At 36.9% G+C, this 144,179-nt stretch overlaps 2 protein-coding genes across 2 annotated transcripts in view; one reads left to right on the forward strand and one right to left on the reverse strand.

Annotated features, from left to right (window-relative positions):
- Nucleotides 1-42,594: 42,594 nt before the first annotated feature.
- Nucleotides 42,595-100,316, reverse strand: RFX6 (regulatory factor X6). Its single transcript, XM_046674331.1, has 19 exons — nucleotides 100,094-100,316; nucleotides 99,655-99,811; nucleotides 96,532-96,655; nucleotides 94,540-94,601; nucleotides 82,650-82,727; nucleotides 81,486-81,513; nucleotides 63,004-63,111; nucleotides 59,354-59,431; nucleotides 59,103-59,216; nucleotides 56,934-56,983; nucleotides 54,096-54,255; nucleotides 53,029-53,173; nucleotides 51,592-51,701; nucleotides 50,530-50,647; nucleotides 48,953-49,075; nucleotides 48,107-48,313; nucleotides 46,527-47,039; nucleotides 45,436-45,648; nucleotides 42,595-42,770 (listed from the first exon to the last, which is right to left on the reverse strand). Exons 1-19 carry the CDS (start codon nucleotides 100,314-100,316, stop codon nucleotides 42,595-42,597), a joined length of 2,787 nt encoding a protein of 928 aa, XP_046530287.1.
- Nucleotides 100,317-127,655: 27,339 nt separating this feature from the next.
- GPRC6A (G protein-coupled receptor class C group 6 member A) overlaps nucleotides 127,656-144,179 on the forward strand; it is a 20,854-nt gene continuing 4,330 nt past the window's right edge. The window contains exons 1-4 of the mRNA XM_046674607.1: nucleotides 127,656-127,849; nucleotides 130,205-130,508; nucleotides 133,038-133,874; nucleotides 140,168-140,380. Of these exons, the coding sequence (XP_046530563.1) occupies nucleotides 127,656-127,849; nucleotides 130,205-130,508; nucleotides 133,038-133,874; nucleotides 140,168-140,380 (1,548 nt within the window). The remainder of the gene's footprint in view (nucleotides 127,850-130,204; nucleotides 130,509-133,037; nucleotides 133,875-140,167; nucleotides 140,381-144,179) is intronic.

Here is a 144,179-nt window from a genome sequence, read left to right on the forward strand (position 1 = left end):
CTTTCCGATCCAGATGTAGATACGTGAAATGGTCATCAGCCAAATGCAGGAGGATACACTAGTTGGCTACAAGTCATGATGACCTATCTAGTGGAAGGATGAAACTTCACAGAGACTTGGAGATGGACTCAAACACCACCCTGAGATGCTTAAGAATCTGTTAAGAAGCACATTTAAACCACGAGGGGAAATGGTGAACTCGAAAATGTACTAGGGAAAGGTGCAAGAGGCTCAGCCCAACCTTCTTTGGAAAAGCAGTCTCTGTTCTCGAGGATTTCATAGAATAAGTTTATTATTACTACTATGGCCTTGCTAATGATGGTCGGGGCTCACATGGACTAAGCGATAATCAATTCCACACAAATCGAATATTCCAAGGGTGTAAACAATCTCTGTGAACCCAGGAGATGCGTATGGCCCTGAGGATAGTGGGTAACAGGTGTATTGTCGCTATTTTCTCAGAGCTGGTCACATGAAAGGAGAAAACAATGATGTGTGCAGCTGTATTTATATCCTGTATTCGATCATGGAAAGTGCAGCATTCAATTTCATTGTCCACCCATTGAAAGTAAGTCTGGAATCATTCTTTTAGGAATCTCACAAGTTATCTGGACACAGAATTCAGTCCTCAACTACACGGCTCTTTCGAGGTTTAAAACGCAATTCTTGTTGGTAAATGTACTTTGAAATTCGTGAAGGCAAAGTAGTTAAGACACATACATTTTGTGAGTCTCTTAGAAATAGTGGCACCATCCCATCCGAGCAGGCACACTGCCTCTCTTAACAGATGGCTGGGAGAGGAGGCAGCCAAAAGACCATGTATGAACAACAAATGTCCTTGCTACGGGCGGGAGTCCAAGTGGCGAATGTCGAAATTGTTTTCCATCCTAAGCTTGCGGGCCTGTGGCAAAGGGAGTGGGGAGTCAGTTGACCGCTGTACGCTAAAGCGAGATGACCAAACAGCTCCCATGACTGTAGGAAAGGAAATTAGCAGATTGCGGAGTGGCAGAGAGTTCCGGAGCATTATGTATGCTCATTGTCCTTGTAGCCTTAGATGGAAGTCTCTTCTGCTATTTGTTAGCACCATACTTTATCTTGTTTTCATCTATACAAGTGAAAACTTGAGTGCCAAATGTACACAGACAGGCAATTTGGCATCTCTAGAGATGAGAAGTTTTCCACTAGAGGGATCGGGTGCACAGCTATGTTGCTCAAGAAGAGAGATATTATTTATGAGAAGGGAGCTGTCTTTGATGGCTGCTACTTCTTAAATTGTGCTTTAAACAACTTTCTACCAAATAAATGTGGGTATGACTAATTTGTAATCTTATATCCGTCTCTTTCAAGTGCTGTAAGGATGTAGCAAAACATCTTAAGTTTTGCCTGCGTATGTCAGGACCTCTGGAGTAAAAACTGCAATATTTGTGAATTTTGAGGCTATGTTGTTGAATGCTAATTTTTACATTAATGAGTGTTTTTCAATATAGTCTATGGATGGAACTGAAATTTTAATAGAAACACCATATTACTGAAGTCCAATGTCAGTAGGTAAAGGGTGTGTGAGGTGGGTATGTGTATGTATGAGGATGGTTTCTATCTGCAAATTACTATATATGAACATGAGAAAGTGTTTATTAATATAGCTGTATTTAGCTATATTAATTTTTCAGACAACTAGGTTTACTCAGTACTCCCCTGAAATGGTACCAAAATGTGACAAAGCACAGAGCAATGAGGTAGGTAACACGTCTCGTTGTAAAATGAGGCCCTTGAGTTTTAGATTTCTGTTGTAGGATGTTTTAGTTCTTAGAAGTGATCCTAAATTATTATATATTCACAATGAGTGGCAGTAAGAGGGAAATAAAGATCTATTTGGTACCTTAAAATTTGTATAAGTATGCCTAAAACTACTTCTCAAACAGGACCCCATCAAGCTGATGTCCACACCCCTCGTCCCGAAGAAGATTTAGGGAATAATCATGTTCAACCTAATCTTTATCAGATTGACTACACTCTCCACCATATTATTATTGGGCCCCACTCATATTAAATACAATGTGGAGGCCAAGGCATTTAAAACATATCATGTATTTTAAATAAATGAGAATCTCTGCATAAAATAGGGCTGGATGATTGACTCAAGAATTCTCACACCTCCTTAATCTAAATAATGCAGCAAACAGTTACTGATTATTCTAAGACACTGATGAAGTTTTGTGAAATACATTCACAGAAATTCTTGCCAGATATTTTTGCCAGACTTTGTACTTTAAGCCTCTAGAATTGAAAATCAATCGTGCTGACGACTCGTTATTTAAAACTGTTTACACAATTTACCAAATCCAGAAATATTTTCCCTAACTTTCATCAAAACCTAAATGATATTATGATAACATTTTTGAGTTGTCCATCTATAGTTTAAAATAATTTGGGCTTAAAATAATGCAGTTTAAAATGACCTCTTGGTATTGTTGAAATTGTTGGATTATATTTAGAATCTATACCAGAAATTTGAATTTTTAATTAATTTAAATTTTATAGAATCATAAAATAGACTTAAAGCTTCATAGATGTGGAATCAAACTGACAGTTTTATGAAAGTAGAATATTTAATTTAAAATCTTGAAAAAGTCTGTTAGGCTGGTGTAATGGGACGCCAATGAGTTTGAATGATTTAATTATTGGGGCAGTGCTGCCCCCTACTGATAGTATTTGAGAACTTGCTTTATTTGATGATTAGTCTCATTACCTAGAACCAGGCCTGTTAATTTAGGCTCATGTTCTCAATCCTGGTTGCACCTTAGAATCACCTGGGAGGCTTTTAAAACAATCCCTACTCCCAACACACAGTAAAGATTCTGATTTATTCACCTATGGCCAGGCATCAGTCGTTTTTATAAGCTCCTCTAGAGATTCAAATATGCATCATATTAAGAAATGCTAGTTAAGGCACAGAAATAAAGAATTCAGGGTAACCAAAAGTTGTACCCTTGTTCCTAGAGCATTTAGCATGCCAGTGATCACCAGTTTCTCTCATCTGTTCTGCACTGCTATTTTCAGAGGCATGGCTTCTGGTCCTCACATTTCCCTGGTTAACCACGTACCAGGTCACCACATATGCACAGCAGTGAGTACAAACATGCATGCTGAAACATACACGTTCACAATTACACAAGCCAGCTCTTCCTTCTGCTTCCTCTGCACCTCAGCTTCCTGCCAGTTTCCAACAAAACACAGCTTCGTTACTATAACTCAGAAGGCTCTAAAATTGATGCCAACCCTGTTGGGAAGAAAGGGGAACAAAAATGGGAGGATGGCATTGAAACTGAAAACAGGAGAGGAGATTATTTTATCTTGAGGGGTGTGTGTGTGTGTGTGTGTCTGTGTGAGCCTGTGTGTGTCTTTGTGTATGTTTGTGTGTATGTCTGTGTTTCCTGTCTTCCCTACCAGAATGTAATTCTAAGAAGAAAGGGATTTTTATCTGTTTTAGAACAAAGGTTGGCACATAGCTGGCACTCAATAGACATTGTTTAATAGAAAGACAAATGAACAAATGCATGAATAAGTAGGCTTACGTGTAAGACTGGGTGAGAGAGAGAATCTGGTTAAAAATAAATGTTCACGGTTGTGAAAGAAAGAACAAGTAAACTCAAGTTGAATGAAAGAAGAGACCTATACAATTGAAAGACTGGAAATATATATCTCTGTTAAATAAATGATAGAATGAGAATAACGAAAAAAGCAAATCTATAACTAATTGGTAGAAATCTGTAAGTTATGTCAAAACCCAATCATTCCAAGACTGGCCGAAGAGGTTATTTAAGAACACGTGGTGGGAAACAAAACTAATTGATCACTTAGGAGGATTCTGGGGAACCAACTCATTATTTTGATAACTGGGAAATAAAGAGAAATAGTCTGTCATTTATCTTGCCTTTCCTATCCAAACGATATCACTGGGTAACCAAATATTAGTATGCTTCTTTAGAATTATTCCAGTTAATAAATGAATAAGAAATTATAGAATTAGCATATCATTAGTTTTCAACCCACAATGAATCAATGGTTTAGGCATGGAACTTCAACAGCTACTAACTAGACAAAAGGAGTGACAACCATATATTAGATGCCTCTGGATGGAAGAAATAACACCACCTATGAAGTAGTCTTGCTAAAATTTGAAGATAAATCTGGCAAGTCTCTAAGTAAAAATGCCAATATACAGAAATACAGAGGACAAAAAACACCCCCAAACTTATTAAAACCATACCACAGAGATGCAATCCTCAAAATCTGGAATGGAGGAAATTGTATAGAGCAAACAACCTGGTTTCATCAAAAATAAATTGCAAGAAGAAAGAGAGTCAAAGGAAGAATCTATAGATTAAATGGCTTAAACGATGGATCAACCAAGCACAATGTGTGCACCTTATTCGGAACTTAATTCAAACAAACCATAAAAAATTAATAACATTTATGGGCTATTAGAATTTGAACACTTACTGAATGTTCAATTTTAAGGATTAGTTAATTTTTAGGTGTAATAATGATATTATAGTTATGTTAGAAAATAGCCCTTATCTTTTAGAATAAATACTGAAATATTTCTGGATGAAATAATATGTGTGAAATTTATTTGAAAATAGCACAACAGAAGGAAGTTAACGGGGGTGTAGACACTTTGAGTTGGCCCTCTGTTGATAATTGTTGAAGCTGCATGGTGAGTGTATGGAGGGGGGTGCTATTTTTTTTACTTTTGTATAGGTTTGAAATTATCCATGATAAATGTTATTTATTTTTTTTTAATTATCTCATGGCAAAAATGCTTCCTTGCTAAAATGGGGGAGATTGGGGAGGGATGTTCATCACAAACTATTTTAAAAACGAAGAATAAAGAAAGAAAAAGGGTAAAAAGAAGGAAATGTTTTTAATAGATTATGTTGTGTCCATGGTAAGATTTTCATTCTTACTGTTTTTCTGTGAAAGTCCTTTTACATAATGCGATATTACCATCGAAGCCAGCAGGCCAAAAGCATTTCTATTTGCAACAAAGAAGAAGGGAGCCCTTACTGTCTTTGCTGTGGGGCTTGTGGGAAAGAAAAGAGGAGGGAAATTGCGTAAGGGTTGCTTCTCTACGACATGCAGAATATTTATTCATTCCTTCTAGGAATATATATATTTCTTTCTGCTAAAGAACATTAGCTCTGAGCTCACATCTGTGCCAATCTTCCTCTATTTTATATGTGGGTTGCCACCACAGCATGGCTGACAAGTGGGGTAGGTTTGGGCCCGGTATCTGAACGCCTGAACCTGGACCTCCAAAGTGGAGGGCGCTGAACTTAACCCCCAGGCCAAGGGGCTAGCCCCTTTAGGAATATTTTTGTATCATTGCTCTTTAGAATGTGTGTCTCCACCTGGGGTCATTTGCTTATATTTTCCTTTCCTATGGAAAATCAGTTATGCTATTTCTTTTTCATCCAGTAACATAAACTGTCAGGAAAATGTAAGTTACCTTGCTCTCCCCATTCCATCAAAATGTCCTTCTGTACTTCAGAGCTGGGGCTTGGTTCATAGAGGACAGATTGAATGAATGGCTGATTTGGAGTTTACAAATCTGGTGATCTACCCGGTAGATCCAGCAGAGGGAGCAGTGAGCACGGATTTGCAGACAAAAGAGGCGAGGCTACTTCAATCAGATGGATAGTATTTAGACACGCTGTTCCTTTAAGCACCTGTTTTCTACTCCAGCTTTATTGTCTGGATGACCCTGGAGCTCCAGGTCGATAAGTGAGTATCCATAAGCAGATCCTATTTAGTCCTTATCCCACAGCCCTGCAAGATTCCAAGATTCTTGTCGTTAACATGGAGCCATCGGGCATGAATCCAAGATCCTCCTTTTTTGTCATTTTAATTCTTCTTCAGAACTAGAAACTTCCTTTGAATTCTCTACCCTTATTTAACTCTCCCATACCCTTTTCCTCTTCTCTGTTTCCATTTCCTCAAAGCCTGGTCAATAGTGAGGTAGGAGCCACTACATTTTTGTGCTGCCCGCTTTAGGTTAAAGATAGAGGCTCAGATATGAAAACAGCCTCTGCTGTTCCCAACCAGGTGTCCTTTTACACGCCCCTGTGATAAAGATTGGTGGTATAAACCTTTCCGGACAAGTAGGGCATTCAGTCAGCAAAGACAAGGCCATAATGGGTGCTTTTGGGGCAAAGCTGAGGGTCAGTTAGGTCCGGGGGACAGGTTGGGGCACTAGGTGTCTTTTCAACTCACTGCCTTTGAAAATGAACCAAGCCACAGAAAGAAAAGCTTAAAGAGACCACGGTAACAGCTGATCCACTTTGGCTTCGCTGGTAACACTCTAAGAACACACCAGCCCAGCTCTATCAAATCCTCGTTCTATAAAAAGCAAGGGAGGCCGGCTCCAGCTTAGCTGGCTGGGTGAGAACGAATGTGGGTTAGCCCCTCCTGGGCAGCAGCTGCCTCCTCCACTGACCGTTCTGCCCGGAGAACGCAGAGAAAACTCCAGACAATGTGCCCCATTCAAATCAGTTTGCAGTTGTTATTTAGGGCAATGTAAATTAGTCCTTGTAGTCTCTCTTGTAGAAAGAACCCTCCCTCTTGCATCAGAAAATCTATATTCTAGATTAGTGCTTCTCAGACTTCAGTGAACGTAAGAATCACTTGGAGAACTTGTTGAACTGGGGTTCTGGAGGAGGGCCAGTGATTTTTAAAAGGTCCAAGCTAGGTTCTCAAAGTGTGATCCAGGGACTGGCCCCAGTGGCATCACCTAGAAATGCAAAAGTGAAGTAGTGCTACCATTTTTTTCCTCTCTAGTCAAAGATCCCTAATGCTGGGATGATGATGATGATGATGATGATGATGATTTAAAAATACCATTCACTGAGTGCATATTGCCTACTAACAACTATATACATGTCAACTCGAATGCAAATAGCATTCTCCTTATTTTACTCATAAAAAACTGAAGCTCAAACAGGATAAGTAACTTGTCTTAAAGTCACATACCTGGTAAGTGCCCATTCAAATCTAATTTCAAAGCCCGGACCCTCTTTGCCACTCCACACTACAATAACTGAGATCCTCATCCTACCACTGGCCCTACAAGATTCCCTGACTGCTTCCCCAGCCTCACCCATTGCTTGCTCTTCCCACCGATATTTTTTTTCATTACACTTGCTTTGTCTGCAACGTCTGTGGACAAACATCTGCACAGACAACCTCTGTGACCTTGTGCAACACAGCTGATGGGAGCAGTCATTCATTCTGGGGGCAGTTTCTCTGTACTTGGCTCAATTGGGAGAGATCATTGTGTCTTCTTGTGGAGTTTACCAACTGTCTAATCTTTATTTTAGAGGAAACAAGTTTCTTTCTCTAGTGTTTCATTAAAGCATTTAATTTGATTTTCTTCACACTCTGATTAATTTCCTCTGTTTGTATTCTCCTTTATAAAAGGAAATTCTCATCTTGCAATATCAGATTCAAGACAGTTTTCCTGGGGCTGGCCCCGTGGCCGAGTGGTTAAGTTCGCACACTCCACTGCAGGCGGCCCAGTGTTTCATTGTTTCGAATCCTGGGCGCCGACATGGCACTGCTCATCAAACCACGCTGAGGCAGCGTCCCACATGCCACAACTAGAAGGACCCACAACAAAGAATATACAACTATGTACCAGGGGGCTTTGGGGAGAAAAAGGAAAAAATAAAATCTTTAAGAAAAAAAAAAAAAGACAATTTTCCTGTAAGCTATTTGTTGAGGAGGTGTTTTGATTTTCTTGTAAAAATAGACCGATAAATTGCTTGACAGAAGACTTACAGATTCTTATGAGTTAGCTACATCACTTTTCCGTGATCTCCTGTGAAATGCCTACGTACATTTATCCAATAAATATTTTTTGAGCACATACTATATGCCAGACATTGTGCTAGGTCTGAGAATATTGTACTAGTAAAATATATGTAGTCCTATCCTCCATGGAGCTTTTTTCAGTTATGATGTCACAGTAAGCTGGCTTCTATTCTGTTGGCCTTTGGGTATGACAGCAGAATCTCAGGTGGAAAGCCTGAAAAAGAAAGTAGATTTTAGGTTTTATATGGAATATGGTATAGTAAAAAGAGTACATTGGGAGTTTAGAGACCTGACATCTCTCTTTCCTTCCTTCCTTCTTTCCTTCCTTTCTTCTTCCTCCCTCCCTCCTTTTCTCCCTTCCTTTCTCCCTTCCTTCTTTCCTCCCTTCCTCCCCTCTTTCCTGCCTTCCTTCCCTCCTTCTCTCCTCCCTCCTTCCTTCTGTCTCATCTTCTGCCCTTCCCTTACCTGTCCTCTCTTTCTCATTAAATACATACCCAACATTGTGGTTACAGCAGGAATCAGGCACAAGAAATCCCTGTCTTCACAGAGCTCTGAGTCCGGTGGGGAAGCAGACATTGATCGTTTCAATTGCTCTGAGTTCGATGAGGAAGTGTAAGGCGCCACAGGCACAGGTCTTAAGCAGGCCTGTTTAGCCTGGGTCTGAGATATAGAAAAGATAGGTCCTGATTAAGCTACCAGAAAGTTGTGTGGCAAGTCATTCAATTTCTCTAGGCCTTGTTTGTTTTTTTTAATCCGTAAAAAAAAAAAAAAAAAAAAATAGGCATGCGTGTGCATGTGTGTGTGATGTGTGTGATGGATTTGAATTTAACAGTCCTTTTAACTCTTAAAGTTCTAATATTCTATACAAGAGCTTCAACACAAAAATGGATATAGATTGTTCATTATGAAGAAAAATTACAATGTTTTTCATTCATATATAAAATGCAATTAACATATAACATAAAGAGAAATATGCGTGCCAGTAGTATAGAACTCTTCAGAATTGAGAAAAGCCACTATGAAACTAGATACTCTCTCCTTCAAATTCAGAATGTTTTGATACTACAAATCTCTAAATAACCCCGCTTTCCCCCACCGACCCCTCGATTACGTGACTGGAATATAATCATTGTCTCAGAAAGGGTGGCAGTCAAATAACTCGAACAATAGAGTTGCATTTCTGAAAATTGAATTAAGACTAAAAGTTGTTCTTAAGGACTCCCCCCCAGTGTATACTTAAAATCAATTTTATATATAATAATGTTACCTGTGTATGTAAACCCACAAAATTATATATAAATCTTATTAAACAAAACAAAATTCCAAATTATATATAAACAAATCTCCCAAACCAACACTATTCATATTAACTTTTAATTTCATGTGACAGATGGTTTTGTTTTGCTGGCACCGAGTGTGAATTTGAAACATCGCGATGCTGACTGCTGGGGGTGGGTTCTTGCGCTGGGCGTGCCTCACTGCTGAGCGCAACGTGGAGACGCAGTTTCCCATCACTTCCCGTTTTTTGATCTGCTGTGATACTGTCATTCATACAGTACGCACAACATCATTTGGCCTTTACTTGGCATGAATGGATCATTTAGGTCTGCTTTTGCTCTTTTCTCATTAAGACATAAACTGTGGAATCATGTAGTAAACTCAGTCATAGGCACCAATGACACTTAGGTTAGACAACCTTGATTAGAAAGTGAACATCCAGATGATTCAGAATAATTTTCTATTATATTTGAAAGAGATTTAAAAAATCATGTAATTTTAATTGTATATAATATATAATTTTGATACCTATATAAAAATTGTGTATATGTATAATTACATATATTTGCATGCAATTATATGTATGATTATGACTTTTGTATATATAATTATATTTATGTATATGTATAGTTTATGTATATATAATCAGATGTATGGTTTTATATACATAAATATAAATATGTATATTTATAATTATATATAAATATATATTATGTATGCATATATACATATATGTAGATTGTATAGGAATAATTTATATTTTATGTATATAGAATTATATTTATGTATATGTATAATGTATCCATATATTGTTATATATATGATTTTATATATACATAAATACATACATAAATTTTGTATTTATACATATATATAAAATAGAGAGATCACTGATACTTGAAACCATGTCTGAAATTGCCAGTTTGAAAAAAAGCAGGAATAGAAAGAACTGGAAGATATTCACCAGTCAGTAATTCATAAAAGTCAGTGTAAAGAGTGAGATCAAACTTAGAAATTTTATTTGTTTTTAGAGAAATTAGAAAAGCAAAGACTGTTAAGATAGATTTCTGTTGAAACGATTTGCTATCCTTTCTTGGCAGGGAAGACCCTTTCTTCTGAGATCATTTTCTTCCTAAAGTTTTTGGAATTTGACATATCCTTTCAGCTGTAAGATGGGAGATCAGTCCAGTTGTTTTAATGAAGCATCATGACTGCTTCAAAGAGTTTTAGGCTCACTCTGACTTGTTCCATAGCAGCCTTACAGTTTGGTCCTACCTTGTTGAGGTTAGACAACCCAGATGACCCGCAGGATTTGTGCCAGATCTAGCACTGCATCCTGTGCTGCCCGGCCACACCTGAATTGCTTCCTCTCCCTGGACCTGTTTCCTTACGGGTAAAGTGGAGGCACTGTTTCCTACTTCCTCAGATTGCTGTAGGATTCAATGAGAGCATGTCTGTTAATCTCTCAGCACCGAGCAGCAACCCCAAGAGTTTGGGCAGCCCTCCTCCACACTGTTGGTCAGCTTCTGCAGGAGAAACGCCACTGAGACAAAATTTCAATCCAGAATTCCTTTACTTCAAACTTGAGACAAGGTCAACCAACTAGTCCCAGCATAGACAAGAGGATATTTTCACTTTCTTTCAGTTGTCCCCAAAAAGAACCTCAAAGTGTTGGCAAGTCTGTTTTCTCAGGATGGAAGCAGGATTTATAGGAGCCCTATTACTTATATTTGCTCTGTGACCAATGGTGTGTAGTGAGAAAGTGGCAAATACAGCCGTCTCTACCCTTGAGGACACTACCCAGGTGGAGAAGTGCTATGGTCAGGATTTCCTTTACACATCATCTCTGGTCTTGGATTCAATGAAGCAGAAGGCAACAGCAAGAACATAAGCTCCAGATCTTGGATGTGGACACGAACAGCCCTGCTCTTGCCTCTTAGTGACTTTCTGATCCTCTGTCTGACTTAAGCTTCCTTCACTGTGTCCCAGCTAGGCCTGTGCCCCTCCAGATGATGACTTTTTCCTCTTTGTCTACCATGATGATTTTCTCTTCCACCCCTTAACAAGTGAAACCACCAATCGTATCAATGCTGTTGTAATTCCCTAATACATAGGGGCATTATTCCTAGCTAGGCTGAGCCTCTGCTCAACTTCCTTGAGGTTTCAGAGAGCAGCCAGGTCCTCTGATGTGTTCTGATACAGCCTTCCAGTCAAACTTGGGCTGTTTAGTTACTTTTACCAGTGTCATCTCTAGTTTACGCTTCAAGGACAGTCTTGAGTTCTTGCTCCCAGCTCAGCTTAATTTGTGTCTTCTAATTAGGTCCTCTGGGCTGGGACCAAGTTTTCCTGTTGACACCTTGACTCCATCTGTTGAACAGGTAGCATGGAACAGTGAACAGAACATCCAGTGAGAAGCCCTAAGTCCAAGGTTGTAGCCCCAGCTCTGTCACTCACCAGCCTGGCAATCCGGACAAAGGGACCATACTGGGCCCCATTTCTCATCTGTCAAATGAGTAGAACTAGGACAGGCCTGGGTCAGGGGTTCTCCTACGTCAGCATGTATAAAACCATGCCTAGGATTGGTAATAACTGCCAATCTCCAGATCCAGATCTAGATGTTTTTAAGTAAGCACAAAAAATTGGTAAAAATTGGGCATTGAATCTCACCTTGACAAATCCTGGATCTATAAGGTTACTTCTGTGACTGTACTGGGACTCCCACCTTTTGACCCAGTTCAAGTATTTTCAAGTTCTCCATCTGAACACCTCATTGCTTCCCCCTCTTCCCGCCACCTAGGGACAATCTTCCCACCTGCATTCTGAAATGCGCTTAATCTTTTCAATTCTAGAGATTTTCTTAGTGTAGTTGATTTAAGTCAAGGATTGTATTAGGAAGGTCGTGTGGTGATACTGATTCACAGGTGTGAATGGCCACTCCACATCACTTAACCTAGTGCTCGACAGAGTAGATTTTCAATGTATTTTTGTTAAATAAATTAGCAGTTTAATGAATTGAACCATGATGGCAGGGAGAGGTGCTTAAAAACAGAAGGATGCATTTTAATCAATTTTGATGTCTATCTGGGGGAAGTCCGGATATTAAAACTAAGTGAAACTCTTAAGACAAAAGTGAGTGAAATAATTTGGGATTGAGGATCCTTTCATGGTCTTTACCAAGAAGTAGGAAATAATACCACCTGAGTCATCTCAGGCTACCCGGAGCATTTCACTCAGTTTTCTGCACAGTCAGCCACTTCTTATTCTTCATATGTTGGATCATGAAGTCTTCACATGGTTTTATATACAAATTCCTTTACCCTTGCAGCAAACCCAGCCTTTTCTGGATTGTTATTCTTCACAAATCTCATTATAAGCTGGCAGCTCAGAATGCCTTGGTGGCTCTTGATTGGTCTTGTGATGAAGTCCGAATTCCATGTGGTATACAAGGCCCTTCAACATATAGCTTCTGCCCACCTTCTAGCCTTATTGTCTTCTCCCACACCCTTCCTGCACAAACGGACATCCCAGTGTTCCAGTCATATGGAATGACTGGCAAGGATTTTGTGACTTTGTGACTGCTTTTTCTCATTACCTGGAATATTCTTCTCACTTTTCTTGCCTTGCAAACTCCTAATTAATCTGAAAGACTTAGATTAGGCATCTCCTCTATGGTAGGCAGAATAACGTCCTCTCAAAGATGTCCATACCCTACTCCTTGGAGCCCTCAAATATATTGTTACTTGCCAACAGTGACTTTACAGATATAATTTACATTATAGACTGTAAAATAAGTAGATTATCCTGGATTATCCAGATGGGCCCACAGTAATCACACGGACTCTTAAAGGTAGAGAACTTTCTCTGAGTGGAGGGAGCAGAGAGATGCAGCAGAAGGGAACATTGTAGAGAATCAAGGTCTGCGAGAGACTTGACTCATCGTTGCTGGGTGCAGGCTCCATGGAAAGCTTGAGAAGAAACATGAGTAGTCTCTAGGAACAAAGACCAGTCCCGGGCTGACAGCCAACAAAGAAATGCAGACCCCAGTCCTACAATGCAAGAAAATGAATTTAGCCAACAATCTGAATGAACTTAAAAGTCATTTATCCCCATGGCCTCCAGAAAAGAACACTGCCCTGCTGACACCTTGATTTTGGCCTGTGAGACTCTAAGCTGAGAGCCAGCTGAGCCCAGCGATACTATTGACCTACAGAACTGTGAAATAAGTGGATGTTCTTTAAAGCAGATGCTAAATTTGTAGTAATTTGTTATGGCAGCAGTAAAAACCTATTATAGCCTCTTTCAGAGAGTTTTTTCTCAAACCTCTTGCAGCCACCCAAACCTGTGTTTCATGTCTCACCTAGATGGTGCTGTGGCTCCTGTGTCTTCCTCATCAAGGACTTAGCCCACTATCCTGTATTTTTCTGTTTACCATTACATTTTGAGTGGTCTAAAAGCCGGAGCCATGTTTTATCACATTTGTATCATCAGCACATACACGGGCCTATACATGGATGGTGCTCAACAATTGTTTACTAAATGAATAAGGTAGATGTTCAATTCATTCAACAGATATTTGTTGAGCATCTACAATGGGCCAGGCATTGCTTTAAATGCTGGAGTTACAACAGAGAACAAGAAAAAGTCATTGATTCAAAGAGGGGTTGGAAGAGGCAACCACTAAATGTGAAAATAAATAAATGAATAATTCTGACAGTGAAAATTTCTAATAAGAATATAAAATGAAATAAAGGGATAGAGGGTTGTAGGATGGATGGCAAACCTACCTTAACTAGAATGGTCAGAGAAAGTCTCTCTGGGGGGCCTTGAGCTGAATGAGGAGGAGGCACCTGGCAATGATCTGAGGGAAGAGTGTCCCAGGAAGCTAATGGTGAAAGAGCCCTGTAGGACTGGAGTGTTTGAGGAAGAAAGCACAGGAGATGAGCCGGAAAACTTAGGTAGAGTTCAGAGCCTTGCAGACTATGAAGGAAAAGTTTAGATTATATTCTAATCCAAAGGGAAGCCTTCAGAGAAGTTTAATTTACATGATCAGACTTAGGCTTTTTTATGGTTTACTTTAACACCAGTGTGAAGAGACTGTGGGGAAAGGTTGGAAGCTAGAAAACCACTCCGTCCAAGTGAAAGGTGGTGGAGGCTTGAACTAACACTGTAGCAGTGGGGACGGAGGGAAGGAGTCAGACGTGAGATATGATTTGCAGGTAGAGGTAACCGGCCTTGCTGAAGGGTTAGATGTAGGATAGGAAGGGTTAAGAGGAACGAATGATGACCCCGAGATTTTTGGCCTAATCAACTTAGGGTGGGGGGATTGGAGTACTAGCCAGATTTTGGAAGGAATGGAAGCGACAAAAAATTTTGCACTGCATGTGTTAAATTTGAGATGACAATTGGTCATCCAAATGGAAATTTCAAAGACAAATGGATATATTCGCCTGGAATTCAGAGGAGCACTTTGAGCTGGAGATATAGATGTGAGATTGGTGGCATACCAATTGTACTTAATGTTATCAGACAGGATGATATCATCTCGAGAGAGTAGAGAGGGTAAAAGGTTAAGTATAGAGGTCTGGGATTTCTGGCATTTAAAAGCGAACAGATGAAAGCAAGACAGAAAAGACAGTAAAGAGGAAGGAAAAGGAGAATGTGGGCTCCCAGAAACCTACAGGAAAAAGTGCTTCACAAAGGAAAGTGATCAGCCACAACATATGCTGTCAAGAGGTCCTAACTATAAAGACTAAAATAATTGGCCCCCAAATTTGACAAGGATCAATAATTGTATTTTGTTCTTAATATAATAATGTTCTTAGCCAGGTCTCTTCACGGGCCTCATTCACTTTATTCAATTCAATTCAATTCAGGAAACTTTAGTTTTCCAAGATATTGTGCTAGGTATGTGGGGAATGAAAAGGTGACGAAAATAGGACTTCTTCCCTTGAAGAACTTACAGCTTAATTGAAGAGACAGACTTATCAGAAGCTGAGAGTATAATATAAAACGTAGTAAACTAGTCAGCCATTAATTCTGAAAGAGAGGAACTAGGAGACCTGAGGAGTCTCTAGGGAGAAAAAGGTCCTAGAGTTGAGTCTTGAAGAATTAGTAGTATTTCAGCCAGCAGAAAGAAAGGAGAGAGGGTTCTTTTTGGTTTTTGTTATTTTTTCAAATTGACAAAATAGAGATAATGTAGTTTAGGTATAAAAAGTTTCTACATGAGAATGGTGACATTGGGAATGGGAAGGAGGGGAAAAAGTGAGTGATGATGCTATCAATAACCGTTGTTTATATCCATGCTTCACAATACATTTTTTTTCATTTTACATCTACAATTCATGAGACATACAACCCAGGCCTCATTTTCCTCGTTTTACAGAGAAGGAAACTAAAGCACAAGTTACCTAATAAAAACAGTATTGAAATGAATACAATAACCAGACTGAATTGTCAAAGAACGCCGAAGACTTAAACATCACCACAACACACACCATCAATTCGCAGTGAGAATGGAAAGGCATAAATGCCTTTGATATGATTGCAACTGAGAAAAACCAGTCCAACTACATCAAACGTAGGTCCAAGACAGATCTTTGAGTCATAATATTGGAGAGATATCTGACCATGGCATTCTACAGTATCTAATGGAGAATACAGAGGATGTACACAGGGCATTTCTTTTTGGAGTTGAGAAGAACAATTTCAAGGAATGTTGCATCCTATAGGATGTAGAATTACAGAAGTAGTTGCACAGAACAATGTAGCATGAGTGAAGATGACCAAGCACGTCTCTTTTAAAACTCAAGTGCATCATTACAGCCATTCATTCCATAAATGTTAATAGACTGAAGCCTCAAATCTCAAATGGCCACGCTGGAGCAGAGACGTTTCATAGAGGAGCTTGAAAATGAAATTCCAGTCCCTTAGTCCCCTTGAAGCACCTCTGCAAACATGGCAAATCTCTTTAGCAGAGTTTGTTTGTATACAAAGAAAATGGTAATATAGAAGAAGCTGAGATACTAGCAAACAAGAAAGCTGCATGTTTAGTCTCAGAGTCAGGAAGAATGCTTTTGTAGCTTGCAGACCATGTTTTATAGAAGACCAGGGACAAGTGGGCGATAAATTAGGAATGTCAATCATCTTTTCAGTAGAGAATTTTTTATGCATTTATTTGGACTCTAAATCTGATGAGAACAAACCCTTGTTTACATGCTTTTCCCAAAAAGGAACAGTCAGTTTAGGGTTATCATTCAGGGAAGATGGAGACTTTTTTTGAGATCCTGTTTTATGTAGCTCCCTGTGCATGATAAATCTTATGTTGCACTTGAAAAAAATCTATAGAAGTGACAGAGGAAGGAGCTGAAATTCTCTCACCTGAATAACATGATTATACAAACTCTAGCTGTCTTCACCTCCATTTGCTGTTTTAAGGACTTCCTCTCACACAGACAGTAACACAGCCAACTTGAGATGCTAAGTGATGTTTAACCCTTGGCATTTTCTAATTGGCATTTGATTTTTGCCATAAGTAGTTCTTTTTTCTCTCAATGAGAATTGGTTGACACTTATGTTCCACCTAATGCAGTAGTAAAATATTTAATAGAAGTGGAACACGATTGCTACAGTATATTTTCAGGTACTAAAGTTCGAGCAAAATGGAATAAGGGCCAGGTGGCGGTATCTACAAACTGTGCTAATAGCTCCATCAACAGATGTTTAATGTACCTAGAGTTATTCTCCACATCCTACTGTTGCTAATACATTTCCTCCCATACCTCCTCTCAACACAAAAATTTTGAGAGGAAAGGAAACATTAATAACCCCAAAGTGTTTAATTTTAAAGGATATTTAAATCTTAATAATGGTCATAAGGTGACCTATTTGACCACTGGATAGCTTATTGCAGGCTCCAATAATTTTGTTGCCATCATTAGTAAAAGTCGTTATCCAAGAGAAGGCTTAAAAATGTATAGGTCTTCTCCTTTATTTGCCCATGGATTGCACACTGCTTTGAAGTTATTTTTCAATGGATCAAAAATACAGAGGTGCCATATAGCAGTGTTTTAGCCTTGGGTGCAGGCGAGGTTGGCTGGCTGCCTCGCTGTGTGTGAGAAGCGCGCTGGTCAGCCAGGGAGAACCCCTATTTTCTGCCCATAGTTTTCAATTTCAAGGTCGGTCTATCAAGTCAGGCAACTAAGATGAAGGAGACAATTTTAGAGAGTCACAAGCCAACATCATAGCGTGTTTCTTTTCAACGGTGGGAAAAAAGGATGAAGAGGTGACTCCCACCTGGTGCAGCACCTTCAGTGAACATGTTGGGAGGTTTATTTATATGCTTATTCAGCCTCCAGGTTGCTAGATACGAAGAGGGGCCTGAGGGGATGAGCTGCAGGACAGAAAGGGCTTTGTGAGAGAGAAAGGTAAGCCGGCAGGATAATTTGGGAGCATGGTGGTTGTGGTCTTCTAAGAGCTCCCCAAAGCAATTCCAAGGGGGATGTGGCAAGGGAGGATGTGAATAAATGTGGGCCAGCCCATAAAGGAGCCTCCTATCCAGGCAGCTACATGGACAGATCATTGTTGTCATGTCCCTCATGCTTGTTTCCCCATCTCATCTCCTTTATCTCTTTTCTCCATCCTATCAAATTGTCAAGCTTTTCAATTTTCAATATTTTTACATGGAGAAGGGGGCCCACAAAAAGTGCCTCAGGCTCATGAAACTCATGATGCAGCCCTGCTTGTGCATTCTCATTCAACAAATTTTCATCTGTTTTATAAGTTAAAGTCTTCTCAATGTGGGTTAGATATAATAATTCCGTCAATTGACAAATAAGAAGAGGAAGTCATCTTAAAACAAAATTTCAGGATGTGGATTTTCTGTAACACTTGTTTTAAGTTAGATGTCGACAGCAACAATAGAAAAGCTTCATCTCTAAAATTAGACTGAAATGGAAACGGTGATTGACAGAGTTTTGGAAAGGAAGTCAAGATGCTATCTCCACTTTAACCCTGGTGAGGCCTTATCCAGTTATGAAAGGTTATGAAGGTTACTCATCCTTTGTGATGACCACTGGAATAAGATGATGGCTACTATCCTTTCTAAACTGTAAAAAGTTCTCTGATCCTAAGCATTTGGTTTTGTTCCTGCTTAAGAGAATGCCTACTGACATTTCTGTTTGTAGCCAAGAACAAAAGACAGGTTAAACAGAAGCAAAATCGAGAAACGTGAATCTTTGCTCTAATGCAGATTAAAATTGTAGAAGGGCTCTGTCCTATGTGAGATCCTATTTCTATTTAGTAACATTAACAATTATAATTTACAATATTCTCAATGTGAGTTAGATGTAATGATTGAGTTAGTTAAGAACCGAACTTGAGAAAAGAAAAGATATCTTAAAATGAAACTATTGGGTGTAGATTTTCCATAACAATAATCTACAACATGAAAAATAACAACCGTTAGCTTTGGGAAGGAGAGGGCTGCTCCTGTGAGAAGAGAGGGATGTGCTGACTTCCAGTGAGCCTTTCTAATGACGAAAAATGGAGAATAGAAGAGACCAAACAGAGAGGAAAGACAAAGATATTAAAACAAGGTAGTATTTGAGAAGATGACCATAATAACATAGCACAAACTGCAAATAATGGTTATGAAAATAATGATGTGAAATATAATGGGAAAACAAACGATCAAGATATAAAAAGTAAGAATGTTTTCTAACACTTATTAACTCATGTAAAGACAGTCCTGGTAGGCTATATATTTTCTTTCTTTTACTTACCTTTTCCTGGTTGTAATATCCTTGGGAAATACAGAAAATAGAAAGAAAAAAAGCACCCTAAATCCTATACCACAGTAAAGACTATTTGTATCTGGTATATTTCCTTTCAGATATACACATTTAAAAATAAAATTTGTATGATATTTTATAAACAGTTTTATGTCTTTATTTTCCCAATATTGATTTTCATAAATATTTTCCCTCAGAATCAAATAGTACTTAAAGACTTGGTTTTAAGTGGGCCTATAGTATTTGTTGTCTGGATGAAATGATTCCCCTGTTGTTATAAAAATTTCATTATCCATCATGTGGTAACGTGCAGTTAGAAGTAACAGATTCAGTGTTCACACAGCAGCATACATGGATCTTAAATCCACAATCCTGAGTGGGAAAAAAGTAGGATACAGAACAAGTCATATAACGTAAAGCCATTCATATAAATAAAAACACGTGTGTGCAAAACAATCCACAATGTACAAGAACAGAGCTCAGCACAAACACTCTGTAGCATAGCTTTGGCCATATCATCTAAAGATGAATGTATTATATACACTGTGACTTATAATTCCACTCCTAGGCATAGACCTGATAGAAATATGGAGATGTATTCACCAAAAGATGAACCAGAAAGTTCTTAGCAATCCTAATAGCAAGAGCAATATTGGAACTTACCCAAATGCCCATTAACATTAGAATGGAAATGAAAAATGATATAGTCACAAAGTGGGATATTATACAGCAGTGAGAATGAACGATCTTCAACTGCACGCAAAACCATAGACGAATCTTAAAAATACAATGTTGAGCTGCTGAAGCCAGACACATATGAGTGCAAATGGTGTGATTCTGCTTATGCAATGTGTAAAACCAGCAAAATTGATCTCTTCTGCTAAAAGTCAGGATAGCGGTTCCCCTGAACTGATAGCGACTCTAAGGAAGCAAAAGAAAAGCTTGTGGGTGCTAGCATTGTCTGCTTCTTGATCTTGGGGCGGATTGCACAAGTGTGTTCACTATGTGAAAATTCACCGAGCTGTACACTTAAGATAAGTGGAATTGTCTAAATCTCTATCATATTGCAGTACAAAGCTTTTTTTTTAAAGCTATACATTAAATACTTTAGAATTTGCATGTCAAGAGGGAAATGAAAGAGAGTCAATGAATTTCAAATGAATGGTTTGCAAGAACTTATCACTGAGAAAGACCAAAGAATTTCTTAATTTTATTATGAATTTCAGAAGAGTAAAATGTTCACCTTTTGCTTCAGGGCTTTTAGAGAACTTGCAGCATAGAATGAAATTAGGTAAGCAACTACACATAAGTCTTGTTACTAAGAATTTAGATAATTAAATTTTGATACTTCTCCAAAAGTGAAATTAATGTGTGGTAATTATGATTCAGAAGGTACTTACTTTGCCTTCAAGTAATCTTTTAAAAATTGCACCTTTTCAGCCACTTTTATTTTTAGAATATAGTCTTTATTAACTTTACTTTTTCTTTTTCCCAGATTTTAACCTTAGCACCAACCTTTCCAAATATTGTTGACTGTAATCCCAGCCACTTCCTGCTGGAATGAGGCATTTTTCCTTCCAGAGCAACCTAAACAGACTAGAAATCACAAAATGTTTCTGATTTTAATTCCCTGCAAGAGTTGCTAGAAGAGTTGTTTTAGGTTATCCTGGTGACATTTATTAAGATCAGAAGGTGCAGAGATAAGACCATCAGAAATGTTTATTTTACTTAACTGTTTAGACCCTCCCACACCTGCTTAACTCAGTGACCCTAACTATCCTCTAAATTGCCTATATTAAATGTTTAGTGGATATGAGGCAAGAATACACCAGCTTAAGGAAAATGTGTGTGGCTTTCTTTTACATCAGTTTTAACGGATGGTTCCCATTCCATTTAATAAATAAAATGAAAAGAATTTCACTGAGTCATTTGTTACATGAGTGTATTGCTAGACATATAGGAAAGCTTTCACTAGGTATTTTAATTTTATTTTTCAGTATTATAAGTTGAATTAGCATCAGGATTTAATCCACAAATAATTTTTTATAGCCTCCAATCCTTTCTGTTTTGGAAAAAAGATGATAATTTTTGTGAAGAAAACGAACTTAAATTTTGCCCACTTGTGTGATGAAAAAAACCCCCAACTTTACAAACATCTAGCAATTGAATCATATCTTAGTATGTCATCACTTTTCCTTTGAGTTTTAAGCCAAAACTGAAAATTTAATGTTTGGAAACACAACTTACTAATATATCATTTCAGAATGATAGTTTTTAATGAACTACAAACTCACTCCTGTGACGAACTCCTTTATGTAGCCTTAACTTTTCCTAATTGCTCATTTTTGCTGAAGGTGAACCCTGTCTCATAATATTGGGCTCCAGTAGACTTCATCAGGCTTGTTTGCGTACGTACATATATTGCATGGTGAAATAGATACTCACGTATATAACTCTTAGTCCTCTGAGGACATTCAATGAATAGAAACCCAGAATCATGTGCTCTGTAGTTTACTAAAGCCCCATGGAAAACCCTACAGCAGTAGCTATGCAAAGTTCTGGTTAAACATTGTCCTAGCGTTTGCACTGCTCCGTCTGTTGTTTTTACGCTACAGACTCAGCCCAGGTTGGAGGCAGTATTGACTTTGTAATTAAACCATTTTACCTTCAGAATTTTGTAATCACTGCATTTAAAACCATCTGTTGTGGTGACAGGGTAAACTCTTTTTCCTTTCAATGTAAAGAAAGAAGTCTACAGTGGCCTTATTTATTTTTTATACTTTCAGAGTCCTGATTTTAGGGCCTTGATTTGCTAACATATCAAATCAAGAAAAAGAAGAGGAAATTCTCTCTGAGTGCTGGAAAAGGAGGCCTGTCATAGAATTCAAAGTAAATTCAGATGAAAGTAACTTCTTACCTGCTGCGCTTTTTCAAAAGTATATTGTTTCCTTTTGTACATGCAGAGTTCTTATTAATTTATTAGAGGATGAATGGGGTGATATCAAAAATGGGTTTTATATGTTTTATAGTATTGGAAACTTCTCTCGCTAACTTGCTGTGATATTGTCTGGACTCTAAGCATGAGCGTTTGCCATGGGTAGTGTGGCGCTTATTACAGTGAGTATAGAGGACTCAAGAACACAAGCAGAATGTTCAGGGAAGGGGGAAAGATTTTTAAAATAACTAATAACAAATGGTTTATGAAATGGATTGGTTTTGTAGTGATATAGAGTCTGTAGGCCTGCCTTTCTGTTCCCCAAAATAGGCAAAAGAATGGCCTAATTCGTAGCTCTGTTAAAGCATTTTAAAGGGCATGAAATCAATCTAATCCCTCACCCCCACGCCGTGGACATAAACAAGGTCTGAACTACCATGAATCACACCTTTGCATTTGCAAAATGTAGCAAAAAGAGTTTGAAAATATGAACTTTGGAGTCAGACCAGGACCCAAGTCATGGTCCCTTTTTAGCTCATGGGCTTGGGGACGTTGCTTAACCTCCCTAAACCGAGGTCCCTTCATCTATCAAATAGTCAAAATAAGAGTACTTCTGTCATAGGGTTGTTGTGGGTCTTTATGAGATAATGTGGTAAAGTGCCTGGTACGGTGCCTGACATGTTGGAAACATAAAGAAAATTATATCTTCATCTCCATCAACTGATCTACCTGGAAACAAATTCTTGAGGCATTCCACCTTTAAGTTTCAGTGTAGTTCATCAATAAAAATACCTGGATGTGTGGTTCAATAGTGGATTGTAAGGCAATTTCATATTTATCTCTGGCTGACATTCTATTTTATATGTCATTTGGGAAGAGAAACAAAATAGGGAAATAACTGCCAACTATCATAAAAGGCATTACTAATTGAAAACTTTTTGCAAATAATTTGGAGGCTTTTGAGGACCAATTCAGAGATTCCTTCAAACAGCTCATGGCAAGCCAATGACAGCTGGCTATAACAGGGAACGCAGGTGTAACGGGGGTGATAAGAAGGGAGGGTGGGTGGGAGCAGAGCACAGTGTCAATCCTAGGCAGAATTGTAATATCTCAGAATTTAAGCTTTAACCTCAGAGTGCCTAGCTTTAACTCTTAGCTCTGTTGCTTACTAGATGTGCAACTTTGGGGAACCCACCTAACATCTCCAGTATACTATTTACTCATCTGTAAAATGGAGATGACAATAGTACCTAACTCACAAGGCTGATGTGGAGAATTACGAGGTAATGCATGTAACCCACTTAGTACAGTGCCTGGCACACACCAGTCACTCAGTAGATTTATTTTTTATTGCAAGAGCACTGTAATTATGTGATGGCTGGCTATCGAACACTGGAATTCAACTTAAGAGAGCTGCCACTGACATCAGGAAGATTCAGAAATAGTTAAGAGCATATAATTTCTCTTATCAGTTTACTCATCCTCTGCCAAACTCAAGGATTATTTATCTTTTAAGGTGTTATTGTGACCATATTAATAGAAGCTGTTATTAAAACCATGTTTATGCCAGATAACCAATAGATAAATGATCCTTTTTACCCTGAAATGGAAGATAAAGAATAATATACCTTTAGCAGCACACTGTGCTAGGCACATAAAAATTACTTCAGGAGTGTGCATTCAGGTCAGTTATATCAATGACGTAATTGATCCAATGTTTATACAGTGGTTCTGATTAAAAATTATATCAAAGGGCAAGCAAAACTCATAAAATTTTGTCCTGCTTATGTTTAGAAAGACAAGATATGTAAATTTTATTTTTAATTGGTTATGATGAACTTGTAATAAGTATTTATGATAATAATTTCAAAAAGTTCTGATACCTATAAAAATATTGCGTAAACTCATAATCCAGGGGCACATTAGGTTGTGTGACTGTTCTAATTGGTAGAACATGTACAGAAAATCTATGAAAAAAATCTAAACGTATGTAGGCTTGAAAAGGAACTAAAGCTAACATCAGGAAAAGAATTTCAAAGAAATGGAAATTACTTGACAGCTACAGGGATTTCTAACTACTTGGATATTCTGAAGAATAAAAAAATCCTATTTCACATTCCATAATCAGTTCAGGAAGCAAAACTTTCTAGAACCCTGAATATTACAGGGAAATATCTTTCTTAAAACTTAATCTGACTTACAATCCTCGTGGGGTAGGAAATTCCTCTTGGTTGAGAAATAGATGGTTTTATGAACCAGCATCTAGCCTTCTACCATAGCTTAGCAATGATCAACGGTGCCTCCTTGAGCTATGGACAAGCTCTTTCTCCTTGAGCATGGGAGGTGGGGAGAAGTGGAATAGAAAGTCTTAAAATCCTCTTGGAGGGAAAACTGTGTGGCCAACACAAATCACAGCTAAACGATCCATACTGCTTGGGAGTTACAAGTATTCCTTTGGATTTTTATGTGAATATATTAATAATATGCTATCATTATCCTTTGTCCAATTCAGATACTTTTCTTGTTCTTATCGGCATAGATAAAATGAGGTAAACCAGATGTGAGAGAAAGCACGGGAACCATCAGCTGTGCATCAGCCACCCAATTGTTCTTCTGTGTCTGTGCTCAAACTTGCCAGTCAACCAGTCACAAAGGCCTCTGCTTTGATCTCAATCTGACTCTATTTGACAAAGCCAGTTGCAGATGCTCTTCATGGAGACAGCAGATTACAGACAATACCATGCTAAAGAAATGCTATCTTCTAGCCATGGATACACTAAAAGCTATCTCTGTATTCTGGGATGTGCTCGTTCCAAGGAGTTCCAGAAATGAGGCAACTGTGGAATGGAAAGCATCTATTTACCTGAGTTACAAAATCTCCCTGCGAAAGGCCAAATTCAGCAGCAAGAACTAAGTAACAATTATATATGCCGAAAAATCATATAGATTCATTTTCAAGGAATAGTTAGACAGACTGATGGTGCACTCAGGCAGCTAAATGTGCTCCACATTTTCCCAGAACACGTCAACCTTGAACTGTTGAAAGTGAGCACAATAGCAGAATCACATGATTGAGAGTTAACTTGCAAGCAGGTGATACAAGTCTTAAAAATCCATTTTGACCTTTGCTATCTCCATGACTTAGGAAGGAGACTCTGATTCCACTTTGGCCAATAACTATGGAAGGAAAAATACCATTTTAACAACTTAGTTCAAAGTAACCTTTACTACAAGACATATGTGGCTTCTAGCTGCCATAAAGTACAAAGCCCTTTTCTTTGTAATTTGAAATTATACTATCAGAATTGAGCAAATGACTTTGTTGATGTCAAAAGAATGGATTTTGAGTTTTATTCTCGTGTTTGGGTCAGTGCATTGCACAGTGGTCAAGTTCTCCCTGTCTCAGCAGCCTGAGACACATCACATAAAATGACATTGCTTTCCAATCACATTTCTTTTGTGCTAGACTAGAAAATTGTAGTCTTTAATCTTTTAAAGTTAATAAACAAAACTGAAGCCCTTTCTCAGCTTTGCTTCCCTTTAAAAATTGAAAGAAGATATGCTCATCTTTAAGACGCGGTTTCATACCCAGAGGCACATCACTCTGGCGCTGGCTTGATGCTTCTCATCCCCTCTCATTTCCAGCCACTCCTCTTGTCATTCAAATTTGAGAGCTTCTCATAATCTAAGGCTGTTTATTTACCTCCACTAAACACATTCTCCAAAAAACTTTTTCTTGTCCAAATTAAACAACTATTGTTTTTGTTGTGGTTTTAGTTGGAGCGGTGCAAATGGTCTGCTAGATTTTGGTTTTACCTTGCCTTGGGAAACTGCAACAATGTTTCTAAAATCTATGTGCATATCTGTCATCAGCCAACAGAATGACTACCATTTCCCCTCGATCTGGGCCATAAAATGGAATAATGCAAAGAGAGTCCTTAAACATAAGACAAGTATTCAGAGCTGGATCTGTCCACGAATCTGGTTCATCAAGTTCAAAGGCCTGCTCGGTAGCAGAATTCTCAAGAAAACGTACATTAGCCCCTGGTCACTAGCAAAATATTCAATGCTTTAATTGCCAACTCCTAAATCTTAATAATGTGCATTATAATACAAGATCTTTTTTCTAATTACAATAGTAATCAACAAAATTTAATTATTGTAGGAAATCATTAAACAGAAAGTCCTGTGTAATTTTCTCCACCCTAGAAAATCACTGTCGACAATTTGAGGCCTAAAACCCAGCCCCAATATTTTCTTATTTATATTTATACCAAAAAATGTATGTATTAAAAAATATGTGGTATTATGTACACTAACTTGTAATCTTCTTACCCACCCTCTAGTACATGGAAATGTTTCCATGTGTTTCAGAACAGCACTAGGTTTTAAAACTCATTTTGGGGATGAGCCCTGTGGCCTAGTGGTTAAATTTGGCATGCTCTACTTTGGTGGCCCAGATTCACAGGCTCCGATCCTGGGCACAGACCTACACCACTCATCAGCCAGGCTGTGGTGGTGACGCACATATAAAATAGAGGAAGATTGGCACAGATGTTAGCTCAGGGCTAATCTTCTTCAGCAAGAAAAAAATAATAAGAAAAGAAAAACTCATTTTGTAGAGTGTTTGCTTTCAGAAATATCTAATATAAATCCAAACATATACCAAATGTGGTAAGCTCAAATGGAAAACGAGAAGATTGTCTTGTTCAGCGAGTATCTAATCTTTCTTAAATGATAGCATTTCCAAAGTCTCAAAGAAAGTGGAGAAAACCATGAATTCTCTTATCATTGTACAAATGGGCAGACTGCAGAGGCAGTTGTATGGATCCCTACATATCTGTATCCCACAAGGATTCAGTATGAAGTCATGAGGAGTAATTGTTCTCTGGCTCTCTTTCCATATGCCTCTTTTCCACCTCTCACCTTTTTCTTAACTTCTAACCCAGCATCTAGATTTTTTTCTATGTACATAGCATTTCTAACTTTAAAAGTTTGAATTTGTTGCAGGAGATTATTGTTTCCATTACAGCAAGAGAAAATGACTTATTGAGAGTCATTTTCATCCCATTTAAATGTTCTTTAAAAAAAATGAAGAATTTGAACACAAGGTACATGCTTATATTCAGGTGATGTGCAAATTTATACAAGAATATCTATCTTGTCTTGAGTCTTCTTTCTGCTTCGCTCCTTTCTTTCTCTCACTGTGGTAACCAGGGCATAAGGGCAGCTGGAACATGTGGCTTTTTATTTGATCAAAGGTAATGATCAACCAAACCCAGAGCAAGGTAGGTCAGCTTTCCTAGTTCACCTGCAAAATAGAATCTTTTTACGTGCTCTCCAATTGTGAGTCCATCTGTGCCACCATTAAGAAGGAAACATCTACAGACCTAAAGGTGCTGAACACAATAGGAACTGAATATTTAAAGTTGATTTGAGTATGCATACATGGGGATTGCCACTCTATGAATGCAAATATGTCCTTTTCTCATTGCTGTGAATCAAAAGGACCATACATTGCTTCTGTTGTCTGTTTGCGTATTTTTATTTTCTTCTCCTGTGTCATGATTTTTTCTTTTTTAGATTTTAAGCAGAGGAAACAATTCTCAGGATTGTACCCAGAAACACCGAAATATGCATATGTACTCTGCAATCTATGTTAGGTAATCATAGTTTCCAGAACAAATGGTCTTTGTTTGTGAAGAATGACAAAGGGGAGGAATTCTTTCCAGGCTCCCTAGGTATTTGCTACACTAATATGTTTCTTCCAGCACTTGAGGAAAATTTATAGTATCTTGGAGTTTCTATGAATCCTGACTATTTTTCCGATACAAGTCATGTAAATGATGTCAGCATCAGACTTCCCAAGTTTCTGATGTAATAACTTAATAAACACTATTGGGCTCCCAGGCCACTCTAATGCTATCAGTACCTTTCTTGCCCATGTCTGATTCTTTGTGCTGCTTAGGAATTATATTTTAATTATTAGTAGTGCTCTCTGTACAGACAAAAACCAGAAAATAAAATAAGGTATATCTGCCAATGGCTGTTGGCTCTGGAAAGCCTATCTTACCACCCTTCAAGATAATAGTGCCTGGTGCTTAACAATATTTGTTGGTTGATATATTGACTGATTACCTCAGAAAAGGCTTCTAGAACTGCTGTTGGAAGGTAGTGATAGTTGGCAGTGGGCCAATGACAGTGGATAAAGAATTGTCATATGAGCTGTGAACTTCAGAAGGGAAAGATGACGAAAGAGAAACAGGAGATGGTCATGGATAGAAAGTGAGCTGTTAGGAATGAAGAGAAGACAGAACAAAGGAATCTAAGGAAGTCGCATGTCCTTCTGACAAGGCTGTTTTGATGATGCTATTTTCCCATTGTGACCGTTTTACATTTTATATACACTTATGAAATTAAAAAGACAAAGTATAAATTTACAGCTGTAAAACCTACCACGTAATAAGCACGACAGGACACTTTCACATTTTCTAACCCTCATCCTGTCATCCAGGTCACACATAAGGATGAAGGAGTGAGTGTGAGGGGTGGGCTGGGGGTCAGGAATGGAGTAGGGATGTCTACTGTGCATCTTACCAGGAATTAAAAAGCTGAAAGTTTAACCTCTACCTTTAGAGTAGCATAAAAGTCTCTATGGCATGTTATTGCTATATCAGGACTTCCTGCTTTGCCTAAGGACCAGGAGAATAATATATCTTGGTGTGCTATCTGTACATGTGCGTGTAATGCAGTGGTTTAGAGCCTGCCCTAACTCAATTCAAGCAGTCAGGGAATTCCATGAGATGTGCCCATTAACTTGGATTTTGCAGAAATGTCCACCTTATCATGAAGGTTTTGTGGCTGTGATGCCATAATAATGGATCTCGTCTTGAATGAGGACCACCAAATCATAAGGTCATTTTCTTGCTGATGTAGCAATTAAGAAGTGTACAACCAAGTAGAGAAATCGTTCTGGTTGGATTCTGCTTTCACTTACCAATCACCAGGTCTATTCCAGTTTTCTTCTGCCAGTTTTGCATATCCTACTAATGTATGTCATAGATAATGAATGGCGGCATGAATAGAGAGTGTCATGATAAAGCAGTGAGAAGAAAACAATAACAGGTCCCACTGAGCAGCTAGGAGGATTAACATCTGGGATGTCTCTCCATCCATTATCTCCATTTCCCCTGTACCTTTTATGCGTTTCTCTCTGCCAATTGTTTCTCTGCATCCATAAGCATGCTTAAAGTTTTCCTAGTCAAAAAGAAGAAGAAAAACAAACAGTGCTCTTTTAACACTATAGACCCTGTTTCCAATGCAGGGAGTCCAGGAAACATTTTTAAAGAATGTTCCGTATTCATTGTCTTCCTTTTCTCATTCCCATTTTCAGCTCACTCTAAACGTATGCAAGCTGGTGGTTGCAGAATACTCCACTCAAACTGCACTCGCAAAGCCCACCAATCTCCATATTGCCAAACCCAATAGATATTTTCCAAACCTTTTCTTACAGAACATCTACACTATATTTACCACTATTAGCCACTGCATATTCTTGAAATGCTCCACTTCCTGACCATTAGTCTCCGTCATGAATGTCTTCTCTTTAAACACAGGATTTTCTTTTGGCGCTTTGCTTTGCCCAGTCTATGAACTCTCCCTGAGCAATAACTTTGACACTTATTAGTTATCTAATACTTTATCTTAATGACCATCAAGTGCATATTTCCAGCCTTTATAGTTCCCCCGAGTTTTAGATCAGAAATAGGCTAATCGAGGTATACCTCAGAAGCACCTCAAAATTAATTTACTTCAATGGATTATGTTTTTGTCACTTTTCACCTGTATATCCCTCACAGAAACAATACACCTCCTCCTATATTTCTTAATCAGTTATTGGCATCACCACATACCAAGTCTCCCAGATCAGTCTTTTTCTCTCCCATCTTGTATCACCATCTCCATCTCCCACATCCAATTAATCAAGTCTTGTCTTTTCTTCTTTTTAACCTATCAAATTTATCACAAGAGTTGAGGCCTTAAACCAGCTTTAACCTAGAACATCGCAGTATCTTCCTCACTGTTTATACAGATTGTAGTAACCCACCGAATTCCAGGCACAGCTTTTCTATGACACGTGGGGCTTCCTCCCTTGAATTACTTGCACTGCAGCAGAAGCACGAATATACAGACCTGCTCGGAAAAAGCAGTCCAACCAGGAGTTGGTCTCCTTAATATAACTTAGAAAAGTTCTTCATTGTTGGACATTGTTTCTTGCATTGACCTTGGGTGGAAAATTAGATTTTATTCCTTCACAGGGATGTGTGGAAGATGTGTCTGAATCACTCCTTTTATCTAAGGGAATGTGTGATACATCTAGCCTTGAAAGCAGAAGGCAGATGAGTTGCTAGGCTATTGAGAGGTGTGTTTGCATGGAGAAATAATTTCAAGGGAGGAAGCCATGTGTTTATAAGCTCATCAATATTAACTGAACTTGAAATAATGAATTGTGACACTGACATTGATAGTGGATCAAATCATGACCTCCATAGTGTCTCAATTTCACGAAGTGTGGTTCCTTAATGGTATTTACCCTCACTGCAATTCTACTTGCTTGTATTCACTGTTGTCCATTGTGTTCATCATCTCTTACCTAAACTATTGTGATACTCTCATGGATATGTGAACGTGGATGTTCATGTTTCAGAAGGTCTTTTTTTGGCATTTAGGCCAATAAGGCTATTTCGTGATAGTCTATCCTAAAGGAATCATACAGAAGTTTCTCCTAATCGTCAGCATGAATGTTAATGTAATATATTACATAGGATTGTTGTGAGGATTAAAAGAACACATCCAGTAGTCAGTATTATTAATATTTTGGGAAGAATTTCCATTTAAGAATATTTAAACAATTTAGTCATCCCCAAAGAATTTTATTTTGAAAATTTTTAATGTGACATCGTTTTCTTCACTTCCAAAGTAGGCAGGTAAAAATTGTTGTGGGGAACAACATGGATAGACCTTGAGGGTATTATGTTGAGTGAAATAAGCCAGACAGAGAAAGACGAACTCTGTATGACTCCACTCATAGGTGGTAGTTAACATATGGACAAAGAGAACTGATCAGTGGTTACCAGGGGAAAGGGGGGGTGGGGGGAGGGCACTAGGGGTGAAGTGGTGTACCTACAACATGACTAATAATGATGTACAACTGTAATTTCACAAGGTTGTTAACTATCATAACCTTAATTAAAAAAAATTGTTGTGGGGATATATTCACAGCCTAAGGATGCCAACTTCTGGGCATGCTAATAGCTGACCAGGACGTTGCAGTGGTTTTGTCTCCCAGACGTCAGACATGCTGAAAGTACCTGGGAAATTTAGTCCATCATCTGGATGATTCCTTATGTTAAACAAAATCAAGTGTACGTGTTTTCATGTTGGAGTTCAATAAAAACAATGCTAGGACTGGAAAATATTCCAGGCCATATTATGTCCAGCAAACCAGGAAATCATTATCTTTTTCCATTTTTTTTTTTTTAAATCTAGAAACCACTTAAACATCCAACAGTAGGGAATTGGTTAAATGAGTTATAGCATATCCATGTGAAGAAGGTCTGCACAGCTACTAAAAATCTTCTGTTCAAAGAAACTAACATAAAAAAAGAAGTTCAGGGGCTGGCCCAGTGGCGCAGCAGTTGAGTTCCCACATTCTGCTTCGGCGGCCCAGGGTTCGCCGGTTCGGATCCTGGGTGCGGACATGGCACTGCTCGGCACGCCATGCTGTCCCACAAATAAAGTAGAGGAAGATGGGCACAGATGTTAGCTCAGGGCCAGTCTTCCTTAAAAAAAAAAATTAATCATATAATGCTGAGTGTGAACCAGTATGCACAGAGAGATGTTCCTAAACCATATACGCCTGTAGTCATGTGTGTACATATGTAAAAATTATGTTTATAGATTTTACTTATGAGAGGTGGGATTATATGTCACTCTTGCCCTTGATTTTGTATTTCTGAGCATCTTTTCCTTTCGTAATTAGGAAAAATATTTAAATGTTTTCAAAGGAAGGGCATTCTTCTCCATCTTATCTAACAAAACCATTTATCACTGCCTAACTGCCCTCCTTAGGGATATGAACACTTGCTAATAAGAGTTAAGTAACCTTTGAACTCTCAATAATACATATTTTGTTCTACTCACTGACGCGTTGTTGAACTAACATCTCTGGACAAAGTTTTAACTTTTAAAACTGAATAGGATCTCCCCTCTTCCGATTTATTTTTCTCTATTTAATTCATGATTATGAAATATTCAACTCTACCCTAAAGCATACAGAATACTATAACAGACATCAAGGTGCTCATCACTACACCTTAACAAATGCTGAATATCTCGCCACGTTTGTTTCACATGTTTTTAAGGAACAAAGTGTTTAAGATATAATTGAAACTGCATGCAGTCGCCTACCTCTGCCTCCTTCCCCCACGGTAGTCATCATGCTGAAGATAAGATATACACCTCCCAACCACGTATTTACACTTTTACCGCATATGTATATCCATAAATAGTTTTGTTTTATGGTTTTTAAATTTACATAAATATTAGACTTTACTTGCTCTTTTGAACTTACTTTTTTTCACTTAACGTTATCTTTTCATGATTTATTCCTGTTAATATGTATAGATTTAATGCATTAATTTTGCCCAAAGTGTAGTATTCCATTGCATGAATTCTTTTTTTAATCTTTCCATCTGTTGATGGTCATTTAAGTTGATTCTGATTTTTTTTCTATTACAAATAACTCTGTAATGAGCATCCTACCATTTGTCTCCTTGAGGAAAAGTGCAAGCATTTATTTAAGATGTATACCTGGATCCCATGGCTTATAAAAGCTTCTTCCAGGCATCCCCAATCAACCAATCAGTGCACTAATATTTGCTGAGGACCTAGTCTACCAAAATAAGTAACTAGATCTTAGTTCTTAGACTCCCCTTGTGTTTCGACCTCGTCTCTGATTCAAAATATAATCAACTCTAAAGACCAATAAAAGTAGCACAACTTTCTTCTCGAAGGAATGCTTCAGACTTGTGACTCTGTCAGGACAAGCTCAGCCTCAGTAAATTTTCATGCTTTGTGCAGTTCTGGGCCCCTGTTAGGGGACAGTGATGGTTGGTTCTGGCCTCATTATGTTATTTGGAACACAGAATCTTGAGCAATGGACCCAAAGGTGATTATTCACTGAGTTTAAAGGTTTTCCTGATGTGCAATTTTAATTAAACATGTTTTTATTGTGGGAATACATCAATAAACCTAACAAGCACCTCAACCACCCCAGAGCTTATAGTCTAGTTCAGGAGACAGAAAAACAACACAGTAAGTGTCATACTGGAGAAGCACAGGACCCAAAAGGAGTATACTGGAAGGACACTAACCTGGACTTTGGGGTTTCAGGAGAGACTTCCTAGGGAATGCAACATCTGTACTGGAAGGTTGAGTAAGAGTCAGCCAAGCACAGGATATGCAGAAGGAAGAGGAAGAGGGTTTATTGAATGCCTGTGTGTTAACTCTTGCTTTTTATCTCAACGTTAGCCTCAGTTCTTTCGAGGTCTTTTTCCTCAGGCTTTCAATATCACTTTTTCACACATTAGAAAGACTGAGAATTGAGCCCAAAGTTTCCATCAAATAAGGTTTCTTTCAATGTTGTTTGTGGCAAATGCTAATGTCTTGAAACATTTTAGAGCCATTAAAGCCATTGATTTTTACAAGCATTTAATTTCTATTGACCATTTATCATTCATACTCCTATACTTTCTACTCTGACCACAAAATATAAAGGAAATCACAGTACTCACACAGTGATTACTTTTGACATCTAAAACTTCTTATGAACCTTCCAATTGCAGACAAAGTTCCAAAGAGGATATCCATTATATTGATTAATATTAGGTCCACGCAGGAAAAGCACAAAAGCCTTAGACCCATGCTGACAAGTTTGGGCCTTGTTCTAAGGTCAAAGAGGAGCCAGAGAAGGATCCTGAATAGAAGTGCAGTTTGTGTTTAAGGAAGATTCCTCTGGAAGTGACAGAAGCTGACTGAGTTAGGGCTAATACCGTAATCCTGATAAGAGATGAGAATGCACTGGGGCATTGTACGTGAGGCTGAGGAGGATGAGACGGGAGCTCAGAAAGAGAATTAGAAGGAATAGAGTGACTGGGAGAGGGAGCAGTGAGGAGATCTTGGGATGACGTCCAGGTTTCTGACTGCATAGCACTATATTGACAAGAGGGAAAACATAGTGAGGACACATCTGAGAACAGAGCGAATGGCTCCAGGTCTGTACGTGCTGAACTTCAGGTGCCTGCAGAACATCTTGGAGGAGATGTTCAAAAAGCAACAAGTTGGCTGTTCAGCTTAGGAGCTTGGGAGAATGCTTAGGGTAAAGGTTTTCCTTACAGTAGTAATGAGGAAAGGAGAAAGCACCTTGTTCCTTGCCTTGCAGAAGGCAGTAGAAATGTCCAACACATTAATTTCTGATGATAAAGGTAACCATTTTTATTTTTAAAAATACTAGTTTAACTGACTTTTGAGGGGGAATAAAATTAATTGATGAAAAATATTTTCTTCCTAATGAAATTCTTCATAGAAAACCTCATATTTTTATGGCTATTTACTACAGGTCTGTGAAAACAAAGATAATCAGACTGAAATGAACAGTGACAACTCCCTCCCAGAACTATTGACTAATAGTGAAAGAATTTGCATCATTGTATGAAACCGTGAAATACGTATGAACACAAATTATTTTAAAATATTGCTTGGAGTCATGTTTTCATATCTAACAATCAAGCCATATTGTATCCTGAGTGTCACGTCTATGAAACCATACTGGAGTAGTTAATGATTTACTACACTTTGCTTTTTTCCTTTGCTTTTACATAATAAATTCTTATTTAATTACACCAGCTTAGATTATCTTGCTAGCCCACTCTAGCTATAGAGCAGTCTACATTACATCTACAGGCACACAAAACAGTTTGCATTGCTTTCAATAATACTACTGATTCCATGGGATTTGAATAATAATGATAATTAATGACAGTTACCATTTATTGAGCCTGTACAATGTGCCAGAACCTATCATGCTAAATATTTTACAAGCATTAGCTCAGTTAATCCTCACAAAAACCTTTTGTGGTAGATACTACTGTTAAGCCCATTTTACAGGTGAGAAAAATGAGTCTTGGAGAAGTTATTTAACTTGTCACACAGTTAATGTGGTTTCAAACGCAGATTCGTCTGACTGTAGCAAACATTTTCAATTGCTACATATTTTGTCTTTGCTTTGAAATCATATTTTATATTAATCTAATCTTCATATTTTAACAGAAACTTGAATGACCACTTCAATGGTGTTATATAAAGGTGAGTCTGTGTTCTTAGGGCAGTACCTTTCCTAGGAGAACTCAAGACTAGCCCACATCATCCTGATACGTCTTAGTCCCTGCTTCACCCTGTCTGAATCTTTAGTGGTCTCCTGTTCTCAAATGCAGGGAGCCCAGGAAAAGTTATACAGGAGTTTCGCTGGGGCCAGTCACTTAGCACTGGAGCATGTGTCAAAGACAAGCTATTTATTCTTTTCGGTTTCCAAGATTCAGTTGTCAGTTCTTGGCCACTTTTCCCTTACGTTCCTTGGGAAGCATCAGGACAAGAGAGAACCACTGATACGCCAAGGGGTTATCTTTTGCTGAAAGCTTAATGTACTCTCAGAGGGCTGTCTCTGCTAGTTTGTCGTCCAAGTGCCTCTAACCCTCCAGGCAAGTGAATACTCAGCTTCCTGTGAAAACAAAACAGGTACCATCTTCAGGCGCATTTTCTAGGTGAAGTTTTTGTGAGGAGCAGCGACTTGAAATGAATATTATAAATTGTAGAGGTATCTAGACATTGAGTAATGAGTGAAAAACAGTATGTGCGTGAGGAGAAGGAATAGCAAATAGTACAAATATATTACCCCTCAAATTTAAGGCAAGAAATCTTGCCACTTTGAAATATAAAATATGGAAATGGCTTTATTTGCCATAGAGGTCACGTGTAAAGCATTAATAAGCTAAAGTACACAAAGTTAAATGACAAAACTTGATTAACAAACTGCCCATGAAGCTCATATTTGTCTCCGTATGTTTAAAAATGTTGAAGGCTGTCAATCTCTGACTCTCATTCTAACTATTGATTGGAAAGAACATGACCCTTGTTTTTAACTAATAAAAACAATGGTTTCTCTTTACTTTAGAGCAGGTATCATATTGAGTAGTTAATTTTTCACTTTCGTGAATGTGGTCCTCACCCAATTCTTACTTGGAGATTCTACGACAACTATTTTAAGAAAAGAGGTAAGGTCACCGCATCGCACTGAGAAATCTTGGTTCTGAACTTCTCTTCACCTTTCACCTTCCCTTCAACTTTAGGGTTAAAGTTAATCACCTCAACATTACAGAAAAATGCCTCTGAAAAGCCTTAACATATTTTTAATTTTCCTGATATTTAACTGCCTTTTTCAGGGGAGGAAGCATGGGATCAAACTTTTGGGAAAAGAATAGAGAATTCCGTAAAAATATGTTATATTGGCTGAAGCCATAATTCTCTTAGAGACTCAAAATAAGACCCTCATGAAGAAAACCATGAGATTAATTTTCTTAATTATGTGATGACATAGAACACAGAGAAGAGGCTTCAAGGCTATTTTTAATAGTAGATTCTAGAAGAGTAGTGCTGTTATCATCAAGTAAATATTTCAGAGTTTATATAAATCTCAGCTTGGCATTCTTACCAACCCCCTCTAATATTTTGTAGATCTTCACAATCATCCAAGTTTTCGTGTTTTCTCAATAAATTACTACAATCATCATTAAAGTTTGAAAGCCTCAGGAGTATCTTTCTAGACTCATTCTGGCCACTCTTCCAACCTCTCCTTTCTCTGCCACATCTTTTCATCTTTTACTTCCAGTCACATGTTCCTTACATGGTGGATTCCTGTCCTGAGCTCTTGTCCTGCCTGCTTACTCCTCCCACCAACTTCCTTCCCCAACATGACCTACTTCCCACTTATTCTTCCTGCTTCAGTATCTCACCTCTTCCAAGAAGTTTCCCTGACCAGCTTTCCCCATTCCATCCCTGCTCTGTATGCATCTCCATGAGCTCAACTCTTGTAATTTTTATTAGTAGGCTTCACTTCTTTTCACAGTTTCAATTAATTACTTCTTAATTGTAACCAACCATGTAAATGTTTAGCTTAATGTTTGCCCTACCTCATAAACTGTAAGCCCCCTGAGGGGAAGGAGCTTGTCTCTTGTTTTCACCAGTGTGTGCTGATATATTTGTTAAGATGTAAAATAAAAGGAAGTATCTCTTGGAACTTTCAACACATTAACTCCTTAACAAAACTTAACCAAGTCTACAAACACTAACTACCAAGACATTTCATTAAGAGTACTCAAGCAATTAATAAATTTTAAGTCTTACGATTAACTATTTGTAAAAAGCGAGATCAAGTTTTTAATAGGAACAGGATTCCAGAGGTATTCTACAGGTATAATTATATATGCTAAGGCTTCCCATGCTATTGAATGGACACAGAGGGTTTTACTAGAACCTTCTAATATGACAAGTAAAAGGGTCAAACTAGTGAGAGGTCAATTTTATCTCATAGGCATCTACATGAATATGATTGAAATTATAGACATTAGAAGAGAAATTTGGGGCAAAAATCAGAGATCTTTCCAGCTGGATTAGATGCTGCAATAAACTAAATAAAGTAAATTATTTTGGTCATTCTAGAAAATAGATTATTTTTATAACAGGAAACATTACCATAGCATTATGTATCAAAGGTCAATAAAAAATTAAGTACTCTTTATAGGATTTTGATATTAGAAAACTAATAGAAAAACTTTTTACCAATCCAAACAGAGATAAAACCTTATTTTGTAATCAAATATCTCAAAATTAGTGACTAATTATGCGTTGGAGTCCACTTACAACTACCAATTTTTTTCCAGCCATTCCTAATGCCAATAATCAAGAAGTAACTGAAATTTATTTTCCTTTCATTTAACCAGTGTGCTTTTGGAACAGACAGGTTGTGATCTTGGCCATTTACAAACTTGAGGATTTAATTTAGAATTCAATAATTGAATGAGATAGTACAATAACCTTTTATATAAATTCATCATTTCTTATCTTCCCCAAAGCACAAAATGTCCTGTATGCCGTAATCACCACTGTTTACTTTTCTGGAAGGTTTTTGTTTAAATTTCTATAACTCACTCCAGATTGTAAATCTGCCTTCAAAATATAGTACGAACAGTTTACTACTCCAGGCCTTATAAGAGCTCATAGCTGATACTGTGAGCCTTGTATGACCATTAATTTCACTCCCTGTGATACAGAAATCTGAGTACTTGCCATATCCCACTCCAGGGGGTTTAGACATATCACTCTCATTTGCCTCTTGCCTTTTTAAAAAGTTGGAACTTTGTGATGGAGGTTCAGAATTCATTTATCTCAAAGATTTTTTTCTTTCCTTTTTTTAGGAGGAGGTCAATGCACTATCTGGCCTGACTTTCAATAAGCGGCAATTTCTTTGTCCTATTTTTGTGAACTGCATTTGTATGAGCATAGATTCAGTAGTTCAAGAACATGATCACTGAATCTCTAATTTCCTGTTTGTCAAGATTTTCTGAAGAAGAAAAAAACACTTGCTGTTGTGGACTTGGTGGTGTAGTCAAAGCAGCCGTACTCTGAGTGGCTAAACGGAGACTGCGTCCATCAAGGGCTCCCAGGGTGAATTCAAGTGGGCAGAGAATTGGGCATTGTTCCTCACTGGTCAGGATGGCACAGACACAGCTGTGGTGTTCTGCAACAGGTCTGGGGACTTGTCGTCTCAGTCTCCCATTAGAGAGGCCCACCTATTGCTGCCAGTTAGACCCCTCCCACAACTCAGCTTCTAACTCTCCTTCTCGCTCTTTCTCTCTGCTTCTAGCCCTGCTCCTCTGCTTGTTTGTTTCTCTAGGCTGTGTATGTGAGTTTCACAGTCACAGTTCCTGAAGAGATGATCTGATTGGATTAGTTAGATATTATTTAATATAGAGTGCCACTGTTGGGCAAAGTTTTGGGACAATTACCTCACAGCCTACTAGTTTACTTCCATTTTTCTGTAGAAGTTTTATTGGCTTTTGAAGTGGGACAATTCTTCACTGTGCAAATCTATCCCACACATTGGAGGATATTTACATCCCTGGTCCTGACACTAAATGCCAGTGCACCTGCTCCCTTTAGGCATCATGGCATTGAAAAATGTCCCCCTTCCCGTTACCAAAATGGGCTCCTGACATGGGTGACCTTAAGAGTCTCAGGAACTCTTTTCTCTCACAGCAGAAGCAAAGAGAAAGATTTTACATCACATCTGTAATTGGAATTTAGCTTAAATAAAAAGAAATCCTTTGTGACACGAAAGTCTACTTAGGAACATACAGCTGAGGAGACTCTCACTTTTCCTAGTACAACACTACCTGGAGAGAGGAAAATAAACCAGATCACTTTTGATCTGTGATTCTATGTTAATGATGTAGCTGAGTTTTAGTTTTTCTTTAAGTTGTTATGAAATAGGCTCTTGGTCTCTGAATTGTATTAAGAATCCACTGGATTAATTGAAACCTTCATTTTTCATTATGTCTTTTATCTGTAGTAACCGACATCACTTTTGAAAGATAGAACCCTAAGAATTGAGTCATAAACCTAGTATTTTTTATGTTCATAGAAATATCCTTAATACAACTATTCTTAAATGATGCATTACAGAATGGAAATCATGTCCATTCACTGAAATAACACTGTGCTGAATGTAGTTTGCAATTAACTTGTTAGAACATCTTTATTACAAGCTAAACGTACCATTTTTTATTTCTATCCTTAATTTTGCATTTCACAGAGGCATTAACTTGCACAGGTCACATCTTTATAACGATAATCCACAACTTCTAAAAATTACTTGAAAAATGGTTTATTTACTTTTAAAAACAGAAACAATAAAAAAAATCTAGGCAAGATCCTTTAACTATATTAAAATTAACCTAAAGAATAATAGAAAATGCCTTGAGCATCCAGTCTTTAGATCCATGAAGGAAACAATTCTTAAAAGATGAGTGTAGCTGAAGGGCAGGGAGATATTAAGTGTCTCATGCTCCTTCTAGGTAAAATCAAATATCCAGTCACCTTTAATTTGTGCAGGAGTGGCACTGCCTCTGCAAGGGCATTTGGAAATGTGGGAGATGTTTTGGGTTGTCACAAGGCTGGGGGGGGGGGGCGGTGCGTTGGCATTCAGTGTTTGAGGGCCAGGAATACTAAATCTTGTGCAATATGCAGAATAGTCCTGCAAAACAAAGAACTGTCCTGCTACAGTGCCACTAGCACCTGCACTGAGAAACACTGTTATACATCTAATTGAGATAAACTCAAGTCCCACTGCCAGGGGAAAAGACCAAGTTAGTCTTCTTGATGTCAAAATTTACCACCTGGTCATCAGTCAGATGCACATGAAACCCAGAGACACTGCTCACTTGTTTTCTGAACTTTTCCCTGCTCCAGATCGTTTCCCCTCATCTACAAAGTGAGTATCAACATTGGGTCAACTATTTGCACTGTAATGCTTTGCAAATAGGGTTAAGGATAACTTTAGAGCCACTGTTGATATATTCCATTTTTTTATTGCCTATATCTGCTCAGTTACCAATCCTTCAATGTATTCTTTGAAATGGTGTTACTTTGAAAGGATGCTTGTGCTTCTTTCTCTCTCCCCTTCCTCATTCACTCTGCTTCCATGGAGTCTCGCACTCATCTGCTGGACATCTGGATGAGAGAACCAGCCTCCCAAATGGCCCACTCTCAGGCTGATTCCTCTCCTATCCAGTCCACCTCCTCCCTCCAACTGCCGCTACACGTTCCCTAAACGTCACTTTCCTTACATGGCTTTTTACTCAAAATTCTTCAGTGAGTTTCTACTTCCCATCACATCACCCCTTCATGACTGCATCAAAACTTATTAAAGGTATTGGTAGTGTCTTTTTCAGCTTTGTATTTTCATTTTCATCTCTTTCATCTTTGTCTTTTCCAATGTGTCTGACACAAAATAGATGCTGAATATATACTTAATTACTACGCAATAGAAATTTGGTTCTTAATTTTCAAGACTTATGTCTAAACACTTATTTAAGCTGTTTTGTTTTCTACTTCAGTCCCAGCCCTTATTAATTTCACTCTGTGCTCTTGCAAGATTACCACAGCAAAGAATAGAACATTCAGTTTGCTAATTCTCATGATTTATTACTGTTGCAAAATTTTTCTGCTCAATTAATTAGCTCATAAGCTGCATATAACTGAGCACAGTACTGAGCAAATGGGAGCAACACTCCAACAAGTCCACAATAATTGTTTATTGCTTGCTGAAAATAATTCCACAGTTTGACTTGACCAAATTACATCAGGATGCATAATGGGTATTTGGGGCTTACAGCATAACCCAATCCTTAATACAAACATTATAAGGCCTGTCATGAAACTATAGGAGAAGCCTGTAAAGTTAATGGAAGTTTCCCATTATAGGCCATGAGTCTTATAACAGACATTACAGCTAAGACATATGAAAAAGAAAAAGAAATGGAATCAGATAGATGGTGTATCAAATTGTACTAATTTATAATGAATTTGAAATGAATCCTTCACTTTTGAATTTGTGTTTGCATCCAGATAATCCCTGAACACTCATTCACTCTCAGAGTAAAGTACTCAATTAAAGACTGGTTCTCAATCTGGAAAAGCTCAAACAGCCTACAAGTCACAATTTCCTTATATTTATATGCATGGATTTGATATGAAAATATTCTTGAATTATGGTGTTTTAACCAACCGCTCTTACTCTTTAATTCAATATTCAAAGGAGCTATGCCTGTAAATCCCCAGCATTCTTCAGAAACAGTATCAGCCCTGAGAGCAACCAAGCCTTTAAAAATATTTCCATATTTTATTTCCTTTATTTCTATCTTTTTTAAATAAAGAGAGAAAGCATTTATAATCTCCATTCAGTTACATAGAATTGGAATACTGCTATGTAACAGAAATCATCAACTAATGCACACGAATTGAAAGTCAAGCAACTTTGGTCTAGGCTGAATTGAATTAAGTCTTGACCTTGTAAACATTTCCATAGGAGGTAGAACATATACATTTGACTTTTTGTCAAATAAGGGATAGTAAACAATGATTCTGAGATCCTAATAAATTAAAGGTATTTCAGAGGCATTAAATAAACTTTTCTCTTTTTTAGAAACCAAAGATGAAACAGCATACAGATTTTCAATAAATTAGAAAGTGAAATATTAGATCTTCATAGTTGAAATGTTTGCATCTTTAAAGCTCCACCGATTCCATTTGATAATGTTTGAAACTATGATTAACAATGAGATCACGTTTTAAACAATTTGTGTGCAAGGAAAACTCTGCAAGTATCTTCGTTCACTTTGGAGTTGTCCACAGCTTCATACCAGTAACTTGAAAAACAATGTCCTGCCACTGTGTATTCCATTTTCTTTACTCTGATGGCAATCTGAGTTAATAATATTTGAGCAGTAGAGATTTTAAAAGTTTCAACCCCCACTCAACATTGTCGATTTAAGTGCCTCCAGCTGCTGCTCCCATGAACACAGTGTTGATGGGTGGTAAAGAGGACACCATTTCTCTACCATTTGCTCCATGGGAATCCAGGCTTTCTTGAGCTGAGTATTGATTGGAAGTTCCATACATACATTGGGATGACGAGGAAGGAATTGGAGTTTGCAAGCTGGAGGCTGTAAGGGAAAATATAATCAGCAATTGAAAATTTACAGTTTCTTGTTTCTGCAAGTGCCAATTACTTTAAGCCTCTGTATTTATTTTTGCATTTAGCACACTTATCTGTACTAAATTTGGGTGTGTATGGTTCCTTAGAATAATTTTTATCTTTTCTTCCAGTTCCCCCTTACTGTTCTCACAGAAATTCTTCTACACATTTCACAAAGAAAACTCAATTTCAAACTTAGATGCAGACAACTTTATCACTAAAATATACCCCCAATCCACCTCCTCTTTCCATCTGCGTCTCTACAATTGTGGTTCAAACGACCATCTTCTCTTACCTGGACCAACACAGCAGCCTCCTAACTAGTCTCATGACCCTCACCTTTGCTCCACCCCCTCACTCCGCAGAAAGGAGTCATTCCTGCTGAAGTATACATCAAATTGTCACTCTTCTTCTCAAATGCTACAATGACATCCCATTACTTTTAGAACAAAATCCAAGTTCCTTGCCCTGATTCATATCACCCTTTGTGAATTGGTCTCCGCCTTCTGACTTATTTTTCTCCGCCCTCTTCTTCATTCACCACGCTCAAAACACACTGGCCTTCTTTCTGCTCGTTGAATTTTCCAAACTTTTTTCCATTTCAGAGACCGTGCACTTGCTATTTCTTCTGCCTGGAACTCCACCATCAGACCTTTACGTCATTGCCTCCTTCTTACCACTCAGCTTTCAACTCCAATGTTTCTGCCTCAGTATTCCTTTCCCAACTACCTCACCTAAAGTAGCTCCTCCATTACTATCTGTCATTTTACCCTATTTAACTGACTTCACAGTATCTGCATTTTGTGTGTGTGTGTGAGGAAGATTCGTCCTGAGCTAACATTTGTTGCCAATCCTCCTCTTTTTTTGCTTGAGGAAGATTAGCCCTGAGCTAACATCTGTGCCAACCCTCCTCCATTTTGTAGGTGGGATGCTTCCAGAGCATGGCTGATGAGTGGAGTAGGTCGACACCTGAGATGGAACCCATGAACCTGAACTATCGAAGTGGAGTGTGTGGTACTTTAAACACTCAGGCACAGGGCTGGCCCCTGAAATTATCTTTTTAATTCATTTGTTTACATATTCACTGCCTTATCTCTCCCTTCTAGAATATAAACTTCACACAGGCAGGGACTGTGTCCCAGTCACCACCATAACCTCACACCTAGAATGAAGTTTGGCACACAGTAGGTTCTCAAAAAATTTGACTAACTGGCTTACTAACCTACACTTTCGGCATTTATGGTTGCTGTGTTCTCATTGATAATTTCTAACTACCATCTTCCCTGTCACTAAAAACTGGGCTTTATAACTAAGGAAACATATAGTGGATCCTAACTCCCCCTATACTATTTACTGACTTATTCTGTCCCCTTTTTCACCCTGACGCCATCTTTGCAATTTACTTGTAAGCCAGCCCTGACAACTAAAGCTTAGAATCCATCCTACACCCAAGCTATGTTCCATCATAGCTTCCACTATCTCTACAAGTAAACAGAACTAATAGTACCAATAGCAACGTGGTACATTTTAGTCTCACAGGGAGGAAACTTCCTGAAGTGGAATTTTCTGCTTCATTAGAGTAACCTAGAAGCAATGACCATCTGCAGATAGCACAAGACGAGCTGCTGGACTCCGCTCGGGGAGCATCTGTGATGGTCACAGGAAGGGAAGAAGTGCTTCCTATTGAATTATTGGAAAAGCACACTGAGTGGGGAGAGATGGAATTTATCTCACTTTCCCTTATGCTCTGGTTGGGTGACAATGCCCTTTTACTTATTGCTAGTCTAAAATCAATTCCATTGGAAGATTCCAACCATCTCTTACAAGCATTAACACTCTGCTTGATACTTTCATGGATATATACTTGCTCTGTAATGCCTTCTTTGAAACAAATTTGTTTCTAAAATATATTTTTGCCTCTTTTTTCAACTCACTGATTTATTGAATTACTACTGTGTGGCAGACACTTTGCTGGGTGCTGCTGATGCATCTAGTACAAGTTGCAGAATTTTCTTAGGGGCAGTAACGTGGTTGGAAGAAGATGCCAGGGGACTTCAGGGCAAACACACCATTTTGCTGACTTTTGCTTAGACTGGAGGTTATAGAAGAATTAAAATAGCAACGTTTCCTACAGAGATGTCCAATCACATTTTACATACAATTGAGAAAATGATGGTAACCTCCATCACAAGTCACTATTTTTTAAACTTAGAGTGGTTTTAGGGTACTGATGGAGATTATGGGGCCCAAAGACACCTCTTGGCACTGCCCCTGGGTCCAACAGCGCACAAGACAGAGTGAGAAAAAGACATCATCACTGCTATCATAAAACTGCCAGTCTTCTAGCCTGCATTTGACAGGCTATATTAATTTTTTGCATACATTATAGATGCCAACTATTCTTTTTGGAAAGAATAACAGATCTAGCAGTAGGCTGCACGGCGACATACATACTGAGAAACCATAAGACTATTTCTAACAGATACAAAAATATAACTTCAGATCCAAAGTGACAAATCATCTGTAGGAACAAGAGTGCTCAGCTCACCTCAATAGTTAGCCTCCAAAATAATACTGCACACCTGAGGTTAACAATTTTTAAAATGTTTTCAAGAACAACCGAAATAATTTACCTACTACTGGAGTTCGACATGCAACTGAAGGTGATGTGTCTGCATAAAACGAGCTCGTCTGCTTTCTGCTACTGTCATCTAAAATGTTAAGTGGATCATGGATGTCGCTGTAGGGAGGCAAGGAGCGAACACTGCTGATGACAGAAACGTGTTGATTCACCATGGAGCCAAGTCGATGAGACTCTGGGTAGTTTATATTGCTTCCATAGTATCCTATAACAGAAAGTGTTGAGAATGTACTATTAACTTATTACAAAGAACATTCCAAGAACGAAAAAAGGGACAAGGTAGGGCAGAGCCCTAAAGATATCACAGTGTAAATATGATATTCACATCCACGTTTATTTCCACATTTACTATAGAGTTGGATTTGTGCTTATCTATGGATATGGTTCACTATGCTGTTTTTGTTTTTTTTAAAAATACATAGGAGTTATTCTATTATTAATTTTAAGGTATAAGCCTACATCTCTCTCCTCTTTCCCTTATCTAAATTAACAAGATCTGCCAATGAAGAAAAGAAAGCGCTTCTGGCTTCTCACAAAGATTACACTACTTGTCAAATACCAATTCTATTTACAGATTCTTGTTTCTGGGAGAAGCACTGGCTTACCCTTGGGAGAGAGGCATCAGAGCAGCATACACACAGAGCATATTTTGGTGCTTGGAGAAGGCCACAATCTTTCCAACTCCCTAACTTCAAGAGTTTTATCAGCTTGACAAGGGGCACTATTTTGGTCCTAATCTTTAAGATCTGCTGCTAGCTTTTTGGAAGAAATATTATTCACTAAAATTATTTTCAAAGGACAGAACACTCTTCTTTGGGGCTATTAAGGTTGGTCTCAAACATATGGTTTGACATAATATTCTTTTCATCAAGTCTGGCGTTTAGAAGGGCAACTTTAAGAAAGCCACAAGAAGTAGGGATATGTTTGTATGTGGCAGAAATTAACTCCAAATGTCTAAGATTCCATGATCTTCAGAAGCTTTACATGGGATGACATGGCACTCAGCAGAGGTGGGACTCAATGTTTGATCCTGTCTTATTGCCATCTCAAAAGCCAGGAAAAATTCTTTAAACATTTCAATACCATTAGGTGAATTAGGAGGCAATGTTGCTCCTTGGCAGCTGGCAGCCCCTGTGTTGCTCAGGAAACTGAAGCTTCCTGTGTTTAAAAACTGCATACTGTGTGAATCTTGGCCATGTGGCGATGGTCCATAGCTGGAAGGTGGCCGAGAATTATATGGAGACCCAGCACAGCTGCCACTGAAGAAGTCTCTAGAAAGCTGCTGTTCACTCCAGGCCGTGCATCGACCATGCTCGGGGCGATGAGGATAGAGTCCTGATGGGGGGTGAGGCTGTGCCCTAAACACAGTCTGATAGTTAGAGTTGGTCCCATAAAAGTCGTGGTTGGCTTGAGGGAGAGTAGGATAAATGGGCTCTGGGTATGTTGAGCAGTGTGAAGGGGCTGACAGTACTGGACCCACACTTGGGGGTCTTCCTGCCATTGGCCCCTGGTTAATGACACTTCCTCGGTTCACCATGGCTGGAGAAATGGGTGGTGTCATCAGATGACCAGTGTTCTGGGAAAGTTCCATTTGACCTGGAAAAAAATTACCAGAGCATTCACTAGTGGCATATTAATATATCTTTTTCCAACTTAGTTCATTCCTACCCTCCAAAAATAACAGAACTGGGGAACATCAAAAATATAAGTTTAAAAAACACCATCACGATACATGTATATTTCACAGCATTGGAGAGTTTTGGAGTTAGTGGCTATAGAAGAAAGCCTGGGATGGCTTCATGCTTTCACGGTACGAGGATGGTTAGAATTCAAGCTTGGGAAGAGCAAGGAGGTCTGCTGTTCACATTTCTGCATAATTAAAAAACAAGCTGAATGTTAAATGGTTTGATTTTTAGGGTAAGAGAAAAAGGCAATAATGTCAACATGACCATAGCTTCGAAGCAGCCAATTCAAAACATCGTGCAAATACCATTGATGAGCAATGAGTTATGAATGCCACGAACTCCCTGGGTCTCCGATTTTCCATTGGTGGAATTAGGTCCCTGAACTATAATGCCCTTCCAGGTTTAAAATTCTGTGTGTCCAATGAATTAATGTATATAAAAGAATTTTTAAAAAGATATAAGGCAATAGGCAGACTTAAAGTGTTATCTAGGAGTTAGTTCACGCCACTAATCCTTCAGATTGACACAAGGGGCCCTAGACCAAAGAGGGAAATTATTGTCAGAGTTATCCTAAAATGGCCAAATCCATTTTTTAGTGAAGGAAAAATAAAGTCTCCTCAAAAGCCAAAAATAATTAAGCAGCCCAATCTTTTGACTCTCAAAGCATCTTAAGGTTTTATTACATCCAATCTAATTTTTTCTTTCACTAAATGAAGATAACTGATTATTTGTACTTCTGATATAACTAAGAGAGTGCGTCAAAGTGTGATGCCTATGTTAACAACGGTATTGATAAAAATGTGAATGACGAATGCTGAAAAATCACAAAAATATCACAAAGCTTTATGATGTCAGTTAAGATAAGCTTTTTTAATTCTTGGAATGCCTGTAGGTTACCAGTTTTAAGAAAACAAAGGAATAGGCCCCTGTGAGATGTAATGAAGCCAAAGTGGTTTTCTTGGTTGTTTCACGGCATACCTGTGAGCGGCAGGTTGTCTGTATTCCCAGCAGGGAATGGGGGCAGAGCAGCAGAGAAGTCTCCAGGTTGACTGGATGACAGAGGAAGATAGGTCGTTTCCACATGGCTTTCATTCTTCACAGTGTCACTGGAAACTGTGCTCCCTTTATTACGGTTGGCCAGAAAACACGAACTTGGAGAAGCAGTGAAGGCAGCTTTACTTGCATCTGGAAAGATTTTTTTAAACGGAAAAGCTAACATCATTCTCCTAGTAGATAAACCCTAGTAAAAGAAACTGAAAATGTTTTAGAGTTGTGTCATAAATCTGGAAACTCCTGAGAAATGTCCACGGGAAACGAGGCTGGCAGATCTTTAGTCTTGGCAGTGGTGCTGGTTTTTGTGAAGTGTATATTTGTGGGTGTAGGTGTGTTCTGAGGGGCACCAAATAAACCACTCTGGAGTGGACAGTCCTCAAAATGCAAGCCGTCACATCCCAATTAGATGTGTCCCCTTCCTTCTCTAAACCCCTATAGAACTTATTTCTATACCATTTATAATGTGGTATACGACAATTGTCTTGAATTACAGTTATTTTTTGTATTATAGTCGCCTCTCCAATTTTCTCTAAATTCTCCAGAAGTTAAGAAGATAGATTTGTATCCTTCAGAGTTTCCAGTGAAGTACTTTGACTACTCTATATCTTAATGGAGGAAAGTAAAAATAGTGCTTGAATAGTGCTAGTATACTGTCATAGTAGTGACATGTTTGGGGAAAAACTCTGAGACTGTTATAAACCCACTTAACACGTGTGCTTATAAATTCTTAAACAAAGCAATATGCAAAACACAATATATATTTTAAATTACCTGAATTCTTCATATATTTGTCCAATAAATTCTGTAACTCCTGCTCTTTGTCATTATTAAACTGGGTCTCCATGGCCAGGAGAATGTATTCATCGAGAAGCATTCGGATCAAATGGAAAGAACCTTGCGTATGGATGGGGAATGGGCAGAGGACATTGTGAGAAGAAATAAGGGAGAGAAAAAGAAGGAAAGAGAAAGAGAGAGAAGTCAAGTTATCTTTGTGACCATCTCGCAACACTTTACAAGGAGCAACCGAAATAAACAAATACTTGTTGGACTTTAAATGACCTGCTAAGACCAACATGCTTAACTTGGGTCTCTAATCTTTCTGGGTCCCGCCTGCCCAGCTCACTGTGTGTACTGTCCTGCCAGCTCTTTGGCCACTAATTACATCAAAGGAAAATACGGATGAAAGTGAGACACGCTTTATGCTTTAAGAGGGCACACACTGCAGGGTGATAAGCTTTAACCCGGGGAGAATGAGCTCTACTCTGCTCTATTTCTGTTTACTTTGTACTAAATAATTAGACAACGGCCAACATAGTCTGAAAAGGTATCAGGTTAGAAGATGTCTTTCTAACCTGGAACAAAATGCTCTTTGATTTGATAAAAGCAAAAGAGTAATTTTCACGTGGAGGATGTCCTGGAAAACCTTAAACATCTTTTAACTATTCAACAGATTTCCCCACACAAGTCTTTTTTTCACAATAAAGTCAGGCTTCAATGTTGTATAGTTTAAGAAACCTTAAATATGAGCAAGATATTTCAAATAATAGACAATACATTTTGTTGAGCCCTCAATACAAGCTCACTGATTTTACCTAACTCCATTGAAAATTACATAAAAACAATTTAATTGATTGCAACCTATTTTATCTTCTGAAGATTTCTTGAAATGCAACTACTAAATCCAGAAGTACTGTCCATGAAATAGCATTATAACTACAAACTGAGAATCCCAGAAATTTGAGGAAAAAGAAAGTATTGGATTTTTTAAAAAGCTGAGGACTCAATTTTTTTTCATAAGTCAGATAGATTATGAAAGATGGTTCAGAAACATGAGAGCAGGTCTTTTGCTCTTTGATTCTTGGAGTGAAGCTACATGGGTTCCCTGAAAAGACACCAAAATTTGCCATATTGCAACGAATAGTGCCTTTGGAAAATAATGTATTAATTATTGTTTATTTGCTTGTTGACAAAGAAAATTTATCCAAGCACTGATGGAATGTAATGATAATAGCTGCTATTCCTTAAGTGTTTACCAGGTGCCAGGCAATGCACTTTATATACATCATCTCATTAGAGGCCTACACAACCCAATGAAAGGAATATTCTCTCCCTTCTATGGTGAGCACCTAGCTTGGGTAAAGCCCACACCAGAGAGAAGCAGTGTGAGGATTTAACTGCACGTGATCTGACTCCCAAATCCAAGCTCATAACTACCGTTTTACTGGCTCGATATTCAGATACGGTTTGAGAAGTGATGGTGCCACATGTCTAAAAACTGATAGGAAATATGACTAGGGAATGAATGATGTAATTCATTTAAGAAGAGTTTTATAAAGCACATAGGATACCAAAACTGGATGCATTGTTCAAGGTGAGATTATGCATTACTCGAGCACCAAAAAAGCTCCACTTCAGCAGAAAGTCTTGAGCCCTCTTCTTTAATGATCTTCCATTTTGTTTGCTGGTCTAAAAGTAAAGGAACAAAATGAAACTGTAAAACCTGTCATCTCCTTACTACGTGCACCCTACATAAAATCAAGAGATAAATGAACTGTTTGACAAATGGACAGATGGCTGACACGTCATTTATTTCATCAAATAAAGTGATCTGTCCATGGATTTTAATTTGAGTCCATCTTTGCTGTCATTCTTAGGGTTAACAGATCTTTATTCTGTATGGTTTGTTACCTAATAAAATTGTACCACAAAATGGAATAATTTACAAAATATTTTATCTGCTGATTTTCCTTTGACAGAACTTTAAAAAGAACAGAAGGTGAAGTGTGAAGGAAGGGTTATATATTTCTGTGAATGATTAACTGACTCTTCTGGTCTTGAATGATAATCTGTTTTCCTTCCAGGAGAAAAAAAGTCCCTACACTAGAACTGGCTTCCTTGATATGGCATGGCTAACACCAGCTAGTGATGGATATATTTGTTCTTATTGCCTTGTTTCATGATGGATGACTTCAAGGTTAACTGAAAGAGGTGAAGAAACCACATACAAAACGCAAAATACTGAGCTCCTGGAATTCAAAATGTGAATACTTAAAACCGTATTTTCTTTCAGCACTTGTGATAGCTTGCTTTTTAGAAAAGGGCCAGAATCTTTCCAGTTTTCAAGTTTATCTTTCACAGTTACTCTGCTGTAACTTTATTGATGACAGGGGAGGCAGAGTGTCTTGCAGTCCTTCATCAAGAAAAGATAAATAGAATGTAATATACGCCCAATGCTCTCAAATCTGACAAAGTCCTAGTTTTGATATTTGGGCTGCCTTCTTTGTAGGGCTTCAAAAGCTTTTCAGATCATTTTCATACACAGCCTGTCACCCCCCGCCCACCACCACCATACAAGAAGTTACAGCCAGTTTAGCATTTATTTATTTTTTGAATTTGTTATTGAAAAGTACCTTAATAACTCTCTGCTCTACCACGGTATCCAGCCATTCAATAAAAGCCTCCACAGTGGCATTCTTCTTAAGGAGATCTTTCAGTTCTTGGAACACCGTGATAGAGTCGTCTACCATGTAAAAGAGAAAGAAAAAAGAAAGCAGAATATTACACTCTACTTTGAATCGAAGAAAAAAATCTTAAACTAGAAATTATTAATGATTTTATAGCATAAAAGGGAAAGATAGGTAGATTAAGTGTGTTAAAGGAATTAATTTCATATCCCGGGAACAATAACAAAAAATCCTTAGTACTTTACTCTTCAAAATTTTTATCATAAGCACATGTATCTTGGTATATCCCGAAATATAGGTTTATATACTGGGGAAGAGTAGGTTGTCTATATAGTTGATTATTCATTTTGAATCTAACGCTTTCATTAAGTGCAACAGATTAGCTGAAAGCTAATGAGTGAAGTGAGCTAAATTTTTTGATTTCCTGCTTTCTGAGATATCCTTTATCTTTAGCAAAAATTAAATTCTGCGCTGCAGAACTGAGTCACATGAATGACCTTTTATCATGTTATTATGTAAAATTTAAAGGGGCAGTTTAGGACTATCATTTTATTAAAGAGTTTGAGGTTTATGGTATCTCAAAGAGTAATATAATTTTATGTCAGGAAACAGAAAGCAGGTCTGAGGTTGGACTGTCGCCAGAGAACAGTCCGTCATTTGTGCTATGGCTTATAGGTGGCTGCATTTTTTTTAATTTTAATTTTTTGTCTTTTGGGAGAGAAAGGGAGGGAGAAATAGTGGGCTGTTAGCCCTCGGAAATTGTGCCTGGTTGTCTAGTCACGTGTTTTGGCCTGGTAAGTTCTGTCAGATGGTCCAGTCTGAGCAGGGGGTCTCTGCTTTGAAAAACAGTATCATGCTGAGATATCATTTTGATATGCATCATATACCATATGATGCCAAGAGCATAAAGCACATGGAAATTTGTAGACATGTAATATAAAACTGAAAGAAAACTCATAAAATTTAAAAACCATTTTGATAATTTTCAGGTTATTTCTACTTTAGTTATTTCTAGGCAATAAGTTTATGGAGGACTTTTATTTTCCTCTTAATATTTTCCATAATTAGTAAGTACAACTGTTTTTAAATAGAGAACAAATTATTTTTATTAAAAATGTTTCTCAAACAGATGTGCGTCCAAGTAACGTAATGGAAACATTACATTAATGTTACATAATGTAATGGTAATGTCTGGAAACATTTTTGGTTGTCACACCTATGGGGAGGCTGCTACTGGAATCTAGCGGGTAGAGGCCAGGGATGTTGCTAAATATCCTACAAGGCATAGGACAGCCTCTCCCACTATCAAAGAATTATCCAGCCCAAGATGTCAATAGCGCCCACGTTAGGAAACCCTGCTCTAAACAAAGGGAGAAGACTCACGTTCTGTGTAGATATCAGATTCAGTGTCTGTGCTGCCCGAAATAGTGAGAAGGGCCTGAGATCCAATACTATTCAAGTCAACCTTTTCAATATCAGATACCATAGAATTCACGACATGCTGGTCAAAGAGAGCTGGTCTGGCAATCTGCATAAAGAAAGTAAAAAAGACACTAAACTATATCAGTGATGGTCTATCTAAAGGAAACTTTTAGCTTCTAGAGAAATAGTTTCTTGAAGGAAAAGTATCATAAATAACTGTTTTCTTATTTTTAAAGTAATAGCTAAGGGTCATGATCATTTCTGTTAAAGCTTTGAAAACTACTTTTGGACTTAGAAGATGACTTTTTTTTAATCTATCATAATAAATAAGGATTTCACAATGTTATGTTTCTTATCTGGAACTACCCTCAGCTAGTCCTTAAAAATTTAGGGGGCTAGAAACCTTCATAAAACAAGCAATCATTTGAGGAGAGGGGGAGTATATTTTAACAATATACAAACATGTATTCCTAATTTAAAAATTACTTTTTTTTCTCCCTACGTAAGAGAACCAAATAGTAGGTAGTTTAAAATGTGTTGGGTTTGTGGGTTTCACAATATCAAATATCACATAGGTTCATTTGCTACAACCTTAATTTTTATTAATTGGATTCATGTGATAAATAAGAGTTTTACATTTTACATCGCATTCAGAAGGGATTTTTTTTTTTTACTTCTTATTTGGAAAAATTTTAAATTTACAAAAAAATTGCAAAGATAGTGTGAAGCATCGCCATATGCTCTCTGTCCAGCTTCTCCTAACGTTATCATCTTCTCTAAGCTTATATATTACCAAAATCAAGAAATTAACATTAGTACAACACTAGTAATTAAACTGCAGGCATAATTCGAATTTCATCAATTTTTACACTAATATCCTTTTTCTGTTCTAGCGTTCACTCTAGGATCTCACATTCCATTTAATTGTTGTCTACTTAGTGTCCAGTCTCTGAAAGTTCCTCAGTCTTTGCCGTCAGATGATTCATTTTCGATTCAGAGACTCAAACACCCGTGCCTTACCAACATACCTGAGCAAGATGTAAGAAAGATGTTTGTCGTTTCAGAGAAGACACAAATCTTCGCACAATAGGTATTTTCTTGTCAGTTAGAGCTTCTGGCAAGTTTTCCAAGGATGAAACAACCCACTGTTCCCAATTTTTAGCAAAATTTCTTATGTCAGCCAGTAAGCTACAAGAAAAACCAACAACAACTATGTATTCAATGCTAAGTTGTTCAACACGTATTAAATAAATGTAGTTTAATGGAGGTATACTGTCTTCTATGATTCCAAGAACATGACTTTGAAGTCAGATAGACCTAGCCTATGTCTGCCATTTATCATCTTGGTCAAAATATTCAATCTCCTCAAGCTCCAGTTTCCTCATCTGTTAAATGGGAATAAGAATAGCAGGGGCCAGCCTCATGGCATAGTGGTTAAGTTCAGTGCACTCCACTTCAGTTGCCCAGGTTCACGGGTTTAGATCCCAGGCATGGACCTACACCACTGTCAGCCATGTTGTGGTGGCAACCCACATATAAATTGGAGGAAGATTGACACAGACATTAGCTCAACGCTAATCTTCCTCAAGGGGAAAAAAACCAGGAAGATTAGCAACAGATGTTAGCTCAGGGCTAATCTTCCTCAGCACAAAAAAAAAGAGAGAGAGAATAGTATCTGTGTCATAGGATTATTATGAGGATTATATGACATAATTCTTGGAAAGCGCTCAGGTTAAAGCCTGGCATGTAGAGAGTGCTCAATAAGTAATACTTTATTATTAATATTAAACTCATAATTCAATAATTTTCTATAAAATATTTCTGGAAAAATGTAAGTGTGCACTTGATTTCGCATATATTGGCTTCTTGAGAGACATCACATTGGGACCATATGACATCATTTCAGGTATTTAATATTAGTTTCTAGTAACATAGTCTTGTAATCAAAATATAACTGTGGGATAAATTATCAAATATTTATTAATTATAGGACCCTACTTAGAAAAGTACAAATATTGGTTGTATATATATTATGAAAACATACTAAAATTTAAAAATCAGTCAACAATCTACATATCATATCTCAAACACAGATCCAAATATAATTGGAATAGTGTATATGTTGGGAACAGTGATGTGGTACAGAAAAAGAATAGGCAGAGTTTGGAGTTAAACATACCTCAATTAAAATCTAGGTTCTGCTTCTGACTAATTAGCTGACTCCGGGCAAATTAACTTCTTTCTGCTCCCAGATTCCTCATTTGTGAATTTGGGATCACAACAGCTAGTTTGGAAAGTCTGACAAGTTGTGTTTACAAAACTCCAATTGTTCAATGACAAGGAATTGCTTAAATAAAGTAAGTATTTTTCAGATGCTAGAAATCTATGCAATCGTTTAGAACGATAGTGTTGATCTATATTTGTTGACATGGAAAGACTTTCATAGTATTCTACCATAGCAATATATTCTAGTTCCTATATGAGTATACTCTAGTTTCATTTTTGAAATATGTATATTTATAGATTTTCCTACAAAAAAGTCTGTGAGATAATAACCTAAGACATTAATAGTGCAATGAGATTGAGTGAGTTTGTAAATGTACTTATGCATGCTTTTCATTCTCTACAGTGATCATAAACTACTTGCATACCTAAGAGATAAATACATAAATAGTCCCTTTCAGGCTGGTTGTAGGAATTAAGTGAAATAATTTATGTAAAGTCTCAAAGCCAATATTGTGTTTAATAAAGATCAGGTACTATTACTCTTAGTCACGTGGCTGGATGCCTGCCACTAAATAAGCACAGCCATTCTGCTGTGACATAAAAGTGTTAAGTGTATCTAATTCAGAGCTCAGATTAATGCTTAAAGACTACATATGGATAATTAAAAGAAATCATTGAGCAGGCCAATGCCAACTATTATATAAGTAAATAAAACAACCTGGAGGAAAAAATAAATCAAAAATAAAATTGGTTTTATCAATCATCATGTATTTATTGAGAACCAACTATGTCCACCCTACATGTATTTGGGCCCCAAGGTACTAAAATAAATTTCGTTATTTCATTAGACTTTGTTTTAAAAAAAAAATCTGGGGGGCTGGCCCCATGGCCGAGTGGTTAAGTTCTCACACTCCACTGCAGGCGGCCCACTGTTTCGTTGGTTCGAATCCTGGGCGCGGACATGGCACTGCTCGTCAAACCACGCTGAGGAAGCGTCCCACATGCCACAACTAGAAGGACCCACAACAAAGAATATACAACTATGTACTGGGGGGCTTTGGGGAGAAAAAGGAAAAAGTAAAATCTTTAAAAAAGAAAAAAAAAATCTGGCTTTTTTTTCCCAAGTCTCTATTGTTCTCCCATCAGAAAAGACTGTGAAGAACCTTCAGGAATCATTTCAATTTGAGATCTTATTCCTTTGTTAAAAGAAAGTGGGAATTCCATTATGCTTCTTTCTGATTTTGCAATTAAGACCAATGTTAATAATAAAGATAAAATAATTTTCCTTATAGTTTTTATTATTGTGATTATTTTCCATCAATTATCCCCATTTATCTTCCTTTAGCCAGTTTCCATTGAAGAACTTTCTCAGTATCTTGAAGGTCAACTACACTAAAATATTTATTTTTCACTTGGGCAGCTCTCAAATTAAAAGGATTTCAGGATCGTTCCATTGGTTTTGTTCATTGAGGTTTGAAAATAAGGATTGAGGCACATATCTTCCAGCTAATACGAAGGGAAAGGAGCAGGAGAATAATCTTGGTAAATGAATGAATTTCTGTATAATGTTTTCCCTTAGTATAATGTATAATGTTAAACCCTATACTAAGAAATTATAATATTTTATTGACTGAACCTACCTTTCAGGCATTTCTTGCATTGTTGCAGGAATTAGTACATCTGTAAGAACCTGAATCACAGCAAAAGAGTGTTAACATAAATCCTTACTTAGTATTTCTATAGAAAGACACATTATTTATCAATTACTTTTTATTCCTAGCTTTCTAGAGAATAACGTTAACTCATTTCTTAAAGTTATATTTTTACCTCTGAAATGAATGTACGTGTGAGTTGTGTGTGTGTTTGTGAGTGTGTGCATAAAAGACAAGGGGAGAGGGAGATCTAAGAACACGCAATACTAGATTAAGCAGGTGACACTCATGCACTGAGTACAGAGAGTTAATGGTTATAAAAGAAGGAATACTGAAAACAGAGGGCTGGACTGTGCCCTAAATGTGGGTGAGATGGGTAGGACCTTAATGAGGACCAGCAGAAAGAAGAAATTCGATAGTGCTGGCTGATCCCAGCTCAGGAAAAACTATGATAAATGAAGGAGGTGGGGAGCGGACAGGATAGGAGCCGTGCTCATCCACTAGGCTGGCTAATAAACCGAGTGGGCCAGCCTGGGGAAGAGGACAAAGGGGTCTAGAGGAGAAGATATTTCAAAATGTGGGTAGACACTAATTTATAAAGGCCTGTGTAGCCTACCAGCAAAGCATACATGTATTCCTTGTGTATGAGATGGTAAAACAGGAGACAGCATTGTATACGCCCAGTATGTTGGTTACCAATGAACTGGCCTTGGGAATCATGCTCTGTTTTATGGACTAAAAGCTAACCACTCTCTAGAGATGGGCTGAAAATGTTGCAGAAGCTCATTTTACACTGCTCTATTTACAGTGCTCACTGTGCCTCCCTGGGTCTATGGTGAGAAGGGAAAATTTGATTTATTTAAAGGTACTTAAACTCAGGATTTTTGTGTTGGACTCAAAAAAATAGACCATTTGGGAAAAAAAAATGCTTTAAGGATATTTCTTGCAGGTGGTGAGTGACAGTCCAGACAGTGTTACCCTGATGGTGGTAAATGTGTGTGCATGACCCCCAGGTCTTTTCTTATACCCTCTCTTGGAGTCACCTTCTTTCTCCCTTCTGGTTATTTCCTTGAGGCTTAGACATTGCAGACAATCAGTTAGTACAAACCAACACTTTCTCTTTAAATAACGACATTCTTATTCAACCCAGAAAAATGAGACAATCCTCTCTCTCTTTTGTCATTCTTCAACTTTCACTTTAAAGGTAAAGAATATACGCACTTAGGCCTCCATTCTCTTATCCCGTGGTGAGGGAGAACTCATCACAGAGGATGAACACATGGGTGCCCCCCTTCTGGTTCAAGCCTACCTACAAGTTCTTGGTGTGCAAAGTTGCTTCTGGACTGAGTATATCTAGTTTCTGCCTCACTTCTCTGCAAACCTAAGAACCTAATCATAGTAACTAACTTAGAAGGATTTATTTCCTAAATGCTTAACAGGGTTCCAGCTCGGGTTTTCCTGCTAATTCAGATTATGTTTTAAAAGGAAAGCTTTTGTTTCTGCTTATGACAATATAACAAGTAAATGTGGTGAACTCACTTTAAAATACCCAGATTGCAATACAGTTTTCTCCCTCAGCTTGCACCTTGTTGCTCTTCTAACTAGGGAGCAGGTCGGGGAATTAACTTCTCTTCCTGCCCAGCTAAATGCTTGGCTAGAAGGCTAACCAGCTCATCTTTGTTCAGGGAGTCTTCATGATCCTCTATAGACACTTGAAGAATTTTATTCAGTTTGAGAACAGAATTAGACATTAATGCATTAAAGCTAGAGATTTCCAATATCTTAAAATTATTAATCCTGTAAGAGTGCTTAATTCTGCTTTTCCCCAAAACACTGATATTGTGAAAAAGCCATTATGTTATTTACTCTGAAAACACCTTAAAAACAGTCAATAAAAATTAACTAAGTTTTCATGTATGAGTATGTCACATTAGAATCATTCTTAGCTGTAAACAGAAGTTGATTCTGTTTTACTTAATGTAAACTTACCTTAAAATACATACACTATTAAACTGCTTGCTTTCTCATAAGAAAAAAAATTAGTAGTGTATCTCCACCCAGAAAGAACAAATTTATTGAAAAATAATGCAAAAATTTAGATAGAATGCTCTTTAAATAAATATATGGTTCATGTTTAAGATATCCCAAAGAGCTTACCTTATAAAGAATTGAGTCACAAACACAGAAGATGTCAATGATAACAGGATTTTCAAGCAGGGGAAGAAGATGATCAGGCATTCCTTGCCAAAAGTGTAATAAGAAATGCTGGATCTAGTTGCAGAGCAAAGAGTACATACATTAAGATTTTTCCTTAACATGAACTCATATAAAGAACAAGACAAGAAAGCATATATATATATATATATATATATATATATAGTCAGCAAAGAATTCTTTGTCACTCTTACCTCTTCAAAGTTTCCATTAATTGCATTGTCCAGGATGCACTGGCAGTGAGTTTTATACATCATTATGAGGGTATCAACCTATTTCAAGGAAGAAAAAGATTAACCAAAGCATCCTTTCAACAGTGCCTTCATTTGTTCATGCCTTCATTAGTTCATTCATTCAGCACTCGTTTATAAAGCTCTTGTTATGTACCAGGCATTGTGCTCAATGCTGTGGGATCAAAAATAAAGGCATGATTCTTATTTCAAGGAGCTTACTGCCTTGGGAAGAAGAAAGGCAAGCAAATGAACAATTACAGTATAATAAGAACAATGAGAAAGGTGACTGTACAGGGAGCTATGGGCCAAAGCTGTATAATTTTCTGCCTAATAAGAAAATTACCTTTGATTGGAGAAATAAATGTAAAATGGTAAAAAAAAAAATGGTAAAACATAGCAACTCTTCACACAGTCTTATTAAGTGAGTGCTTGGGCAGTGTGGCATGGTGGTCCTCAGTTTTGGTTCTGGAGTCAAATAAAACTGAGTGCCCAGCTCCACTGCACTGCCTTGCATGTGTTGCCTAGTCTCTGAACCCTCGGCTTATTATCTTTAAGTAGGATGGTAATAACATATTATGCATATGGTGTTAAGAAGATTAAATAAAATAAAACGTGGTGCACATAGAACAGTGCCTGGTGCACAGTAAGACCTTACTAATTATCACCTAAAATTACTAATGATATCAAATGACTCATTTACCCAAAAAAGATTTGAACACTGAATGTCTATTATGAAAAGTTTCTATTTGCAAGTTACCACAGATATTTGCATTGCGTAGTTAAAAAATGTTAAACATATTCTAAAATTTGCAATAAATTAGAACTAGATAATATTGTAGCAAATTAACAGTACTTAAATTCAAAACTCTTTCTTTCATATGCTAGAAATCTCCCTACTTGTTACTAATTGTGTGGCCCATGTGAATAGGAGCACGGCTTACAGGTTAAAGGCGTGAGCTTTACCCTGAAACTACCTGGATTCAAATGCCAGCTCTAATTCCACTTACTAGCTATGCAATGTCGGCCAAGCTACTTAACATTTGTGTGTTTTAATTTCCTCATCTGTAAAATGCAGATGATAATAACAGTAAATATTGAACGGGGTTGTTATGAGGACTAAATGAATTAACAAATGCAAAGTGGTTGGAGTAATCCATAATGCATGTTAAGAAATTGACTGATGTTAATTATTTTTATACCAATAGTATGGGATAAAATAGGGTGGTGATGGTGATGGGGGCATCCTACCCTAACCCTTTGTTCTCCAACTTTTACTCCTGCAGCCCTATGACAGCACACATCTTTGTGGTTTAACTCAAAACTATGTAATGATGACATGCAAATTACCAATCTACCTCCAAGCAAGTATGTCAACTATAAGACATCTGTAGCAGGATATGTCACCATTTAATACAATTTAGACGTGTTCTATACTTTAAGCAACGATATTATATTTTTAGATGGGTTGCCAAGATGTATATTTTTAAAATGAGGATAAGGACGGCATGAAAGATAGAAAAGAATTAGAAAAGAATTCATAACTGTTGTCAAAAATTAACCCTTTGAGCCCTGAAACCTACTAAAGAACAAGTAAGCTTTTATGTTCACAAGTATTTCCATTTATTTGTGTCAAAATTTATACAGAAATCATCCAAATTTTTAAACCTACCACTGGTACTTCATTTGTTTATTCAATATTTGCATAGTCTTAGGACAATACATTTTCACTGTAGTACACCTAGCATTCTTTAGAAACATAATTTTGCTCAATTTTCTGAGAAGAGACATCACATTATAGAGGGCAGGAGCAGAGGCAAGGCTTATTTCCAGTAAAGTCAGTGAGCATGTGGTTGGAGGTGACAAGTGCCTTGAGTGACACACTATGATGAGGCAGAAAGCAGTCCCCTCAGCCTCAGTGAACACCCCTCACTGGGGTCAACTTCTCACTGGGCAGCCTCCATCCTTTCTATCTCAAGAAAGCACATGCTTATAGTGCTTAGTTTCAGCCCAACACCTCTTTCTAGAAACTGACAAGCTATCTAGGGAACTTGGCTACTGGCTAAGAAGGTGAAAGGCAGGGCCCAGTTGTCCTTAAGGGACAAAAAGGGATGTTAGTGTTGGTGCTCACGAAGGGGACCACTAGAATAAACTTAGAAACCAGGGGTTATTTAAGCCTGTTGATTCCTGAATGACAAATGACCTACAGACCAGTTTTTCAAGTTGACAGGTAAGGAATTCCTTGGAGGCTAGCAGAGAAACTGAAATAAACTATTGGAACATGTTCCTCCTCTCTCTTTTTTTCTTTCTTGCCCTCTTCATCTCCCTCTCTCTCACCACGTATATTTACACAGTAAACATCTTCATGATATGTTTGCATGTAAGCAATCCTCTCCACAAAAGTGATCCAACAATACCCTCCCCAGAAGAACTGTGTTCCCCGAGGTCCCACTGATTTCCAAGGTTTCTCCATGAAATGCCTCACATGTTAACATTTACCAGAAGTGTTTCAAATCTGAAGTCATAAGATCACACATTATATTTATAAGGTTAAAAAATGATGTGATAACCCTGAGAAATGCGATGGGAGAGGAGAATAGTAGGAAGTGGACATATTTCAGGAGACTTGCTTGGAATCGGCATCTGAGAATTATCTTCAACACTCTGCCTATTCTTAACTGGGAGAGTAAGTCTATCATCAGAATGAACTATGCATCTATTTTTCTATCAATAGACCTTTTTATCAATGTGTTATTTTTATTTCCAGTTTTTACAGAAAGCTCACTACTAAAGTAACACAGCTGGACATTAGTCAATCATATTCCTCTGTCTTTGCACCTCAAAAATATGAACTGACAGTATTCTATGAAACGTGTCCTCCTCAAATGATAATAAAAAGTGAACTTTAGTTGAAAGAATGTAGAAATCATTATGCCATGATTTAATAATGGATCCTGCTATTAGTCAGCCAGTAGGTACCCAGCAAATGACTCTAGAAGTTCAGAAATAGAGGAGGATTTAAACTCAGACTTTATTACATAAGCATTGAAGAGCCATATGGAGAATTATTTATAAACTGAATCCTATGAAAATGTTTCCTCCTTAACTTTCAAAAAAATTGCAAGTGTAAGAGAGCACAGAATTTTAGAATTGAAAGGAAATTTGTGCTCATCTAGTGTAGTCTTTGCATTCATCTAGGTATCTCTCCCTCAGCGATGGGAACAAGTTCTGTCCTAGAGCGGTGCTTGATGACTATTTACTGAAATTAGATAGAGCTAATCCAAAACAAAGCAGGCAATTAAAGAAACTGCGTGTGAGAGACACATTCTTATATTTTCTTCCTTGATAATGAGTTTTAGATAAAAAATAATCTTCAGTCTTTTGAGGTTTATTTGACAACCTTCTGATTACATACTATCATGAAGATGGTAAATAATTAATTGGAAAGTGTTTAATCGATGTTAGTAAACGTTTGTCCCTCCTATAAATCAGTCAATTATGTTTGATTATGCAGATTTCTGACTGCTTCCTGCAAGTACCATGAGATTTCCAGCAAACTGAGATATGGAACCAATATATCAGAAAATCAATACAGAAGTATCTTTAATTGATACCTTGTCTTTAGAAATGCATCCTTGGTACACAAGGTGTTGAGCACTGGGGAATTCTGGAAGAAGCGTTCCAGTTTTTGAGCTAAGCGAATATTTACGAGTGAAGCCACCCTATAATTTAGAAAAATGAAAAGAAGCAAATCATTATCAACATATGGTTCCAAAATAAAATTCTAATAAATAGAAACCCATAAAATTTCATTCTTCTTAATCTTGCAAATCATGAGGAATTAAGGAGATTGGATAAAGTGTTTAGACGGTATAACTGAAATAAACTAGACATGTCAGCAAAATTATTATTTCCAAACTATAAATAGTCTCATCGTCGGGATATTGTCCCTATTACGTTGAATTTTAGTTTGAACATGTGTCCATTTTCACAACTTTTAGAGATTTAATTTTAGTTCACCTTTGTTACTGGCATAGTTTTGAAAGATGTACTTTTAGAACTATTGAAATTATTTTAACTATAAGAAGCTCAGGAATTGACAAATCCACCCCCTGCCTTATGGATTAAGTAAATGAAGCGATAAGAAGTTAATTAATTTTTTCAGTCTCAGAGATAATTAGTGATAGAATTGTGATTAGAATCTAAGTCTTCTGATTCCCAGACTAGGACTCTGGACTTTCCCACCTCAACTTTCCCCGACTCTAAGTTCAGATATTTGCTGTTCTTTTGAATCCTTTGGGGAAAGTACACCTCCAGCAGTTTTCAGAAAATTAGAAAAAGTGACAAATAGCAAATAATATATAATGCTGGAGTGCTGATTCACCTGCACAAAACCCCCCCAGAAAGAGAGAATGCGTATTCATGGCAGAACCAGAGCCTCAGCAAATCAGCCTTTCAGGTCATAGCTGTTTGTTCCTGCACAGCAAACAAAATTTTAACAAACTAGATTGTCATCAAAAGTTTGAGCAAAGAATGAATCGTAAGTATGGTATAAAGGAAATAAAGTATTCCTGGCAGGGACCAAATTTCATTCTTTTCCATAGTTTTCCCATATGCATTTCTAGATACTCGTTTCTTTGTCTTTGTCATATTGAAGATGTTTGCTAGACAAAAGCTTTATTACTGACATAGGTAGGTTGGGTTCCCACCCTGTCTTACCATTCCCAACCTTTGTAGATTTATCATGAAGGATTGAGAAGTTAGGAGGACTTTTGAGTCCTTAAACACCAGATACTTTAGAAACACTGATTTCTTATTGATTGATTTGATATATGCTTTCAAAAAAATTTCATACTAAGAGTGCCATGGAAATCTATTTCTTTCAGATTCTGTTTTAAGCTTTAGCCTTGTTAACCTTTATTTTCAAATATAGACAAAGAATAATTATTCTGATTAGCTATTTTTAAGAAATTAATAAATAATTACTATATAAATTTACTATCATAAAGTGATATAAAAGCATAGTTAATCCAAATCCACTCTATTTAATCAGTCTTAATAATTCAAGATATGCTTCAAAGACTTTCAGTGTTTTGGGTTTGTCATTTATAAACAATAATTATCATTGCACTGTCAAAAAATGATAATGTCAATAAGTAGGGAAAATGACAGAATGCAAGAAAATAAAATGTTTAATCTTCAAGGAAAAAGTTTGGCAAAATATGAAACTAACATTTGACAGATAAACATAACAAAAATGTACCTAAATTCTAATTTTGGGAAAGTTTATACTTTTTCTTTTACCTATTCTCTCAGGTGGAAAATCATGTTTATTTACCCAAGATGTAATTTGGTGAGATGAGAAAGACAAACCAGAAAATGACAACACATAGTGATGCACCAGCCCTGGTGGCCTAGTGATTCAGTGCAGCATGCTCTGCTTTGGCAGCCCAGGTTTGCTTCCCAGGCATGGACCAACACCACTCATCTATCGGTGGCCATGCTGTGCTGGTGGCTCACATACAAATTAGAGGAAAACTGACAACAGATGTTAGCTCAGGGAGAATTTTCCTCAAGAAAAAAAATGACAATGCAATGTATTGTGTTAAATTTAAGTTAGGAATATGAGAACAGTCTCCTTTCCACGAAACAAATATTACCAATCAAAAATCTTTCCATAGGGGCTGGCCCTGTGGCCGAGTGGCTAAGTTCACGTGCTCCACTGCAGGTGGCCCAGTGTTTTGTTGGTTCGAATCCTGGGCGCGGACATGGCACTGCTCATCAAACCATGCTGAGGCAGCGTCCCACATGCCACAACTAGAAGGACCCACAATGAAGAATATACAACTATGTACCAGGAGGCTTTGGGGAGAAAAAGGAAAAAAATAAAATCTTTAAAAAAAAAAATTTTTCCATAAAGGAAAAGAAAAACAGGCTCAGAAGATTTAACAGGTGAGTTTTATCAAGCAGTCAGGAAACAGATAATTTCACACTTAAAAGAATTTTTCAGACAATGGAAAAGAAGGATCTTTTTCATTTGAAAACTTTTATGTTTGAACTAGATAAGGATAGAGAAAGAAAGAAAAATTGTGGGCCAATCTTGATTATTATCATACTTGAAATAGTACTAAACAAAATACTAGAAAACCAAATCTAGCAGTGTATAAGAATGACTATAGCCAAATTAGGTTTAAATTCACCACACTAACAGAAAAAAAAGAGAATGCTATATATTATATGATGATCTCAACTGATGCACAAAAAGCATTTGTTTAAAGTTTAACTACCAGTCATTTCTTTCCCTCTGTCTCCCTTTCTCTCTCTCCCCCTCTCTCTCTAAGTTAGAAATAGAGGAAAACTTCATTAATCATTCGATAAAGAACATCTTTCAAAAGTCCACAGCAAATACCATACTAAATGGTAAAATACTATAAACACAAATCACAAATAAGATAAAGTTGTCTACTCTCAATTCTTTTATTCAACATCATATTAGAGTTAATAGCCAGAGCAGTAAGAACAGAAAAAGTAATGAAAGATTAAATATCAAAAAGGAGGGAAAAAACTAGCCTTATTTTCAACTGATATGGTTGACTACATTGAAAAACTACAACAACCTGCACAAAAATTGTTACAATTAACAAGAGAGACTTTTAATAAAGTTGCTAGATACAAGATCAATGTAAAACTCAACTGAATTTCTAAAATCAAGGAACAAACATTAAGAACAAGCAATAAAAAAGATTCTGCATAAAATAACAACAAATATTAGAAGATACCTAAGAATAAGTTTAACAAAGTAGTGCCAAAACATTTATAAGAAAATGATTAAACTTTATTAAAAAGTATTAAAGAAATTATGAATAAGAAGTTTCAATGTTGTGAAAACGTCAGTTCAACACAAATTAATCTATTTCCTCAATGCAATTCCAATCAAATTCGACCAGGTTTTTGTGAAATTTAACAAGCTGTTTCTAAAATGCATGTGGAGATGCAAAAGACCAAGAATAGACACAACACTCCTGATGAAAAAGAATCTGGCAAGAAGATTTGCATTACCAGATACCAAGATGTCTTATAAAGCTTTAGTAAATAAAACTGATATTGGCATAGGGATAGGCTAAAAGAACATTGGAATGAGATAGCCCAGAAATGGCCCTCGTGTACATGATAAAATTAGTATTGCAGATTACCAGAGATAAAAATGGCTTCCTATCTCATATCACACTCAAAAATCAATTACGGGGGAAGATTATGGAAAGATGGTGGAGTAGGAACTACCAGAAGTCTATCTCCCCATTAAGACAACAATTGCACTGGCAGGATCTGTCTGATGTAACTATTTTGAAACTCTGGAGTCTATTGAAGACTTCAAGAGGAAGGCTTGGATGGTAAACTGCAGTTAGTTTTGGCCAATTTCAGCTCTAGCCCAGTAACAGCTACTATCCCCCTCCTGCAGCCCATAGCAGGCAGTGTGCAAGTTGCACTAGCAGTTTGCTCATAGCTCGTGGGAGCCAGGGTGGGTAACAAGGATCTTGAGCTCCAAATATTGAGGGCCTGTGACTGATCACTGATTGCTGATTCTGATCATGGAGGTGCAGACACAGAGGCAGGGAATCACTTTTGCATCCCCACCTCCAACTACTGCAAGGTCCTCCATCTCTGGCTGACATGACTTCTAGGGGATTTAAAAGATTGGCATCTTTTGCTCTCTTTCATTTTCTTTTCTTTTTTTCCCTCTTTTGAGAACTAGACATTCAAGACTAGGACATGCAAAGGCAACTGCCTATATGAGAGAAATTAGAATATTGCTGAGCACACCCAGGGAAAGGTGCAGGCTCAGAAAAGAGCTGAGAAGACCTTAAGTTTACACCTCAGGCTGATCTTGGCATGGAAAAAGCATAAAACGATAAAAAATAAAACAAAACAAAAAGCAAAACCTTGGGAATGGGGGGAATCAGATTTCCATAGTTAGAACATTATTAGATTCAAATGTTGTTTTAAATAAAAAAATCACAAGGCATACAAAGAAACAGGAAAATATAGCCAATTTTAAGGGAAAAAATAAACCAACGGAAATTATCACTGAGAAAGATTAGATGGCAGACCTACAGACAAAGATCTTAAAACAACTGTCTTAAAGATGTTCAAAGAACTAAAATAAGACATGGAAAAGTCAAGAAAATGATATATGAACAAAATGTAAATATCAATAAAGAGAGAGAAAACCTAAAAAGAAACCAAAAGGAAATTCTACAGCTGAAAAGTACAATAACTGAAACGAAAAATTTATTAGAGGGATTCAAAGGCAGATTTGAGCAGACAGAAGAAAGTATCAGAGAACTTGAAGAAAGAACAATTGGAATGATCAAATGTTAGGGACAGAAAGAAAAAAAAATTGAGAAATGTAAACAGAATCCAAGCACCCTGTAAGACATTATCAAGAAGACGAACATACACATTGTGAGAGTCCCAGAAGGAAAAGGAGGGGAGGTGGAGGGGAAATTCTTTGAAGAAATAATGGCTGAAAACTTCCCAAGTTTGATGAAAGACATGAATATAAACATTCAAGAAGCTCAACAAACTGCAAGTACAATGAACTCAAAGAGACACACACTGAGACACATTATAATCAAACTTTGAAAAGACAAAGAGAGAATCTTGAAAGAAGCAAAAGAGAAGCAACTTATTACATACAAGGGGTCCTCCATGAAATTATCAGCAGATCTCTCAGCAGAAACTTTGGCGACCAGGCTAATATATTCCAAGGGCTAAGAGATATAAACTGCCAATCAAAAATCCTATATCTAGCAAAACTTTCTTTAAAAAGTGAGAAACTAAGATATGCACAGATAAACAAAAGCTGAGTGAGTTTGTTACTACTTGATCTGACCTGCAAAAAGTGCTAAAGGAAGTGAAACAGGGTAAAAAGAAAGGACACAAGACAGTAACTCAAAGTCACATGAAGAAATAAAAATCCCAGTAAAGGTAAATACGTAGGCAATTATAAAAGCTACTATTATTGTAAAAACAGTGGTAACTCCACTTTTTATTTTGCTGGAAGAGACTAATACATTTCTTTTAAAAACAATCATTAGTCTAAAAGCTCAGATTATTGTAACTTTGGCTTGTAACTCCACATTTTGTTTTCTACATAATTTAAGAGACTGATGCATTATAAAAAAACTATTAGTGTGTATTTTTGGATACACAATTTATACAGATGTAATTTGGTGACATCAATAACTGAAAGGGGTAAGGATAAAGCTGCAAAGGAGTAGAGTTTTGTACATTATTGAAGTTTAATTGAAATAAACTCAAATTAGAGTGTTATAACTTTAGGATATTAAAAGTAATCCCCATGGTAACCAAAAATAAAATAGTTATATAATATACACCAAAGCAAATGAGAAGGGAATTAAACTGTTTCACTACAAAAAATCAACTAAAGACAAAAGACAGTAATGTAGGAAATGAAGGACAGAAATGCAATAAGGCATATAGAAAACAAATAATAAAATGACAGAAAGAAGTCACCCCTTATCAATAATTACTTTAAATGTAAACTGATTAAATTATCCAATCAAAAAACAGACATTGGCAGAAGGGATAAAACAACATGATTCCAAGGGCTGGCCAGCAGTGTAGTGATTAAGTTCATGCACTCTGCTTTGGTGGCCTGGGGTACACCAGTTCTGATCCTGGGTGTGGACCTACACACTCTTCATCAAGCCATACTGTGGTGGCATCCCACATAGAAGAACTCTAAGGACTTACAACTAGGATATACAACTATGTACTAGGGCTTTGCGGGAAAAATAAAGGAAGACTGGCAACAGATGTTAGTTCGGGGCCAATCTTCCTCACCAAAAAACATAATAAAGCATACCTTAAAAAAAACATGATCCAATTATATGTTGTCTATATGGGACTCTCTTTAGATCCAAAGACACAAATAGGTTGGAAGTGAACGGATGGAAAAAGATATTCCATGCAAACAGTAACCCAAAGAAAACAGAGGGGGATACACTAATATCAGATAAAATAGACTTTAAATCACAAAATTTTATAGGAGAAAGGACATTATATATTAATTAAAAGTTCAATAAAGCAACTATAACAATTATAAACATTTACATATTTAATAACAGACCATCAAAATATATAAAGCAAAAATTGACAGAATTAAAGGAACAGTTGTACAATAACAGTTGGAGATGTAAATACTCCACTCTCAATAATAGATAGAACAAACAGACAGAAGATAAGTAAGGAAACAGAAGTCTTGAACACTACAATAAACCAATTAGATATAATAGACATATACAGAACACTCTGCTCAACAACAACAGAATATGTATTCCTCACAAGTGCACATAGGCCATTTTCCAAGATAGACCATATTTTAGGCCACAAATTAAGTCTCAACATATTTAAAAAGATACATATCATATAAATTATCTTCTTTGACCACAATGGGATGAAGTTAGAAATCAATAACAGAAGGGAAACTGAAAAAATTCACAAATTTGTGAAAATTAACCAATATACTCTACACAACCAATAGATCAAAAAAGACATCATAAGAGAAATTAGAAAATACTTAGAGATGGAAAAAAAATGGAAATACTACACACCAAAACTTACAGAACACAGCAAAAGTAGTGCTAAGGGGAAAATTTATACCCATAAATGCTTGCATTAAAAAATAAGAACGACCTCAAATCAATAACCTAAATTTACAATTTAACAATCTAGAAAAATGAGAACAAACTAAACCAAAAGTGCACAGAAGGAAGGAAATAATAAAGATTAGAGCAGAAATAAATGAAACAGAGAATAAAAAATTGATAAATAAAATCCACAAAACCAAAAGTTGGTTCTTCAAAAAGATAAAATTCACAAACCCATAGCTAGATACACTGAAAAAAGAAAAGAGAAGACTCAAATTACTAAAATCAGAAATGAAAGACTACAGAGTACTGAAAAAAAAAAAGATTCTAAGAGAGTACTATGAACAGTTGTACACCAACAAATTGCATAATCTAGATGAATCCAATAAATTCCTAGAAACACAAATTCTACCAAGACTGAATCACAAGAAAATAGAATATCTGAATCAGTCTATAACTAGTAAGGAAATTCAATCAGTAATCAAAAATCTCCTGGCAAATGGAGGCTCTGGTCCTGATGGCTTCACTGGTGAATTGTATCAAACATATAAAGAACTAAAACCAATCCCTTCTTAAAGTTTCCCAAAAAACTGAAGAGTAAGGAGCATCTTCTAACTCATTCTATGAGGCCAGAATTGCCATGATACCAAAGTCAAACAAAGACACTACAAGAAAATAATGCTACAGACCAATATACCTTTTGAACATTGGTGCAAAAATCCTCAACAAAATACCAGCAAACTGAATTCAACAGCATATTAAAGGATTATACAACCTGACCAAGTGAGATTTACTCCTACAATGGAAGGATGGTTCAACACAAGGAAATCAATCAATGTAATACACCACATTAAATGAATGAAGGGGAAAAAAAACATTATCTCAATTCAAGCATTTGACAGTCTTTCATAATAAAAACACTCAGCAAACTAGGAACAGAAGAAAACTACCTGAATATAATAAAAGCCATATGAGAAACCCACAGCAAACATCATGTTCAGTGGTGAAGGACTGAAAGCTTTTCCTTTAAGACCAGGAACAAGGCAAGGATGTTGGCTTGAATCACTTTTATCCAATACAGTACTGGAAGACCTAGCCAGAACAATTAGGTAAGAAAAAGAAGTCAAAGGCATCCACACTAGAAAACAAGAAGCAAAATTACCTCTGTTCACAGATGTTATGAGTTTATATGTAGGAAGTCCTAAAGATGCCATCAAAAAAACGTGTTAGAACTAGTAAATAAAATCAGCCAAGCAGCAGAATACAAAGTCAACATGCAAAAACCAGTTGCAGTTCTGTAATATAAAAATGAACAATCTGAAAAGTAAATTAAGAAAATAATTCCATTTAAAATAGCATCAAAATGAATAAAATCCATAGGAAGTAACTTAACCAAGGAAGTTAGTGAAGAACTTGTACAATGAAAACTACAAACATTGCTCAAAGAAATTAAAGAAAACATAAACAGGAAGACATCCCATGTTCATGAATTGGAAAACTTAACATTGTTAAGATACCAATACTACCCAAAGCAATCTACAGATTCAATGCAAAATCCCAGTGATGTATTTTGCAGAAACAGAAAAATCCATCTTAAAATTCATATGGTAGCTCAAGGACCTCAAATAGTCAAAACAACCTTGAGAAAGAAGAAAAAAGTTGGAAGATTCACATTTCCTGATTTTAAAACTTACTACAAAATTACAATAATCAAAACAGTGTATTGCTGACATAAAGACAGACATATAGATCAATAGAAGAGAATAGAGAGTTCAGAAATAAACCCTCTTATAAATGATCCAATGATTTTTGACAAGGGTGCCAAGGAGGAAAGGGCAGTCTTTTCCACAAATGGTGCTGGAAAAACTGGATATCCGCAAGTAAAAGAATGAAGATAGGCCTTTCCCTAATACCACATACAAAAATTAACTCAAAATGGATCAAAGACTTAAATATAAGACCTAAAACTACAAAACTCTTAGAAGAAAATATAGGGCAGAAGTTTCACAATACTGGATTTGGCAATGATTTCTTGGATATGACACCAAAGGCATAGGCAATGAAAGCAAAAATAGACAAATTGGACTTCACAAAAATTTAAAGCTTTTGTGCATCGAAAGACACTATCAATGGAGTGAAAACACAATCTATGGAATGGGAGATTATATTTGCACATCATATTTGTGATAAGGGATTAATATCTAGAACATGTAGAGAACACCTGAAATTCAACAATAGAAAAAGACAAAGGACTTGAATAGACATTTCTTCAAAGATGATATAGCAATAGTTAACAAGCACATGAGAAGATGTTCAACATTACTAATCAGTAGGGAAATGCAAATCAAAACCACAATAAGATACCACTTCACACTCACTAGGATGGCTAGTGTTAAAAAAAAAAACAAAATAAAACAGAAAATAGCAAGTGTTGGTGAGGATATGGAGAAATTGGAAGCCTTGCGCACTTGGTGGAAATGTAAAATGGTACAGCCACTGCGTAAAACAGTATGGCAGTTCCCCCAAAAATTAAAACTAGAATTAGTATATGATGCAGTAATACCTCTTCTGGGTATATACCCCCAAAAATTGAAAGCAGAGTCTCAAAAAGATATCTGTACACCCATGTTCATTGTAGCATTATTCACAATAGCTAAACTGTGGAAGCAACTGAAGTGTCCATTGACAGATGAATGGAGAGGCAAAATGTGGTATATTCATATAACGGAATATTATTCAGCCTTAAAAAAGAAGGAAATTCTGGCATATGCTACAACATAGATGAACCTTGAGGACATCATGCTCAGTGAAATAAGCCAGTCATGAAAAGACAAATGCTGTATGATTCCACTTACATGAGGTGCTTAGAGTAGCTGCAATCATAGAGACAGAAAGTAAAATGGCAGTTTCCAGGGACTAAGGGTAAGGGAAGATGGGAACTTATTGTTTGAGTATAGTGTTTCAGTTTTGCAAGATGAAAAGAGTTCTGGAGATGAATAGTGGCGACAGTTGCACAACAATATGAATATACTTAATACCACTAAAGTGTATACACTTAAAAATGATTAAGATAGTAAATTTTGTTGTACTTTTTACTACAATAAAAAAAACATTGAAAAAATCAACTACAGATAAAGTAAGGACTTAAGTGTTCAGAGTAAGTTTATACTTTTAGAAGAATATATACAAAAAATATTTATATGATCTGAAATATACACAGATTTTAGAAAACAAGATAAGAAAACGCTAACCATAAAATTAAAAATTATCTTCATCAAAAGATACTATAGAATGTTAAGCCATGCCACCAACAGGAAGAGGTTACTTTCAATACCTAACTTATAGGATATTAGTATCCAGAATATATAAAGAACTCCTAATAATTGAACTTTTAAAACAGCAAAATTACGTGATCTGAACAAATATGTCATAGAAGAGAACTGGCCAATAAAAATCCAAAAAGATATTCAAGTTCATATTTTTGACATAGCCATCAGAAACAATTTTCAAATGAAAACCACACATAACATTTTACACCCATTGGATTGGAAAAACTAAAATGTCATTCAGGGCCAATTGTTCACAAGAACATGGAGCAAAAAGAATGCTCACACACAGCTGGAGAGACATAAGTTGACACACAACCATTTTGAAAAATAACTTGACCTCAGCTAGTAAAGTTAAATACGAGCGTATCTTGGGACCCTGATTACCACTCTTGCATGAGTGCACATGGGGAATGTTCACAGCAATGTTGTTTTTCAAGCAAAAAAAAAAATTCTATCAACAATGGAACGAATAAATGCATTGCAGTATTTTCATGCAATGGAATACTATACAGCAATAGAAAGAAAGGTATTAGAACTACATATATTAGCATTGATGAATCACAAAACCTAATATTGAATGAAACCAGTAAGTCACAAAAAAATGAATCCACTTCTATGTAGGGCAAATAATAAACAATACATTGGCAATAATAAACAACACATGAAACTGACTCTCTTACTCAGTTTTAAGTCTACAGTTCAGCAGTATTAGGTATATTCATATTGTGCAGCCATCACCACATTGTTGGGTATATATTCATAGTGATAAACCTTAAGAAAAACAAAGGAGTGATTAACACCAAATTTTGGATAGCAGTAACTTTTGCTAGGGAGGGAGGGAGACGTGATTGGGGTGGAGTACACAGAGGACTTCTCTCTTTTAAGGTGTGAGGTAGGTCTTGAGTTTTATCTTCTGGTTATTTTTAAAACTCTGTGTGTCTGTGTTACAAGTAATACATTTCCCAATAAAAAACGTTAAGGGTGCTAAGGAAACACATATTAAGGAACAAAGTATATGTCTTTTATTTTAATACTTCTTTGAAACTCCCATGTTGATAAATAATAGTTCTGTGTAATGGAAGCCAGCAACATGTGTGAAGCATCAACAGGAGGCAGGAGTGCCCAGGGAAAAATTATTTTAATTAAATTTGTTTGGATATGTTAACAGTTGGGTACAAAGTTGGTATAAATCAAATAATAATATGCTACCCAGAACGTGTAACTCAAAAAGAAAAGACGAAAATGATAAGCTGGGTAAAAAGTAAAATACGACCATTTTAATTCCATTAATATCTTTGCTATGTTAATTGCAGAGGTGCCAGATCATAGGCCAACTACAGAAGTCTGTTGTGTTTTGTTTTTTTTTCTCGACTGATTAACTTCAGTATTCTTGGGTGAACTATTAAGGATCTTATTTCCAAAAGAAAACAAGAAGGAACCTACAGAAAAGAAACAATATGACTAAAAGGCAAGAGGGTCTGATTTATGAGGAAAGATTAAAGGATTTAAGCTGCACAGTTGGGCTAAGTGATGACTAAAAGAGAGTGTGATAACAGTCTACAAATATTTGAAAAGCGTACACCAAGGAGAGAGGATTTGCTATTTATCTTGGTACGAAGTTGTTAAACTGGCCATGAATGGTGATGGTAAGGAGAAGGAAACTCAGGCTATCAGGCAAGCTTCCTGGTTGAAACGTATGAAACCCAGGAACACACTCTCTAAGAAATAATGGCAACTTCATTACTGGAGAAAGGTAAAATAAAAGGCGGCCCACATTAGATTCACAGGAAAAGAAAGGCTTTCTTTGATCAGGACAAAGTATTGAAACTAGGTCTTGATTGGTTGTTTGTTTGTTTTATTCCTGGGAATTAAAAATTCTGAGACATTCTCTAAGACATTTCTGAAATCTGAAGCACCACATTTATCAACAAAAAGTTAAAGCAATCAAAATTCATACCACTGACTGATAATTACTCTTACCATGCTTTTTCTATCTATTCGTTTTGCTTTTGTTGCTGTTGATTTTGTTTGCTTTTATATTATAAACTATTTTAAACTTAAAAAAAGGTATCAATAAAAAGTAATAAATACCCATGTACTTAGCATCCTGATTAAGACATTAGACATTTGAAATATTAAAGCAGCCTCTGTAGCCCTCCCTAATCTCATTCCCTACCTTTCCTGCAACAAATAATTAATGTTCTGAATTTGGTTAATATCATCTCTATTCAAACCTCTAAAAACTTACCTCATATGCAAATATTCTTAAGCAATATATACTATTGTTTTAAAATTGGTGCCATACAGTATGTATCCTATATTCAACGAGCTTTTTCCGCTCAACTTTAGGTTTTTGAGATGAATCCAATTTGATCCTTATAGCTATAGTTCACTCATTTCCAAGCAGTATAGTATTCCCTTGTATAAATACATAAAAATATATTCTCTCACTGTATCATAATGACATTTATTTTCCAGTATTCTGAGATTATAAACAATACTACACTGAACATCCTCATACATGCTTCCTTGTGCACGGTGTGAGGGTTTCTCTAGGAATGCAGTCATAGGTAACTTTACCTTCAACTGTCCTTCCCACTCTTTATGAGAGTTCCTTTGCTCCACATTCCTAACATCGCTATATTTTCAGATTTTTTAATTGCTGTTATTCCAATAATAGTGAAATAATTAGTATGGTCTTAGTTTGCATTTCTCTGATTAAAATGAAAATTTCCCTGATTAGATTGAGCACTTTTCATATGTTCACTGGCAGAAATAGTATTCAAAACGTTTATTGACTGTATATTATGGAATCTGGTCAATCAGAATGGGCGCCATGAGCACCAACACTATTTATTAGCCATTCTTTTTTATCTTGTGTGAACTGCCTGTTCATATACTATGCTATATTTCTATTGGGCTGTCATTTCTATTATTGAGATGAATATTTTACGTATTCTAAGAACACCGTCCAGTAGAACTTTCTATGATGATGAAAATATTCTATATCTGCACTATCCAATACCACATATGGCTATTGCACTTGAACTGTAGCTAATGTGACAGAGAAACTAAACATTTTATTTTATGTAATTAATAGCCACGTGTGGCTAGTGGTATCATACTGCACAGCATAGTTTTAGATATTAATCCTTTGTCACTTATATTGATATACAAATATTCACTTTTACTTTACATATTTTACATATTTGAAGCCATATATACATATATTTACCTTTGTGTCCAGTTTTTGTTCCTAATTAACATTTCTCCATGTCATTAAAAAAGCCTTTTAATAAATGACACAGCATTCAGTCCCATAAATTACGTAACCAATTTCTTCCTTTTTAGTCATTTAGGTTGATACAGTTTTTCACTGTAGTCAATAAAAATTTTGTGCATAATGTTTTGTCCGCTTTTACTATTATTTCTTTATGTGAGATTCATACAAAAGTGAAATTAGTGGGAGAAACAGTATGAACCCTTTGAAAACTTGATACAGATCTTGCAACTATGTTCCAGAAAGTTTGTTCTGTCTTCACTAGCAGGATATGAAAGAGCTTATCTCACCATACCTTCACCAGCTTCACAATAATTTCTTAATATCTGATAATTTTATAACTTAAAAAGATGTTTTAATTTTTATTTATTTGGTAGTCTTTTTCACGCATTTATTGGCCTTTCCTTGTTATGTATACTGTCTATTCATGTCTTTTACTATTTGTTGTGGTCTTCATGTTTTTCTTATAAATTCATAGGATTTCCTCATCTAGTAAAGGTATTATTCCATTGTCATATTTGCTGAAAATATTTTCTCCAGTCTTTCCTTTGACTTCAAATTTTGTATATGATGCTTTTGATACAAAACATTTTCCGTTTCCATTTTTATTTTTTCCTTTGAAATTTCTTAAATTGTTTTCATGCTTCAAAAGTCATTCCCTATCCGGAAATGAGGTAGATACATGTGTTTCCTTCTAATTGTTCTTTTTATATTTAACAATTTATATGAAATTCATAAAGGTATGAAGTACAGAAATTTTTTTCCAAAATAGTCCCTTTTTCTAACATTATGCCCTGAAGAATTTTATCTATTTATTTGGTACTCCATCTTCTTCCAGAAAGAGCTTAAGACAATTCATTGAAAAATATTTTCTGCCATCGTTGGTTGTAATGTCTCCTTGATCATATGCTAAATTCTTATATACGTATTGGGGTTTTTCTCAGGTATCTAATCTCCACTGCAGACTTGTTCTGCCTGCAGTTGAGTCAGTATCATAGTCTAATATTTTGATATCTGCCAGACAAGTCTCTTTTTGACTATTTTTGCTTACATTTCTCTTAATTATTACTTCCTGATTATTCTTCAAGATCAAGTGTATAGCCATTTTAATCATTTCCAAAAATTAATTACCCACTCAAACTTTTATTAGAGTATTAAATGTCTAAATTAATTTAGGAAGAATTGGCACATTTATAATATCTAGCATTCCTATCCAGGCATGTGGTATGTCTTTTCATTTAAAATTTTCTTTTATATCTGTATTTTGTTTTCAAACAGTAGTATGCATCTCATTATAAGTGCTCTTAAATATTTTGCATTTCTACTGGTTCCTGCAATTTAAACTTTATAATGTCCTACTTATCCTGTCTTCCACAGAGACTGTTCCCACCTCTTTCAACAGTGGATCTGTGAGAAGATTAAGTCCTATAGAACAGGATTTGAGTGACCATTTTCTCAGTTTTCCCAAGGATGGCACTTAGCTAGTACCATTCTAGATACATAAAAGAGCTCATTCCTTACATACAACGGGTGCCTTAGGGCATCAGGAATACACTTTCTTCGGGAACCCTGATTGAGAATTGCTGGCACTTTCTTTAAACCCTTCAAACTCCCGTCCCCCTCCCCGCCCTCAATGATTTTCACTCTCAGTAGATGACCTAAGTGACTACTGACTAATATCTCAGAAAGGAATCCAAAACCACCAAACTACATCAATGTCCTGTCGCAAAATCTACAAATCTACTTGCATCTGGATTTACCCTTTCTTCTTTCCAGTTTTAATGAAAGAAGTGTTTCTTCTCTCTAGGGCACCTTCTCCACTCTGAAGCTCTTCCCTACCCACCTCTTCAGTGATCTTGTGCTCTCAACTTTCCCCTCTCCTTCACATCTTCAGTCTCTGCTCTTTATTGGATCTGTTTTACCAGCATTAGAAGGTTGGTCTAACCATCCTTCCAAACTAAATTTCCAGTCCTCCTCTGACTGTCTCCCTCAGCTTGACTAAATTTTCTACATTCAGTGCCCCTTCCCACTTATTTCACAAACCAATCGAACTTCAGCTCTCCACAGAAAATGCTTTCCCTCAAGTCATTCATTATCTCCACTTAACTAATTTCATAGACCTTTTCCAGTCCTTATCTTGATGACCTTTTAGAGCTGTTTGATAGTAGTAATCATTCCCTTCTGTTGGAAGCATTCTTTTCTCTTAGCTTCTGTGCCACTATATTCTCTTCTTTTTCTTCTTACTTCTCTAAATTCTCCTGTTACCTTACTGACGTTTTTCTTCTTTCCCACTTTTCACAACTCTTTTCTTACAACATCTTCTCTTCTCATTCATTTTTTTCTCTAGACATTTTTATCCATTACCATGGCTTCGATCACCATCAAAATAAATATCTAAGCTCCCTTGTCCAGTCACATATGTCCAATATATCCAACTGCCGACTTCAAGTCTATATTAGATGTTTCACAAACACATCAAATATGACAAGTCCCAAACTGAACCCATTATCTTTCTACTCTTTCTGTTTCTCCTCCAGTGTTTCCTAGCTCAAATCAGTTACTTTTCTCCATCCCCAGGGCTGTTATCTTAGTCCAGATGTTCTCTCATTCAGACTTTCCATATGTCTATAACATCATGCTCCTCTTGCTTGCCTTCCCATTTGCAAGTGGTTGACATCTGGCAATGTCAGAGACATTTTTGTTTGTCACAAGGGTGGAGGAGTGCTACTGGAATCTAGTGAGTAGAAGCCAGGGATACTGCAATGTTGCTAAACTTCCTTCAATGCACAGGACCCCACCCTCACCCCCCGCCACAACATAGAATTATTTGGCCCCAAATGTCAACCATATCGAGGTTGAGAAATCCTGACCTATGCTGTTCCATCTGTCTGGACCACTCTTCCTCTCTCTTCACCTACTCCACTCCTCCTCCAAACTCTCACTTATTCTCAGTTCTTTCCTTAAATGTCATTCCTGTGGGAAATGTTCGTAACCACTTAAACTAGGTTAATCTCCATGACATCCTTTAAAATTACTTATAGTCACTTGTTTAAGATATATTTTCCTGCTAAAAGATCAAATATAAAACTGTAAAAATCAAACTGTAAAAGATCAAATCTAACCATTCACTATTTAGTCCCTTAGTACCTGTAACTCCGTATATCTATTGATTAATACCTTGACCATGGGTTTTAAAAAGTAGAACTTTATTCAGAATTTTTTAAGAAAGCAAATACATCTCTCAGCCTTAGTTTCCTTAGCTATAAACGAGCAGTGTTAACACCTGTTTTCTCCACCTGACAGTTGTTAATGTTCAAATGACCTGAAGTATTTAGGGGTTTACACTGAAAGTCTCGCATCCTGAGCAAACTATGATGGTTGGTCACTCTAAATACAAAATAACTTTTTGAAAATTTCAACTTTATTAAACAAATATTTTAGTACCATCTTTAAAAGTATTTAGAATAGTTTTGAGCCTTTAGAAAGCCCTTACTTGTGTTAATTTCTATAATCATCATAATAATGATACTCTATTATTGCTTCAGGCATATATTTTGCTTTAGAAAAACAGTCTGTATAGCCTAACCAAAATATTTTATTTTAACTTTATTAACAAAATCTACACTTGAATTTGTAGTGCACTCTACTAAGGACTTGAGAAACATTTTTCTTTAAACATTTTTCTTTTATTCTATAAAGCAAGGTTTGCCATACACATGTGGCATCAGCTGACAGCTCCCTATTACCACGAGCCTCATCAAAGTGGCAGAAAGAACACCCGAGAGAAATTACTTACATTCTTTATTGACACAAACTTCAGTCAACTGAAGTGTATTTCTAAGTCAATATTTTTGCACTTTCGCAATTGTTTATCTAATAAAGAGCTATTATTTCATTGATAAAAAGAGCAATCTAGTGGATTTTATTATGTAATTAGCCGTTAACTGTATTAAAAGCACTGGTGGGAAGAAATTGGTCATTTCAGAGGGTTGGGGGCTTTATATTATTTCTTAAGATAATATGCTTGCATCATTTCACCAAACTAATGGAGTTACAATTTACCTCAGGGCCAGATTTACCACACAACACATTGTCATGTGCCCTTAGTTCTGTGGCACCTCTTTTTAATGATTAGTTAACTACAGGATAATGAAGGCCTTATCATGTGCCTAATTAGCCATGCAGTCCCTAATGGGAGTCTAACTCATTTAGATAAAGTCAGTTTGCTGATCTGTTCTTTGGTTGGAGGTGGGGAAGGGGAGGGAAATTTAGGGGGAAAGTGTGTGTGTGAGATGTACCCTTTCTCCCTAGTTCCCACCTCCACCATCCCACTCCCCTACTGCAGAGGAGATCAGCAAACTGACAACTATACGCACACACACATACACACACACAAAGTGTTTAAGACAAATCATAGGCTTCTCGATAACTATCCAAGGTTTTGTCTAAATGGATATACTCCAAATACAAATTCTTTCCATATCCTCAACCTTAAACTTTTTGTTTACATTTAGATGGAAATTTCTTGGATCAATAATGGTCTTTTCTTGCAATCTCTTAAGTATCTGATATTAGGTAAGGATAACTGAAAAATTACCCCTCCTAGGGTAATTGGAAGTTGTTCAGTAGGTCCGTGTAAGGAATCATTAGTTGCCCCAAACCTAACTTAGCTCTGTCTGAAGTCCTCAGTCATTCGAGGGACTCCTAATAAACAACATGTATTTCTATATTTGCCAGTGAGGATGATTAACACATTATTCAGCTTGTAATACAGATTATAGAAGATGTAAAATAGAAATGAAAATAATTCTTACCTCATTCTTCAGCTTGCTTCCAGAAAACCTTAAAAATCAGCACAGTTTCCATTAGTTTAAAAAATATATATAAATATATATATTTACACAGTTAGAGCAATCAAGGAAATACAGAGGACATACAAAAGTAGTAACTTCATACAATGATTAGTGAAATAAACCTGGAGAAATTTGCTCGATTTTTCAAAGGAACCCAAGTATATTTCTCAGCTTACTAAAAAAAAATTCCTTTAAGAGAAAGTAAAATGAAGAATATCCAGGATGTCAGGTAAGATTTAAGGCAAGGAAAGAACACGATTTTAAGTATTTGTGTGTATTCTGGCCTGTATTTTCACTTTACAGTGAGTAATGGCTAGTAAGATGCCATTATGTTCTTTATAATATCTGTGTTCATCTTAGTATGACTCACGTGACTAAATTTTTTTTTTTCAAATTACTCAACTTTTTAAAATATTCCTTCCTTTGAGAGCTAAGAGCAGTTCTTGATAAATCATGCAACAAGACAATCTCAGATGCAGGTTCAATTATTCATAGCTACAGTATTTAAAAAGTAGTAATTGTATATTATCATTGGTTTCATCGGATGTCACCTCACTTGTCAATGACCTCCTCCTGGTAGTTTACAGCAGATTTGAGAAATGTGTTCTTTATATTCCTTTGTGTTTTTCCTTTCACAGAGACTCAAACAGGTCAGTAGCTTTATCTTAGTAAAACATATTCGAAGTACAGATGATTAGAGATGATTATAATAACCTTTCTATCTTTGCAAGTTACTAGTCAAGCCCATAGATCTTTAAAACAGATTATACCTTAGAAAAAAAATTTTACGTTTTCTGCTTTTATTAAATCCAGCCTGAAAACAGACTCACTCAGCCTTATGAGTAAATACTGACTTAAAAGCAATTCTGTTTCCCTGATTTCTCCTTTTCATCTCTCTGGGACACCTGGTTCCCCATGAATCTCTCACTAAAGATTGCAAATTATATAAACTGCCAAGTAATCTAGACCCCATCATTATAAATGTCCATACAAAGTTGAAATTAAGGTCTGATGCTTAAAAGGAAACATTTCAATAAGCAAAATTAGCAAGTCATTTTATTCAACAGATATTATGGATATTTAAAGAAATGCAGAAAACTTGTCTTGAAGATAGCAGAACTCTACCTCGTCAGGCCTTTTCCAGAATAAACGGAGTGGTAATATGCACTGCTCTCTTTGATGCCAATCCCATAATAATGATACCTAGAGCAAGGACAGGAACCAGCTCTGAGTTAATGAAGGGATTTTTTGAAGGGGAAAAAGAGACTGAAGTATAATTGAAGTTAATCCCAAGTATGAACTGCAACCCCTTAATCATTTTCCTTTCTTTCCTGATTTTTTCAAGTAACATCTTAATGTGTTAAATCTCTCTTCCATGGTCACTAATCCTACTTATCATCACATTTCTGACTCTAGACTTGAAAAAGTTAGGAGAATCACCCACTGCCAATCCCCTTCTAACTCCTAAAATATTAAGTTTCAAAACCCAAAAAGTATGTAAACATAGGCATTTAAATGTAGGCATTGGCTCTAAGTATATCAAGTGTATCTGTTTGTAAATTGCTTGTTCAATTTAAATTTAGTCAACTGAATCAGAAAATGATCAGTTTTCTTTGCAATATATCTGCTGGATGAAGAAAGTGTATGACGTTATGTATGAAGAAGATATTAATGTCATGCACAGGAATACGTCTGAAGCATGTGATCTTTTAAAACATTTTCAGAAAACAGATTCACTGTCATTTTCAGTTCAAACTTCTGTGCAACAATGGGGGAGAAACTATGTTATAAATCAATGAAAATATGAAATACGGAATGTAACGTGCTACAAATAATTTGTTATAAATTTGTCTAGGGATCCTGAGCCACAGGCAAGTATCCATCTCACCCATTCTCAAGTTGTAACTCGTTCTCCTTTGCTGCAAACTCCTGACATATTATACACGCAAGTACAACTGCTACAAATGTTATACAAAAGCTAGTCAAACAGTGGGTATTTAGCGAGGGTGGCCAAAGCCTGCTAACTTCCGCTTTCACTCTCCTTGCCCCCATCCCTTCCATGAGGTGCCGCTACCTACTTGGTTACCTACCATTTCAATTTGCATTTATCTAAGATCAGGTAAGGAATGAAACAAAAGAGGGTAGGTGGTTTCCATTAGACTTCAGTGTAACTATATTTAAAATTTCATTACTTAACATCTCATCATCTGAATTTAAAGTGGACAGGACAATGAAGGATCTAGGTTTCAAGGCCCCTTGTCTGACCTCAGCAATAAAGAAAGGACTGGGCAGAGCAATTCCACCCCTAAAGATTTTCAAGGTCCAGGCCAAGAGTACAAATAGAGAGCCACATACCATATATCTAAATATTTAAAATATATAAATCAAGCTAGCAAACTGCTAAATAAAACATCCCTATCCTTCTATCTTGTCAATTTACCTCCACAATGATCTGGTAGGCAGGTTTGAATTTAGAATTCTTAGATCTTGGTGTTCCACGTGGAAATACGGTGGTGAGAGAAGAGCAACCCCATTTCTTCCCAGCCCCTTCTCTGTTTACTGTGCAGGGTCTCTTGTGAACATGCAGCCTCCAGTTCCAAGATCCATCCACACCCCCCTCCATCAAAGAGCTGCCCCCTGGCACCCTTCAAGTCTGTGTACGCTGGTAGAACCGAGCACCCTCCTGAGGCTAAATGGAGGAAGAGCCCCACACAGGCACAGGAGGCAGGACTGGGGCTGTTTGGACAAGGAATTTCAGGGCCCCAGAGACCTGGGATGCAGTCTTGACAGGGGATGTGGTCTCTGGGTGGACACATTCACTCAAACAATGGACCCCTGGTCTCCTGGGAAGGGGAACAACTGGAGGAGGGCCAGAACAGAGCCCTCAAAAGTGAGAGGCCAGAGATGGGTCCTCGCCCGTTCGGTTCTAAGGGCAGCACTAGGCAGAGAAGTTGCATCTAACAATCCCTGGGCCATTTGAGATGGAGAGCAAAGTTTCTTTTAAATATGAAGAAAAAATATTACATATATTATAAAAAGAAATGTTCCCAGAAAGAGCTGCTACATTTGAGAAACAGTAATGGGGACGATCAAGGTAAATGAAGATATTTTATGATTATGCCAGACTGGGAACAAGTTTTCCAAGTCCTCGATTTCGGTAGAAGGACAATAGTGTTCTGTTAACCCAAACAGAGGAAGCGCACAACTGCTCCGTTTTTACCATACAGAAATTAACCCTATGGTAGATGAGGAGAAAAGAACCTCTGAGGTATATTGGAACAAAGGGAGAAGCGAAGGAAATATGAAACTTATGAAAACTAAAAATATTGAACTGATTCTATCTCTAACTAGAATTGAAAAGAAGGAAGCTTATTTAAGTCATAAAGACCTGACCAAAAGCAGCTATACTAATAGAAATAGATAAGGGAAATACCTAAAAACCATGAACAAATGTGCAGATTTAGATGATATTCAGCCAAGCATATTAGAATTAGTTTATAAAACTATGAGTGTGAAATAAGTATTAATATTTCCTTTATTAGATTTTAGAACTAAGATAACCAAGGAAATATTTTTATGTTAGAAGAAAGCAAGTGATATCTGAGAACAAAGGGATCTGTTACAATGGAAATATATTGTAATTTCATATTCTTTTGCAAAGCTTGCTGTTTGCTCTGTGGACACTATAGTTTAAATAACTATATTTTAGCCGCTTGCTGAAGCAATATATGTTAAGCATTGCTTTAAAAGTCGACAATATTCTTTCATTATAATTTTGATCTTCTTGCTTCTCATCTATAATCCTTTTTTCATCATGTAAATATTATTATACTGTGGTAAAGTGGTTTGCCATGCAGACTGAGAAGAAAATACATTGCCTTCACAGGCAGTAGACAAAAATCCTAAGATAAGTCGAAAGCATGACCATGAATTCAACAAATATTGGAGTACATAGTGTGTCCTGACCACTGTGCTAGATGTCAATGCAATGATGAAGAAACAGACACGGAAACTCAGGCAGGAACATATGTGATTCTGAATTCCGCCCCACTCTACGGCTTCCTGAGCTGGCCCACCTGCCAGTCCTGGAACAGTGAGCACAGTGACCAGCACTGAGGCACAATTTACTTCCATTTTTTAAAATTGCCTGATGATCACATTTTTTAAAAATTGCAACATCCTTTAGGACCCAAAAAGTACTGACTAATATGGATATGTTATTTTTTTTCTTACTTAGGTCTTTTGAGGAAAAGATATTTTCATCGCACAATCCATTTCTTCCTTATTTTTATAAAATGAATGCATTATTTTGCCCTCCCCTTTCAATCATTAGGGCAGGATATCTTTAAAAATAGAAGTATTTAACCTGTCTAATTACCTTCAGAGTCAAGATTTTGTACCTACCAAAAAAAGGTCCTTTTAAAGTAATGTATGCATTTTATTCATAGGTCAAATGTAAACGATACTGCGAACCCAGACACACACTAACAGGTGAGGAAGGTGACTTGGTCAGCTACATGCTGCTCTACAAATGAGAAACAGCATGTCCTTTTCTCATCAGCAATGCCTCATAATTGAGATATGTTGATACAGCTGAATGTTTTCCAGCAATACAATGTAGTAAATGTGCTGGCTGATAGAGAACCAGTGAAAGAGTGGACTCTCTTTTCTTCAAACACATATTCAGTGCTTACTGTGTGCTAGGTGCTGAGGATTCAGAGAGGCAGAAGGGGAGGAGTTGACAGTCTTGTGAGGGACAAAGGCATGCAAAGAAAGAATTGCAGTACTAAATTAATATGTGCTAAAATTAAAGCAGGTGATAGGTAATAATAGAAATAATTGCCATTTATTAAGCACCTATTACATGCAAAGAGCTTTATTTATGCTTCATCTCAAGTTTCCACAGCAGCCTGCACATAAAGTGTTATCCCCATTTCAAAGAAGAGGTTCAAAAAGATTACGTGATTTGTTTGAAAAGGTTATGTGAGAAGGTTATGGATTTGAAGACAAAATTCAAATCCATAGCTCCATAGAACACTCTTTGCTTCAAAAGCCCATGTTGCCTCCATACTCAAGATGTAAAAGATATATATATATATAATTTTATACCTCAATTTTATTTATAATTGGAAATTCTTAAGTGAAACATAGTTCGAATACGCTTGCACTCAGCATACACACGCCCTCTTCTAGATCAACATGAATCATATTAAGCGTTGATAACTAACAAGAATCATTAAGACCTACACTATTGATCTGGATGTTTCATATTTGACGTTCCATATATAAGCAAAGACTCCTTCTAGAATGTAAGCTTCCTATAGGAGGAAATCAATACACATCTGTTGAATAAATTAATAACATGAAAAAAGTTAAAAATAACAATGTGTCATAACGAAAAAACTTTACAAACAGGAATTTATCAATAAAGGTCATGCATATAGTATCATATACTTAAATATATCAGCACAATTTTAAACTTGGTAGAGAGTAAAGAATCTCTTGTCTAATATGGCATAATGAAGTCCACTAACTCCTTCAGCCCTACCACAAGTACCGCATAAACCTAGCTATTATCATCAGAATTACTTCCTCTCCGTAAATAACTTGTGCTTTCCCGTTTTGGTGCCTTTACTTTGTTGACCTGCCCATTGGGAATGCTCTCCTTCCTTCGTGGCCTCATTTCTTACCCATACTTTGAAGCATAGCTTTAACACGTGAAGCTTTGCCTGGTCTCTCAGGCAAAACTAATCTCTTTGTCCTTTGAACACCCTCTTGGTCATTTATCCCATGTAGCTTTATACATTGTACCATCGGTATGGGTATACATGGCTTACTTCCTCTGCTAAACTATAAGATTTAGAGGAAGGGAAATGTATCATTTCCTTCATTGCAGTCCCGCTTAGAAATTACGGCAAAGAAAAATCCTCACCTATTGGATGAGTCAATGCATCCTGCTAGGAATTTGGAAACTGATAAAACACAAATTCTCTTAAAGTCAATAGTTTTCAATAACTGTCACCTAGCACTGTGCATTTCCAGGTTACCAGTAAAATCTTGGGGTTGAACAAAAGCTGTTTACCTAAACAATGTACATAAAGGGCATAAAATCAGTGTATTTAGGTAGAAAGACTGTTGCCAGGAATATACATCTCAAGATTTTGTAATGACTACTGTGATGCTTTAGCACATTTCATATCCAGTTTCTTCTGGAACCAATACAATAATCTTCCCCCTCTAATCTTCCTTTTAGCCTGACTAGGTACATGTTATCATCTGAGGGATAATCTAGTGTCTTTGAGAACACAGAAGAGATAGTAAACGAGCAGCTCTCTTCCTAACAGCTAAAGATAAACCTCATAAAACTGGAGAGAGTAATTTCATGCAAAGTATACATGGATTTTTCACTTGCAATATTTTATAGCATTGTTTCGTTGTTAATATATTTACCTAAAATAAGTCTTGCTAGGAAATATTTGCCAGAAACAATCAAACATAACAAGAACATATGCTGGTGCATGTTGTAGAAAAAGGGAGATTTGCTTCACTGTGGGATAACTAGTTGTTTTAACTTATATACCACTGCCTGATGCCTATCCTGTAGGTTACTCTGAATAAAGATTCCCAAACACTTCACAGTTCTTTCTCCCTTTATGATTTTTATTTAAAAAGATATATGATAAATGCTTAAAAATTCTGGGTATGCTTAGCTAATTTCTCTAAGAAAATATTTGCATGATATCACAATCTTTGTGATTATTGAACAAACTTGTGTTCATTCATTAGCATCACTGTCCTTCGACTTATATCAAGTGACAGATATCATTTGCATTTGTGGAATAAACAATTATTAGTTAATGTTTATGTCCACATTTTAAAGTGAACATGGTATAAAATATAAGACATTTTTAATAGGATGAATGAAATTATTGCCTCTCTTTTTTACTACTAAAATATTTACACTTGTGTCTAATATTTACTACTTTTCTTCATTTGCTGATCAATTTATACCTGCATTTATATTTCTTCTTTTCCATTTCAGTCTTTATATAGAATTCCTGAAACATATGTTCCCACTGAGCTAGTAGCCCTGAGGTTAGTTTACACTACCCAAATGATAACTGATAAGGAAATGATGGGATTAAGCTGTTCAGGGACTTGCAATAACTTACTATGATAAAAGCAGCTGCCATATCAGTTTTATTAACTCACTAAATCACTACTAATAAATAAGATAATAGCTTTTGTCCATCATGTCTGAAAACCAAGATTCAACTGATCAAAGTCTACAAGAAATTAAAATGTAACTCCAAATTAAACAGTTTACCATGTGCATAAAATCTACGGGGTGGGCTCAACTGTGTTCTCCCTTACCATGCTAAGCTATCCTGAGCAATGGTGGGACACAGGCTCTTTTTGCTCACCATTGTATCCATGGGGTCTAGTCAGCACCAGGACGCTCAGCAAAATGCTTATTAAATAAATGAATATTAATAGTGAAAGTATTTTGATAGCACGTACTCTTGCTATTCTTTGCATCTCAAAAACTCTTTAGCACCATGCTTCATGCATCAATATATATATGAGTGGATTGATTATTCCTGATATAATACATTCATAATATAAAATATGCAAGAATTACTTTTCATTAGATACTCTTTGTACCTATAGAATTTTGTTTCATTTTGATTTATTCAAAATCGAAATTTAAAAGTATTTCACAGGAAAAAGAATTAGGTGTATATATTTGGCACTGGTGGTTAATCAAAGAGAAGGAAAAAAACCACAAAAGTGAAGACAGTCTTTGTGTTGGTATTGAGAAGGTGCAGAATTTGCCATTGGGGTTGTTGGTTTTCTTGGCAGGGAGGGGATGGTAAGAGTGAGGGAAGGGATGGAGAGCTGAGCTGCTAATGCCCCTGCGAATTGACTGGCTTTGTCCCAAAAGACACTTAGGTTAGATGCTCTTGGGTGAGAATCTCTGACTGACCCCAAGTGTTAATCTTTAAAGATCTTTTTCTATAACTATCGACAGCAATGGCTCCCTCTGTAGAACACCGGACTTCCCACTGGAAACAAATTATTCCATTTTTAATTGTTTCTAATTTTGACAATGGGTGATATCTGGCCCTACGCAGTGATTCTGTCCATTTGATTTTTGTTGTTGCTGTTGTTTTTAATGGACTGTATCTGTTTGTTTTAAATATTTTCTCTCTCCCTTTTAGTTGAATAAATTTTTGGCTCATTTTATGATATTTTTATTATGAAAGTTAAGCTTTTTTCATCTTTCACTTTTTGATGAGGGAAAGAAGTAACAGCTGCACAAAGGTGAGTTGAGAGGACTGCCCATTTATTACCCAATTATGGCAGGACTTAGAGAAACAGAACTTGAAAATAGATACAGAATTCACTCCTATTTTTTAGACTCTACTCACTGTCTCTTTGTCACATAGGTCGCTGTTTCCAAGACTTTTGTATTTCATACATGGAACAGTAAAATTTGAAGAGTGACATTGTTCCATGAACCCCAAAGGCATCTAAGGGCAGTTCTAGAAACAGTTGTGCTGTCTTGTGCCCAGAAAGCAGAAGAATCTTTTGAGTTAATCTTGATTTAAAACAAATTCCATCTGAAAGACCCAAATGAAATGATTGGACATAGTCTAGCTATTCTATGAGAATTTGGCAAAAATTGAGAACTTCTTTTGTTTAAATAACCATCATCAGTTTCATAATATTAATATACTTTAATATGCAATCCATAGAAATTGAAATAAATTAACACAAAATTTATTTATTTTTATTTTTATTTTGCTGAGGAAGATTTGCCCTGAGCTAACATCTGTGCCATTCTTCCTCTATTTTGTATGTGGGTTGCCACCAAAGCATGGTCAATAAATAGTGGCATAGGTCTGCATCTGGGAACTGAACCCAGGCCACTGAAGTAGAGCATGCTGAATTTAACCATTAGGCCATGGCCAGCCCCTATTTATATTTTTGAAATAATTCAATCAGTATTTAGTGATAGTACATTTAGGGCACTATACTAAACACTGTGACAATAAAATAAGTTTTGCAAAATTCTAGTAAAATTGAGAGAAATTATGAATTCCTGTTTCTCCAAAATATGCTTACTTCTTCATTTATATTTCTATGTTTCATCAATTGTTCATATTTCTGTAGACATAAAAATATTCTTCATAAAATATGAACTTTTGAAACATTAAACAGCCATTAGATATGTTGATTGTGAAGATAATATACCAACACAGAGAAATGTTTAGGGCAAAAATTAAAAACAGAAACCAAAATTGTGTTTGTGCGACAAATTTGCTTTTATACAAAACATAAGGGGCCAGCCCCGTGTCCGACTGGTTAAGTTCGCACGTTCTGCTTTGGCAGCCCAGTGTTTTGCCCGTTCAGATCCTGGCCGCGGACATGGCATTGCTTGTCAGGCCACACTGAGGCGGCATCCCACATGCCACAACTAGAAGGGCCCACAACTAGAATATACAACTACGTACTGGGGGGATTTGGGGAGAAAAAACAGAAAAAAAAAAGAAGATTGGCAACAGTTGTTAGCTCAGGTGCCAATCTTTAAAAAAAAAAAAACATAAACATATCTAAATAAATATAAAGTAACTGAAGATGCCTTATGATGAAGGCTTGAGAAAATGTTGTTAGCTCTTTGAAGAAGAATCTAATATATTAATAAATTTTTAAACTATTACAACAGAAAAAAATTTATATTTCAAAAACTCAAACATTCAAGTAAGCAATTGTTTTGTTGATATGACTGAAAGAAGTAGGCTTTACTGGTTGACAAAACACAAACTTCAGAGCCAGATGAACCTTGATTTAAATGTCAATATTGTTATTTTATGGTGTCTGTGTGGACTGGGTCCAGTCAATAATCTTTGAACTGCAGCTTCCTCATTTTTAGAACAGTCATTCCAATCTTGTCTAGTCATTGTAGGGATTAAAGAGTGCGTGTGTGCGTGATCAATAAATAATAACTTTTAATTGCATTGCTGATTTTTGGATGCATTGAGTGATTAATTTCACATTATTAAGGATAATGAAATTGAAAGCATATTAATTTATCCATCCATTCCTATACTTTATTTCATTTAATTTTCACAACAAACCTGTGAGAGATATCATATACCCATTTTACTGATGAAAAGCTGAATAATTCACCTAGTGTCATTCAGCTATATATGGAAGTATGGCATTAGACTTTAGATTGTCCGACTTTAAACTTCATGCTCCTAACCACTAGGCAATGCTGCCTTTTGATATTCTATGTTCCAAGATGAAAATCTAAGGATATTTTTTGGAAGTAAAGACAGGAAAACTACCTGGCTAAGAATAATTGCATCAAAATATTACTAATTACAAGATACACAAATCCTACATTTTGCCATATCTTTCAACATACTTAGTTTACGTATGGGAAATTTGTTTTTCCTCATGATATCAAAATACCTAAAATATAATAGGCAAGTTATAAAAAGCAAATGGTGTATCAGTAAGGTAGAAAAACATTCACACTGTTAGCACTTTGCTTTTGGGCACATCTGCTTTTAGCTATCAAACAGATTGCCTAAAGTCGCCACATATTGCTACATAAAGCTAAACACTGGAGCCTCACTGTGTCACAAAGGACAGGGTTAATGATTCATCCCTAAGCCTAAAGGCTCCTTCTAGGATTAATTGACTTTCTCTGCAGCCTGTCTGCCTGCCCTCTTGTAGATCCTGTGAAAGGCATTTCTCTGCATTGCTTTGCCTCTTTTTCTACTATCTACCTACTTCAAACACTATCTGATCTTTCCTCTCCCTACACAGTTCGGTAGGAATCAAATTCAACAGAAATCAGCCAGTTAAACTGAGTCAACTTTGAAAAAACAGCTGACTTGGTTCAAAGGAAAGGGCCAATTTTGTCTTTTGTAACCTGGCATTTCATTTCTTCTTCCTCAGGCCACAACACTGTTAACATTAATTGGAATCAATTAAATAAATACTAATTGATAATCTATTATGTATCGGACAACAGAAAGGATATGAATATGAATGAGACAGCCTCTATCCTCAAAATAGTCACTATCTGTGGAGGGGAGGAGACAAGCTAATTGCCCATTAAGATAGGTACCAACAACTTGCTGTGTGGGTGCAAAGAAAGAGCCTACGATTAGAAGGCTAAGAAAAGATTCAGAAGAAGAAGAAGTGCGTGGGACATTCTTTGAAATGGATAAGATTTCAACAGACCTCTAGAGGAAAAGTCATTTTCAATAGAGAAAGACAGCATAAACAAGAGTGACAGTTGAAGGCAAAGCAGTGGATACTGGGCAACAATTTCCTGACAGCATAGGCTACATGCTGAGAAGTGAGAAGTAGATGATAAGACAGGAAAATGGGTTTGGACTAAATCAGAATGGACCTTGAATGCCAAGGTGAGAAAAGTTTGTCTCTAATAGCAGAAATTATGAGCCAGTGAAAGTTTCTGAGCATGAGAGAGATATGATTGAATCTCAACTTTAGTTAGGTCGATTTGGAACAAACTGTATTGAAAAACTGGAAAGACAGACTCAAGGCCGGGTTATGAATGTGAGAATGCAGAGAGACAGATTCAAAAGAATTCCAAAAGTGGGACCTATTTTCTGGTAAGTGACCAACAGACACTAGACAATAGGGCTGCCATTAGTCACATGTGACTATTGACCACTTGAAAAGTGACTAGTCTTAAGTTGAGATGTTTTGTAAGTGTAAAATGCAGACTAGCTCTCACAAACTTATTAGGAAAAAAAGAACGTAAAATATCTCATTAACAATTTTTATTTTGATTACATGGTAAGCTATGTTTTGGATATTTTGGGTTAAATAAAAAATATTAAAATCAATTTCACCTGTTCCTTTTAACTTTTTTAATGTGGCTACTAGAAATTTTTTAACTAAATATGTGGTTGCATTATATTTCACTGGACCGTGCTGAACTCGTTGCTAGGGCATGAGGGGACACTGGACAAGCTAGAAAATGAGCTATACAAGAGAGAAAGGGACCTGGCAGTGCTGTGACAGAGAAGCCACAGGGGAAGTTTTACGTATTTATTTATTTTAAGAGGACATCAGCAGCAGGTTCAAAAGTGAAATAGGTGCCAAGAAAGATGAGTAAGAGTAAAAATGAACCATTGAGTTTTTGCCCAGGTGAAAAAATGGACCAGGACAGAGGCATGTGATCAGCAGCTACTCCTTCAAGAAATAGCAGAGAAGGAAAGTAAGAGAGCAATCTTGAAGAGTAGAGCAGTTTTGAGATGATTTTATTTTTATCAACATAAAAGAGATCTCCATATGTTTGTAGGCAGAAGGAAAGGAAAAACTGGAAACGTAGTGGACAGAGGAAATAATGGATGAACAAGAATCTGTACCTGGGGTTTCTACAGAGATCGCCACAAGAGAAAAGAAAAGCTAAAGTTACCAAGAGAGGGAATACGTGACAGCTTAGTTTACGTTTATATTTACATTTAGAGATGACTAAAGAGGTCATTTGTGTATGTCATTTGTCTTGAAGGGAAAAGAAGAGGATATTAAGGAATTATTATCAGAGAAAGGAAACCAGAGGAAGAATCAGAACCTTGCTTCCACCCCTGGCTTTGGCTTTGCCCTTTGGGAGTGTTGTGAATTCCATGTAGTCACATATTTAGCCATGTACATTTCATTTCATGACACTAGTGCCGTTAGCAGTGGCTTTAAGACTATTGAAATGATTATTTGAAATTATTTCATCAGGAAAAATAATGTACTATGATTTTTCTGTGTAAACTTTGCTTTTTAAACATTATTCTAAAATCCACTTATATTTCTTTTTAGTGCTTACAGTTGGCAACAGTCGGCTTCACCAAGAAGAGAATACTCAGTTCTACCCTATTCACTGATAAAGCAGTACTTATTTTGCATTGTGTCAATCCTCATGTACAAGGTATCTTGTGTACAGATCTGATATGTGCCCATCGAGGTGTCTTACTTTGAATGGCCTCTTGTTCCAAGCCGCCGTGTCGTTAAGAGGGGAAATTTCTGGCGAATTGTCTAAAAAGAAAGGCAATTACTTTAGTCTTTAGAAAGTGTGTGTTTCTACTGCAAGCCACGCATAACTAATTAATTCTAGAAAGTAAATGCTGAACTTCGAGTAAATATTTAGTCTCAGAAAAGTAATACCATACACATCTTGATAAGCAATAATACATCAGCAGAGGCGGAGGGGTACCTTTTAGATGAGATTTTTCTACTATCCTTGTTTCAATTTGCAAAGCAGATCATGCCAATACCTGTTTTTGCTTGGTGTGACTAACAAAGCAATTATACTTCATGTACTTAGTTGCAAGATTTGAGTTTCGTTATACTAATTCTATCCAGAGATTTTCTCATAATTAAATATCTGTCTTCACCCCGAAAGGGCACATGAAACTTCCCCTGCCTCGGTGGATCTCCACAGCAGTGTTTTAAAACTTTTCTATGTTTCTTTCTCTAAATTTGCTAAAAGTAGCATCTGATTAAAGATCAACAACATCTTCTACATGAAACAGGGGTTTTAAGTTGGATCATAGGAGATTCATAGGTGATCTCCTATGGGCTCCACGGCAAACTTCACATATGTGTTAATTTCTTAGGGACTTGTTCTGTAGTTTTCTCCCTTTTTTTGGTGAGGAAGATTGTCCCTGAGCTAACATCTGTGCCAACCTTCCTCTATTTTGTACGTGGGACGCGGCCACAGCATGGCTTGATAAGTGGTGTTTAGGTCTGTGCCCAGGATCCCAACTGGCGAACCCCAGGCCACCAAAGCAGAGTGTGTGAACCTAACCACTATGCCACTGGGCTGGCCCCTGGTTCTGTAGTTTTTTTATCACATTCTCAAGGTGTTTCATGACTCCCCAAACAGTTAAGAATTACTGCCATAAGGTAGACATAAAGTAGCAATGCTAAAATGGACATCAGAAGTTGTCTTATCCAACCTCCTCATTTTATAGAACGAGTGAACTGAGTTTTGAAAGAGGTTAAGTGCTTTTCAGAAGGTCTCACAACAAATCAGCCACAGTCTAGGCTGGAACCTAAACCACCGGATTACCGTGCACCAATCACACTGTCTCCTGTAAACAGATAGGTTTTCAAAATAAATTAATATATTGTTTTATTTCAAAAAACTGAGAAGCTGGACCATAGTATTCACTATTTTCTGGACAATGAGTCCCTCTACAGGTTAGAATTTGGATTTCAGTTTACATGAGATGGAATGTTTGAGACCCAAGCTTCCTGCAGTTTTTCTGGGATATCCCAAGTTCTTAGACAATAGAGCATGACAAGAATCTCAAAGAACAAGACTGTCCCAAGAGACTGATATTGTTTCCTGATTCTCAAAATGAGATCAACGTATGCAAATATAGTGATGTCAGTTCTTTAGAGTCCCATCCTAACCACACAGGTTGGGTAGAAAGGAATGTTTTTCAATGAGACAAATTTAACCAATCCCCTCACAATGTCTTGGTGTTTCAGTTGTAAACACACTGAGTGAAATGGAGAATTAGGAGAACGATTCAGATAATAGAATAAAAATCTATTAGAAACTCATATACTTGGACTAGTTAAATAATAAACATAATCGCCAATTGCATTAACCAGATACTTGTCATCTGCACTTAATTTTCCTTCTCAAAACAGGCCATACCATACTCTATGTATCCCTCTTTGCAGGGAAATGTCACTGCTTGAATGGAGCTTCCCTGAAGGTCACATTAGCTCTTCTGATAGCTGGGGTTCTAATATTCAACACATACAGTAGTTCAAGGTAAAACATACGGTAATTCCAAATACAGCCCTTAAGAGATTCATTTACGCTCATGAAACAAACTTCTTACTATTCTGTGAGAAAACTCAGATGCATTTCTCAGATGAATTTGTTTCCATACTGTCTACCTGACTTGACTTCAGTTGTAAGGTAGCATAGCCACTATGTGTCATTTACCTTCCCAAAGGTGGCTGCACAGGCTGGCTCCAATTTCTCTTTCCTGCAGAAATCTAAATAATGTGCATACAGGATGCACCGGGGTAAGCAAACTCCTTCACATACAATGTAATTCTCTTCAAGCCTAAGAAAAAAGGCAAAAAACTAGATTAAATCTTTTGTTTATTTCTCCTTTCCTTTCCTCTTTCACATTGACTTAATGCCCATTTTGAATATAGACTCTATACAAATGAATTCATGAGCAGATGCGAGTAGATTTCCTTTATTTTGGATATTACTAAAAATCAGATCACGAGGATTAATGTTAGAAGAGCAAGAATCCCAATGAACACCTGCTAGTGCAGTTAAAATACTGTGGCTAACCTAAAACCACTCCTGCCTGGTCCACATCCCAAAGAATAGGTATTACTTCTAGGTAGATCCTCACTGTTCATCGCCGTTTGCCCTGTGATATACAAATATGAATGGTGAAATTGCAGATGATGGATTTTTTAAAAATTTGTGTGTGTGAGGAAGATCGGCCCTGAGCTAACAACTGTCGCCAATCTTCCTCTTTTTGATTGAGTTAGACTGTCACTGAGCTAATATCTGTGCCCATCTTCCTCTACTTTAGATGGGACGCCACTAGAGCTGGCTTGAAGAGCGGCGCCAAGTCCGCAGCCCGGATCTGAACCTGGGAACCCGGGGCCGCGCAGAAGCGGAGCGCGGGTACTTAACCACTACGTCAGCGGGCTGCCCCGAAGATGATGTTTTTTTAGAAGAACATTCTCAGCGCTAAAGTGCTTCCAGGCCTCGGGTTGACAAATGTCGACAATCTCTCACTTTCATTCACAAACTAGTTCTGAACCCTGAATAGTCAGGGAAGCAAGGTAATGCATTTACTTGCAAAATACATACGAGTAAACTCTCTTCATTTAAGTCTGAAATGGTCCTGATCTTTTTCTATCCCTACACTTTTTCGCTGTGATTAGTACTACTATAATTACCTACAACATCCTGTACCCTTGAAACATAATGGGATTCTCTATAGATGCCTCCAAACATGACATATATAAATTCAACTGTATATTATAAATATAATTCCATAAACTTTGACATTTTAGAGATAATTCTACTTAATTGGATGTCTACAATTGCAATCAAACATAATTTATATAAATGTAATAATATATAATTAAATCTTACAAATATCTGAACAGCAATCAAAAAGTAACTTGTAGATCTCACTCCCAGTTTTTCTAACAATTCAGTAGGTGATTTTGGCTAAAATTTACTTATACCCACTGTATGTATAGTAAAATCATAATTATTACTATACAGGAACAATGCAAGATAGAGTATGCATTCAGATTAAAATTGGATGAAACGCTTCAATATCTCTGATTTAACATACCCCAAGTGCACGAGATAAAAGCTAAAGATGTTCCCTAAGCAGGTAAAGCATCAAGCATCCACTTTTCTATGAAGAAGGAAAAAAAGAACCAAAACCCAGTAAGATTTGCACGCATAAGACCAAACACCTAACTGATAGTGAAAACTGGAGTTACTTAGCCAGATTTTTCACTTTAATTTTCATTAGCTAATTTTTATCATCCCCAATATGATCTATAACCTTAAGGAAAAATTCTCAAAATACATATAACTCACTTAGGTTTTTTTTAAAAAATATACATATAATATACTCTTTTAGGAGAGAGTATGAAAAATTCAAACAAAAATGACAGTGTTCTATAGTTTCAAAAAATATGAAAATCCCTGAGAAACATTCAATGATTTAAAAATTATAGTGTAATGACATGCATATAATGTCCACTTTCACTTGGCTATTTTGATGTTCTTATAGGCATTGCCTTTGTCTCCAAAATACTGAATAATCCTAGCCATAAGTACAACATCCATTTGGGGTATGACTTTTTTTCTTTAATTGTAATGCATTCATATTTATAAAATGAAACTCAAGTTTGTTTCCAGTCACTCAATTTGAATTGAAAAAAATGGAAGTGCTCATTCAAAAGACCTCCATAATATATCTGGAATCAAAATGCTTCTGCTCCAATGACCTTAATAAAAATAGTTGTATCCTAAAAATTCCAGATAATTAGCTCAAGTATTTACTACCAGTAAATGTGACACCAACTTCAATAGCTAAGCCATAACTTTGGAAGAATATTTGGTTTCAATTTCAAATATTTGAAAGAGTTCAAGTATACAATCACAAAAATTTAGTATTTGCAAATTATAATTCAATGTTTAAATAAGTAAAAATAAAATTTATTAGTTTCTTATATACTATTTTTTCTATTGTATTTTTCTAAGGTTTAGATCATACTTGGCATATAAACAGATTATGTAAGTAATCAATAAATAGATAGACCTTTTTACTTATTTGCTTATTATTTGGAATTTGGGAGGAAAGTTATATTCCTATTTCTTCACACTCTGTGGGGAAGTTTAATGTTATATTTTTACTTTAGATCAATATTACAAAATGGTCTGTTTATGTAGAGTGCCTACTGATAAAATCTTGGGTTTAAAAGATTTCCCACAAAATCCAATTCATGAGATTTCACTATAATAAATCATATACGACAGGTGCTATAAAAATAGTTGAACATTTATTCAAGTTAATAGCTATATCTTAACTGATTTTTCTAGCCTGCTAGTTCAAACGCATTTCATCTTATGGCCAATAAACGATTTTTAATTTGCCCTTTTAAAGATAAAGGCAATGTTAACATCCTTCCTCCTTTTAAATTGTTTTTAAGAATCATGTTTTATAAACACAAAACTACCAAATGACAAATATATAAGGACCGAACTGATTGCACGTTAAGTAAATAAGTCATAAAACATTCATTATTGCTTATGGAGAAATTACAGTTTTAGTCAATAGTGAACAAAGTGATGTGGTTTTTATTTGTATGGCAGATGATTTTTCATCAGTACCAGAACATGTCTTTATACTAATTTCAGTAAAAAATAATTTGGATAAATTTCTAATTGGTCTTTTAAAATTCCCCCAGAAGTCTGAGGAAGAAGCAAATTGTGAAAAGCAAAGATTCTGAAGATACTGAGTTTCAAAACTCCACAGGTGCTGAGGGTACCCCGGTGGGCGAGTCTTACCACTGCAGAGTGAGCTGAGTCTGCTTCTTTTTATCCTTCATTATCTGCGTGATGGTCTTCTTCTGAGAGAGGTGGGGATCTGCTGCTTTGGTTTTGCTGTCGTGACTGTCCGCATCGTCTTCTTCGGAGGAAAAGTTACCGTTGCTTAAATGCATTTCTGATTGCAAACGGAAAAGAGATAAAATCAGAACATAAAATCGATTAAGTAACCTCTAAATGGAACTGGGCGTCAAGGGGGTGGCCTATGGGAGTTTGGGAGGAGAGCAATGCAAAATCCCTTAGAGTTAATTTCTGGTTGACAAACTCTTTCCTGGGGGAAATACAAAGATCTGGACAGAATTTATATATATGTTTGCAGTGTGTGTGTACTATTATTGGATGCCCTTCTTAGAATTCATCCGTGTCCCAATCACATCCGCGGAGCCGGCAGAGCTCTCACCTGATTTCACTCCCACCGGCAGCTCCGGGTCTTCCCCTTTCTCCCCGCTGCCCAGCGCGCCCCCGGGCTGCGCTTCAGCCTCCAGGTACACCCTTTCCTCCGGGTAAACGAGCAAGCCCTTGCCCAGAAGCTGCACACAACACTCCTCCTGGACCTCAGGGGAAACCTGGGGAGAAGGCTGCGCCTGCAAGAAGGCGTCTTCTAGCGCCGGGACCTTGGCCATCCTCCTGGCCGCCGGAGACTTGGGCATCCGCCGCTAGGCCGGCTCCCAGCGGAGCCCCGAGCCCGGGGCGGGGCGGCGCTGGGCGGGGCTGGGGACCTGGGACTGCCGGGGCGGGGGCGGAGGCGGCCTGCCTCGGAGCCCCTGGCGTCGCGGAGAAGGGGGGCCGTGCACCGGGACAGCCCAGACAGCAAACGGCACTGCCTTTCTCCATCTGTCTGTTGTCCCGGCAGATACTCAACTTGGAACTCACTTCCTCACCTGCGCCGATCTCGCCCCGGGCAATGGAGTCCCATTCCCCACGTCTCCTTTCCCCTCTCCTCCCTTTCTCTTATCTTGAGCTGGATCTGAGAACTTCTCACACCCAAAGGTCCCAGAAACATCCGAGAAAGCTCCACTCTCATCTCCCGGGGAAGAGCAGCTGCAACCGTCCCCATCCTTCCTCTCATTAGACACGGCGGGCAGCCTTGAATCTGCATGCCCGGGCCCGGGAGAGGAGGACCCCAGAGCACAGCTCAGTCTTTGCACAACTTGGGCCAGGTTTATTTATTCTCAGAGTAATCCTAGGGGTTGGTGAGGGCTCTTCTCAGTGAGGTAGGGACAGACGCCATCGCATCACATACCTGCCCAGACTGCGCTGCTCACAGGTAGGGCTCACAACCCGGACCTCGCTGCCTTCGAGGATCTAGCCCTGAGCTTGGAGGAAAAGATGCGTTCGCTCCCTGCGGTATTTTGTGACTTAAACGAGTCCCTGATGATTCCTTATTTCTTACACCTAGGGGTAATGCAACGAATGTTTGTTGAAATGGAAAACGAAATCGCCGTGTTTTATTTCCAATCCACAATGGCAGGTGAAAAATGAGACCGTGTGCTCTCTTTTAGGAAGAAGTCAGGAGGGACTTGGGGTCGGTGTTGCCTGACTGCCACATAATCTTTAATTCCGTCCAGCTTATGTTCTTTTGACAAAAATGTCCTGTGCTTACTATAAAGCCTACCACTCCCCAGAGAAAGCAAGGATCCTGCTTTGGTTCACATTGCCTCACCAAAACCTACAACCTGTCATGTTCTTGTGGAGCATTAGAAGAGAAATCACCCCTGAACTTGAATTTAATATTAAAATACATTACATCAAAATTTAACTTAGAAAAAACGAAATGGGACCCCAGTTTGGGGAAGGCGGAAGGATGAGTTATGAGGAGGAGCCTAGGAGCATTATCTTACCTAGGCAGCCAAGATTACCATGTATTTTAACCTTCCCCATTTTTTAGCACCACTTGTTGAGAAAGGCACGATCTCTCTGTCAAAGGTTTTCTCCCTACCTGGTACCTCCAGCAGCTGGGGCCAGCCAGCCACTTATCCATGCACCCAGAGCTCTGAGGTACACTCCTCCCAGGGACAACTTTGCATATCAATCTCCCCTACACTTTACCCCCAAAACCTCAGAGCTTTCTCAGTCCATGGAGCCTGGCGCTACAGTACTAAAGTTGGAATGCTTCCCCTTTACTGAGACACCCTCAGACTCATTCTGCAAAGGGAGTTCTAGTGATTAACCAGGTGTATACAAAAAGACTCTGCCAGCTTATAGCACATATTCAGAAGGAAAACAGTCAGGAAAATGACTGGGAATTCTTGTTGAATTTTTTAAAATAGTGAACACGATATTCCAGGTTGATTGTGTGTGTGTGTAAGTCATACAGACACTAAGTAAATATCTGGCATTTATCCAATTGAATTGATCAATGAAACACAAACCAAGGTCATTTAAGGCCTAAGTGAACTTTTTGCCTGAGTTTTAAGTAAACTGTCTGCCTAACAAAAGAACATGTAAGTTCATTGCGCTTCTAGTCACAAATAGAAATTAAATAGACCTAAAACAAGTAAAGAAATTGAATGCGTAATAAAAAAAAATTCCAATATAAAAAATCCCAGGATAAGAGGCTTCACTGGTGAATTATACCAAATATTTAAAGAAGAGTTAATGCTAATCCTTCTCAGACTTTTGGGGAGCAGTGCAAGCTGTGCTCCCAAGGGGGAGAAAAGCTGTCATCATCCTAAGTTGCTGTTTGTGATTATTATAATTAATTTGAGCTCATGATACCAATGTTTTAGAGACATAACAGTAATTTAGTCATAAGATCCTAGGCTGGAAAATAGGTCAATATAGAGGGTGATCTTTCAAAATAGTGATTTTTAACATTTTGGTTTTTATACTCACTATAAGAAATCTATGTAAGCCATCGACTCTCTCCCCAGGGAGATAAAAACACATGAATACACTCACCTACGTACATACAAAATTCTACATACAATTTGGCACATCCCAAGTAAAGAATATCTTAAAAAGTTTATTCTCTTTTAAGAAAAAGGCACAATGATACTTGAAAGAGAGATTCTTACAAGTTCCCACATGACAGTATCTTCATGACCAGGGGCACCACATTAAAGGAGAAAGGAAAAGGAATTTGGAGTTAGAGGCATTTGCACTCACTCTCTTTGTGATTCTGGTCACTTAACCTTTCTGTTTCCTTCTTTCTAAACTGGAAAAAATAGTGCCTATCTGTAGCAGACTTCGTGGGTGCTCTGCCCAGGTCCTTTGGATCCCTCTCACATTTTCTGAGCACCCTTTCCCCAGCTTCTGCCTCCTTTTGTTTCCAGTAACCAGCTCCACCACCACCACCACTTGAGAGCAGCTGAGACTCTCCTTTGCAGGAACTGCCCTTGGCCACCAGACCACCATCACCCATAGGCAGAGAGAACCTAAGTGCCTAAGTGTTATATCTCCCCTGGGTAGCTCTTAGCCAATGACTGATGATTAGGGCGGATAAAATCCTACCTCCTTGACCTCATGATGGATTAACCTGAGGTGCAATTTACAGTCCAGAGCTCCTCTGTGGGATCAGGCTGAAGCATCCTCTGCTGGACAATTCCTGAAATCCCATCCTTGTTTGGCTGCTTGTCCTTCTCTGTCCTGCTACCCCTACTCCCTACCTGTTTCTCCTAGAAACATTTCCTTCAAAATCACTTTTGTAGATGACTTCTTGACTCAAGGTCTACTGCCATGAGACACCACATTATAGGGTTGCTGTAAGAATTAAATGAAACGTGATAAAAAAGAACCTAATACAGTGCCTGGAACAGCAAGCTCTCAATAAAAGGAATCTAATATTCTGAAACTTTAGCTCCCTTTTAGTGCTCACGTGCAAGGAAAGAAATTTTCTCTTTTTCATTGCAGAAAGATTCTGAGGAACATCTTGCTCTTTGCCTAGACTGTTTCTGGGCTTGCTATGATCTGGATTGATTGTATGCTATGCAACTTTCTTCTGTGAAAGCTCACATCTCATCTTATTTTTTCTGTTCACCAAGATTACTTTTTAAACATGAAAAGTACTTCTTATTCTGCCTTCAGGTAATAAATTTCATGTTGTTGCTGCTCCTTTCAAGTAAAAGTATGGTCAGTTATAACCTAATAACAGAGCCCCAAAATATATGAAGCAAACACTGATTTTGACAAAAGACCATCAATGGAGAAAGAATAGCTTTTTCTTTTTTTTTTAAAGATTTTATTTTTTCCTTTTTCTCCCCAAAGCCCCCCAGTACATAGCTGTATATTCTTCATTGTGGGTCCCTCTAGTTGTGGCATGTGGGACGCTGCCCCAGCGTGGCCTGATGAGCAGTGCTGTGTCCGCGCCCATGCCCAGGACTCGAACTAACGAATCACCAGGCCGCCTGCAGCGGAGCGCGGGAACTTAACCACTGGGACACAGGGCCAGCCCCCAAGAATAGCCTTTTCAACAAATGTTGCTGAAACAATTGGATATTCACATGCAAAAGAAATCCTTTTCCACATGAATTTGAAACTTTCCTTTACACTATATACAAAAATTAACTTGAAATTCATCAAAGACCTGAATATAAGAGCTAAAACTATGCAACTCTTAGAAGGAAACTTAGGTGTAAATCTTCATGACCTTGTATTCCACAAATATTTCTTAAGTACAACACGAAAAGCACAAACAACAAACAAAAAATAGATAAATTGAACTCCATTAAAATGTGTGCATCAAAAGACACTATCAAGAACGTGAAAAGACAACACACAGAATGGCAGAACATTTGAACATCATCTTTTTGATATGGGTCTAGTACCCAGAATATATAAAGAATTCTTATAATTCAACAATCAAAAGATAATAGTCCAATTTGAAAATAGGCCAAAGATTTGAATAGACATTTCTCCAAAGAAGACAAACAAATGGTCAATAACCACATGAAAAGGTGCTCAACACCATTTGCATTAGGGAAATGTAAATCAAAACCTCAATGAGATAGCACTTTGCTCCCACTAGGATGGCTACAGTTTTTAAAAAGGAAAAAGAAAATAAGATGTGGGGAAATTGGAAGCCTCATACATTGCTGGTCAGGAATGTAAGATGGTGCAGCCACTATGGAAAATTGTGCCTCAGTTCTTCCAAAAGTGAAACCTAGAGCTATGATATGGCCCAGTAATTCCATTCCTAGGTACATCCCCAAGAGAACTGAAAATATATGTTCACACAAAGCCAAATATAAAAGGCCACATATTGTATGATTCCATTTCTTGAAGTCTCCGGAAAAATCAAATCCGTGTAGACAGAAAGTAGGTTAGTGATTGTCAGAGGCTGGAGGTAGGGGGTTCTGGGATGACTGCTTAATGAATATGAGGTTTCATTTTTGGGTAATGAGAATGTTCTGGAATTAATGGTGATGGTTGCACAACATTGTGAATATGTTAAAAACTACTGAATTGTGTACTTCATATTGGAAATCACCATCTATCTCAATAAAGAAATTTTTTTTTTAAGTAGGCAAAGTCAGGTTATAAAGAAACAACTTAAAAATCTGTTCCATTCTTACCAGATTAAGAAATACTGCTTAGTCCAAGACTCTGATATTAAGGAAATTTACAAAGTTTGGACAAACTTCCCAGACTTATTCTTAAAATATGAGCTATTAGTTTTGCTATTGTCCTGTAAATTTCAACTACTTATGTCTCCATTCCTTATTCAAATCTAATTTCTTCCTACTTTAACTTTAGTTGTGCCATGTTAATTTTTTCTTTCTTTTTTTAGTCCTTATTGCATGTAGGATGAGAGAGAAGTAATGCGAAACAGAGAACAAAGAAGATAGAAAGAAAGAATAAGAAGAGCCAAGAAATGGCTCAGAGGACTGAGGGAGCCAATTAAAAAAGAGAGAGAGAAAGATAAAATATTTCCACTTGGTTAGAACTTAGGAGACCAAGTTGATGGCTCAAGTCTCCACGGAGGCAGAACTTTTCTTTTTTTTTCATAACTGCAAATCAATGTAAAAGGTCAATCAATTTGGGGAAAATTCAGGAAAGGGGTTTTCTAAGAAGCTACAGGCCGATTCCATCTGGACAGTGATCAGGCCCTGGAACGGGAGTGTGCGCTTGGAAATGGGGTGAGCGCCAGGTACTAATATTATTTAAAGGAAGAATCACTGCTGTCTGGTGACTTATGGACAGGTCTTCATGGAAAAAAAAAGAGTTATTTCCCTGATTGCACTCTTTAGGAACTCTCAAGGAAAATAAGAAGTACTTTCTAGGTAAATTAATTGCTCAGCTCATTGCTGGACACTGCATCAGAACTCACTTGTAGTCATTGCCAAACACAGTTACCAGACAATTTAATGAACAAGAGCTATCTCTTCTACCACCATCATTCCAAAGATAGGCAGAGACAAGCTTGAACTGGTCCCCAGAGCTAAAAACTCAGCCTTGAACCAGGAGTGTCTCTAATGCTGCTGAAACCCATTCAGGTGTCTAGACATTTCGTTAGATTTTCCTTAGGGTTGTGATGAGATACTCTTCTTGCCTTGTAACTCTCCATACTATAAACCCTACTGAGTGACTGATGCTAATATTTTCATTTCTTATTCGATATGTTGTTTAGAAATGCCAGGATAGAGGGTACATGGGTGCTCATTACATTACTCTCTTTACTCCTTTCTAGATTAAAATTGTTTCAAAATAAAGTTTAAAAAGCAAAGTTATTTGTCTTTACTAAAGGTTGACCTATGGTGGTTTGTAAATAGAAGATATTTGCCTAATTCTAGGGTTGTATATGTACACAGAAAATACATTAAAGCTTGAGAATATGTTTTTTTTATTACATTACTTTTAAAAATGGAGGCATCGGTACATTTAAAATATTTCAATATTCACTTCTTTAGTTAAGTTAAAGTAAAAGTCAATCTACTTTTTGTTGAAAGTTACTTTGTTCAACCTTAATATCCAGTGCCTCTAGTAACCTTTGTCCTTCACATATAAGTAACCACCTACCTCTCTTTCAATTTCTAATAAAAGATAGTCTAATGGGTTTTTTTAGATTAATATAAAATTAATTGTATGTTTGCAATGGTGAAGAAAGAAAATAGATTAGGTTTGTACAGAAGTAAATAATGTTCTGCTTTATGTGTATTTGAGAACTGCTTCCTATATAATGTTGCAATAAACACGTACAGTAAATAGCAAAAATATAACTTGCAAATCAAATTAAATATTAGATGCATATGTTAAACCACAGCTGGTACATAGTAGATACCTGCTAAATATTTGTTACAAAAATGAATGGAAAGTGGTGGCAGACGTCCATCCTCTCCTGCATTCAACCAGAAATAATTTATCATGACCTGGGGATTCAAAAATAAATAAGACATGATTTCTCTCCTTTCAGTACTCTAAGTGAAGTGGAGGAAGCAGATATATTAAAATACAACATGATTAAAATCTGTAATAGTGACAGGCACAAAGTGCTCTTGGAGCACAAAGGCAAGAGTGAGCAGCTCAGGCAAGGGCAGCTTTGCTCCAAAGGAGGGCAGGCAGAAGGCTTCAGAGAGAATGTAACATTTTAATAAGTCTTGAAGGATTGGCATGCATTCACAGGTGGAAAACAGAACAGATCGTGCAGAGGCACACAGGCAAGAAAGAGCATGACTGGTCATAGCAGTCAGTAGTTGGGTGTAGTTGGAGGATAAGAAGCATCATGGAACATGGAGGATAATGACTTGAGGTCAGATCTTGAGGGGTCTTGTTCAAGCTTAGAAATGTAGGGAAGTTAGGAAGACCAGGTGATAAAACAAAGGCTTAGACTTTGGAGCAATGGTTCTGAAAACAGAAAAGAAAGAAGTGATTTAAGAACATATTGAGGATGCATATATGGTGCTTGCAATAGATTTTTGCAGCCTTGGCCCCTAGTGATTCATGCGTCTTTCATCCATGCCTTTGGGTAATCCCTTCCTGGGTTGACTCTGAACTTGGGCATCAGCAGACATGCAAGCAAAGGTTTGAAAAGCACTTATGCATTGGGGTTTCACTTCTCTTGCTGATGGTGGAAACCCTGAGACCACCACCATGTAGCCAAGCCCAGCCTAGCTTGCTGGAGATATAGCAAACCCATCATCCCAGCTGATAGCCAGAATTAACTAATAGCTAGAACCGACTGCCAGACATATGAGTGATGTAAATGAATCCACTCTAAAATAACCAGCCTCCAGCTGACTTGCCAGCTGAGTACAGCTTCATGAGTGAGTCTTGGTGAAGCCCAGCCCAGCTGAGTTCAGCCAAATTGCTGACCCAAAGAACTGTGCACTAATAAATTACTGTGGTTTTAAGCCACTAAAATTTGGGGTGGTTGTTACACAGCAAAAACTAACTGATACAGTAACGTGATAGCCTTACATATCACAAAAAGTTGGTTGAACTTTTAGAGATATCAAAATAGCAGTAAGCAGTGGGAAAAGCAGTTTGAAAAGTGAGTTGGAGCAACTTTTTATTTTTGTTTTTGATGGGTTTTTTGGTTTGTTTTTGTTTTTTTAGGTGAGGAGGAATAGAACTCAAAGGTGACAGAGATTTTGGATAAAACTTACTTCAAAGGGTTAACATAATGATCACACAAAACATATATACACAAAAACAACAAACTAAAAATAATTGTTACCTTATAAATCCATATATGTGTAGACTAATTTATTTTCTGTTTGACTTTTTAAGGAATTCACACAAGTGGGTATACACATAGAGAGATATGCATGCATCCCATTTTAAGGAGAAACAACTTGGGGTACCCCAATACACTCTAAAACAGCTCCCTAAAGTTCCCAGCTACATGTGGGATGTAATTTTCACAGGCATATCTCTGCTTCTACCCCCATACCCAGAGAATTCTGCAGTTGCTTCTTCCAAATGAAGTGTCCACACAGAGACACACTCAATGGGTATAAACAGAATAAGATATTCCAGGTGTGAACCCTAAACCCTCCAAATGAATTAAGCATGTTTGAGGGCTAAACAAACTCTTCATTTTCTAACTTTTTATTTACAATATTATATCTACACATATTTTCCTAGTGGCCTTGGGGCTGAGGTACCTATCATTTCCGATAACAAGCTATAGAACAAGATATGCTATTAATTTCAAAACATAATGTGTAATGTACAACATGAAGACAATAAATTTTTCTTGTCATATCAGTGTTTATTTGGCAGAAATAGGCAAAATTCAGAATGCTTTTTAGTCCTAATATTCCTATCATAACAAGGCAAATAATTGAAATTAAATGACGTATTTTAAGCATGAATTTTTAGTCTTGTTTTATCTACTGACATGGACAATATAGAATAAATAAATTAGATCATCTAAAATTTAAGGCAGCATGCATGATTTATCATAGATTTACCCTTATATGTTTGTAATCAATCGCTGGCTCCAAACCTGTTTTTCTTCTCAGTGTGCTTCTGTATTTTATTGCTCAGTTGCGAAATATACTCTAAATGGTTTCTTTGCTTAGAATTCTTATTCCCTGAATATCGAAGATTGTAGCCTTTTTTTCTTCAGCCTTCCAAATTTTTGTGTTTTGTAAAATTGACATTTGAATATGCTGATTGTAATCAATTTGCTGCATATAATAATTTAACTAATAATCATTGATAATTTTGACTAATACATTGCCTTTAAAATATAATATTGAAATCGATAATAACCTTTTTCAGAACTCATGTAATTTTCTCCAGTTAAACAAGATTAGTTTTGCTTAAATCACTAGTTTTGTAACTTGTCACTGAGGGTAATGGATAACTATGCCTACTAACTCCGGTCTGTGGTTCTAAGACTGTGTGTACAATACATTTGTTTCTCATCCCTCACTCTGTTTGAAAGCTTTTAAGCCCAATATATCATCTTTACTGAACAATTTATCAATTGGAGGAGCTGAGTAAATGCTACTCTTTCCATAGCATATTGCTCTTGGGTGCCAGTAAAGGACAAATAAGGACAGAATAGCGTAATAAGTAAGTAAACATTAGGTCAAGAGAAGAGGTAGTTGGCTATATATATCTAATGCAAGGATTAAATGGTGCTTCTTGAAGTTGTACCATCTGCATCAGAATTACCCAAAGTACATGTGAAATAAGCAGATACTCACCTCAGAACCAGAAAATCACTGAATGAAATGGATTTTATCAATATAGTGTCATATATTATAAATTTCTCACATCAAGACAAGGAAAATTGCCTTTTAGAAGACATGAGAGAGGATAATGTGTGCCAGCCTAAGCCATAGTCTAAAATCTTAGAAATTTTTCAGCTGGATTATGATTCAGCCTTGGCTCATTCAGAAAGGCAGTGTGGAAGAGAGAGTTAAAGGAAAGAGGGGAGGCAGCTTATGGAGACAGGCTGAGGAATGAGAAGGTGATCACTGTCTCTTAGTAGTCTCAGCAGCGCTTTCCTGGTTTTTTGACTATGACACAGGTAGAAAATGATGGTGTTATATCCAGCTGACAGGTGTAAGCAGATGAGGCTGGTCACAGAAACTCTGAACACCCCCAAAGAGACAGGGGATCAATGCCATCCCCTTGGGGACACCCTGTTGGGAAAATGCTCCAAGAAACATCCATCACTCTCTGTTAGTGTGTTCATCATTACATGCTTTTAACAATGCCCAGGCACTGGTTTTGTCTTCTCTACTTTGAAGAACAAGGAGGCAATACCAGGAACTTGCTGGGCCATTCTCTAGCTCTTTGTAAAGAAGGACATAGGATAGTTTCTTCATTTCCACAGTTAATTAGTGGACATTATTAAGTGGATGAAGCATTACATGTAGGATATTTTTCTTGATTACTGTATGTTATTTACATTGGAATGATTAAATAATTTAATAATTGTTGTATTAGAAAGCATGTAAAATTTATATATCTTGTCTTTCTGTTAGCCATTTGTGATAATGTGAAGTGAAATTTCAAAAGGATTTTTACTAATCCACATAAAATAAGAAAATATAATATGAATACAAAATGTAGAAAAAGAAAATGCAAAATATATAGAAAGGTGATAGAACCCATTTTTATCCTTAGTTGAAAACTGTTTGCTGATCATGTTGGCATCTTTTTAAAAAATCAGGCATTCCAGGTTAAAAAAATAAGTAAAGGGGGGGAGGAGGACTTAATAAGAGATAGAGAAGTCAAAAAGTGGCTTTGGTATTAACTTTTATAAACCAAAAATAGCTAAAACCACCAAATTAATATTTTAAATGAAATTGTTTATTGATCATTTTTATAAATTCTGTGGTACAAAAATGTGTTTCCACATATACAAAATTCAAACTATGTTGAATTTTAATTCACCAAAATAAATCAGAATATATAACTTTGAAAATAATACAACTTAAAAAAATTAAATGGCACAGAGTACCAAAAGTAAACAACACTAACATTTAAACTGCAGAAAGCAAATAATAGCATATGATTACACATTTTGGGTTGATCTGTTTGTAATTTCTGTTTGCTCACACCTCCAGAAACTTAACTCATTGACAAGTAAGGCAACATAAAATCAGATGTGAAACCAGAGAGTATATTAAGCCTATTCACAAACTTACAGTAAATGTGAAATAAGCTTCAATTTTATGAACTGAATAAATAGCCACTTCATCCTCACAGCATAGCTATTATAACTACTAATTTATAACTTAAATCACATCAAAAAGGTGGTTGATTATCTGTTTCTAACTATGAGTTAATTTTGAAGGGAGACAGGAGAGACATAAAAGTTAATTGGTCTCTCCCGAGATAGTAGGTCAGTTTTCAAGGTCATTTTATGACTTGCTGCTGGACCATAGAAGGAAAATTAAACTAATGGAAGATTCCCCTATGACAAGTTTCCGATAAATAAGCCATGGATTGCCAGCTGCCTTCAGCATTCACTTAGTGTTAGAAATAAGAGGGTTGAGGAAGACTATAAAAGATGGAAATTGCAATAGTTGAGACAGGAAGTGATTAAGGTACAAAGAAGGATTTTAGTATAGTTAGGGTCATGGTAAGGATGATTTCTGTTCTGACCCTGTTCCGGTGTGTTGATGATTACAAGCCTATGGAGAAACAAAGTAATTCCATCGTGCCAACAATAGGCATATGTTAGACTTCCAATTATTTCAGCATCCACTTTGATGTGAATGAATCCAAATTTTAAGCTGGAAAAATTGGTACTCATGAAAATTTGTGGAAATATGAATGCATGTCATAGATAATGAAATTATGAGTTTAACTTAAAAGTTAAGATTGTAAAGAGATTTTTTTTTCAAATTCATGACCATCTAATGTTTTATTAAGCTTCGTTGAACAAGAGAATGGAAGGATATGATGTCTTCACTGCTTCATTCAGTGAGCAGTACGCATGACGTGCTCTCTGTATGGGAAGCTTTGTGGAAAACTCTTGTAGGAAGCGAAACTCCCTCCCTGTCAGGGATGCACTTTAACTCTTTTAGTCAGAGGATACATCCAGACTTGCTGAGGAACCAGGCTGCCTAGCCTCACCCAACAAAGCCATCTACGTAGAAGAGACTGATGACATCCAAAGAGATCTAAAACTCACATTCAGCTGTGCGCAGTCCAGAGGTCCAGCAGAAAATAAGAAATGCTGATGAAAACGTGAAGAATGAAAGAAAAGTTAATGGAAAGAAACCCAAAAGCTAAGTGTTTGATATATTTGAATGCAAATTCAAGACCCAGAGGAAATCACCAAGAAAAACTGAAAGTAGTAGAATTTTGCATAATTGGGAAAAACACATGGTAGAATAGTAGCACATTTGAATTCTATGAGCTAGAATGGAGGTGCGAGTTCCTCAGGAATGAAAGCATAAATATAAAAGATTTACCAATATTTATATTGTTAATAGTATATAACACTTTGCTCATAATTGGTGCTCAATATTCATTATAGGAGTCAATGAATTTATCAGGTTTTAATAAAAACACATCATATAGCAAACATCAATTGTGTACTGGATACTACGTTAAGTATTTGATATGTCATTTTATCCTCACTGATTCTATGAAGTAGGTGCAAATATGACTTTGTTACAGGTAAAGAAACTGAGACTCAGAAAATGTAAGTGACTTGCCCAAGGTCTGGTTGTTAGTAAATGAGGAAAGAGGATTGAACCCAGCCCTGCTTGATTCAAAGGTTGATGGTCTTAAACAGCACAATGTCAAGCTTGTTAGACCACCCACCAGCACAGAGGCCAGGTCTGTCTCACACGGGCTCCGACCAGTGGTTCTCAGCCCTATCCGCTCACATCCCCACACCTCCTTTCCATAACAAATATTTTGTAACATTCTCTTTACTCCACTAAAAAGAAATTCATAAATAACTACACACATATATTTAATCAATGTAACACACTGACTCTATTATAATATAAATACATTTAATATTTATATTAATATAATATATAATATAATTAATATAAAAATATTTAAATATAATAAATAAATATAAAGAATAAACTGATATAACATATAGAGTATAAGTATATTATATATTTAATATAAGTATAACATAAAGAGTAAATTAAGGAAAGATAATAATAATATGCATTTCAGTAGATACATGCTCAGGCATGACTACACTAAAATACTTTATTAAGAAATCTGATGTTTGCGTCTAAACATAGAATCACCATGAATGGAACAGTTATACAGAATAATATTGGTGTGGGGTTTTTTGCTTACTGAAATACATGAGAGGTATTGCCACTGATGATGCACTTTGCTGAAATGGTAAGTGACTCTTGTTACATATCAATTTCTTCATATTGATAAAAAGATCAATTCTTTAAGACTTTAATATGTATGCATCTAAAAACAAAGCTTCAAAATTCATGAAGCAAAAACTGAGAGAACTAAAGGAAGAAACAGAAGGTCCACGATCATAGTTAGAGATTTTGACATTCTTTTCTTAGTAATTGGCAGAATAAGACGTCAAAAAATTAGTAAGGATGTAGGAGATCTGAACAAAACCATCAGGTCACATGATCTAACTGTTACTTGCACACCACTGTACCCAACAACTACATATGCATTCTTTTCAAGTGTCTGTGGAACATTTACCGAATATACCATGCTACTAAGAAGCAAATCTCAGTATATTTCAAAAGGTTGAAATCTTACAGAGCATGTTTTCTGAATGGAATTCAATTAGAAATTACGACAGTAAGATATCTAGAATACGTAGAAATTAAATATCACACTCCTAAGTAACACACGGGTCAAAGGAAAAAAAATCACAAGGGAAAAAAATATTTTGAACTGAATGATAATTGAAACTTTATCAAAATTTGATTTTGATCAAAACTGGTGAGGTTCAGCCACAAGTACTTACAAGAAAATTTATAGCTTTAAGTGACTATACTAGTAAAGAAAAAGGTTTGAAATCAGTGATCTAAGTTTCCATCTTAGGAAGTTAGCAAAAGAAAAACAAATTAAAACCAAGGAAGTAGAAGGAAAAGCATAATAAAGATTTGAGGAAAAAATTACTTCAGTGAAAAACAAACATTGAAGAATATTCAAAAGGTGATTATTTGAAAAATCAGTAAAATTTATAATCCCCCAGCAAGAATAACAACAACAAATAGGAGTGAGACAAAACACAAATGACCAATATCAAGTATAAAACATGGGATATCACTATAGACCCCAGAAATAGGAAAAGGATAATAAGGAAACATTTATGAAAAAAACTTTTGGCCAATAAATTTAAAAACTTAGACAAAATGGACAAATTTCTTCCAAAACACAACTCATCAACACTGATTCAACAAGAAATAGAAAATCAGAATAGCCTATTCTATTTTTAAAAATTGAAATCACAACAAAAATCTTTTCCATAAAGAAAACTTCAGATCTGAATGGTTTCATTAATGATTTCTATTAAGTATTTAGGAATAAATAGTATCAACATCACTCTTACATAAATTTTCAGAAAAACAGAGGAGAAAGGAATACATTCCAACTCATTTCATAAGGGCAGCATAACCCTGCTACCAAAAGCAGACAAAGACATTACAAGAAAAGAAATTACAGCCTATGCTTTACAGGCATAGACACAAAAGTTCTCAACAAAACTGAATCCAACAATATACTAAAAGGATGATACATTATGACAAAGAGTTTTATCCCAGGAATGCAAGGATACTGTGACATTCTAAAATCAATCAATATAGGGGGCTGGCTCCGTGCAGTGGTTAAGTTCACATGTTCTGCTTCAGAGGCCAGGAGTTCGCCAGTTCGGATCCCAGGTGTGGACATATGCACTGCTTATCAAGCCACGCTGTGGCAGGCGTCCCACATATAAAGTAAAGGAAGATGGGCACTGATGTTAGCTCAGGGCCACTCTTCCTCAACAAAAAGAAGAAGATTGATGGCAGATGTTAGCTCAGGGCTAATCTTCCTCAAAAAAAAAAAAAACAAAACAAATAAAATCAATCAGGGGCTGACCCCGTGGCCGAGTGGTTAAGTTCGCGCGCTCCGCTGCAGGTGTCCCAGTGTTTCGTTGGTTCGAATCCTGGGCGCGGACATGGCACTGCTCGTCAGACCACACTGAGGCAGCGTCCCACATATCACAACTAGAAGAACCCACAACGAAGAATATACAACTATGTACTGGGGGGCTTTGGGGAGAAAAAGGAAAAAATAAAATCTTTAAAAAAAAATCAATCAATATAGCTCACTACATTAAAAAAATAAAGAAAAACAAACATCTCAATAAGCACAGAAAAGGCATTTGGCATGATTCAGCACCCATTCTTGTAAAAGCTCTCACAAACTAGGAAAAGATGGAATTTAATTGGGCTCAAAAAAGAAAACTATTAGAGAAATAATGAATGAAAATAATTGAGATAATCCTTTGCCTAGTGTCTCACAAAAGGAATTGCAATGATAAACTCGCTTTTCAATTTGGATTTGCAGGAAGTCACACAGATGATAACGATGATGATGACGATGATCACGACGACCAGGATGCTGATTACGTTCTATTTGTGTCATTCCCTTATGGCACTAAGTTCAGCTACTGTCCAGCATCTCACTATCTAGACCATTTCCCTTCTCAGTCTCCCACTTTCCCCAACCTGTGAGATGCTTATCTCATCACAGTGGGAAATCTGCTGTGATATCATCACATATGTTCTCAAATCAACTTTATAAGGCAAATTACTTCCTGCTCTGTTGCCTTCTGGGCTTCATCTCTGCATCCTTTTCTCCCACAAGTTCAACTCTATCAACTGAAAGTCTTGACTTTAAGACTTTTGTCTCTGCTATTAAATTGTTAAAATCTTTTTTTAAAGTCTATTCAGAAACTTATTTCCTTTCTTCGTTTTTAATCACTGTTAGAAAATTAATGTCACAGTGCAGAATGGACCGGCTTGGGGAGAAACTAGAGGCAGAGAGGCCACTTAGGAGGCCGTTGCAATCCTCTAGACATAAGATAATGAGGTCCTAAGATCCTGCTTTGTGTTGAGTCAATGCTTTGTTCTCTTGCTCAGTGAAAATGCTGAAAGTTATTTCTTCCTTAGATTATATTGACTCAGTGCAAAGCATAGTTTCTTCTTCTGTATTTACCGCATCATAAAGCTCCTACAAAGGCCTCTAACCCTAGCAAGTGCCCACTATACATTAATCATTATCATTAGTAGTAGTGCTTTATATCTTTAAAACTTTCAGTTCTTTCACTAATTGAATAATATTGTTTAAAGTTACCAGTAGGTGGGGATGTTGAACAACATTTTTCTAGGTCTTCACCAGCCTTGTTCCTGACTTAAAAAAAAAAAATAATAAGCAGGCCTGTGAATAAACACCTGCCCTATTATAGTATATAATCTCTTTTTAATGGAATTTTCAAAAATTATAAATAACTTTTCAAAGGTTTCAAAATAACTATAAAAATGATTGGATTCAGCCTAGAACATGAACTCTGGAGAAGGGCCCTCTCACCGCACAGGGTCAACGTTTCAGCCTCTTGTCTCTGGGCTGCTTAGTGGACTCTAAACCAATATCTCATCTCAATTTTGGACTCAGTGTTTTGAGAGTGGATTACAAAATATAGATAATGAATAAGTGCCTGCGCCTGACCCCTGCTGAAAATACTAGGATGGAGCCTGCCTCTTCTTATTCTCCTTGTATTTTATTTTGTTTATTTTTTTTAAGATTGGCACCTGAGCTAACATCTGTTGCCAATCTTTTTTTCTTCTTCTTCTCCCCAAAGGCCCCCAGTACATAGTTGTATATTCTAGTTGTGAGTGCCTCTGGTTGTGCTGTGTGGGACACTGCCTCAGCATGGCTTGATGAGTGGTGTATTGGCACCCAGGATCCAAATCCGCGAAACCCTGGGCCACCAAAGCTGAGCACAGGAACTTATCCACTCCGCCACGGGGTGGCCCCCTTTTATTAATAACAGCTATTAAGTAGCTACTGGTGACAGGTGCTAAATTACGTGCTTTCCATAGTTGGTATTATTGAATCCTCATAGCAGCTGTAGGAGGTCAGTATTATTAGCCCTATTTTACAGATAAGGGAACTGAGAAATTAGTTACTTGGTTAGGTTCATTCAACTACTAAGCAGTGGGGACAGAATTTAAACCAGGCTTGACTGACTCTCACATCTGCCGAATAAGAAATAAAAATTCATTTACTGACTTTTAAAAGAGAAATGAACTTAAACATGTGCCCTGTTGGTCACACCTCAACTTAAGGCATCTAATTGATGGCCTGCCTGTGTTTTGTCCTAGAAGTCAATACTGACTAAAAGCCTAGAGGTTAAGTGAAACTAGAAAATCATATCTCCCTTAGTGTCAAAACTACAGCAGTCAACGCACCTCTTTGAAAACGCGACTTCAACCTTTCATCTATGGAAGCTGCCAGTTTATCAGAAAAAAAAAAAAAAAAAAAACAATGTTTTTCTGACTTATCCACAAAGTCCTGTCCTTGGGCTAGTCATTCTGACCTGAATGGGAACTATTTTTCTCTGATACTTTAGGAAATATCGATGGACAGGAGTTTGAGAAGAGAAGATACAGAGTGATAGACAATATTTTTAAATCAAATGTCTAGCTGAATTTGTAACGAACTCCTTAAAATCAATAAGAAAAAGAGAAAAACCCCATTTTTAAATGGGCAAAACTCTTAGAACACGCACTTCATGAAAGATAGCTCCATAGGGCTATGCAGACGGTCCCCAGCTTACGATGGTTCAACTGAGGATTTTTCGACATCACGATGGCGCGAAAGTGACAGGCATTCGGTAGAAACCTTACCTTGCATTTTGAATTGTGCTCTTTTCCTGGGCTGGCGATATGCGGTGGGTTCCTCTCTCGTGATACTGGGCAGCGGCAGCCCCTGCAGCTCCCAGTCAGCCATATAATGGCAGGGTAAACAACTGAGGCGCTTAGAACCATTCTGCACCCATACAACCATTCCCTTTTTCACTTTCAGTACAGCATTCAATAAATTACAAGAGATGTTCAACACTTTATTATAAAATAGGCTTTGTATTAGATGATTTTCACCAACCGTTGGCTAATGTAAGTGTTCTGAGCACTAGGCTAAGCTATGATGTTGGATCGGTTAGATGCATTAAATGCATTTTCAACTTCTGATGTTTTCAGCTTATGATGGACATAACCCCATGTAAATCAAGGAAGATCTGTATCTCTAGGCTGAATAGAGGCTGAGAAGTGAGACCCCTGGGAGTGGGGAAAAAAAATAATCTAGCTACTTAATTTAACCCAGCATTTTCCATTTTATTTAGATTAAAAAGATCCTTTTATCAAAGGACAACTATTAACATCTTAAGGAGGATTGGGAAACACTGACCCAGAGATATTCTTTTTCTCTTCTTCTAGTTACTCACATAAAATTCTTAGATTTTCCTGGCACCCGAACTAGCAAGTCATTAGACACCTTTCTCTTGTCAGTGTTATATCAATCACAAAATTTTAACTCATCAATGTTTTGTTTTCTTGTATCTCCTGGGAGATTTTTTCTTAAGTGGAGTCAAGTTTTTTGTTTACTTCATAATCACAAGAAAATGCTTTCATCATCTCTTGTTTATTAAAGCAAATTATAGAAGTTTTAAACTAATCATGAAAGTGAAATGTGAAAAGACACTAAGAGATAGTAACAGCATTCAAATGTTGAAAAATATCAACTCTTTTTCTTTTCCTGTTTTCCCTTTACTGTCTTTGAAGACAAATGGAGGAAATTCTTTGATCTTTTGCATTTTCCAAGATGGATATATTCTGTTATTGTTAGGTAAACACAAAGATAGAACCATGACGGTCAAATTGTTTCAGCCACACTTCATTAAAAATAATATTTACTACACACTTAGTGAGAGAAAAGACAGTTTGCATTTTATTTTTTTATCTCATTTTATCTGAATAGCCTAAGATAAATATAATAATAGTACAAAAATATTGAGAAATATTATATAGTTTTCTTGAACTATTATCTACTTCAAATAGTAGTTTCTATAGCCACGTAATTTGACTTCCTGAACATGCCCCAGCATCCTTAGTGTATCTGTGGATGGAAACTGAGAAAGGAAAAATATATGAGTTTTAGAGCTGGCAATTTTTCTAAGTAATTATCCAAGCAAATTCTGTTGGCTCTACTTTTTAAAACATATGCAGAATTTGACTACTCCTCGCTTTCTCCACTGCTACCAGACCCATCAGAGCCAGCACCAACTTGCCTAGATTATTGCAAGAGCTGCCAGCTAACCTCCAATCTAGTCTCAACACAGAGACAAAATGATCCTTTAAAAATGTAAATCAGAATATATCACTCTGCCACTGAAAACTTCCCAATAACTTCCCATCTCAGAGCGAAAACCAAAGTCTTGACCATGACTTGCAAAGACCTCATGACACGATCCCTTGTGGTTCTCTAATTCATGTCTCACTATTATCCTGCTTTCTCCCTTAACTCCAAATACACTGGCCTCCTTGCTATTCTGGCACGCTCCCTCTTCAGACCTTTGCACTGGCCTCTACCAGGATCACTCTTCCCTCCCAGATCCACGAGGCTTCCCCACCCCACCCTCTTTAAGTCTTTGTTCAAATGTCATCTCAGCAAGGCCTTGACTGACCAACTTGCCTGATCAAAATTCCAACCCCGCTCTGGAAATTTCCATGCCCTTTCACTGATTTATTATTCTTCATAACCTTCTTAATACCTTCTAACACATTATAAAACATGTATTTTGTATAATTGTCTGTCTCCCTGGTTAGAATGTAAGCTTCATGAGGGATGGGTTTTTTCCCCTATTTTATTCACTTCTGTTTCTCCAGTATCTAGACCAGTGCCAGACACATAGTAGACACTCAATAAGTATTTATTGAATATGAATAAACTGTAGGCATGGTTTAATATACCTCTTTCCCAAGAAAGGAAAGGATTCACAGGCAAATGAAGAATCTGATCAGTTGTCAGGTAGTTGCCTGAGGCTAGATCAAGCAAGCCTAAGAAGAGAGTTGCAAGTATAAATGATCCAGGTTCTCTCTACACTTCCCCAAAGCATTGAATTGCTACATAATCAGTTTACCTTCGATAGCACTTCAGGAAATTTGATAATCATCTATCAGCACAAATATATTTATGATTCGACCTCATTTCTTGTTTCCAGTTCTCATTTTTCTACTCTATAGATTTAAAAGATTATATACATTTATTTTTACAGTATTTGAAGACAAATTGATGGATTCAAAGACCTAAATGAAACAACTAGTCAACTGAATCTAACCAAGTAGGATTCTATATAGCAGTCATAAGTAGAATTATCTTTTTAAATTGTTATCTGTTACAATGTCTTTTTTAATCATAATATAGACATTTTCTACCTATTTATTTTCAGTAGCTCTACTATCTCTTTCTTCAACTAAGCCTTGAAAAAAACTTTCGATGATTGCTTGCCAACTGAAGCAGCAGATCTGCAATAATTCACCAACCTGGTCTAACCAAAGTTGTCTGCCTTTGTTTGAGGGATTAAGCCTGTTGTTTGCCTGGAATCTTAAGGGAGAACATCTGATCTTGTCCTTACACAATGTCCTATTTCCCACTCAAAATCACCAATCCCTTATTTTTGCTTATACTGATGCAAAACCTACAAAAGCAAATACTCCTCTTCCCAAGCAATGTTGCGGTCTTTTCACTGATAACCTGTTCTTATGACAGAGTTTCTGAGTTTGTTGTCTCATTACTCATCATTTACTTTGGCCTGTTCCTTGCTGCTGAACTGAACCAAAGAGGTGCAAATGTAGCACATATAAGAAGTTATTTATCCTTAAAACACAGACATGTGACACTTACCACATGAGCTGTGAACCTGATGGAGTATGCTGAAAACAAATAAGTCAGTAGCAAGCAGTCTGTTGGGTCTACAATCAGCCAGGTGCTTCTGTACTGCCTCATTAGGAGTGGAGAGCAAAGAATGAATAAATAGGGAAGCAGGTGTCACTGATTCCCCAAACAAATCTTCCTTCTGACATCACAAACTGGAGAAAACCAAGGTGAACTTGGAGTTTCTGCTTTTAGCTTGTGAGTGGTCTTCACCAATATTCAACTTTCAAAGTTCCTCCAGGTGCTGCAGCTTCCTGAAGCTACATCCACCCAGCTAAGGTGGACAGTCTGAGCTGTAATCACCCGTTTCTGCGCTCTTCCTATGTACTCACCCATTTGTTCAACAACTAGTTATTGAGTGTCTGCCATGTGCTAGACACTGCCTAAAATGCTGGATATAGTCAAGTAAACATGTGGACATAATCTCTATCTTTATAGAGCTTTAAAATATGATGGGGGAGATGGACAGTAAAGAAATAACTTAACAGTGACAGGTAATAAATACTGTGAAGAAAATGAATAAGTTCTCTAAGTAAGTGACATTTAAGCTAAAGTCAAATACGAGAAGGTTAAAAATGCTCTAGAACCAGCATCTACAGGGTAAAAAGAATTATTTTTATACTTTTTTCAATTTTGAGCCCAACACAGCAACCTGGATAAGAAGGAATAAGTTTATCACCAATGTTAGCATCTGTTATCTGTAGAATGTTTATTAGGGAATGTGGGGATATAGGGGCACAGTTTGTAAATTCCTGAAGAAAATTTATTTTATAAATTATGCATTATTTATTCACCACGGAGAAAAGAGACCTAAGTGGTTGACTTGGATTATGTCTAGACACATCAAAAAACTGACTGAAAAGTGGGAAGTTCACTCAATCAACTAATTACATCAACACCACTAAAGTAGTGATTTGGCACATTTGTTTTTTCCATTGAATTTACAATTTAGCTTAATATTAAAAATGGCTCTCAAGAGCATGCAACTTGTTATAAAAAGACTAATGTCCTTTAGATTTTTCTTATAGCTCCACTGAAAATAAAATATAGTTTGCAATTTGAGAGATACAGTTAATACATAAAAAGAAGGTTGAGGCAATGATTGGATACTGAAGTAGATTCTTTGGGATTTCAATTTCTTCTCCTATTTTACAATTAGTGATGAGATGGGTGAAAGAAATACTTTTATAACTGGAACTGTAATATCTGAGCTAAGGGAGATGATGAAATGCTGCATTACCATTCCATTTGAGACTATGAAAGGTAAATATTAAAGCTGTTACTTTAAGAGAAGGAGGCAGGGGAAATATATTATACACACACACACACACACACACACACTCACCGTCAAGTTACAGTAAAGTTGTTTTAACAACAGTTAGCATTTTTGTATGATTGGTGGAAAAAGAATAAAGAAAATGAAAATAGCTTTGAAAAATGACCACTTGGCTTGTTCTGAACTAATAAAACACTAGAGACTGCATCTGCTTAACTTCACCAGAAAGCAGCCATCCTTCACTTTCATTTTGTGGTCAGTAAGGTAAGCAGGTCCGGTCTTCTTAGAGTAGTGATCTTAGTTGTGTTCTGCTCTGAGATGGGTGAGAAGCAATTTGTGGGTAATGCTTTACTCACATAGTCCTTTGACTGGTGGTATTAAATGATGATGGGTATCAAGCAAATGATAAAGTTGTTGGTGGAAGGTTAGTGAGGATGATTTGATTACAAATGAGTAACAACAAAGGCAGGATCATTATCTCAGAAAACATTTCTGTGTTTCCTGGGAAGCAAGGCTCAAATCTGTTGTACTAGACAGTTCTTAACTTTTCTGAGGGTAACAGATCCCTTTGATAATCTGACAAAAGCACCGGACACTCTCCCCAGAAAAATCCACGTATGCATGCTCAGTCAAAGTTTTTATACAACTTTAAGGGATTCACAAATTTCCATGAAGTCCATCCATAGACCTCCTGGGGTGCCCTAAGTGGGATAATATCCCCTGTGTTGCACATTAAAGAAAATTAATTAATTAAAACTATATATTAAATAAAAAATGCTAGGAGAGAAATTTCAATTACAGACAGGAGTACAGCAGAGAAGATGGTGTATGATGGAGTCAAAGTGTTGGAGCTTTAAATGACAATTCCATCTGCAATAGCACAGTGATGGACTGCTGAGCCAAGGTAGGCAAATGTAGGGAAACAGGGTACCCGGCAGGGGAAAGAATGCAAGAGGACCAAAACCTCACTAGCTGAGGTTTTGCTGAACTTTGTGATTTACAGTACAATGGTATCCTTCTAGCTCTCAATACTGCTTAAGTAATATGAATTGATATTTTGATTTTTATAGGTGAGTGATAATACTAATAGACTATGAAAGATGCTGATCACGTCTAGTGAGTACTGTAGCTCAGATTAGCTTTCTGGGGCTCATCTATCTACTATGAGCTTAATGAGGACTTGGTAAGATGATCAAATTGAGCAATATATTTGTAATGTAGTTAAATACATCACAAAGCTGTATTCTTTTAGACACTGAATTATGAGATGTACAAAGACCTATAAAACCCTATCTCAGCATTCAACAAGCTTCTGTCTAGTTGAAGGTAATAGTTAAGCACAGGAAGAATTAGGAAACAATAATAGAAGTAAGTAAACATGTAACACATTAGCACAGTAGATGCCAGTGGAAAGTGCCTAATCATAGGATTCGTGGCTCAGAGTTGTGTTCTTAAGGCCAGAATCTCTCCTGTTATGACTTCTGGATAACTTGGAAGAGAAGCACACGATAAACAAAAAGGCATTCAAATTTAATGTTGACCAAATAAAACGTAGCTGTGGCACTGTGCTTTGAATACCTGCGTGTTTAGCTAAATACATTTTTGTTTGCATAACCCTAAAAAAAAAAGAAAAAACTTGAAAGGGATTGACAATGTGGACTGATGGATAAGAACTCATTCTTAAGCTCTGTTTATTTTTCCCCTAGGCTGTAGATGTTGGCATCTACCTTCATAACATTGGTGTTGGTTTCTTTTGTTTCAGAATCAGCACTCTGACCTGTTCTGTCAGGCTGGCTCTGTGTACAGACAGTCGTCAGCTGCTTGTGTAGTGTGGTCCAAAGTTTCCCCATGAGCCCCTGCCATGTGGAATACTTCCGCCAACTCTTCTTGCAGATAACTGAAATTCCGCTGTTTAAATAGATTCCCTTAATTTTAAAGACGATTCTATTTTCAAAATCTCATTGCAGATGCAAATAGCACTGAAAACGACTTTGTGGTATCATTATTAGTATGAAATTTAATGAAGTATGAAGGAAGGGTATGGACTTAGGGAGGATAGATGGGAAACCATGATAACAGGAGGGAAAACTGAAGTGCTAAAAAATGACGAGTGTCAAACCTCACTGGTGAAAAGTTTCCTCGAGTGCTGATGCTGTATTCTGTCCTCTGGGCCCAGAATGCCATTTCCAATCTGACCCAGTCTTCACTAGCCTTTCATCATAGGGGGAGTCAACCCATTGTCATTGCTGCAAACTAATAATAATAGAACAAAGTATCCTCACTCATTGATTATACATCCCTACTGTACTTGTCCAAGCAGGGTAAAGTTGCCTTTGTGAGAATTACTTGGGTAACGATATCATTTCTGTGCTGTTCCCTCTAAATCATATTAACCATTTACCTCTTCATACAAAGATAGTTATGAAGAAATACAGATCCTTGAGATCAAAAGAGGAACAAGCTAGCACCATCAGTAATTTCTCTCTCAAAATTTCTGTGAGTTTTTATCCTCCAGATACAGTTATTTAAGGTAAAAAAAAAAAAAATTTTGGAAGAGTAACAGTTATTGTCATGTTTAAGTGTTTTTAAATAGCAGAAATATGTAGTAACTGTAGATTCTAAATTATGGCTAAAATTTCTGTCATGCCTTGCTTAATGACGTGGATATGTTCCAAGAAATCCATCATTAGGCGATTTCATCATTGTGCAAGCATCATAGAGCTAGAGTGTACTTGCACAAATCTAGATGGTAGAGCCTACTACACACCTAGGCTATATGGTACCAATCTTATGAGACCACTGTCGTATATGCAGTCTGTTGTTGACCAAAACATCACTAGGCAGTGCATGACCGTGCTCTGTCTCTTCCTTTAAGCTTAACTCAATAAGAGATTTACAATCTAGCGAGATGATAGCCAAACAGTGGTAATTTTACAAACATCATCATTTCTACCAGGCATGTATTTAAGATGTTTGAGAAAGAGTTTTGAGCAACAGTTTAACTGACTTTTAGAAAGCCCTCCGAATTTAGGAATTAATAACTGAGTTTGGTTTGGGGAAGGAAAAGGAGGGAGCTGCTGTTGTCTGAAAGTTTGTGTCCTCCCAAAAATTCATATGTTGAAACCTAACCCTGCAGGTGATGGTATTAGGAGGTAGGGCCTTTGGCAAGTGACTAGGTCATGAGGGCAGAGGCCTCGTGAATGGGGTTAGTGCCCTTATAAGAGCAAACTTGTGAAAGCTCCTTGCCTCTTCCACCGTGTAAAGTTAGAGTGGGCAGGCATTGAATCTGCCAGGGTCATGATCTTGGACTTCCCAGCCCCAGAACTGTGAGAAATAAATGTTTGCTGATTATAAGTCGCTCAGTTTATGGTATTTTTGTTATAGGATCCCTAACAGACAAAGACAGGAGCTAATTATTGAGTGCCTACTAGAACACAGGAGCTTTACAAATCGATTCAGCTCAAGTCTCAAAACATACCCACAAGATAGAGTATCTTTCCTATTTTATAAATGAGAAAATTATTGTTCAGAAAAAGTAACTCATTCACGATCATATGCTAATTGGTGGGCAGAGCCATCCAGATCTGTCAGCTTCCAAACTTGAGCCTTTTCTGCCACGTGACACTTCATTTTACAGGGCAAGGGCTTTTGAAACCATTTGTTCTCCTACCTTTAGAAGGCTCTTTCATAGAAATAGATTTTCAAATTTAGATTATATTTATTAAAATAAGATAATGTGGTTTATTTTTAAATTTTGTGAGATTATAGAAACCCTAAATATTGTTTAAATTGCAACCTAAGAGAAATCATTGGTATAACTTTCATCACTGATTTTTCAAATAAATGTCAGGCCTGGGCAATATGGTCACATGAGAGCAGTAGCTTCAGAATTATTCTGAGTTGCTTGATACTTATTATATGCTTTTGCTGAGCAATTATCTGAATTGCTTATTTTTTAGTATGTCTTTACCAAAATTATCTTTGAACTTATAATTACATCAGACCTTAGGGGTTATCTGAGCAAAATAACTAAATTCATGAATATATAAATTTATCCAATTGCACACACACACAAACACAAATGGATAATAAGATTAAGATAGGTAAAATGCAATTGCAAAACATTTGAAGGGTCTTCAAGCTCATGTATGTTTATTAAACTTTCTGGACAACTGAAGTTAACTGGTTTGTGTTCGAAGAGGAAATCCTGCCACTAGTTAAAATGGTAAGACTTAATGGACATGTGACACTGTGATGCGCTGTAACTTCTCCACTCTTCACTTGGCAAAACCCGATGTGTCAATGGAATCTAAGGCTAATTTGGATGATGGATGATGGAAAATACCCTACTGGCCACTGCATTCTTTTATTTTCTGACACTCCTTTAAATGTGTCTGCTATTCTTCAAACAACCTTGATGTATTGGATTTGGAAATGTGCGCCCATGATAGTCCTTCTTAATCCAATGTCTGAAAAAGATTGATTTTAAAAATAAACTGAAAAACTTTAAACTTTTTCTTAATGATGCTTAGGTTACTGATGTTTACCAGTCTTCTACTAAATTCCAAAAGATATCCATAAAGTCATTATAGTTCAGATTCCTAAGCATTTAAGAATAGTCTAATTCAATTAAGACTAATTGAAATTAGTCCCAAATTTATAAAACTAAAAATCCACAAGCAACTGTGGAAAGGTCAGTTATCTACGTAGACCTTTTTTGCTCAAACCAAAACACTATATCAGAGGTTTCATCTCGTTGTTAGTTTTCCCCGTCACCACAAAACCTACCTATTTCTGACACTTGTAAACTGAACTTGATGAACACCTAAACTTAACTGAACTTCACTTTTTTAAAATAGAACTTTTCTGGAAAAACAAAAGCAGGATGCTATTTTTCTAAACAGTTTATAAACTACACGGAAGGTTTTGCTCCTTGAATGTGATACTTTTGGAAAAGCAGAACTATCCATTTCCCAAACTGCTCCCTTCTAAAGAGTCTACATTCTGCTTCAAAAGAAATGCTGCTCTGACTCAAAGACCTTGACTTAACAGTGGAGTGAAAGAGTGCTACCACAGTGAAACTTATGTTTCTAATTCTACCAGCGAGTGTTATTGTTCTCATACATGTCCAACATTGGAGTGTTAAGAGTCTGATATGTTCTTATTGGTGAAGAGTTGTTTTGACTATCATCAAGCATCTGAATATTGAGTGTTTCTGGTCCTTAACACTGTCCTATACCTTACATGGTGTTTACAGTGAAATAGGACCCATGTTGTTGGCACTCTGTGAGCTTATTATTCGATTCCTAAGAACTCGCATGAAGTGAGCAAATGAGATAGAAACATGGCATTACTGATTATACTGATTATCTGCTTTGTGATTATTCTTGCTTCTTCTCAGCCTTGCCAGACCCCTGATGACTTTGTGGCTGCCACTTCTCCAGGACATATCATGATTGGAGGTTTGTTTGCCATTCATGAAAAAATGCTGTCCTCAGATGACTATCCCAGACGACCCGAAATCCAGAAGTGTGTTGGGTGAGTAAAACCTCACAGAGCACATTTAGATTTCAAGACTATATCGGGAGACTGTATCATGTAAATGTTTACTTGTATTAACATCTAAATTATTTTAATAAAATTTAAACTCACGTATCTTGAAATTACATATAGTTAATCTTGGTTACTTTAAGGAAGTAAATCATTCCTTAAAAGAGAGATAAATCAGCACTATATGTATGATCAACTTTCAAGAGCAGAGGCAATTAATGCTTTACATTAATATGTTTATTTGGATTTTGCCTAAAAAAAAAAATCCATGAAGTCACTTGAGAAAACCAATAAGACACTGTGGCCTGTCCACCACAAGCATACATAGCACATTAATATTTCTACCACCCACAACATGCATTTTGTTATAAACATGGATCTCTTGTTTAATTATTTGTTAAAAATAGACTACATTTAAAATTTTTCTCTACACTAACATTTCTGTCAACACTGTCTTCATTTCATTCTTGAAATAATCTAATTCTTTCATAAATTAAGACCTAATCTCAACTGAAACTATTCCTTCTTCCTTGATGAACACTTTACATTGTGAAAGCTCAACTATTTAAAAGACATTTGGCACAGTGTAATATGGAATAGTAAAGCTGGGTGGGGTGTGTTACAAATAGATTTTCTTCAAGGAGAGTAGGATATTTGAATTCTAATTTCAGTTTGGGGACAAACTAATTTTGTAAATTTAGGTAAATCACTTAAACTCTGAGTTCCAGTATCCAGTGTTCTCATCTACAAAGTAAGGGCCTGGATAACCTCTAAGGACACAGGCAGCATCAGCTTCTGTTGCTATGGCAATGTGATCCCCATGGTTTCTTCGAGCTCTAAAATCCCGATTTCTATCTTGATGTTTTTATATGTAAACTTAATCTTCTCTTTTCTCCTCCCTTTTTTTCTCTCTTTATCAAAAAGTATTTACCAAGCCCTCTAAGAATGCTTTCAGATAAAATGGGATCTCATGTCACACTGAGATTCCTTCCTGGCATTCTCTCCAGAAGTTAGGCATATTGAGCTACTGTCATCATAACTGCTGATTATCAGGAATACCAGGAAATACCCAAAAATAATTAATGAAGATTTTCAGAGCACTAAGCTGGCACCCAAACAATGACTACAAATTTGAGGTGCACAACCATAGGCCAACTACAACCGTAGGCCAACTACTAACGATGGAAAATAGTAAAGAATCATTTGATCTAATAACCAAATTTATTCTTTAAAAAAATCACTGAATTGAACATCCTTTCATCTTACTGTTGGTCACTGAAAGAAATAGTATTCATTCAACATTAAACAACCCTTTATTAAGTGCCGACATTACCTAGGCCCAATTCTAACCACTGGGAAACTGAGGTGAATTTACCAACGAGGTTCAGACTGTCATGGAGCTAACATGTGGGAAACTCTGAAAATATTATACATTTTAAATAGCAGACAATTCATCACTTTAACCTTTCCTCTTCCTTGTTTCTTTCTTTAAATTAAAAACTTAATGCTGATTTGTCAAACTTCACATTTAGATAGACCACAATGGCAAATACTATTACTCGAATTGTTTTATTTAATTTATCATAACTCAATTCATTAAAAGGAAACATTAGCATATCAAAACCCTGAATAATAATACCTCCTTTTATTCATTTAAAAAAACACTTATTCACCCCTTACTATGTATTAGGCACTGTTTATAACCTTTTGTAAACATGGTGGATGAAATAAACTTAACAGTAAATCAGTAATCAAACAACTCAGTGCTCTGGGATAATCACAAATCAAGAAGTCAACTGGAAAAGCTCTCCAAAAGAAGAATTATCTATGTGTTGGAACTAAAATAGTGCACTTTACCTATAAGAAGGCTATTGGGGTTTTCCCAGAGCATATTTATATGTAATTTTTAAGAGTCTTATTAATCTGGTTTTCAACCACAGCAGATTAGAATCAGAAAATTTAAAAATGGATTTGTGAGTCTAAAAGGGAGGTACTTGGATGGCAATAAAATGCTGACATTGAGCTACAAAAAGGAACAAAAACCAGACACATCTTCATACTGCAGAAGGCTAAATCGAGTAATCAAAATGATCCCCAACTTCATTAAGAAATGGTTAAATCTTGTTCCATAGACTGTATTTGAGAAAGTGTGGGTTCCTAGGTACCCTCTAAAGTCTCCATGAGAAATTGTTTTTAAATAAATAAAGTTTAGATCCATCAAGAAGTAAGCTTCACTGATCCAGAAATTGTCTATTATAAGGCAGAGATGTGGATAAAATGAGATATCACCACGTGTGGAGAAGAGTTATGTTCTGATTTCAAAAAATACTTGTTTCTCAACAGCTTTGACATATCAATCTTTCTTCATACTCTTGCCATGATATACAGCATTGAGATGATCAATAATTCAACACTCTTATCTGGAGTCAAACTGGGGTATGAAATCTATGACACTTGTACTGATGTCACAGTGGCAATGGCAGCTGCTCTGAGGTTTCTTTCTAAGTTCAACTGCTCCAGAGAAATCGTGGAGTTAAAGTGTGATTATTCCAGCTACATGCCAAGGGTTAAGGCTGTCATAGGTGCTGGCTACTCAGAAATAACCATGGCTGTCTCCAGGATGTTGAATTTGCAGCTCATGCCACAGGTAGGTTTTGTTATACATCCATATGTTGGTTTTGATTATATTCTTTATTATAAACAGATCAGGGTAACCTGGGAGACTAGTTAGGCAGTTGCCTTTACTTTAACCTTTCATTCTCTTCTGTCAAAGAAAGGATGTGCCCTATCATAGACAATAGAGTGGACAAAGCACTAAGGGTGTAGACACCCCTCAATTTGTCAGGTCTAGTTTCTGGCAGTTTTCAGCATGATTTGGATAAGACACAAACTTCTGAGCACCTCAACTGCCTTGTTTCTGGATTAACAATCAGTCAGATGCTATGAAGAAAAGAGAAGAGAATGAAGGGTAAGGGGGTATGGAGGTCAAGGAAGACTTGTTGAGAAAGTGACGTTTAGCCTGAACTTGAATGAGAAGGGACAGCCAAGGTAAGATGGGGGAGAGGAGAAGAGTAGCCAGACCAAGAAAACAGCAAGCGCAACATTGAACTGTCCAAAGAATAACAAAAGGTCATCGTGGCTAGATCAGTTTAAGCAGAAAGGAGCATAGTAAGAGATGCACTTGGAGAGACAGGCAAAGGCTGGCTCGTGTAGCATCTTGTTAGCTGTGGTATGGTTTGCAATTTTTTCTGAGTATGATAGGAATGCTTTGAGCAGAGACTGTGGAATTACATACCTCCTGTAAGGCCAACCAATAACCAAGAAGTAAGTAAAAACATCTCTGAAAGACCAAAACAGATATTAGAGAACCCTGCACTAAGTGCTCGCACATTCCTCAGAGTCCAGCAATCTCCCTTGGCTTTCATTTTGAGCCTACTCACCTTCATATCACATCACCCTGTAACTTGCGAGGTCACTGCTTTTTAAGCTCAAGGAAGATTCAAAGCCAAAAGTTAGAAAGGAAAAAGGCTTATAGTCAGATTATCAAGAAATGACCATCTGATAGAAGTTAACAGAGGGTAAGGGGGTGGGGAGAGGGTGAAAGGGGTAAAGAGGCACATTTGAACAGTGACAGATGGCAACCAGACTTTTGATGGTGAATATGATGTAGACAACACAGAAGTTGAAATATGATGATGTACACATGAAATTTATGTAATGTTTTAAACTAATGCTACCTCAATAAAAAAGGGAAAAAAAGAAATGACCACGTGATAGAAATGAAAGATAGAAAAAATATGTAATATAATAAATGTGTATAAGAATTCAAAATATACACTTATATACAAAATATATACTTTCTGGAGCTAGAGTAAATAAATGCATATATTTATGAAAGCCTCTGAGAGTTCCATTATATTATAGCCTAGTGACGTTGGTAATGCAAACTGTAAGTCCAAAATGACAAAATGAAAGAATTATTCCCCCAAACATCTCAGAGATAAGGCTTTGGCTCAAAATTTCTAGACTATGTATAATGTGAGTCAGGTGATAAGAAAAGTAGACTATTTGTAACAATGATTGTTTAATGTAAAATGTAATTGCCATGATAGACAACACAAAGGAAAGGAGACTTCCACGGGTAACGCTGATTTTGCAGAAGCGCAGCTCTCACAATGTTGGTGAGTGTAGCAGTGTCACGTGCTGGGAAAGGAACTAAGCTTTAGTGAATGTCCACCATGTGCTAATATCCGTTTAAACTTTCTCTTTTAATCTTCACAAGAATCCTATCACTTCACAGGTAAAGGAAAGTGAACTAACTTTCCCAAATTTATTGAAGTCAGGATTCTAAGTTTGTCTGACTTCAAAGCCTATTGTCTTTGCACCATACCATGAGGCTGCAAATTGTAAAAAAAAAAAAAAAATTCACCTTGGAAGGCAATAATTCTCCCTAGAATAAAATCACCAAAGCAGTAAATCAGGTACAACTTTGCACATGTTAGGTAGGACCCCCAAAATGTTGCTGCTTATTTGACTAGCTCAGGGGACAAAAAAAGCATAGCCTGCAGACCAAATGTGACTCTCAAACTCTTGAGCTGTGGAGCTAAGAATGATTTTTACATTTTTTAAAGGTTGTAACAAAAAGACCCCAATATATATATTATATATGTCAGAGAGCATATGTGACCAACAAAGCTTAAAATATTTTTTATCTGGTCCTTTACAGAAAAGGTTTGCTGACCTCTAGACTAGATGATTATTTGACTGGATGATTTATTTTACCTAGAATAAAAATCACCACCAGCTGCATTTTTCTTGTATTTATTTCTAAATATTTAGATAATATCCACAATCAGTCCTGGCCTGAGAGATAAGACAGATATAAATGGATATAGAAGTGCGATGGAGATAAAAGTTAGAGCCTGACCCCTTCAAGGGCTTATACTATGCATAACTTAAAGTGATTAGAGAGCAACGACTCTAGACAGTCACCACATACCAAATATCATGATTTAAGCTATTTGAAAGTAGGAGTTCATTGAAAGGGAAGGATGGAAAGGACTAGAGAGTTTAGGAAAAGGTTATGGAAACTCACAGAAATCAGAGAGGAACATCTACATGAACAGCCACCTGGAGTTCATCAACACTGTAACTAAAAGATTCTGTCAATTTCCAGGTGAGTTATGAATCAACTGCAGAAATCCTAAGCGACAAAATTCGCTTCCCTTCATTTTTACGGACTGTGCCCAGTGACTTCTACCAAACTAAAGCAATGGTCCATCTAATTCAGAAATCTGGATGGAACTGGATTGGCATCATAACCACAGATGATGACTATGGACGATTGGCTCTCAACACTTTTGCAATGCAGACCGCGGCAAATAATGTGTGCATAGCCTTCAAAGAAGTTATCCCAGCCTTCCTCTCAGATAACACAATTGAAGTCGGGATCAATCAGGCACTTGAGAAAATCATAGCAGAAGCCCAGGTTAATGTCATTGTGGTATTTCTGAGGCAATTCCATGTTTTCAACCTCTTCAATAAAGCCATTGAAAGGAATGTAAATAAGACCTGGATTGCTAGCGATATTTGGTCAACTGCCACCAAGATTACCACCATTCCTAACATTAAAAGGATTGGCAAAATTGTGGGGTTTACCTTTACAAGAGGGAATATGTCCTCTTTCCATTCCTTTCTACAAAATCTGCATTTATTTCCCAGTGATAATAACAAGCCCTTAAATGAATATGCCATGCTCTTGTCTGCCTGTGCTCATGTCAAGGACAGTGATTTGAGTCAATGCATTTCCAACCATTCTCAGGGGACTTTGACCTACAAGGCTAACAAGGATATAGAAAGGAACTTCTCTCTGAGAAATGACTTCCTGTGGGATTACACTGAGCCAGGATTTGTTCACAGTATTCAGCTCGCAGTGTTTGCCCTTGGTTATGCAGTTCAGGATCTGTGCCAAGCTCAAGATTGTCAGAACCCTAACGCCTTTCAACCATGGGAGGTACTAACTCACACAACCGAGAACATCCCCCTACCATCATTTCCTCCATTTCCTTCCCTGCTTTAATTTGCAAACAGTTAAATTAACTGCTCTTAATCGTATTCCTTTTAGAAGCAGACACCTTCAGTATTTGAATAACCTCCCTTTCTACCATTAGCTCTTTGTTCTTGAGGATGAGACTTGTTATGTTACCTTTACCTCCTATTTTGACTCACCAAAGTTATGTTCTTCTGTTGTCCAAGAAGATTCTGGTGATAGTGTTATTTTCCTTGAGTTTATGGATTTATATCTGATCTTGCAGTTTTTCAGTGCTTCCTATGAATTGCCTCTTTTAATGCTCTTAGCAAACACAAGACCAGGCATGTTTAAGGATCCTTTTTATTATTACTAAATATTATAGATGAGGAAACTAAAGCTAGGAAGCACCAGAAATACGACTTCAGTCTCAGTCTTCTGATTCCGCGCCCTTTGCTTCTCATGATGTCTCTGATGGTTTATAGTCCCAAAGCCTCCAGTTATGACTCTTACTTAAGGCCGTCTCCCTAGGACTCCAGTCTGGTTCCAATGGAATGGAATTGGAACATTCCAACATTCATTGGAATGTTATTAGGTCAATCAGGGTAATTCCTATGATATCTCAGGTTTACATGCACCACTAATTGTAAAAGAAGTCTTTCCCTTTCCTCTCTTTGATTAGTTTGAGAAGTTCAAATGAAAGTGTAATGCGGCCCTAGTTAGTGAAAAATTTCCATTACGTTTTTTAAATGTCCATGAACAAGGTATTTAAAAGTAAATTGTTGCTTCAAATGATGAAAAATTTTACTCATTAGAAACAAATTTCTCAATAATGTGTATTCAAAGACAAATTGCAATGTCTTGAGGCAGAACCATGTTCCAAAATACATTTATTTTAAATTCCTAAGGAAAAAGAAGGTGAAAGGGAGTAAGACCCAATTCTTCTGATCATATAAATAAGTATTCAGGACAGGCTATTTCTACTTTTGTTGTTTTTACTTTAAACACCCACCAACACAAGCTCCAAGCTCTGAGCTGACAAACTTACATTTGGGTAGATAATGTGATGGTCATAGAGTGTTTCAAATTGCTCATTTTAAAACTAGTTTGCACCTTGTAAACACAAGGCCAAAAACCTCATGAAGAGATAAGACTAGAGATTAGGATCTTTTTTAAATTAAAACTCTCTCTTTTTTAAAAAAAAAGTTATATGCTTAATAGTTTTAAGATGCCTATTTGAAAGCATACTCTTTGTAAACCTTCAATGAAGGATTGGTAAAACTAAAAATTAAGTGGACCACCGTAATGAAACTACTACATGGAATTTTAGGAATGAGAGATTGAGAAGGAGTAATGGAGAGAAAATAGACAACCATAGAGACAGACAGGATAAAGAGGGGGGACACAAAGAGGCTCAAAAGAAAAGAGAAATACAAACCGCAAGAGCGATTTATCTACTAAAGATCTGGGAAAGTATTTTAAATCAGGAATAAGTCTCAAACATTCCGAGGAAAAGAGTTAAGAAAGCATAATCCAAGTAGCGTCTTCTAAAAGTTTTATTTAAACACTAGAAGCCTGAGGTCGTTCTTTATGGCCCTGGGAGCCTGTTTATCTAGAAACATAGAAACAGATAGGCAAGGAGGAATAGGGGAGTGACTTGCTCCTTTGATCTCCATGTGAGTGAGCTGCATCTGTGCCAGATTCAGTAGCACAAATAATGCAAACAACTGTCTTTTTATGAAGAAATCTCCGTAGACACTAAACTTAAAAGATCAGCAAGATTTCGGGGAACTAATCCAAGGTGCGTTTCTAAAGATTATTTTGTACCCTGGCAAAATTCACCATTATTTGAATGATAGTTTCTGAATAATTTTAGATTCAAATAACTTTAAAGGGTTTTTCCCCCCAGTATTTGAGGATAGTCTTTACTTTGGCTCTGTATTTGTTTACATCTGTGAGTGGTATTCAGGGACAGCACAGTCATGTTTGTTTTACTTCAACAGATTTTTAATGTTTCTCAGATGTGTGCAAGGATACCACCTCTCTGTTGTGACTAGTTATTTTGGTTTTCTTCTTTGTTTTCCTTCACTTCTGATGATGTACAAGGTAGTAAGTGATGTGCGTGAGATGAGAGAATGTTTAATAGTCAAACTTGTATTCATATGTTTATTTAGAAAATATTTATAGGATGTCTCAATGTTCCAGGCATTGCATTGAGTGCTAAAAATATTATAGAGAACAAGACAGTTCTTTCCCTAAAGGAGTCTAGTAGAGTACACAATCAAACAATTAAGGAGCTGATTACAATACAGGATGATACATCGCGGTGTTTCTTATAAACACAAGATGGCAGAGCCGCACGTAATAGAGGCAACTAATTCAGTACTAGCAATTCAGAGCACATTCTCCAAAGATCACGATATCTCCAGTGAATGTGATGGATGAGTAGGAATTAGCCAGGGCAGAAATATTCCACCAAAGTCTCAGAAGGAAGAGAAAGCATGGTATCTTCAGGGAGCAGAAAATCATGCCATAGAACTAGAGACTTTTGTGGAAACTACTGGAAAATGAGACTGGCGGGACTAGTGAAGAATCCATCATTAGGGCCTTGTTGATCAGAGCATCTCAAACTTTGATGTGCAGTTGAATTGCCTTAGGATTTTACTATCACACAGATGCTAATTCAGTAGTCCCAAGGGGGACCTGAAAGTCTGCACTTCTAAAAGCCTCTCAGGTTATGCTGATACTGCTGGTACAGGGACTATCCTTGAAACAGAAAGTCTGCAAACCATATTTAAAGATTTGGACTTGGTAGAGCAAAGAGGAGCCAATTAAAGATACTTTTACACAAGAGAGGAATGTGATCTGCTTTCCATTGTAGAAATAGTATTCCCACTGTCATGTGTGTTGATTAGAGGGACACAGGACTAGAGGGAGAAAGGTGAGTTTGGTAATACAGGCATAAGAAAAGGATGCTTTGTACTACAGCTGTGACAATGAGGATGGAGAAACATACACATGGATATTTAAGAGGAAGTATGAGGAACATTAGGAGTGAGATCGGGTGTAAAGGATGATAGAGAGAAGCAAAGACGTTGCAAACAATTCAAAAATTTGGGCAACTGGTGCCATTTATTGAAATGGAAACACAGAGAAAAGTTGAGTCCTGGTAGGGAGAGGAAATATTAAGCATTCCATTTTGGAGATGTTGAGTTTGAAGAACTTATGAGACATCCTAGTGTAGCAATGATGATTGAATATTAGTCCAAAAGTCAGAGGAGACATGTTCCAAGAAGAAAGTGATTTTGGAGTGGTAAGGAAAATAATAACTCAAACATTTTAAGGCCTACTGTACTAGGCACTAACATAGATGATTTCTAATCTTTATAATATTATGGTAGGTCCACAGGGCTCATATTCTTTATACTTCATCCTAAAGAAGTGACAAGAGGAAGGGTTACTGGTGACTGAGACATAGCAGTTTAGAGATGGAGGGGGACTCAGCAATAAGGGTCTGGCCTATGGTCACCCAAATCGTTAGCAGTGAAACTGCCCCAGCTTTAGTCCAGTGGGCTTTCCACTACACCCTGGAAAACTTCACAAAAGAAAAAGACATAGGTTGGGCACCAGACAGAGATGCAAGGCTGCTTCCTCTGCTGTTCTCTAATTTACTCACAAAGATACCTCTTTTCCCAAGCACAGCTTACTTGTGGAGATAGAGCGGACATCAGAGAAGCTATGGAAATGGAAGACAGCATCAATCACAACACCTTAATTGGTGTGGCCCCCTTGCCTTTTGTTCTCAAATACAGGTCATTACCAAACAGAAGTGGATAATACAATAATGGAAATGCAAATCCTACTCTCTAAATTTTGTAGTGTCAATTACAGTGAATTTCAGAGTCTCAATGAAAAACAAATAATTGATGGGAAAAGCATTTAATAGCTTAATAACTGGAATGTTAGTGTTCAAAATTTGCCTTAATCGGGAGCAAATGTTCTGTCACATTTAACAAGTAATGAATGCACTGTTTTATTTGCCTCCACCCTCTTTCCTGTAAGAACAAGCATAGAATTGTGCTAGTTTATTTACATCATATAATGTTATCATTATTTACAGAACATATATGTGTCAGAACTTTACCCTGTAAAACCTAATTAAATGCAGGGAAAAAAACAGGTGGAAATTATAGTTCAAATGCAAGAGTGGAAGAGGATATGTTTCCTCTTACGTGTGTATATTGCTTAAGGAAGGAACAGAAGAAAAATCAATACACAGGCAGAGGTGAGAACATTAACGGTAGGCTCTTACTTATTCTTTTATTTTTGTTCCCTCCATTTTTATCTTCCAGGCAATTACTAGAATAAGATTTTGTTGGTTAATTTCACCATGTTAGTTCTGATATCCTGCTTCTTTAATGTAATACTAATTAATTGACATTCATTAAAGGAACTATGAAATCTGTAGGGATGTATAATAAAATCAATACACACACTTAGAGACTTAGCTGAAGTGACATTTGGTCATTGACATGACTATTGTAGCTATTATATTTACTTTAAAATATAGCTTGATTTACTTATGTTCTGTTGAACAAAAAAAATTAAAGGAAAGAAACTTTCATAAAAGATTACCTGAGAAGGAATAGAATAAGAATAATTCTATTCAAGTAGAACAATTTGTAACTCATTCCATAGATTTTGCACCCAACAAAGCTGCACAGTATCGTACATTTAGATAATGAGTGGGCCTGATGCATTCAGAGAGGGCATTTACTTAGCCATGATTATATATCAAGTTAATGGTGGAGCCAGAATTGCAACCTGTTTTCCTCCCTCCTGGCCCAGTGTTCTTCCTCTGCAGTGCAAGCTCAATATGGCTGCCTTATTGTCAGTTAAACGTTTCCTGTCCCAGCTGTACTGCATACAAGTTCTCACTGTACAATTGGGTAACAAGTAACTTTTCATGGCAATTCTTTCCTCTCAAGTTAAAAAAAATCATTTTATGAATTAAATTGAAAACAGATTTTAGAAGTCACTTTACTATGCACTCAATCACTGAAACTTGAAAACCATTGGAGATAGTAAGATCCATATCTTCCACCAAATGAGTAACAAAGTAGGGACTTAGAGGGCAGGTGCTAGAAGCTATCTTACTTACGCCCATCAACTAAACTTCTCTGGAGAGGACGCTCCTCAGTACATGCCCAGGAGCAGGGTGCTGCTGTTTTTGGACTGTCTCCCAGGTTTGTAGATCTGTCCCATCAGTTTTCATTTTGAGGATGGCAAGTATGACAACTATTGGCTTAGATTACCCACTCAGACTTGGCCAAGGACCTGGGCCAATTACGACTCTAGAAAAAAAGGATGAATTTTCCTGCATTCTGTGGCTCCAGATGGCACATTGATGATTGCTTTTGAGTCAGAAGGAAAAAATAGCAGGAGATCTTGAATTAATATATTGTTAGATGGAATGGAAAGATCTCATAATGAAAGTCAAGATGCTTGTCCTCAGATAAGTTCCTTCACCCTTGCTGGGCATCCTCATCTAAGAAGAATGGAAGCTGATCCTTGCTCAGCTTGCTTCACTGAGTTGTTACTGAGTAAAATGATATCACAGATTTGAGTATTAGCAATAACATATGAATGTCAGGTGACATTATTAGTTGATAGACTCAGAGCATTTTTAATTATCTGCACAATATCCCCATTAGCTAGTAATAGGTATTAACAGATATTAATCTAACCTTTATTAATCCTTACTCTGTGCCAAATCCTGGGCTAAACTCTTTACATGCATAATTACATTTAATCCTCACAATAATCCTATAGGGTAGGTTTCATTTACCTCATTTTACAGATGAGTAAACTGAGGCCTAGAAAGTAATTGTAACTGTCAAGATCACATTACTAATGAGATATGCAGCCAGAATTAGAGCCTTGACATCTGCCCCAGAGAACCCATTCTGAAATCTACAATGTGGAAAAATGAAGATACTCAGATTTTAATTTTACAGGCTAGAGAAACTACCATCCATAAACATTAATTTGATTTCTCAAATTCACATAGCAAGACTTTGGCAGAAATGAGGTTAGAATTCTCAAATTGTTGCCAGGTAGTTAAAGAAACTTCTCAACTAGTTACCACACTCACTGATCCAGAATGTCCTTTTTCTAATCTTTAAGTGATATTCCTTGTAAGGCAGTGTTATAACTACATTACTGGGTACACTTAGAATATTTCTATTAGTGTTTGTTTCTGTGTTTATGTTTTATAGTTACTTGATGTACTGAAAAATGTGACATTCACTGATGGAGGTAATTCATTTCATTTTGATGCCCATGGGGATATGAATACTGGATATGATGTTGTGCTCTGGAAGGAGATCAATGGCCACATGACTATCACCAAGTTGGCACAATATGACCTGAAGAATGGTGTCTTCATCATCACAGACCAAGAAGCAAAAAACGAGTTCAGAAATCTCAAGGTAATTTTGCTGTAGGCTGCTTTGTAGCATTCAAATCAATTGGTAACTCAACTGCAAAAGTCCTTGACCCCACCAGGACCTCTAGTCATTCTAAGGCCTGTTCACTGTCTCCAACTTCTCTCCTTAAATGCCATGATCAACTTGTTTATTGATCCCTTGTACACACTCTCAATTCCCTCCCCCTCTCTCTCCCTTCATCATATTCATTCAAAGTGTAATCCAGGTTAAATTCAACTCTCTGTCTAATCAATATAGATCCCGTGTCGCTGAACTTGGCAAAAAATAAATAAAACAAAAACAAAAAACACCTTGCTGACTGTTCTCATTTTAAATTCATGCTCTCAAACCTCGAGTAGGCCCTTAATGCTGCTGGACAATTGGACTATTACTTTAGTCCATTAACTTGCCACCTTCCTAGATGGCTGTTTTATGCTTTCTCTTCTCTCCTCTGACTCCAACACATCTTCCCCATCTTCTCTTTTAGTTGACCCTGCTTCCTATTTCACTAACAAAACTGAAACAATCAGGGTTTCCCTGCCACCATATCTGTGCCCATATCCCTGCCTTCCATCTGGCTCTGCGGATGGACTGTCTGTGGTCCTAGACAAGGTCAGTTCCTCCACTTGTCCTCTGGATCCCAACCACTTTCACTTACTCAAGGATGTTGCTCTGGCAATTCTCCAGTTCTTCCTGCATCCTCAAGCATTTTCTCTTCTGCGTTATTTAAATGATGATACAAATATGCTGTTATTCTTCCCATCTTAAAAAAAAGAAACTCCATTGACCACCCCACACGTGCACATCCCCCTCCATATACGGCCCATTCCTCTATTTCTCTTTACAGCAAAACTCCTTGAAAAAGTTGAATATATTCACTGATCCCAATTTCTCTCCTCCAAGAATTCTTTTGAACTCTTTCCAGTGCATCAAAATTCTTTCTGTCTAGTTCACCAATGTTAATGAATCCAAACAACATCTTACTTCACTCACAGGCTAATTAATCTTCCCTCCATGAAATGTTCTCTTTATTTGTTTCCACAATACCACACTCCCTTGACTTTCTTCCTCCATCTCTGGCCACTGCTTCTCGGTCTCCTTTCCTGGTTCCTTGTCATTCCCACTGCCTATAAATGTTGATGTGCCCAGAGCTCGGAACAGCTCCTCTTTTTTGTCTGCACTTTTCCTTAGTGATTTCATCCAGGCTCGCGACTTTAAAAAAATGTCATTATATGGAAGGCAGATGACTCCTAGATTTTTATCTTCTGGATTTCAACCTAAATAAATATACAACCCCTTACTTGACATCTCTACCTGGGTGTCTAATAGCTTAACTGATTAGTTCCAAAACTGAGTTCCCAAACCTACCTCTATCTCAATAAATAAGAACTCCCTTCTCCTAGTTGCTTATGGAAAAACCCAGTGGGATCCTTGTCACTTCTCTTTCTGTCATGCTCCACATCCCATCGAAGTTTTACTTTCAAAATGGGTCCAGATTCTGACCACTTTTGTCCTCTACTCTATTGCTGCCACTCCACTCCAAGCAACAATCACCTCTCACCCAGATTAAGACAGTGGGTTTCCAATTGCTCTCTGCCTCCACTCTTACCCACTTCAGTCTGTTCTTAAAGCAGCAGCCAGAGTAACCCTGTAAAATATAACAGTCTGCTCAGAATCCTCCCTACATCCTATTTCTCTCGGAGTAAAAGCCAATGTCTTTAACAACCTTCCATGACCTGCCACCAGTCCCCCGACCTCATCTCCTACCACCTTCCCCATACCCTCTCCTTCCTCCTACCCCACAGGCCTTCTCACTCTTCCATATACGCCTTCCTTTCTCTTAGCTCAAGGCCTTGCACCTGCTGTTTCCTTCCCCTGTAATAATCTTCTCTCACGTCCAGGTGGTTCACTTTCTCACTTCCTTTCTGTCTTTCTTAAAACATCCCCATCTCAGGGAGGCCTTCCTCAGTCACCTTATTCAAAATTTCAATGTCAACCTAACACTTATTATACACCCTCCTGTCTTTATTTTTCTCCTTACCATTTATTGCTACCTAGCATTCTGTACATTTTGCTTATCTTTGTCTTATTTATTGTCAACCTTGTTAACTAGAACTGAAGGTCTATGAGAGTATGGATTTTTTGTGTTTTGTTGCCTGCTATGGCTCCAACAATTACAAAAGTTCCTGGCATATAATAGGCACTCAAAATATACGTGTTGAATGAAGGAATGTATAAATTAATGCTTTAAGCCACTCTCTTAGTTCTCATTTTCCCTGTGATAAGTTTCAGTAAAGCAAGATACTTTTCCCTTGAAAAATAGAAGTGTAGCCATCCTTCTGTGTTCTCAAACTTTCGCCATCTTTGTTATCATCACCACTATCCTCACAACCACATTGTGAACCCAGCACTCTGCTAAACACTGTAACTCAACTGGGTCTCTTAAACTATGCTGTGTCTCATTTTTTTATTGAATACAGAGAGGATTCTCTATTATTTATTGTTACCAAGACTTACCTCCAGACTTTGTAGGAGAAACACCAATGAGGGGGAGGTGATAGGAAGAAAAATAACTGATAGGGCTTTTAGAGACTAAATGGAAGGGGCTGACCACCATGAAAAGAGGGACAAGTCTTCCTTTTTGGTGGAAACACCCATAAATACTTCAAGAAGTTTGTAGATACCAACAGTATCTGAGATCAACTAGGTCAGATTTCAAGATCTGCTTATCAATATGCAGGCTCGTTGGGGTATCAACATTTCTGGTAAGTCATCAAAACTCATAGTCCAGTAGCTGGCCCGATGGCTGAGTGGTTAAGTTCATGTGCTCTGCTTTGGTGGCCTAGGGTTCCAATTCAGATCCTGTGCACAGACCAACACACAGCTCATCAAGCCATGCCATGGCGGCATCCCACATAGAAGAACTAGAATGACTTACAACTAGGATATACAACTATGTACTCGGCCTTTGGGGAGAAAAAGCAAAACAAAAAACAAAAAAAGAAAAGAGAAAGATTGGCAACAGATGTTAGCTCAGGGCCAATCTTTCTCACCAAAAAAAAAAAAAAAGCATACCTTAAAAAAAAACACACTCATAGGCCAAAACATCAGGTAACCCTAAATCTGTTGCTGTTCCAAAGTTATCAATCCTAGACATTAGAATGTCTTTGCTACCTCTTGATGTGTGGGGAGAGAAGAGACAGTGTTTCTGGGAAGAAAGGTTTCACTTTATTCCCCTAATGATGTCCAGCTTTATCTCGTAGTTAAATCCTTTTGTGTCCTCTGAGCACCCTCCAAGAGTGTGGATACTTCCAATTAAAAGTTTGCCCTGGGGAATCCACAAGGCAGATATCCTGCCAGCTCAAAACCCAGGTCAGCAACAACCGTGTTGAAAACAAGAAAGCCAGTGCTTGTGGACACAGGGCTACTGAATCTTGGCTGCTTTTCTCTCTCAGCCAGTTCATTTTCATCTTCTAGAGGAAAGACTGGTTAGCTTAGTACTTTGACTATGTTCCAGGCTCAGGAATAGCTATTAAGAGAATTGAGAAGAAAGTCTCACTTACTCATTCTGGTTTGGCTTCCCAAGGACAAAAGTAAGACGATAACAGATTATCTCACAAGACGTGCCATGAGAAAGGGACTATGAATGGAAAAAATAACACAGCTGAAGTGCAAAGAATTATTAGCTAGATTGAAAACAGAGGGTTCCATGAAAATAGAATGCTACATGTGATTTACATTGGGACGTGCAGAATTATGATCTAAATTCTCAGGATGATTTTGTCTTTTTGACTCATACTTT

Source organism: Equus quagga, chromosome 11, assembly GCF_021613505.1.
Source record: "Equus quagga isolate Etosha38 chromosome 11, UCLA_HA_Equagga_1.0, whole genome shotgun sequence".
Taxonomy (NCBI): domain Eukaryota; kingdom Metazoa; phylum Chordata; class Mammalia; order Perissodactyla; family Equidae; genus Equus; species Equus quagga.

Excerpts from the sequence above, each read along its gene's own strand:
- RFX6 (XM_046674331.1), bottom strand. The coding sequence starts at position 100,316 with ATGGCCAAGGTCCCGGCGCTAGAAGACGCCTTCTTGCAGGCGCAGCCT. Across the intron at positions 94,602-96,531 it reads GTGCAGCCACCTTTGGGAAG|ACAATTCGCCAGAAATTTCC; the intron begins GTAAATGACACA and ends CTTTCTTTTTAG. Across the intron at positions 50,648-51,591 it reads TAGAGCAGAGAGTTATTAAG|ACCAGCAAACAAAATGGAAG; the intron begins GTACTTTTCAAT and ends CTTTACTTTTAG.